The following is a 122,305-nucleotide window of genomic DNA, read 5'->3' on the forward strand; positions in this document are numbered from 1 at the left end:
GCTAATGTAAGGAGTCAAAGATGACCAAAAAAAATAAAACAAAATAAACAGGCAAATATGACACCACCAAAGGGAACTAATAAAGCTCTAATAAGATTCTCTTAAAGAAATTTAATTCGCTACAAGAATACACAGACAGACAACTAAATGAAATTGGGAAAGCAATGCATGGATAAAATCTCAACAAAGCAATAGAACCATCAAAACCCCCCCCCTCAAAAAAGAGCAGAAATCCTGGAAGGGAAAAATGCAATCACTGAACTGAAGAATTCAATACAGAGTTTCAAAAGCAAGCTGAAATATGCACAAGAAAGAACCAGTGTCTTGGAGGACAGGACATTAGGAATTCCCCAGGGGAGCAAAAAGAATAAAGAATGAAAGAGAGTAGAGAACACCAATGAGATTTATAGGACACAGAGAAGAAAAACAAAATATTCACATTATGGGCCTTCCAGTAGGAGATGACAAAGAGAAAGGGGCAGAAAGTATATTAAAGCAATAACAGCAGAAAATTTCCTGAACCAGGAGAGAGAAATGGACATCCAGGCATTTCTATACAGTAATGAGATATCTGAAAAAGAAATAAAGAAAACTATCCCATTCACAACAGCACCAAAAACAATCAAATACTTAGGAACAAATTTACCAAGGAAATGATAAATCTGGGTAATGGAAACAAGACTTTGATGAAAGAAATTGAAGAAGACACAAACATGTGGGAAAATAACCCATATTCATAGATCAGAATACTGCTAAATGGGTGATGAATATTGTTAAAATGTCCATACTTCCCAAAGCCATTTATAGATTCTGTCTAATCCCTATCAAAATCCCAAAGGCATTTTCCACAGAAATAGAAAAAATAACTCTAAAATTAGTATAAAATACAAAAGACCCCAAATAGACAAAACATTTATGAGAAAAAAGAACAAAGCCAGAAGCATCAGATTTCCTGATTTTGAGTTGTACTACAAGGCTATTAAAATAGTAGGTACTGCCATAAAAATAGACACAGAGGCCCATGGAACAGAATGCAGAGCTCAAAAATAAACTCCTGCATATACAAGCAAGTAATATTTGACAAGGAAGCCAAGGGCACTCAATGGGGAAAAGATAGTATTTTCACAAATGGTATTTGGAATACTGGGTAACCACATGCAGAAAAATGAATTTGGCCTCTTATCTTACCTCACTTCCAAAAATAATTCAAAAGGGATTAAAAACTTTAAGACCTAGTACTGAAAAACTCCTTGAAGACAACATAGGGAAGAAGCTCCTTGACATTAGTCTTGGCGGTGAGTGACTTTTTGTATATGATACCAAAAGCACAAGCAACAAAGCAAAAATCAACAAGTGGGATGACATTATGCTCAGTGGGCATGAGGCTAAGTGAGTTAAGTCAGAGAGAAAGACAGATGCTGTATGACATCATTTATATTGGGAATCAAAAAACCAAACTCACAAAATGGAGAGTAGAGTAATACATACAGGGGGGCCAGGCAGGGGAGTTGCAGGGGGTAAATTAGATATTATTTAAGGTAACAAACTTGCAACCAAAAGACGAATAAATCCTGGAGATCTAAAACACAGTATGGTGATTATAGACAACAAATCTGTGTTATACACTTCAAAGTTACTAAGAGACTAGATCTTACTTGTTCCCACCACAAAAAAGAAAGGGTCATTATGAGAGAAGTGACAGAGGTGTTAACTAATGCTATGGTGGTGATTGTGTACAATACATGTGTGTCAAATCAACACATTGTACACCTTAAATTTACACAATGTTATGTGTTAATTATATCTCAAGTAAAAAAGAAAATTTAAGTGATAACACAGGTACTTGTTTTGTTGATAACAAGGGTAAGATAAACAATTTATGTAAAACTGACATTTCCGAGCACTGTAATGACAGTCATCTTATTTATTTACTCAAAAGGTGAAAGCAAACTAACTGGCTTATCAGAAAACTAACAGAAGGGGAAGGCACAGGGAGAGAAATAGTGAAAAAGAGGATCTAAGAGTAGGAGGAAAGCATTTTGTAACCACTGAAGACTTGTCTGCCAAGTTGCCACACTGCAAAATGGGAATTAATCTTGTAGCTAATTTGTAATCTATAGCCCCACCATATCCCAAGGAACTGTAATGTATTCCTAGGTGAAGTGTCTGTACCAGTCACAGTAGTCTTGGGAGCAAAAAGTTCTCTGTGATGTGATGCAAAGGGAAAGAAAGCCTTCATACCTGTTGCCCTCAGAGCCCCAGATCTTTATGAGGCTTTCACTAACCACCCAGAAATAAAGGGAGAGGAAAGCCCAGCCTATGAAGTCAATAATCAGGTCCCCTTGATGTCCGACTCATCTTTTTAAAATTTACTTGAGAATTTTTCATCTTTCTAATCCCAATATTCTACTCACCGGACTTTTTTTGGTCTTGCTGTTTGTTAGAGTCTCCTCATTTCTTTGCAACCCTGACATGTGGGTCATGTGATATTGGAGAGGCAAACCTAATTAAACAAAAAAAATCTTTTCCTGGGCCCTGGGTGGTAGAACTGATCCCCAAACAGTGCACCTGACTGATTTCACCAGCTGAGCTGAACCAGCCATTGAGCTGGACCCTAGCAGTGGAGAAAACAAAGCCACACATATATATATATATATATATATATATATATATATATATATATATATATATATATGTATTTTTTAAAATACAGCTTTTCTGTATCAGTTTTGGAGACAGAATGACACCTGATGTCAGAAAACCTTGTATCTCATATAAGGAAATATTTAAGATTCAGCATCTAATTGGTGTTTGAACTTCAGAAGGTTTCCTTTTATGTAGTGTCTGAAGTCAGGGAAGATGTTATGCAGGGTTTCTATTGGCTCCTGGAAGGTGGCGATGCCAGGGGATGGGACTATATAATCCCCTTCCTGCTGTAGAAGCTCCCACTAAGGATCAGGAGGTCACCGCGTATGGTTTAAGGCAACTAAGGCTGTTCCTTGACTACATGAGGTTCACAGTGACCATGAATGGACACTGCTTTGTCCAGGGAATCGCTCTTCTCCTCTTCAGTGGGCTACTGAGAGTTCAAGGTAAGGCACAACCTCGCCTCTTACAATCAGCAGAACCTGGATTAGCTCAGAGACTCTGTGGGAGATGAGATTGTAAAGACAATGCCTCTGTATTGGCCATTTGCTTGTTTTTCTCCTGTGGGGCCTCTGTTTTTAAAGTCCAGCAGTGAGATATTGCAAACATACAGTGTTTGTTCTCTGGATTTGTTTCAGCCCTTCCCAACAACACCTGAAAGCTCAGAAAATGTCTGATCACTTCCCAGATTTCCTGGAATGATTATGGCTAAGGGACTACTTCAGGCTGGGACTCTGATCTGTCCTTCCTGCACTCTATGTTATGTCTCTCCCCACCAGGATTTTGATATTTCTACTCTTTTAGCCTATGAACCTGTGTGTGTGTGTGTGTATACATGTGTGAAAGAGACAGAGACAGAGGAAATGGGTAAAGGGGAGCTTGAAGAGTATATAAAGGTTAAATGTATGAGCAGGAATACGTCTGCTCAGTAAAAGTCAAGTTTTTAGATAGGAGTCCACAGAACTCACACTTTCTCAGCCAGACTGCTGGATTTGGTGGTGGGGGTGGTAGTGGTGGTGATGATATGTGTGTAGGATGGGTGCAGATATGGAAACATTACTGCCTATAAAGAAAGCCCTCCCTATATGAATTATAATTACCCCTCCAGATAACCCTGCACCTGCAATCCAAACCTGACTTTGAGCTTCTTTTTCTTCCCCACAAACCCACAGCTCAGACGTTTTTCTGCTTTCCTCTAGCCTTTCCCTGCCATTGGGTTCTTGGCAGAACTTCGTCTTCCTGCCTGTGATGTTTTCCCTTCCTGCCTCTTGAACTGACCCAAGTCCTCCAACCCCACTGTGCAGCAGAGAAAACTGATGTCAAATGTTGGTGCTCAGGGATAGATTGACATTAGCTTCCAGGGTAGAAGAGGGATCTAGCTCTAGAGATTTCAGGGCGTGCCTCTCTTGGTCAAATTTTCCTTGCCCCAGTGGGGTACTCAATCTTGTTCTGTGACATCCAAAGGACCTGCTATTTAGGAAGTACCCTGTGCTCATGAATGTCCTTATGGTAAAATACCCCCTTGTAGTTCCCTCAGATCCTATAGGATCCTATAGCAGATCTGGTGTCCACTGGGCCTCTGACTCAGTAAAATCCAAGATAACAGTATGTGAGCTCCTAACATGAAAATAATCCAGCCACAGGCTCAGGGATCCAGCTCCTCCATGTGTGGGCCTTGGTCCCTGGCTCTTTAGCAATGCCCCTCACCTCTCTGGACCTTCCCTAACCCTTGTTTCCTCCTTATTTCAAGCCCTTCCAGTCAGAGGTCTGTCTCTCTTCTTTGGGAAGTTCTACCCCTCCCAACAGAAGCAGGCAGTTCTGCTCCTCACTCCCTTGTTACAGTTCTTGGACCTCCAGTGTCTTGGGTACTGGCCACATGCTCATGATGACCATCCTTCTTCAAGTTCTTCAGGCTCTTAGGGTCACAGGTGGTCTTGCAAAATGAAATGTGAACTTGGTGGTCTGATTCCATTGTGGCCTCTCCAGCCAGGAGAACAATGAATAAACTGCTCTTTAGGCCAAGGAGACACATACTCAAACAAGCATAATTCTTTCTCAGAGAGAACCTTTTGTGGGATTGTATTATTTAAAGCACATGTTCACATATTAAAGCACTCAGTTCAATTCACATGAGGTCTCCCCATATAACTGTGAAATTTCAACTTTGGTATCATGTTGCCAAAGGGCATTAAACATATTGCAGAGTCTGCAGGACAAGCCAGGCTCTGCCAGCTCCCTTCGGATTCTTCCTGAACACCAAATCTCTGCTTTCACAGAGGGCATGTCGCAGTCCTTACCACATACGTGCACACATGCACACTCATCATTGGATCCCCAGCTTCCTGTATACCATCTTAATCCACTTCCAAAAGTAACATTTTAATATTTTAGTTTTAAAGTAAATTTAAAGTAATATTTTTAATTTCTTTCTGTCACATTAAAATATCTTATGTCATTTGTATGGCTGCCAGTATTTCACTGTATTATTGAATCATAACTTACTTATCTAATCCCATTTGTGGTATAGTTATGTTCTCAATTACAATGGTGTTATAAAGTTCTTATGAGCATCTACATTAACCTAGTAGAAAATCCATTATTATTTTCTCAAAACAACTGTTCTGAAGGTCTGTGATACATATTGCCTAATTACCCACCAGAACAGTTTTCAACAGCTTTAATTCTCAACATCAACTGAAAGTATTTTCTTCATAACCTTGCCATAGTACATTATATCATGTATTTTATCCATATTGGTCCTATGTCCAAAAAATATTATCTTCTTTTTCATATCTAAGACAAGGTGTCATAACCATTTTTATTTTTTCTAGAATTTTTATTTATTTATAGGAATTCTCTATAAACTAATATCATTTACTGTTTGTCTTACATATTTTATAAATATTTTCCCTGGGTTTTTTTCCTATTAATGTTTTCAGGATTATTTATGTGGCAGGGGGATTATGTGACCAAATCTATAATGCTTTATCTTAATGACTTCTACCTTGAATGTGATGCTTCAAATGCCATTCTTCATCCCAAAATTACTCTTAAGCAAGTTTTATTTCCCACAAATAATTTTTTAGTTTCACTAAGGAGCATTTAAACCTCACTGTGTCTGAATTTATTTTACTGTGTGTGACATGTGTCCTTCCAATGGGTTTCAGACCCCAGCAAATTGACTGGATTTAGTGAGACAGAGGAATAACAATGAAATATTTTTGGGGTGAATGGGTTTATTACCAGGCTTAGGTAGAGCACTAGAATTAAGTCAGCATCCAGCAGTCTGCAGGTCTGTAATCCTCCTTCATCTCTGCCTCCACCCAGAGCACTGGGCAGAGCTCTTTATATAGTGACTCAGTCAATTACAGATCATTGCCTATGGGTATGGAAACAGTAGCCTAATAGCAGGCCAGTTACATCATTAAGTAGTTCAGGTTCAGGTGATGATCCTGGCCATAGGAACCTTCACTTTCTCCACACTCCACCCCTCCAGGGTTCTTGCCTCACAATCTACACACTCTCCATCTTTCCCAATGGTCCCTGTGCAAGAAAGCTGGAGCATTGTAACCAGATTCCACAACAGCAACAGAGGATAACAACAACATAGAGATTATAACAAAAATTAAGATACAACAAAATTTTGATACAGGTAACAAAAATTATAATAATCCTCAAGCCTGAGGAGGTATTTCAGCTATATTCAAAATCAGTTCTACTCAGATGAGTTTGTGACTCACACTTAGTAGTGGAATGGATAGGAAGCTCCATGCATCCTAGAGAGTAGAAGGTTTTTTTGCTAGGTATGTGCGCAATTCACAAAGACCTTAGAAGCAATAAGACACGTGTCTTAATGACACCAACATAGCCGAATCTTGTCCATCAGGTGGAATGCATGCAAGAGAGTGGTGCTATAATAGGACCATAGCAGCAAGGGGGTCCTATCCAGGTCTAGTATACCATATCTTACCCCTCTCCCGATAGGGGTTACTGAGGGGTCTATATATAGTGCTACTGGAGGTGCATGTACTGGCCATAATGATAAAACAAAACTCCCTGATAAGATGCTCCTACCTTCTAGCTGTTCAGGATATACTACTGTGATCTTTGGGGACTACTCTGCTGTTACCCCAGGAATACACAGGAGGCAAGCTTCCAGACCTTGTCACCATGGTGCCAGAAGGGCCGGGCATTGTTGGTCCATGTGACAACACATCATGTCTACAGGGCTCAGGGCTCCCTTTCGGGGCTTCTTGTTCAAATGCCATAAAACTATCCATAAGCAGACTGACCATCCCCACAGACTATTGGTGCCTTCTGACTTCAGTCCAGATTTTAACAAACCATTGTACTTCTCTATCATGCCTGCTGTGGTAGGATTGTGTGCCACATGAAACACTTACTTGATTCCCAACTGTTGCACCCATTCTTTTTTTTCTTTTTTTATTGAAGAGTAGTTGACACACAGTATTACATTAGTTTCAGGTGTACAACACAGTGATTCAACATTTATATACATGATAATTCTAGCTACCAGCTATCACCATACAAAGTTGTTACAATATTTTGACTATATTCCTTATGCTATACATTACATCCCAGTTACTTATTTATTTTACAATTGGAAGTCTGTACTTTTTTTTTTTTTGAGAGGGCATCTCTCATATTTATTGATCAAATGGTTGTTAACAATAAAATTCTGTACAGGGGAGTCAATGCTCAATGCACAATCATTAATCCACCCCAAGCCTAATATTTGTCAGTCTCCAATCTTCTGAAGCATAATGAACAGGTTCTTAGATGGAGAACAAATTCTTACATAGTGAATAAGTTACATGGCTGTTGCACCCATTCTTGTAGTGCATGTCCAGTAAAATGGATGCCCTGATCACTCTCAATTACCTGTGGTTGACCATAGGCTGCAAAGAGATGCTCCAGGCCTCTTTTGTTCACCAGTTGGTCTGCACAACATGTAGAAAAACAACCAGAAGTCCGGTAGCTGTGCCCACACAAGTCATGGCATATTGGTACACTTCTGACATGGGCAGAGGCCCAATATAGTCTATCTGCCACCTGACAAAGGGTATCAGCCCCTTAACTATTGTTGCATGTTGCTGTGGAACTCAGCATAAGTCCCTTTTAGAGGATACAATGCACTCCTGCTGGGCTCTGCTGACTTCTTCAAAGGTCAGAGGCAAGCCCCACCCACAGGCTACAGCCCACATTGTCTTTTGTCCCACATGCAACAAAAGCTGACATCAGAGGCAGGCTTTCCTTCCAGCCAACGCACCTGGACCAATTCATCTGCTTCATCATTTCCTGGGAATGCCAGTGGCTAATGATTTGTCACATGATATACTGTAACTGTTTTAGTCTGACTGCAGGCCCATGAGTCTTGCCACAATTCTTGCCCCCAAAGGGACTGGTGACCAACCAACCAATTGGTACCATGTTGGTAGCCATAGGGTCAAGCCCCAGTAGATGGCCCAGCTTTCAGCACAGTCAACTATTGGGGAGGCTCCTGGCTGACCACAAGCCACACTACCTGCAACTCTACCCATTGACTGCACTTCCCCTCACCATCTTCCATCCATATTGTCTCAGTCTTAGGATGGAAAGCTACAGCCCTCTATTTTGGGGGATGCCCACAGCTGGAGCCATCTGTGTACCATGCATCTTCAGATATAGGGGCTCCTCACTCCTGATGAGGACTCTCTGCTACTAATTGTTCTAAAGCAAATTCTTCCTGCTTTTCACTAGTATATGTCACCGGCCCCAATAAGCATTGGAGTTCTTCACTCAAGGGGCTACTAGAGAGGGCACTATGCTGCTGTAGGTAAGCACCCCACTTGGCCAGTGCAAATGTTTGTGCCACACCACTCCTTGGCATTTGGGTCCAGTCTCATACCCACCCCAAGATGGGATAAGTGGTTATTGCCTTTATTGGGGCCATTTCAGTGATGGGTTCTGTAGCCAGCAAGGCATTATACACGGCAGCCAATTGTTTTTCTATCAAGGTGTATTGTACCTCTTCTCCTTTCCAGGGTTGCGACCAGAATCCATTAGGTTGGCGAGTTCATTCAAGCTGTTGCTAGAGACCACAGTCATAACCATCTTTATTCACATGAACATCCAGCTCACAGGGTCTTGATGGGTCTATCACATTCAGGGCATGCACGGCCTTGACTGCCTGTTTTGCTATAGTAAAGGCAGATACACATGTCTCATCCCAGTCCCACCTGATGCCCTTTTGTACTAACCAGTATAAGGGCTTCAGAATTTGTGCCTAGTGTGGGACAAACACTCTCCAGTAGCCTAGAAGACCCAAAAACTACTGTAACAATGTTACAGTTGTAGGGGTAGGAAAGGCCTGGACTTTATTTATGACTGCTTCTGGTATAACTTTGGTCTTACCCGACTAGTCAACCCCCAAGAATTTGACAGACAAACCAGGTCCCTGAACCTTGGTACTGTTCACAACCCATTCTTTCTCCTGTAGATGTTGCAGCAGTCTAGGTGCTGCACCTTATAGATCTGAAAGAGAATCAGACATGAGCATGACATCATCAATATAATGGTACAGCCACACCATTGGTGGTTTATCCCATGTAGCCAAGTCCTGGGCTACAAGTCCATGACAGATGGTGGGGCTGTGGAGGTATCCCTGTGGAAGGACAGTGAAAGTCCATTGCCATCCTTCCTATGTGAAGGCAAACTGTTCCTGACTTTCCTGCTCAATGTCAATGGAAAAGAAGGCATTAGCAAGATCTACCACATAATGGTATGTTCCGAGTTCATGGCTGAGGGTATCCATCAGGTCTGTAATAGAGGGGACAGCAGCATGCATAGAGGGTATGGCTTTATTCAATTCTCTGTAATCCACAGTCATATTCCAGGAGCCATCTGGCTTTTTTACTGGCCGCACTGGGGAATTGAAAGGACTATGGGTGGGCTTTATTATACCCACCTTTTCCAGCTCCTGGAGAGTTTCTCCAATCTCTTTATGCCCTCCAGGCAGTTTTTATTGTTTGGTATTAGTCACCTGCTGAGGCACAGGCAAAGCTATGGGCGGGTGCCTAGCATGTCCCCTCAGAACTGCCTTTACCACACATACTCTCAGTCTGAACTACCTGCAGTGGTCTGCAACCACAAACCACGCAAAACATCATTCCCCAAAATATACTCAGGGATGGGAGAGATATACACAGTATACACCTTTGGGGGTAGGTACCCATTCCCAAAGGAATTTGGACTTGTTTCACTCTAATAGCCTTACCCCTGTATCCATCTATAATAGAGGGGCTCCTGGGAAACTGCTCAGGGTTACAATAAATCAGTGAACACTCAGCTCCTGTTCCCACCAAAGCCAGGGCATGCTGTATGTTTACTAGGGGCCAATGGATAGCTGCTTCAACATGTAACCTCTGGTCCCCCCCCGGTCCCTCAGGGCAGGTACCTTGAGGTACCCTCAGTCAAACCATGTTCCCCAATCATCTTCCTGTGTGGGCTCAAGTGAGGTTGGCTTACTTTCCAGCAGGAAGTCTTGCAAACACACAGGCTGAACTTGTGGCTCTGTCTCTGGCCTCTGCCTCTTTGTTCTTAATGACTGGAACCACTGCTCCAGTTTTAGTTGTTGCCACAGATCCAGTAAGATTCTATTTGACTTCCCATCTAATTTCCTTCTGTCTGCTCCTGCCTGAATTAAATCAACCCACATCTGGGTCCTTGTAACCTTCATGGGGCCCTTTAAATTCTTTCTCTGAGGAGCAGACCTTATTTCTTTCTGTGCTGTCATTGCTTCAGCCTTGCCTAAGTCTGCTACTGTCCAGGTAGCCTTACTTATGGGCTGCCCTAAATGAGGAGCAAGAATGGCCACTAGAGGCTGAAAGAGGGAATGTGGGGTTCATTTGAAGCACAATATTTCTCATCCTTGTAGTAAAAGGCTCCTCATCTGGGCCATAAGTTTCTGGACTATAGATAGCATTTTTTTATGCCTAGCTCCATTAACACCTGTTGGAGTTCAGCATATGTCTGCCATCTAGCAGGGGAGAATGGTAAATAATGCTGATCGGGCCACACTGCATGAAGAGCAGCAATAAGCCAATTGAGGAGGGAGTAGTTTCCTGGGGCCCTATGTGCATTTTGTAATAGCTGCCTCAAGGCAGGCTGAACTGTCAGGGAAGACAGCTTCCCATCTCTGTTCCAGACAGAACAATTCCATCCACCCCTAAATCCCACAGGCACAGGAGCCGAACTGATATTGACTCTGAAGGCTTCTGCTGAAACCAGGAGCCCAAATCCACCAGCTCAGCCTGAGTATAAGGGCAGAGCATAAAGTGATCCACGACCTGGGCAGGGGGCTGCTCCTCTCCTTGGGGAACTTTCATCTGCTGGGTCTTTATTTTCTTTACAACCATTGGGTGTTCTTTCAATAGAGGAGGGGTCAGTGCCCCTGACACCACCCCTTCATCCTTCCCCAGCTCCTCCATTTCCGGGGCTGATGGCACCTTTCTCTCCCCTCCCCTGAGTGCCTCCTCTGCTACATGCTTTACCTCAAAACCTCGCAGCTGGCATTCTCCTGCTGCCTCTTCCTCTGCTTCCCTCAGGAGTACATCCTGCTCCTCCATGGTCTTTGCCTCCTTCAGAGCACCTGGCAGTGCTGCTGTCTCGTTCCGTAAGGAATCTTTTACCTCCTCCACTTCACCTCGCAGCTCACATTCTCACACTGCCTCTTCTTGTGGTTTCTGTGAGGGTCCACCCTTTTCCTTCATGGCCTTGACCTCTTCCACAGTACTTCATAGTGATGCCATTTCAGTCACCAACAAATTTTTTACCTCCTCAACAGCACTTCGCAGCCAGGGTTCTTGTGCTGCCTCCTCTCATATTAAAGCCATTTCATTCTTCAATGAATCCACAGGAGTTCACAGCTCGTGTCCTTGTGCTGCCATGTCTATGTCTCTTTCAGGAGCATGTTCTTCTCATCTGTAGACTTTTTTAATACTGTGAGAAGCAGCCAACCCACAGTCCCTGCTGCCTCATGGGCACTCTGTTTCTCAAAGGACCTACTTACTATACCAAGGGCCACCCCTACTGCCTCAGGTGTCACCTCCACCTGCCTCCAGTCCTGGAGTGAGGCCAAGCCCTCCAGGAGGCAAGCCATCTCAGACCACACACCCACTGAGGGACAATTGACTGTCTCCCCATTCATAGGGACAGCCTGCTTATCTTGCCAATGGGTTTCAGCCCCAGACATGTTCACTATGGTTTCAATGAGACCAAAGAAATGATGGTGAAATGTTCTTCGGCTGAAAGGTTATACCCAACTTTATTTCCACAATGCCAAGTCAATCACTAGAAACCTGTTCACTCATAGTGAGTCTGCATGCAGCAAGGCAGTCTCTGCCTCTGGGCCTCTCTACCTACGCAGCCGTCTCAGTCTCTGTCCTCAATGCTGCCACCATTCCAGTCTCATCTCTGCTCTCCTGCAGCCTTGCAGCCGTGCCACCATATCACGCAGAGCACTGGGTGGAGTTCTTTATATAGAGTCAGTAACAACGTATTGCCCACTTGTGCATAGTGAGCTAGCTGACTAGGCCCAGGTGAGAATCCTGGCCATAGGAACCTTCACTTTATCCACACTACTGAAGCACCCCTCCCATAAGGGCGGCCTGTTCTTTTCCTTGGTCAACAGTGAATCTTGCCTACCTCACCAATTGTCTTGCCAGTGGGTTTCAGCCCTGGGCAAGTTCACTGTGGAATCAGTGAGGCAGAGGAATGACAATGGAACATTCTTGGGCTGAAAGGGTTTATTAATCAGCTTGTTCTCCCAGCAATAGGTTGAGCACTAGAATTATGTCTGCATCCAATTGTCCGCAGGTCTGTAGTCCTCCTTGTCTCTGCCTCCACCCAGAGCACTGGGCAGAGCTCTTTATAGAGTGACTCAGTCAATAATAGTTTATTGCCTATGGGTGTGAAAGCAGTAGCCTAGCAGGAGGCCAATAACATCATCAAGTAGTTTAGGTTCAAGTGAGGATCCTGGCCACAGGAACTTCCATTTTCCTCACAACCACCTTTGGACCTTGTAATCTGCTCTATTTGATCTTTTCCTCTATCATTCATTCCTTCTTTTTATTATTCTTCCCTCTACTTTCTTTGAAATTATTCCTTTTTTGTTCAATGTAAAGGAATCCTCATTGAATTATTTTTCAGCATTTTTAACTCTTATAGTAAAAGCATTTATAGCCATAAATTTCTATGTAATACTTAAGCAATTTCAATGCTTAGAAAAGGAGAAATTTCATTTTTATTTTGAAATATTTTTACTTTATACTTTCTTTTCTGATCTTCAAACAATTTGTACATGGATTTTTTAAATATTTCTAAACATACAGAAAAATATTTTTTCTTTTTAGTTTATTTTTAACAATTTCATTATGATTAGAAAATATATGTGATTATTGTTATATTGATTCTTTGGTATTTGCTTAGGCTTGTTCTATTAATGATTAGTCAATTTTTGTAAATGTTCCACGTATACTTGATAGAAACATGTACACATTTTATTGTGTGTACAGGACCTAATAGCATGCTAATAGATTAGTTCAAATCCTTTAATTTTTTATTGTTTTGCCTGCTTAACCTATCATTTATTGAGATAGATGTGATCTCCTTAGTTCCATCAATCACTGAATTGTACATTTTGAGGCTTTTTATGAGTACATATAAGTTTTGAATTATTATATCTTCATAGGAAATTAAAATAATTTTCATTATTGATTTACTTTCTCATTCTTAATAATTCTGTGAAGCTTGAAATCCATTCCATCTTCTATTACTATAAATATCCTCATTCTTAGAACTTAGTTACACCATATCTATTATCATTATTTCATAATATCTTCTAATTTTTTAATTTTCTCCTACACCATATTTTTTGGAAGAGTGTTGATTAATATTCCAAAATGTAGGGATTGCAAACTATACTTTCTTATTAATTATTAAAATTAAATTTCACACGTGATTAGAGGAATAAGGGGAAAACTGAAGTTCCTATGGCCAGGATCCTCACCTGAACCTAAATTCTTGATGATGTAATTGGGCTACTGCTAGGCTACTGCTTCCACACCCTAGGCAGTAAGCTATTATTGATTGAGTCTCTATATAAAGAGCTCTGCTCAGTTCTCTGAGTGGAGGCAGAGATGAAGGAGGATTACATAACTGCAGACTGCTGGATGCAGACATGATTCTAGTGCTCGACCTACTGCTGGGAGAATAAAGCCAGGTAATAAACCCTTTTGCGCCAAGAACATTCCATTGCCATTCCTCTGTCTCACTGAATCCATAGTCAACTTGCCCAGGGCTGAAACCTGTTGGCAAGACAAAGAAATACTCTGAAATTGAATTCAGTTATCAGAAAGTTTTTCTCCTATCATGTCATTTTTGATAAAAGTTCCATGTGCATTTACAATACTGTGAATTCTTTCCTTGCTGCATGCAGTGTTCTAAAGATGTTATTTAGTTAAATGTGTGGATTGTGTTGTTTCACGTGTACTGTATTCTTCCTTCTTTTATGCCTGTTTGGTCTGCTATTGAAAAAAGTTATGTTAGTTTCCCCCATTTGGATTGTGAATTTGTCTGTCTCTTCTTTTCATCCTGTCAAGTATTATTCTGTACTCCAAAACTGTGTTTTGACATATATTGGATTTTGGTATCTATAAGATCTTTATTAAGGGCTTGTCCCATTATAATCATGAAAATTCTGTCTTTAACTCAATTAGTGTAACTTGCCTTAAAGTCTGTTTTAGTGGTATTGATATATCTGCTCCACTTTCTTATGGTTAATGTTTACATCATATATACATTTTTTCCATCATTTTACTTTCAACCTTTCTTTGCCCTCATATATAAAGTTAGTATCTTGCAAGCAGAATTCACTTGAATTTTGTTGTTTTATCTAAATTGGCTTTTACTTAAAGTATCTAATCCATTTCATTTAAATGCAATCACTGATATTGTTGGGTTTGTATCTACCATTAGCTTTTAATTGACCAATCTGATGTATGGTTTTTTTCCTCCAATTTTGTCTTCTTTTGTATTAAACAAGCTCATTACTATTCCAGCTTTTCCTCTTTTCCTTTGATTTTCAGCAGCTTTCCTAGGTATGGGGTTTTCTCTTTCATGGGGTTCTCTGAGCTTCTTGAATATGTGAGTTATACTTTTCATTCATTCTTAAAAATTCTCAATGACTATCTCTTCAAATGTTGCTTCTACTGCCCTTTCTCTCTCCTCCTCCTCTTCTCTCCTTTCTACGATTCCTCTAATTCACCATTTCTGTCTTAGTGCTATCTAAAATTCTTTTAAACCTATTCATTCAATTCTTAATTCTAAACATTTTTACTTTCTGTTCACATTTATTATTTTGATATATTTTATATACTGGCAATTCTTTATAAAATTATTTTTTCATTTTTTTCACCTACTCATTCTGTGCATTCTTCTTTTTTTATGAACACTACTATCATAGTTAAAACCCTTTAAAATGCTGATACTAACATCTTTCTCATATGTGCTTCTGCCTCCTCTGATCTTTTTTTCATTTTGTTAATTTGTCATGTAATCCCATCTCTTCACATGCCATGTAACTTTTTATCAAAAAGAAATTATACATGAAAAAATAAGATACTCTAAGTTTATCTTTTGTTCTGCTAGGCAAGTGAGGGAGGGTGTACTGATCACCCAAATATCTAAATACAAACTAGAACTGAGCTGGAACAAGTCTACTTTGCAGTTTTGGTAACAGCTGGGCCACCTCTGACTTTTCTCTGCTCCTGTGGCATGGGCTTTCAAGGATTTCAGCTGAGAAGCTTCATGTTTTGGTAGCTCAGCACCCAAGAGAATGAGGGAATATCTACTCTGCTCTCCAAAATTTTTTATGGTTCTTTGACATCCTGCCCTCCCCAGCTTTTATACTGGGCAAATAATTGAGGAGAAAACCTGCTATGTGAGATTAGCCCTCAAGTCTCCAATTTTGTCACTCCACCAGGTAACCCCAAAGTTAACCCTAAAGTTATGATGGCTTCTCTGTCCCAATAGGCGTCTTCTGCCTTGCCTAAGCCCATTGACCTATGCACTGAATTGGGAGATCCCCTTAGAGAAAAAGCTATAGGTCCTTGGCTAACACAGAAATGATCTCCACTCTTTGGAATTATAACATATTTACTCCATGTTGTGTCCACAAATGTCTAGTACCCTTACTTTCTGTTGTGTTTTATTTTGGTTTGTTTATATTTTCTGACTTTTCTAGTGGTGCCCAGCAGGACCATTGGCCTGCTGTGAACCCTTCCATCCTTCATAGAAGCAGAACTTCCAGGTTTTATTCTCTAATTCATTTTTACTAAAAGTACAACACTGACAGACATTATTTAACCTCTCTTTATGTTACTTTTTTGTAAAGGACAGGAAAATAATGTAGTGGGTCTGTCAATACTGTCTGTTCAGGTGCTTTCAGAGAAAGATTATAACCCATTTCTGCTCTGTGGTAGGCTTAAAAATACATGATATTTTTCCCTCAGAGAACAAGTAACTCCAAATTTTGAATAATAACAATTCCTGACATAACATCCCAGTAGAGATAGGATTTGTTTGGGGAGAAAGCAACATCCTATGATTTGCAGTGAAATCTGGCCAATGTCAGTCAGTCTCATCTGACATCATCTCTCAGGTGAGGTTGCCCAGTCTGCTCAAAGAGGAATACGTTTTGTTTAACTAAGTATGCAGATCTGGAGTCTGAAGCCGAGAACCATAAGTGAAATATTCTGCAGTAAACTGTGGCCTGTCTACAGTTCATTTGTTTTCAGCTTAATTTTTCCTCTTCTTTCCTATTTTTCAACCATATTACTCTGATCACCACTGCAGGAAACCAGACCCAGGCATTGCCCCAGTGCAATGATTCCGTGTCCAACCCAGCAGTCTCTGCAGTCTCAGAGGAGCGTGCTGCCAACTGCTCAGGTAAGGGGCCCTTAGGACCAGAGGGCCCTGTTGGTGCCTGTGAGATGCCCATTGGCCTCACTCTCTCTCCTCAGACAGCAGACAGCTGCGCCTGGCAGACGGGGACAAGCGCTGCACCGGGAGAGTGGAGATCCTGCACCAGGGCTCCTGGGGCACCATCTGTGATGACCACTGGGGCCTGAGAGGTGCCCGCGTGGTGTGCAGACAGCTGGACTGCGGAGAGGCCCTTGAAGCCACATCCATTGCTTACTTTGGGGCAGGATCGGGGCCCATCTGGCTGGACAACGTGAAATGCATAGGCAATGAGTCCCACGTGTGGAAGTGCCCTTCCAAGGGCTGGGGGCAGCACGACTGCTCTCACAGGGAAGATGCAGGAGTCATCTGTTCAGGTATGGTCCATGCATCATGCCGTGGAGGAGAGAATGGAAAGTTCCAGGGGAGCTGGTGCCTGATCACTGGGTAGTAGGGCATGGGTGGACTAAGGAGGCCTGAGACATCTACCTGCGACCCGAGTGCACAAAGCACCTGTGGGTGATGGGCTTCATTTACTTTGCCCCTATGAGTCTCAACTGCTATTCTTTCCTTCTCCTGTGGTCTTACCTCACAAAACAGTTTATTCTAATATCATTCCAGTTATAATCAATCTCCATAATTATTTTTATAATTTACTTTTTGTATTAATGAAATTTGCAAATCACCACACATGCTCCCTTGGTACAGTGAGTCTATCCAAGTGAGGGACAAGAAAGAAGATGTACTTCCATTGGTTGAATTGTTTCTGTATGTGCAGTGAGACACTGTTTTGCACTAAGTTAGTAAGAATAGAGGCACAGGGAATATCATTAAATAAGTCTGAAAAAAATTTATGGATTTGTGCCAAATTGCAAGTCTCCTTTGCAAATTCAGACATACATATTCACAGCTTTTTGGCCAGTAGAACCAGAGAACTATGGAGGTAGTGGTCTGAGTCACAGAACCCCTTTTATTGTTATTTGAAAAGATTCTCCATTTTTTTCTTTCAAAGCATCTGTATAAACTCAAAGTTTGGAGGGACCCATTGCCATACACAAGCAAGTCAATGGTGGAGGTAAAAAATATATTTATTAATTAGGGTGTTTCATGGTAAGAGATTGTATGGCATATTCCTGACAGCTCAATGATATAAGAGAATTGCATATGGGGTCATTTGATAGGATTGGGAGTAGGGGGAAAAGCATAATCTTTGAAGAAAGTGGCAGTAGCCAGGGGGTTGGGGGATGACAATGGGAGCTGCTGACGAAGGGCACATATGGGTTCTCTGAGGAGCACTAAGGGCCCAGCTGCGGTGTGGAGAAGGCTATGTGCCCCCTTAGTGAATTCTGTGGGGAAGGAGAAGAATGAGCTGTAAGACTGACTCAAAGTTGAGGTATGAAAATGGTTAGAATGATTGAATTTTGAGTAACTTGTCTCAGGACACAAGACATCTATAGAGCAAGAGACCAGACCAGGACGTATTTGACCATAATTTTTATTTTGCCTTAGGGGACCATAGCTTTTAACTTTTGTTAGGCGAGGTAGACTTGTACAAATAAATATCCCTCCGAAGAGGCAGTTTCACTTTCTTTGTTTTACCTGGGTCTCCCATAAACTTTTCAGAGGGCTTAAAGCTGTCTACTTGTTTCTCTCCTCCACTTTCAGAAGTAAAGCCCCACAAAGATAAGAACATTGTTTTATTGTAATTTATATTCCCCTCACTCACCTTTTTCGACAGCACCCTGACTTCTTATGTTAAGAACCCAAATAGAAGGGGGATGCACAGTTAGCACAGACACCAGACCAAAATACATCAATGACTAGCACTCTTTAGATTTGCTAAAGTGATCAAAAAACTCAGCTATCTTGCATAATCCCACTGAAAACTCTCTCCCAGGCTCATTGACAAATCTGAGGGTTTCAAGGGAGAAGGCTAGGGCCAGCCCCTTTCTCTCCTAGGCCTCTCTCAGCTTTCCTAACAGGCAGACTCATCTCTGGTAGCTTCTTTCACAATTAGCTCACCTTAGAAATTCTTGGAATTTTTCATCAAAAATTATCAGAAAAATAAAATATGTAATCATAAAAGTGGGCTAATTATAATGTCTGTATTTTCCCCCTCAAGCCCTCAGTCTACCTACAGTTTGGCAAGCACTCCCGGCTCCAGCCCTCAAGATTTTCTTTTTCATCAGTCACTTGAGAATTGGCTCCTGAGAGCCGACCAGAGTTCTAGCCCCAGAAATCTCAGGCTTTCTAACCTTGTCTGGCTGATAGGCCTCTGACCTCTTGAGTCCTATGGCCCTTTTTTATTCTGGGTTAGTCTTGCTCTTCATATTTTTGCACCCAAGTTTGAGTACTCACTATAGTTCATTTCCTTGGGCCCTATAATTCTAAGACCCTAGATAAGGAATTCACATCTCTCACCAACTTCAAAATATATGTTCCTAGGATTTAGCCATTCCAAAAGTGACCGAGAATCCTTCTGGATGTCTCTTCAGAAACTGGCTCATGGAAATGCAAATCTGACTCTAACTGTGAAGTCCTCTCCCCATGCCCCTCCCACCATTGCCTGTTACATGTTGTTTCCGGTTCTGCCAAGCCATGATCACCAACACTCACTGCTGATTTTTTTCTCTTAGGATTTGTGCGTCTGGTTGGAGGGGATGGGCCCTGCTCAGGGCAAGTAGAACTGCATTCTGGAGAAGCCTGGACTCCACTGTCCGATGGGAACTTTATGCTACCCAGTGCACAGGTCATCTGTGCCGAGCTGGAGTGTGGCAAGGCCGTGTCTGTCCTGGGGGATGTGCCCTTCAGAGAGTCAGATGGACGAGTCTGGGCAGAACAGTTCAGGTGTGAGGGGCAGGAGCCTGAGCTCTGGGCGTGCCCCCGAGTGCCCTGTCCGGGAGGCACCTGCCACCATCGTGGGGCTGTTCATGTTGTCTGTTCAGGTGAGAGGCAGAGCAGGTCATTAACCCCCCTGCATCCTCTGCTGGGGTAGAAAAACATGAGATGTGACTGAAATTCAGTCTTCTCCTTCCAGCATACACAGAAGTGCGGCTCATGGCAAATGGCACCTCTCAGTGTGAGGGACAAGTGGAGATGAATATTTTCGGACACTGGAAAACGCTCTGTGCCTCCCTCTGGGATGAGGCCGATGCCAATGTTGTTTGTCGCCAGCTGGGCTGTGGAGTGGCCATCTCTGCCCCCAAGGGAGCACACCCTGCGGACGGAGGCGATCGGATCTGGAAAGCTCGATTTCACTGCTCCGGCGCCGAGTCCTTCCTGTGGAGTTGCCCCGTGACTGCGCTGGGCGCTCCTGCCTGTCCACACGGAGACACGGCCTCTGTGATCTGCTCAGGTGAGAGGGCACGCAAACTGGTTCTCAGGGGGCGCCTTGAGTGGACCGTCCCTGAGAGCGGAGAGTGTGGAAGGGCGGCTTCAGAAGGGACATGTTTCATGGTGAAATATGGTTCTTCTCATCATTCATTCATTTTTCAGATCAGGGCAAGAAGTGTTACAAGGAATAATATATTTTAAATAAATGTTAAATTTAAATATAGTTATAGAGAACAATGTATAAGTAATTGCTGTTTACCTCAGTCACATACCCCAACCCAGACCAACAAAGGGGACACCAACAGCACTCCAGAAGTCACCACTACATCCCACCAATAACCGTGCCCTCCTCCCTCTCCAAAGAAAACTGCTTTCCTAACTTCCACTGCCATAGAATATTTTTGTCAATTTTTGAACTTTATATAAAATCATGCAATATGGATTTTTTTATGTGTGTCTAAGTTTTTTGATTCAACATTATGTTTGGGATTTATTCACTCTGTTTTTTATTGCAGCACTTTATTCATTTTTATTGCTCTAGACCATTCCTTTGAATAATCAATCACATGACTATGCAGTGATCCATTCAACTGATTGTAGAGATTTGAGTTGTTTCCAGTTGTATGACTATTAGAAATATGATGCTACAAATTCCCATCTTGATTTTTAGTGCAGATATGCATTTTTATTTTGTTTGCTTAACCTGACTTTTATTTTCACTCTCTTAAATGGTCTAAACTTAGTCATTGATGGTCTTAACTCATTCCTTGATAAGCCAACTTTTCAATCTTAAAGTAATTCTTATCAACTTTTCCCACACATTTGATGCTCTTTATATCCTTTTTAAAAGAACTTTGCCTACCCCAAGATCACAAAAATATCTCTGAGAGCATCCTTATGCAAGTTATTTTTCTTTTGCATATAATTGTACATTCTTTTTAGTATTGATACTGTGTATGGTGTGAGATAAAGGTCAAATTTCATATTTTATATGACTATCTAATAAGCAGAGTGCCTATATGTCTGAGTCTTTTGTCTAGACTCTATTCTGTTGCATTGTATCATTTGCCTATCTTTACACCAATACCAAACTCTCTTAATTATTGTAACTTTATAGTAAGCCTGGCTAACTTTACTTTAGAAGAATACTTTGAGTAACTCCTCCAACTTTGTTGCTCTTTTTGCCCGCTATGTTGGTCATCTACTCATTTGAATGAGTTAAGTATTCTTGGTAGAAATTACAATCCAATTCTAAAATCTTTGTGGAATGGAATGGGCAAAACAAATTTGGAAAAGAACAAATCTAGAAGATACTTGATTTCAAGACTTACTGTAAAGCATAATAACCAAGACAGGGTGGTTTTAGAGTAAAGATAGATACATAGACCAATAGAACAGGATAGAGAGTTCACAAATAGACCCAAATATGTGTACTATAAGTTGATGTGTATGAAGATGCTGTATGCACTAATATGGGTCTCATCCACCCCAAACAAAATTTGTATGTTGAAGTCCTAACCCCCAGTACCTCAGAATATGATAATATTTGAAGATAGAGTTTTTAAAGAGTGTGATTAAGGTAGGTGAAGTCATATGGATGAATCTTAATCCAGTATGACTACTATCCTTATAAAAAGAGGAGATTAAGATGCACACACATGGAGGGAAGACCATGTGAAGACACAGGGAAAAGACAACCATTTATAAGCCATGGAGAGAGGCCTAAATAGACCCTTCCCTTATGACCTGCTTGGCAACACCTTGATCTTGGACTTCTAGCCTCCAGGGTTGTGAAAAATTAATTTATATTGTTTAAGCCACTCAGTTTGTGACACTTTGTTATGGCAAACTAATACAGTTATGTTATGGTACTTTATTGTGGCAAGCTAATATGGATGCCAACATATTTCAATGAAAGGAGTATAGCCTTTTCAAAAATTTAAGTTGGAATAATAGGTATCTGTATAGGTAAAAATGAACCACAGCCCTTACTTCACACCATACAAAAAAAAACTCAAAATGATTACCAATCTAATATAAAATTTAAGTGAATAAACTTCTAAAAGAAACCATTTTCATAACCTTGGGGTAGGCAAACATTTCCTAAGACACAGAAGGTTTTAAACACTTTAAAAACTGAGAATTAGAGTTCATCAAACTTTAAAACTTTTGCTCCTTTAAAGTCATCATCAAGAAAATGAAAACATATTTCATTGATGGGGAAAAATTTGCAGTATGTGTGTTTGATAAAGGATTTATATTGAGAATATGTGAAGAATGTTTACAACTCAAAATTAAGGCAAACCCAGTTTAAAAATGGGCAAAAGATTTGAAGAGACACATCCCAAAAGATATAAAAATGGCCAATAAGCAAAAACTAAAATATATTCAACATCACTAGTCAAGGAAATTCAAATCACAGAGGAAGGAGAAATGCCACTTCATTAACTAGAATGGCTAAAATTTAAAAGACTTACACTTCCAGTGTGGAGCAATAGAGCTCTCATATATTGCTGGGGGCAATGTAAAGGAAAAAGATACAAACACTTTGAGAAAGCAAGATTTCTTTTTAGTTAAACATAAAATGTTACCCAATAATTCTGCTACTAGATATTTACCTGAGACAAATGAAAACCTATGTCCACAAGGAGATTTAAGCATTCCCATTCATAGTATCTTTATTCAAAATAATTAAAAGACATGAACACCCCAAATTCTTATTAACAGAAGAATGAATTGGCACATGGTGGCATATTCTGACAGTGGAAGATTTTCAATCATATAAAAGGACAAAAAGCTGATAAATCCAACTACATACAGAAATCCAAAAAAATACACTGAGCAAAAGAAGCCATACAACAAGGATACATATTGTATGATTCCATTACATTCTAGAAGGCATTAAACTAAACTGTGTGACAGAGGCAGATCTCTGTTGGCCTGGGTTTTGAGTTGTGTGGTGGGGTTTTATTGTCTGCAAAGGCAAGTGGGCAATTTGGGGTTCATGTTCATGCTATATCTTGGTTAAAGTGGTGGATTATGTAGGTACATGCATTTGTCAAAACTTGTCAAAATGCACTTTTAATGTAGGTCTATATTACTGCATGAAAAGTAAACCTCAATACATTTTATTTAAATAGTGTTTATGTGTTTCTAGCTGAATTCCACTGGTCAAAAAATATGGTCTTAATGACTTTTCCTTTGAAAAATTTTTGAAGCTCATTTTTGCTACTGCATACAATCAGGCCTGGTAAATGGCCTACATGCCTTGAGAATAATGTATATTCTGCAGTTTTCAGGGGCATACTTGTTAAATTATACCACTCATATGTTCTAAATACTGGCTGATTGTTTTTGTTGGCTTGCTCTGTCAGTCACTGAGACAGCCCTTTAAACCCTCACCAGGACATCTCTGAAACTCATCAGGCTTCTGCTAAAAGTCACCCAGAGGCTCTTCCAACTTCTGCTGCTGCCTTGTCCCAGAAATGATGGTACATGTTTTGGGCTAATGTAAATAAAGATGCTATCAACATTCATGTACAAGTCTCTGTGCAAACATTTTCAATTCTCTTTACTACAAGATTAGGTGTAGGCAAACAATTCTCTTTCTGTTTAGTAGTAGCATTTCTGGGTAACACCATAAGTGTCCTGGTTACTATTACTACATAACAAGTTTCCCCAAAAAAGTAGCAGCTGAAAACAAAAATACATTTCATTTTCCTCATGGTTTCCTAGGTTAGGAATTTGGAGAAAACTCAAATTGGTAGTTTTCTCTTGGGGTCTCTCATGCAGTTGACTCAGGTATCACCTGGGACCGAAATCATCTGAAGGCTTAACTGATCCAGATGACTCACTTACATGGAGAGTAAGTGAACATACAGCTTGACCAGACCACCTGCATGCATCCTCTGAACATGATAGTCTCAACAGAGTCAGATTTCCCCTAAATCAAATGTCCTGAGTGAATCAGGGGTGGGGGGAGCTGCCTGACTCTTCCTGCCTAGTGCTAAAAATCAACCTGAATTATCTTCACTGCATTCTATTGCTTACATTCAGCACATGAAGGTCAGCCAAGAGTCAAGGGAAGGATGAATAGACCTTCTGGATGCAGTATCAAAGATTTTGTGGATATGTTTAAAAACCACCACAGGCATATGAAATATCCCACAGTGATAGTACATTTTCTAATTTCTGCTTTCAGTTCTGCCAATTGTGGCTTTATGCAGCTAGGACTTAGTAAACACAAAGATTAGAGCTTCTCACTGTGTCTCTTAGGCCCCTTTTAGTGTTTTCTATTTTTTTGTAGTTCTTTGCTTTGTTCTGTATATTTCCCTCTGATCTCCCATCTTACTATTTCTACCCTATGCCAAACTAATGTTTTGTCACACTCATTCTTTTAGTACTTAATTCCAGCTATTGAAGTTTTCAGCTCTAGAATTTGTATTTGATTTTTTGTTATAATTTCTCTACCAAGATATGTATTGTCTCCTTTAATTCTAAAATCAAATTAACCATGGTAATCTACACTCACTGCAGGTAAATTCAATAGCTGGATGCCAGGTCAATCTTTCTAAAGTCCCACCTTTCCTCCTGGGTTTCCATGAGATCTATTTTATATGGGTATGATTTAATGCCAGACACTATAGATGACAAGTGCAGAAATCATGCAAAGGATTTTATTTTGCTTCCACCAGACCCCAGAGTTTTGAGTAGATTACCTCATTAAAAGGAAATAAAGTGATTAGAGCTAGATGTCCATCCCTATGAACAGTCTACTAACAGTTCACGCTTCCTTCTATGGTACAAGGGTTTGTTTCACAAACACATCCTCCTTGACTGACCTTGAATTGTATTTTCAGACCCCTGAGCCTGTGAGTCTGGGAAAACCGCTGCTGAGCTTTTGGGGCCACAGCTACAACCTCTGAATTGACAAAGGCCTGAAGGGGAGAGTGGCTCGCCTGCACCCTCTTCCTCTCTGAGAGCTTGGTTCCAAATATTCTCACTGCCTTGGTATCTACAACACTTTCAAGCAGCATTGCTATAGTCCCACTTTCTCACCCATTCCTACTGCAATGCATGGCTTACAACAGAAGTTTTGGCCCTATCAGGAGCAGAATCTCCATAGAAAGGTGAACTGTAAAATTATGAAGACATCTCTACTGTTCCAGCTTCCTCTGGGACCCCATCGCGAGGTATTGTCTACTTTAACTCAACCTCCTGCCCTCACGCCCTCTGATGGTGCTGCTTCTGCAGGAAACCAGACCCAGGCGTGGCCCCAGTGCAAAGACTCCGCGTCCGACCCAGCGGACTCTGCAGCCTCAGAGGAGCGCACTGCTAACTGCTCAGGTGAGGGCCCCGCCCCACCCGGCCAGAGGGCCCTCTCGGTGCCTGTGAGATGCCCATCGCCTGGCTCTGTCTCCTCAGACAGTAGACAGCTGCGCCTGGCGGACGGGGGCGGGCGCTGCGCCGGGAGAGTGGAGCTCCTGCGCCAGGGCCTCTGGGGCACCGTCTGCGATGACCGCTGGGACCTGAGAGACGCCCGCGTGGTGTGCAGACAGCTGGGCTGCGGAGAGGCCATAAATGCCACCGGATCTGCTCACTTCGGGAGGGGCTCAGGGCCCATCTGGCTGGACGAGCTGGACTGCGCAGGGAACGAGTCCCACGTGTGGAGGTGCCCTTCGCTGGGCTGGGGGCGGCACGACTGCAGGCACAAGGAGGACGCAGGGGTCGTCTGCTCAGGTCTGCCCGCCAGGCCCCCGCGGGGAGGAGCTGGGGCTGGGCCCGGGGCTGCTTGCTGAAGCGCCACAGCAGAGGGTGCCTCCCTGTACAGTGCGTGTCTGTCCAGGACCGTGGCCACTAGGGACCTTAGCTCCCCTGGCAGTACCTGTGCTGGCCCTCCTTCGGCGCCTCTCCTGACCCAGTCGTCGGTACCGATGCCATCGTGGGGCAGGGCCCGCTCTTCACTGCCTGTGGGAGGAAAACGGGAGATCCCGTTGCTGTTGAAACGAATGACTGGCTAATCAGTGGCTTTAAACACCACGAACAAATTTGCCCAGGCCCATGGGGAGTCCAACAAGGGGCTCACTGGCCTAAACTCAAGGGGTGGCAGGGCTGCGTTCTCTCTGAGCTCCAGGGGTGATGCGTTCCCTGCCTTTTCTAGCCTCGCAAGGGCGTGTGCTTGTCTGGCTTGGAGTTGCCTTAATTCCGGTCAAGCTGACAGCGCGGCCTCCCCCTGGCCCCACCTCCCCATCCCTCTCCGTCTGGCGGAAGCTGGGAAAGGTCCACTTGAAGGATAGTGGGTCTAGAATGGAGTTAGATTGCCTCGGCGGGATAATCCCCGACATTCCAGGCTGATCGCACCATCCCCCCTTTCTCACATCTGCAGAGACCCCCTACCACGTGCACGGGCTCCAGGGAGGAGGGTGCAGACACCTCCGGGGTGCGCCATTCTGCCAGCTGCCCCACTATGCACACTCCGTTTTCCATGCGCCGTCAGAAGTTGTCAGGAAGCAGGGCCCAGCTTTCCCTCTGTGCAGAGTGCCCAGGCCAGCGTTCCTTCCTGTCCATATTCCACTACACCGTTGGGGTGAAATAGACACAAATGGACAGTCGGGTAGTGGGGAGTCACGTGTCGGTCTTCCCCGCAGTGAGTGCCTCCTCAGCAGAGTCAGTGGAGCAAGTTTATAGTCTCTGGCATGGAGAAAAGCCCAGGGTGCTGAGCGGAATGCTCACTGTGCCCTGTGCTCCCACCCTTTCAATTTTAGAGTTCCTGGCCCTCAGGATGGTGAGCGAGGACCACGGGTGTGCCGGGTGGCTGGAAGTCTTCTACAACGGGACCTGGGGCAGCGTCTGCCACAGCCTCATGGATGCCACGACCGTGTCCATTGTCTGCAGACAGCTTGGCTGTGGGGACAAGGGGATGCTCAGCTCTTCTGAAGTTGACAGGGCTGGTTCTAGACCCCGGTGGGTGGATCAAATCCAGTGTCGGAAAAGTGATTTCTCTCTCTGGCAATGTCCTTCGGACCCTTGGAAACACACCTCATGCTCTGCAAAGGAAGAGGCTTATATCACGTGTGAAGGTGACTTTCTGTCTGTGTCTGTGTGTCCATCCCCAAGATGTAGGATGTTGTGAGTTATATTTTATACTTTCAAATCTCACTGATGAGTTTCAGATAAGACTCCATAATGAATTTTGAATGGTTATTTAGTCCACATGTCCCAATCTTGTTTCAAAAGAAACACGAGGAGACCTGTGCTGATAGCAGTTTACTGAAAAATACCAGGGAGACTGCACTGGTCGTATGGGAGCATGAGTAATATACTGTGATAAACGGTGTAAGGAAATCCTAATTGGTGAGGTGCAGTCAGAGGTATGCCCAACACCTTCAAGTCAGTAAGGGGCTGAGGTGGGATCAGTCCTGCTCCTTGCATCTAAAGCTCATGGTATTTCACTCTGAAATGTGTCTATACCAGTCAGACCTCTTCTCAGTCAGTCTGATGATAGGTAGTAATGGAGGGCCCTGTAGGCATAAATTTATTTTCAAGGTGCGGGGAAGAGGAGACACGTAGGCACCGCCACGACAGAGCACACAGCACAGGGCTGAAAACACTCATTAGGCAGCAATTCCCAGCACTGTGAAGATGAGGAGGTGCTCTTCAAGTGTGTCCTGGGGGAAGAGAAGAAATCCTATAGTCCTGAAGGAGGGGCAAGAGATCCTTAAAGGAAGAGAGTGGGAAGAGCACGTGGGCGGTGTAGACCCTGAGGAAGGAGGAAGCAGGGTGCACTTGGGGCAAGGAGAAATTCCATCAGGGCCAGAGCAGGGAGAGGATGAGGAGAGCACTCTGGACACCCCGGGGTGGGGAGCAGGGCCGGAGACCCTAACAGACAGCACCCGGGAAACAGTCCTGTTAAGGGGGAACCTGTTTGTTTCTGGACCGGGGCATCATGGGAACTGCTGCAGGTCAGATACCTCGTGTCCCGACATCTTTCTGCTCGACCTGGCCTCTGCCCAGAGGCCCTGGGACCCCAGTCCCGGCTGGTGCCTCATCCTCGCACTTGTCCCCTTGCCTCTCTGTGTTTCTCTGCTCCTCTCACGCCTCTCGCCCAAATCTTCTGTGCAACCCGCTGGGATTGGGAGCCCACCATTGCCAAACTCCTCATCACCTCAAGCCCCTTCACTGTCATGACGGCTCCAATGCCTGACTTCCTCTTGAAAACACTGGTTCCCCACCAACCACAGGCGGCATGCTTCCATCAGCACACTTGTCTCTACCCAGTTGGGAGTGGGGATCCTTGCTCAGTCGTCATTGCCAGCACTCCTTCCTCTGCTCCTTCTCAGCATCAGGACCTTGAAACTCCCCACGAGGCCATCCCAGCCCCTACTTCTGCTTGGTGCTGTCATCACCCGCCTTCTGATCTCCCTGCCATGTCCCTCGGGGACTGAGCACCAGCCTGCAGCTCTCATCCCTGCCTCACTGCCGGAGCCACCAGGAGCCCCGTCACCACCCTTACCACACCTGAGACCCCATCTTGCCCCTTGGTTCACTGCGTTCCTGTTTCTAAGCACCTTCCTGCCTTTCCCCCTCTTGCTGCGTTCACGCTGCACACCCTCAGCAGCTGTGCAGGTGCATCTTGACTGCTTCACACCCACTCTGCCCGAGGCCTCCGTCCTGATGGCTCATCACCACTAAGGCCAGTTACCACTAACTTTTCATTCACACGTTGGGGCCCAATCTTTTCCTCATTCAGTTTTTCTTACTTTCTATTCTCCTCCTATCTACAAATTGTTTCCTTGGCCAAATCAGAGAATATGAGCCAACACTGTAATCATTCCCCTGCAACTGCCTTCAACTCCCTTGCTGCTTCTCCGTCTGCCTCACCTGCCACAGTCAGTCCTGGGCAAGGTCAGCTGCATAAGGAATCCCTCCTGCACTGGACTAAAGGAAAGTCAGAAGGGAGAACACAGTCCCATTGCAAGGCTCCTCCTGAATCCAGGGGCACCACTGCACTGTGCACCCCACCGGGCACCATGGTTCCCATGGGAAACTCCAGCATGGTGCTTGCCCTCTCTTTGAAGTTAGTTTTTACACATTTTCTGCTCTTGCAACAATGTCTACACCTGATCCCCACCGACCATTCCCTTACTGAGAAGTGGCAAGAGTCAGCCTGAACAGCTCACCTTCCTGTCCCCAAATCCTCTGGCTCAGGGTTGCGAGCAGACTCCACCCTTTCTGGCCTCCGGGGTCAGAGGCGCAGTTCTCATTGGACCAGCTCTTCCACGTGGGCTGCAGCGCCTAATGGCATCTCCTTGTCGATGTCTCACACCCAGTGATGCCTGTTTCCTGGCAGTGCGCATTCTCCCCACTAGGGTTCACGTAGGCTGGGGCCTCTAACGTCCTAGAAAGCAAGAACAAACGCAGTTTTCCTTGATCCTCCTGCCCCCTGGCCACTCCCCTCCATGTCCCCTCCCGTCCTCAACCACATTTCCAGAAGCATGGTCCATGGTCCTCGCTGTCCCCACAGCTGTGTGTCTCCAGCTGCTCTGAACACATGCAGGACAGCGCTGCTGGCCAGCGTCCTCGGAATGGGTGAGGACAGGAACCGGCAGGCTTCGCTCTCCTCCTTATCACTGACCTTTCAGCAGCACCCAGCAGGGAGACCCCTCTTTCTTCCCCATGGTTTTTCCTCCCGACAGCCACGGTCCCTCCTGACATTCCTACTCCTCCTCATTGCCTGTTGCTCTGACCCCTCTGGGGTAGGGGCCCTGGGCTCAGCCTCTGGGCCTCACACACCCAGCACTCCCATCATGCTCGCTGCCCTTCCTCCCTGGAACCCCCCAACCAAGGCCTTCCACGAACCACAGCTGTGCAGAGACAACTCTGGAATATGTACATTCAGCACTCATTTTTCCCTCTAACTCAAAACCTATCTATCCCGTTCCTGTGTGGCAGCTCCACATGACTGTCAGTGGCCAACTTTAGTCCAAGGAGGACGTCTGACCCCCTCCACATTCCTGCTCCTCGCTTTGCTCCCCACCACATTCCTCACTGCAGGAAATGTCACCGCCACTCCTCAGCCACCTAAACTCAACACACAGGACTCAAGCTTCCCTCACTCACTTCCAGCACAACAGCAAGTCCTGTTGGCCTGACGTCCACTGTGTCCTCTTCCTTCCCATCGGCCATCATTACTGCCACTTCGTCCAGGAAAGATCACCGCCTCCCTGGATTATTCCAACTTTTCCAGTGGGCACCTAGGCCCAGTCTTTCTCTCCTATATGTATCTTTCTCTGTCACTCAGTGTGAAGTTTTAAAAATCAGTTTGTGTCTCCTTTTCTGTGTATAAGCCAGGTGCTTTCCTATCCAAGCTGAGAGACAATGCACATTTCTCACCTTGTTGCCAAGGCCATCACGATCTGTCCCCTGCTCCCCTCTCTGCCCTCCTCTCACACCACCTTCCACGCAGTCGGTTTGTACATTGACTGTTCACAAAACCGGCTGACAGGAGGCATGTAAGGGGGACACACATGTCTACCTTCAGGCCTCAGTTCCTCACCAGACAGAAAGTAATGGTCCTTCCCGTGAGCCATCCGTGTGTGTTCTCAGCACCTTGTTACTAGCTGTTCCCTCCTCTAAATATTTGGCAGGTATTTAAGGAAAGGAGGGGTAGTCACACCTGTTAATAGATATGAGTCCACCAGGGAAATGAGAAGTGCCAAGTGCCCATGAGAGGTCCTCGTGTGCCACTGACTGTCTAACAAGAACCCTTCTGAGGGGGGCATGTTTGGGTGGATAGTAGACCCCAGAATGGAAGTCTCAGAGAAGGTGTTGGTGAAAGTACACCGGCCTTCTGAGAAGCTGTGAAGGCTAAAGAGTGAGAAATAACGTGCTGGAGATGTCCTCCATGCTGGAAGTCGTTACTAAATTAAGAGGCAGATTACTGTTTTAGTGATTAGCAAGAATCTAAACGAAGTAGATTTCTCTCGATTTTTTTCATCAATTTGTTCATTCCGTAAGTATGTACAGCACGCCTGCACACAACGTTCATGGAGGATTCTCAATGCCCGAATGAATGAGTGAGCGTGCCAGGCACAGGGCTCTCGGCAGACATAGAGGGGAAGGAGCTCTCTTTCAGGGTGTGTGTGTGTGTGTGTTTGTGTGTGTGTGTGTGTGTGTCTGTGTGTGTCTTGGGAATGTGCGGAGTGACACACAAGTAAACAGATGAAACCCTGTCAGCTGGTGAGAAGAGCTAGATCCAGGGAACCGTCCCATAACTCGGCCCACTAGGTGGTCATGAAGCCCGTGTTTTCACTTGTCCGTGGGACTGAACCAGGGGCCTTAGGAGGCCTTGTTTGGGACAAGACACCCCAGGTGTCCCTGACGCAGTGCTGCCCCTCAGTCAGCTTCCGCAGCCCAGAGCTGCCCCGCGGCCGCCCCCTGCACAGGTACGCCAGCCCGCCTTCCTCCCCGCCGGCGCCCAGGGGCTCCGTCGCCCACCCCAGGGGAGGTAAGAGAGGGCGCTGTGCCTTTCCAGACAAAGACAAGCTGCGGCTCAGCGGGGGAGACTCGGCATGCGAGGGGCGCGTGGAGGTGTGGCACGCCGGCTCCTGGGGCACCGTGTGCGACGACTCCTGGGGCCTGGCCGAGGCCGAGGTGGTGTGTCAGCAGCTGGGCTGTGGCTCTGCCCTGCGTGCCCTGCCGCAGGCGGCCTTTGGTCCAGGAAATGGGAACATCTGGCTGGACGAGGTGCACTGCGGGGGCCGCGAGCCCTCCCTGTGGGCCTGCTCGGTGCAGCCCTGGGGCCAGAGCGACTGCAAACACGAGGAGGACGCCGGGGTGCAGTGCTCCGGTGAGTGGGGCCCAGGCTGTTCCCAGTCCCTGACTCCCCTGCTGTGCAGGGCGCTGCCTCCCGGGCAGGCGAGTGTCTGGTCTCCTGGTATCTGGGGAGGCACTATGTGCAGGTGGTGGGAGGGCACCTGTGCTCCTGCCCCCAGCTCCTACCATGGCCCCCTCTCCTTCTCTCCTCTGCAGGGGAGAGGACAACGCTTCCCCCGACCCGGCCAAGTAAGTGGTTCTGCTCTGAGCCCCAGGAGCAAGGAGGCTCACATGTTTTCCGGGACCTGCTTTAAATTCAACGATAGAATCTACATATTTCTGGCAAAATTAACCTATGCATATAGGAAGGGCCTGATGACCCCATGTTTGCAGTCCTATAGAGTGGGGCAGGTGGATGCCCCAACGCTGACACCTTTCAGTTAATAACAATCCTGGCAAACCAGACTCAGAGGGCATTTACCACGCTTGGGGCAGGACCTGGGTCAGTCCCCCCGTGGTGTCCCAGCAGCCTCGCTGTGTCTGAATGCTGACTTCATGGCCTCGGGTGCTCAGGGTGCGGCCAGGATAAGAAGGGCTCTCCTGGGCCTCTGAGTCCCCTGAAGGCTCCTGGTCCCTCTCTCCCCAGACACCAGTTCGGGCACAGCTGCTGTCGCCGGCGTCCTCTCCCTTCCTGGGATCCTCTGCATCATCCTGGGGGCGCTCCTCCTCCTGGTCCTCACCATCCTGGGGATCCAGCTGCACCGGCGCAGGGCAGAGCACCAAGGTGGGCCTTAGGGATGCCAAATGGTCTGCAAAGGAGTGGGGAGGGTACGGAGCAAGGTGTGCTATCAAGAAAAGTCTCCATCCTCATCACCTGGCACAACTCCACCTGGTCTACGGTAGCCTTCAAGGTTTGGAAGAACTGACCCCTTGGTCCCAGGCTGAATGTGTGGTCTGTCAAAACTGAGGCTTCCACTGTGAACAGTGTCAGTAGAAATTGACAGGAGGACCAAGATCAGGGTCAGAAACCTGGTTGTGTTCCCAGAGGGCACAAGTCTCAGAAGGGGGCCCAGCAGCCCTGAGGGGCTCTGAGTGGTGAGCTTAGCAAGCACCAAAGCTGAGGTGCCTTTGTAAAGGGAGCCCCGCCAGGGCCCTGCCTAAGCTTACACCGCTTTCCCAGCCTTATCTGCTTTTTAAGATGCCATGGGTGAGGCCTTGTACCAGGAGATTGATTACCTCGTACAACCAGAGAACGTGGACCTGGTGGACAGTCCAGGTATGCCGCCCACCTGCCCCGGTGTGCATGCGGTAGCTGTGGGTGGTCATCAGCAAGGACAGACCCAGCCAGCAGCCTCCCCCACACAGTCAGCACCCCCTGGGCAGCTGCCCCAAGCCTCTCTGCAATTATGAGCCTCAAGGTGTCTCCTGAACTGTGGCCCAGGGCCTCCTACCGTGGGAAAGCTTGTTCTTCCATCTGGACTGTGTTTCTCCCCACCAGGTCACCTGTCCAATGACTCAGTGACTAGGCTGCCATATTACACAGGGAACAGGGAGGAAGATGGAGACCTTGAACCTTTACCAGGTAGGTGTGTGGGTGGGGGGTTGCGGAGGGGAAATAGGACCCTCTCCTGGGAACTCCCCCTGTAATCTGATGGGAGGGAGGTCTTCTCTCCAGTTTACAGCAAGTTTTCTTCTTTCTGCCCATCTGTGACCTCAGAAAGGGGAGGTTCAGACTCAGTTCCCTGAATCCCCAGCTGCTCCTATTCAGTTACACATGTGCGTCTAGTGTACTTTTATGGATTCAATGACAATGCTTTTGTTTTTTAGAGGTAACATCTGAAATTGATGATCTGGAAAATTCTGTAGCCAGGGAGGTCATTGGGAAGCATGGCTGGACCCTGGGATAGTGTGATATTTGGATCACTTCATGGGTTATGTGTAGACTGAGACAGAAATCTTGATGCTGCTAGGCCCTGGAATGTGCAGAGGGCCAGGTGCCTGTGCTCATCAATTGCCAAAAGCTCTTTTTATGAGGGACCTACGAGAGGAGACTGTCCCCCTGGATCTTCTCCAGATGGTTAAGATGGGCAGCATTTAGGAAGAGGCCTGTGCAGAGGTGCCAGGAGATTGGCGTTGAGGTCACCAGGGCCCTAGAGCGGATACAAAGCCAGGCCTCCTGTGACTGGGACTCCTGGCATCTGCTGTCTCTGGTGCAGCATGCCCAGCTTGTGTCTGCCTGCCAGCTCCGTGTCTCCCACAGCTGCAGAGCCCTGGTGCACAGCCTGGCTTCTCTGGGTCCTGATTCCTCCTCCCTCCATCACTGATCTGTGCATATTGTGTTACAACACTGTCCCTGTGCTTGAAAATAGCACCTGAAACTCACAGCAGAACAGCTCTGCTTGATGCTTTGGTATGAGACGCCAGGCTGGAAAAGTATGTAGGAGTAATTTGAAGATTTTAATGATTTCTGAGAATGTTGTAATCAAATGCTTGCCTTTGACTTTCCAGCTAGTAGCATCTCTGCCCTGAAGGGACCCGGAACATCCGCTAGCCAACCACATTTTCTGCCCCCCTTGTCTAGTTTCGGACCCTCCAGGACTGCGTGACAGTGCCACAGGGGATGGTTACGATGATGTTGATGTGTTACCCATTCCTGAAATTCCTTCTTCCCCTGGAATGAGTAAGAATTATTTTTTCCCAGGAGAGGGAGGTAGTGCCAGGTATTCGCAGACAGGTGAGTGGGCACCTCTGTGTACAGTTGCCTTACTTCCTTGTCATGGAGAAGAGGTATTTGGACCCATCAATGCCCACTTTTTCTTTTTTTTTTTTAATTTTATTTTCGTATCATTAATCTACAATTACAGAAAGAATATTATGTTTACTAGGTTCCCCCTTCACCAAGTCCCCCCCACATACCCCTTCATAGTCACTGCCCATCTGCATAGTAAGATGCTGTAAAATCACTACCTGTCTTCTTTGTGTTGCGCAGCCCACCCCGTGTCCCCCATGCACTATACATGCTAATCATAATGCCCTCTTTCTTTTTCCCTGCCCTTATCCCTCCCTTCCCACCCATCCTTCCCAGTCCCTTTGCCTTTGGTAACTGTTAGTCCATTCTTGGGTTCTGTGATTCTGGTGCTGTTTTGTTCCTTCAGTTTTCCTTTGTTCTTATACACCACATATGAGTAAATCATTTGGTACTTGTCCTTCTCTGCTTGGCTTATTTCACTGAGCATAATACCCTCTAGCTGCATCCATGTTGTTGCGAATGGTAGGATCTGTTTTTTTCTTATGGCTGCATAATATTCCATGGTGCATGTGTACCACATCTTCTTTATCCGTTCATCTACTGATGGACATTTAGGTTGCTTCCATATCTTGGCTATTGTAAACAGCGCAGCGATAAACATAGGGGTGCATCTGTCTTTGTCAAACTGGAGTGCTGCATTCTTAGGGTAAATTCCTAGAAGTGGAATTCCTGGGTCAAATGGTATTTCTATTTTGGGCATTCTGAGGAACCTCCATACTGCTTTTCACAATGGTTGAACTAGTTTACATTCCCACCAACAGTGTAGGAGGGTTCCCCTTTCTCCACAATCTCGCCAACATTTGTTGTTGTTTGTCTTTTTGATGATGGCGATCCTTACTGGTGTGAGGTGATATCTCATTGTGGTTTTAATTTGCATTTCTCTGATGATTAGCAATGTGGAGCATCTTTTCATGTGCCTGTTGGCCATCTGGATTTCTTCTTTAGAGAACTGTCTATTCAGCTCCTCTGCCCATTTTTTAATTGGATTATTTGCTTTTTGTTTGTTGAGGCATGTGAGCTCTTTATATATTTTGGATGTCAACCCTTTATCAGATCTGTCATTTATGAATATGTTCTCCCATACTGTAGGATACCTTTTTGTTCTATTGATGGTGTCCTTTGTTGTACAGAAGCTTTTTAGCTTGATATAGTCCCACTTGTTCATTTTTGCCTTTGTTTCCCTTGCCCGGGGAAATATGTTCATGAAGAAGTCACTCATGTTTATGTCCATGAGATTTTTGCCTATGTTTTTTTCTAAGAGTTTTATGGTTTCATGACTTACATTCAGGTCTTTGATCCATTTGGAGTTTACTTTGGTGTATGGGGTTAGACAGTGATCCAGTTTCATTCTCTTACATGTAGCTGTCCAGTTTTGCCAGCACCATCTGTTGAAGAGACTGTCATTTCCCCATTGTATGTCCATGGCCCCTTTATCAAATATTAATTGGCCATATATGTTTGGGTTAATGTCTGGAGTCTCTATTCTGTTCCACTGGTCTGTGGCTCTGTTCTTGTGCCAATACCAAATTGTCTTGATTACTGTGGCTTTGTAGTAGAGCTTGAAGTTGGGGAGCGAGATCCTCCCACTTTATTCTTCCTTCTCAGGATTGCGTTGGCTATTCGGGGTCTTTGATGGTTCCATATGAATTTTTGAACTATTTGTTCCAGTTCATTGAAGAATGCTGTTGGTAATTTGATAGGGATTGCATCGAATCTGTATATTGCTTTGGTCAGGATGGCCATTTTGACGATATTAATTCTTCCTAGCCAGGAGCATGGGATGAGTTTCCATTTGTTAGTGACCTCTTTAATGTCTCTTAAGAGTGTCTTGTAGTTTTCGGCGTATAGGTCTTTCACTTCCTTGGTTAGGTTTATTCCTAGGTATTTTATTCTTTTTGATGCTATTGTGAATGGAATTGTTTTTCTGATTTCTCTTTCTATTAGTTCATTGTTAGTGTATAGGAAAGCTACAGATTTCTATGTGTTAATTTTGTATCATGCGACTTTGCTGAATTCCGATATTAGTTCCAGCAGTTTTGCAGTGGAGTCTTTACGGTTTTTTATGTACAGTATCATGTCATCTGCAAATAGTGACAGTTTGACTTCTTCTTTACCAATCTGGATTCCTTGTATTTCTTTGTTTTGTCTAATTACTGTGGCTAGGACCTCCAGTACTATGCTAAATAACAGTGGGGAGAGTGGGCATCCCTCCCTTGTTCCTGATCTCAGAGGAAAAGCTTTCAGCTTCTCACTGTTCAGTATGATGTTAACTGTGGGTTGATCATATATGGCCTTTCTTATGTTGAGGTACTTGCCCTCTATGCCCATTTTGTTGAGGGTTTTTATCATGAATGGATGTTGAATTTTGTCGAATGCTTTTTCAGCATCTGTGGAGATGATCATGTGGTTTTTGTCCTTTTTGTTGATGTGGTGGATGATGTTGATGGGTTTTCAAATGTTGTACCATCCTTGCATCCCTGGGATGAATCCCACTTGGTCATGGTGTATGATCCTCTTGATGTATTTTTGAATTTGGTTTGCTAATATTTTATTGAATATTTTTGCATCTACTCTCATCAGGGATATTGGTCTGTAGTTTTCTTTTTTGGTGGGGCCTATGCCTGGTTTTGGTATTAGGGTGATGTTGGCTTCATAGAATGAGTTTGGGAGTATTCCCTCCTCTTCTGTTTTTTGGAAAACTATAAGAAGAAATGGTGTTATGTCTTCTCTGTATGTTTAATAAAATTGCCAGGTAAATCCATCTGGCCTGGGGGTTTTGTTCTTGGGTAGTTTTTTGATTACCGCTTCAATTTCGTTGCTGGTAATTGGTCTGTTTAGATTTTCTGGTTCTTTCTGGGTCAGTCTTGGAAGGTTGTTTTTTTCTAAGAAGTTGTCCATTTCTTCTAGGTTTTCCAGCTTGTTAGCATATAGGTTTTCATAGTATTCTCTAATAATTCTTTGTATTTCTGTGGGGTCCATCGTGATTTTTCCTTTCTCGTTTCTAATTCTGTTGATGTGTGTTGACTCTCTTTTTCTCTTATTAAGTCTGGCTAGAGGCTTATCTATTTTGTTTATTTTCTCGAAGAACCATCTCTTGGTTTCATTGACTTTTTCTATTGTTTTATTCTTCTCAATTTTATTTATTTCTTCTCTGATCTTTATTATATACCGCCTTCTGCTGACCTTAGGCCTCATTTGTTCTTCTTTTTCCAATTTCGATAATTGTGACATTAGACTATTCATTTGGGATGCTCACTTTTTCTTTACTGTCAGCGCCATATCCCTGATGAGATCAGCTCTTCCCTGTCCCTGACATACTGTAGCTATTTCATCTCTCCCGAGAGGAGAAACATTGTGTCCTCTGCGTCCACATCCACCATCAGTTGGATGCAGATGTGTATGAGTTGCAGAGGCTGTGTTCCCATTTCTCATGCCCCAAATTGAGATACATGTTCTGACAGTAATGCGGGGCTCTTTCAGTTGTGGGAGGTATTCTGGACAGTTTTTAAGAATCAATTTAATGTAAATTTGTGAACTCTAAGGACTTGTTTTGGGGGATCCATGTAAGCAAATGTTTAACATTGACATTACCCCCCTGTTAATGCATCATATGCAAGGGACTCCATTAGAGTCACAAAGTCAGCGCAGGGAGGAAGTTCAGAGACAGTTTCTCTCACTGTTTCAAATGACAGACAGAGATCGTCATTCCCTAGGACTGGGCTTTCTGCTTCTGTGTGAGCATACGGTCCCCGGGGAACAGGAGACTGGGATGTGGGTGAGCCGCTCCTTTGTGGCATCTGGCCGAGGACCCAGATTGTTTCCTTGAGTGCTTTTAGGTCAGATTTGATCGGTTATGGAGGAGTTGAGGGTTGGAGATGTGAGGTGCTCTGTGGAGGTCATCTCCTGCCTCCATCCATTCCTGAGGACGCCAGAGCAGACCGCTGCACAAGGGAGTGTTCACGTCTCTTTCCCCTCCTTGCCATTACTGGTGCATCGCCTTTCCTATTGTTAAGATGAAGACAATATTTTGCACTGCACAGCTGAGTCACTGTGGAGTAGCTTTGTCTAGACTTTCAGACAAGCTCTGGGTCCCCACACGTATTTTGTCACCACTTAGTACTCAGCTCACCAGAGGACTGTGGCCCTTCATCCCCATGGACACCACGATTCTCCTGACTGTTTCAGGCACCTCTCTGCAGTGTCCCAGGGAAGCTGTCAGCTCCAGCCTGGGAGAGCAGGGATCCTTGCTGGTGCTGGGACAAGAGGACCCTGGGTATGATGACGCTGAGCTTAGCACCGTGTAGTGCCACTTGGAGCAAATGACTCTTCAAGGAGTCCTTTGTGACACTGTTTCTCAAATAAATGAAAATCCTGTCTTCCTCCTTGTTGCAATGTTTTATATGTACCTGTGATGAAAGGGATTCTTCACAATAAGCACTCTGAGCTTCACAGATGAATTCTGGTCTCATTAGCATCTATATTCACCCCCACTGGCTTTGGAAAATGCAGTCTTCAAAGCACCCCCTTCTCCAGGTGAAAAATCAGCGTTCTCTCTCCCTTCTCAGTACTCCCTTCCTTCCTTTAGATGGAGAGAAGTCCATGCTTTCCTTGACTAGCATACGACTCTGTAGTCTGGCTCTGAACTCGTGCTTTCTCTAGGGAGAGAAACTCAAAACGTGTAACTGAATATTCCAAATCCTGCCCATCTTCTACTAAAACCTGCACATGAGGTTCAAAGTGATCAGGGGTTTGTCAGGCCAAAGGGAAGTGGATGCAGCTCCTCTCCTTTTGCCAAATTTTTGTGGAATATTATTACAAAACTCCACTACAGCTGACTTTGAACATCACAGGGATTTAGAGGTGCTGGCTCCCTGTGTAGTTGAAAATGCACATTTATCTTTTGACTTCTCTGAAACTTAGCTACTTTTAGCCAGCTGTTGGCTGGAAATCTCCCCAATAAATAGCCAACTAACACATATTTTGTATTTCATGTATATTATATACTATATTCTTGCAATAAAGTAAGCTAGGAAAGAACATGTTTTTTCAAATTGCTACAAATCTCCAAAAACTTTCCAATATATTTATTGAAAAACATCCATGTATAAGTAGACCCAGTGCAGTTCAAACCTGTGTTGTTCAAGGGTCAACTGTACTGCCTAACAGTATATTTTACTCTAACTGCATTTCCTTCTTTTCTAGTTACTCCCCAACATCCTAAATCTCCACCTCCTCCTTCAAGTTGAACTTTCAGTAGTTCATTAATCCTGTTGTTTCCCTTCCTTTGTCATTAGTGTCTCTTGTCTACTGATTTCATTGACTGTATTTCTGTAGACACCCAATCACTCTCATCTCCCCACTGAAGAAGCATCTTAAATGTCTGCATTTGCTTCAACCTCTTCCTGTCCCAAATGAGCCTCACACGTTTACTGGAGTTGTACCAAAAGAGTAGAAAGAGCTGCGGGAAAAGGGGCAGGCAGTCAAGCAAAACAAACAGAACAGCCCTTCTCACACCCACAGGGCCTGTGGTGACGGCTGAAAAGACACGCTAGGCAGGTGTGGTTTCTGCAGTGTAAAGGAAGGCTCAGTGCTCACAGGGGCTCCGGAGAGGCCCCCCTACCCTCCGCCGCTTCGGAGGGGATACCTCAGCCTTAGGGGACCTGGGGGAGATGCGGGTCTGCAGATGCTGAGAAGATTTGGCTTGCAGCTGGCGGGTGGCTGGCAACCACATGTTCCAGGAGGGCGAGGCAGGGACATGGCCCTGGGCTGCCTGGCGGATCCTCCTTCAGGGTTACAGGAGGACCAGTTTCCTTGTGCACAGCCTTACCAAGAGCTTCTTCAAAACTGGATAAGGCTGAGCAAACCACCAGCAGGTCAGAGGTTGCCCTGAGACATCCCTGAACCAACAGGCGAATTCTTCATCCTGGCCAATGCTCACATATGGGAAACCCTTGGGCCACCAGGACCACTTCGCGGGCTCATGCCCATGCACCACGCCCTCACCTTCTGCCCTTGTCGGGCCTCTATCCACAGAGCAGCACCTACTCTTTCTTACTCCATAAGAGGCCATGCCTTATGAGTGCTCGCACCCAAATCCTAAGAACCTCTGTATATTCAGCCTTTAGAGGTTAATGTGGGGCAGTTGGAATTCTGCAAACTAATGGGGTAAGAACAGAGACTTTGCCTGTTTCCCCTTGTCACACACCTGGCTCCATTTCCTGCCACCCCACACTTTCCCTGTCACCCAGTACCCCTGCAGCCCACCTCTGTGCTCCGCTCTCCCTCTGTGCAGCCCAGTCCCCAGGATGATGAGGACCAGGAAGAGAAGGGCCCCAGGATGAGGCAGAGGGCCTGGGAAGGAGAGGACACCAGAGGGGCAGGACTTGGACTTGATCTGGTCCTTCAGCCAAGAGCATCTGGAGATGGGCAGGGGCACGCGAACTCTGCCTTTTGCCAACAATTCAAGAGAGCCTGGAAGCAAAGAAGCCTCCACCTCAGACTGTGAGCATCATGGGCGCCCCCAGGCCTTGTCCTGAGATAAACTCAACTCCACTCCAGTGTGGTCCAAAGCCGTGCTGGGCACTGATGATAGGGAGCTTCCCTGCTGCAACAGCCAAAGGGCCACATGACCTCAGCCCCTTTTCCTGGGCTTCCCCGACCAGAGTGTCCAACAGCTCCTGCTGAGGAGCAATTCTCCTGGGCAGGGGAAAAAGCACCATCACTTTTACCTTTTCAAGGGAAATTATGTAACAGATTCTAAACTTTTCTTACCTATTTTTCAGTATGACAGATGAACAAGCAAAGGAGATTATCACAGAAGAGGACACATTTTTTTTTTTTTGTTAAAATAAACAGATGTTTATTTTTTTTCCCACAGTTCATTGGGGGGTGTGCAGTAATCTGAGATGGAAGTGTCAACAGCATTGCTTTCTGCTGAGGCGTCTCTCCTGGGCTTGTAGACAGCCATCTTCTCCCTGTGTCTTCACATGATCTTGTCTGGGTCCTAATTGCCTCTCCTTATAAGGAGACTAGTCAGATTGGATTAGGGTTAACCCATATGACCTCTTTTTAACTACATTACCTCTTTAAAGGCCCTATATCCAAATAAAGTTACATTCTGACGTATTGGGGGTTAGGACTTCAGCATTTGAATTTTGGGGGAACACAGTTCAGTCAATACCTGAGCTGAAGGAGTTTTCTGGGTTGCCTGGAGTCAAATGCCTGGAGCCTTGGTTGTGCGTGGGGAGGCAGAGAAGGTCCAGAGCCCATGGAGGGAGAGCCTCCTGGTTCCCCACCAGCTTAGAAGAGGACACATTTTTACAAGGAATATGTAAGTAAGATTCAGAAACAGGTAAGCAGACATACTGGCTCACTTGTAAGACATAAATGTCTGCATGAAACTCAAATCAATATGCTGAGAAAAGCTACATTGAGAAGACACAGAGATAACAAACATAGGACCAACACACCCAAAAAAAGGAACATAAAAAATTGAAACAGAAGGAAAAGGCATACATTCAAAATAACACAAGAGAACAGAAATCTACGTGGCAGTGGCCATACACCAGCAGAGTTGGCATATCCTTTCCATATCATCCTATCAAACCTCCCACCCTGTGAGGTGACCATCTCTGAAAATGATGGCAGAACTCTGAGCAGTCACTCACTTTCAGGATCGGAGCTCTATCTCCCAACTCATCATGTTTAATTATAGAAAATTATCATCCACATAAAGTCTAATAGTTGAATATCTCTTGGGCCTCCACAAGAACAAGAGAAAGAGTCGAGGAGGGTAGTGAGCTTCTGCCTTTCATTTATCTATCCGCACATCTCCCACAGCTGTGGATTTCAGGCAGCTCCCCGCGCATCATCCTGGGTGTACCTGAGAAAGAGGGAAAGAAAGAGAGAGAACACCAACGGGCAGGAAGGAAGGGGGGCAAAGAAGGAGAAAGACAGTAGGGTTAAAGCAGCTGTTACCTTTATTTCAGACTTCAAATATCTTAGGATGAGATCTGTGGGCTTTCTAAGGTTACTGACTTTGAAGCTTCTATATTTGGTTTTTATTTAATTGTTGAGTTATTGAAAGAATTCCAAGTGTGTTCTATCTAGATAAGAAGAAGAAAATTGAAAATAACTGGTCCTAGACAGTAACTTGACAAAATCTATTAAAACTTACATGTGTATCCTTTGATTTAATAATATGAACATTGAGAGTAATCCTATGGTAACTCACCAGGATGTAGAGATACATGTACAGAAATATTTGTCACAACTTGTAAATGGGAAAAAATTGAAAACAATCAGACTACCAATGAACAGTCAAATGGTTAAATGAACTGTAGTACTATTCTCACATGAGTGAAGTAGTAAGCCATTGTTTTGTAAATGAGTTAGATATATATCCACGATATATTTTTAAGTAATAGAAGGCAATGCAATAATAATGTGTATCATATAATCTCAATTTTGTAAAAGCAAATAACAAGACACCATCAACACAAACACTTCTATGGGTACATGAGTTTGGGTATGTTTCAATGAAAATGGAAGATTTTGGAAAATGGTACTTACCAGTCTGTTAATCATTTATATCAGGAGGATGTCAATGGATAAGGAGGCATGGGATGTGATTCACTCCCTTTTTTACGTGTTTGTATATGTCTTCCTTGTTTACAACAAGTTCTTCAGAGAGAATTCAAGAAACACTAACTTTGAAAAGCTGGTGAGTGACCTCTGAGAACTGGCATGGATCTGATGCAGAGCCCATGGAGAAACAAGAACCCAAAAAATATTTTTCTTGGAAGTCAGGTTAAAAAATAGTTTCAGGAAAAGGAGGATGGTCGTAGTGTTCTATTAAAAATGAGATAAGCCCTCAGATATTCTAATTGCCTGTAGTCTAATAGAGTAGAGCAGACATAATTGTATTATATGGAAATTGCTCAAATTAAATATTCTGAATAAAGCGCTTTTTGCTATGTTGATAATTTAGCAATTTCCATCCTAATTGCTCCTACAGGATGGGTCAATCACAGCTCCCCTCAAACAAAGTACAAGGTGAGTGAACTCACCTGTTTTCTCACATCCCCACAGGCTACTCAAGTCGACCTGTGCCCAGGCTCACTGATGTTCCAGGTCATTCTTTAGATGAGGGACTCCAGACGTGGTCCACGCTCACACCCTCACTCTCAGCAAGAGGAACTCATGCAGAAAACCTCCTGAACATCCTGTATGCTCTTTCCTGGGATGTCGCGTCATCTGCGTTGAACAATTCTAGGCACCAAACTTGGGTGTGAATTTCAAAGTTGAGGGTGGGAGGGGGTCTAGTGGGAGAATGGACCAGCTCTCCTTATTCTGCCCCTATGTTCCAGGACCAATTTAAAGCTCAAATTCTGCATAATTGTTTTTCCCTTTTCCATTTCTAATTGCCTAGGTTACTTCTTCCATTTATTACTCAAGCCCATGTACATTCTTCCTCACTCTTTTCTCACGTCTACTTGGTTATCAAATCCTCTTAAAGTCAGTCTTTCCTTTCCAGTCTTTCCTCTTGTTTCTTCAGGACGTTGTCATTTCCTGCCCGTCCAGTTAGAAAGCCTTCTAAGTGATTTATACTAACCATATCTCTCTTCACCATTAGTGGATGGAGACAAATCGGCCCTCACCCTCAGCCCTGCACCCAAGTGGGACAGGAAGGCAAGGAAAAGGAGACCTAGGCGGAGGAGACCCAGAAGGAAGATGGACAGAAGAATCAGCAATTTAGGCCCCCCGGGTTCTACAGGTGTGGATGGAGGGGTCTGACATGCTTGAACTGTTACAGGAAGAATTTCAGACCAGTGACCTTCTTTGAAAAAATATTGCCTAAAGATCGACAGCTCTTTAAAATGCAAACATGATCCCCCTGTGATTCTTCAGGGGAGATAGAAAGAGAGAGAGAGCCAGCTAGCAGTGGCCAAGTAAAGATGACACCCCTAAAACAACCCACCACACAGTGAACTTGGGGAGGGGTTGCTGAACTAATACAAGATCTGAGAGTAGTGGCCTAGTTATAAGCTGAGCCCAAACTATTAATTAATGGTTCTGGATGCTGTTGGGGGTCCATCCTATGCTCATTCTTGTAATCTTCATAATTTCTAGCAAAGCATGGGGATTACAAGAAGCCCAGGGCTTCTGCCAGTGCCATGTGCACGGCCATTTGTCATAGGGAAGTGACGAAAGCAGCGCAGAGTAAGTGTACCCACCAAGGTTATTATATTTTACTCAGAATTCATGAGTCAACAATGACAAAATAGAGAAGTGGCTACTACAATTTTACTGTTAAAAATCAATAAAAATTAATGAAGAATAGGGGAGGATAAACTTCACCATCCAGATTCGGGAGAGTTCCAGGATGAGCCATGTTACGGATCGGATGCTCAGAAAGCAGCTGGGTCTTGATGAACAGACTTGCAGGGTGTTCAGACTTAGGGAAATAAGCAGCAATCATTAAGTGGTCTATGTTGCTTATGAATGAGCCTTTTGTGAGGACGGTCTGGGAAGGTATATCATCCCACAGCCTGCAACAGAAGCCAGAAAACTTCTCTGCACGGTACTGCTTATGGTGGAGCAGCCAGAATGTCATGTGGGGAAAGAATTTATAGGAAATTCTTTTCTATAAAGAGTGCAGTTCCCATATTAAGCTTGAAGGTCTGTCCCATTTTCTTTGGTAAGACTCACAAGAAGTCCGTAGATTGTCCCAGAACTTAACAGGTAGTTAACACCCATAAATACTTTATCTGGGCAGAGTGGAGAAAGTCACAAAGGCACGAATATGTCAGGGATGATGTACCATACCAACTTCCAATGTAATAACCCAGTGTGAGAGGTAATGCACGATTTCTACAGGGTCAGAAAACATAAGTTGCAGCATTCATTATGACAACATAACTAAATATGATCATCATAGAGCTACTAAAATCCTGCATAGAATTGCTCACTTCAGCAACACCTAGAGTAAGAAGTGAGGCTGAGAGGATTTGGATGTGGTACACAAGACCCGTCTCATACAACTTAATTTCAAGGTCAGAACTAGATGACAAAACTTGGCACAGACAGACATTATCAATCTATTTTTGGCTTGGGTAAGATGGCTTAAAAGAATTTCTTTCTTGACCCAGAGTAGTAAGTCCTCAGTTGTGGAACCGTCGCACTGGTGCCTTTCTACATCGTGCAAACTTCTAAGATTGTAGCACCACAGATGAATTGTTCAACTAGGGTCAAATGAATCATAGGACTTACCCAGAGCCACAAATTACCAAAAAAACAGGCACAAACAGGGAATCTATCTTTAGAATGCTCCCACACTGGCAGATGCACCTCCTAAAAGTCCTCTTTTTGGGTGGAGATGCAGCTAAGCACTAACTATGTGAGTGTTAACAAGTTAGATCAAAGAAGCCAGTTAGGTTTGAGGCTTCTCGCTATTTATATTTTGTTAAGTCACATAGGTGGAGAACTTATGTGATTAAGTTTCATCATCTGGTCTGACACGCTTCATAAATACATCCAGGCTTATTCATAATCATTGATCTTGACTGAGTATTTTATGTCCTGACAAAATATTTTTAGATAAGAATTTCCTTGGGTATCTTCCAGCTGGAAAATCGCTTAAGAATGTATTTTAGGAGGTCTGATAGAGATTAACACTGGCTTTGATGCCCTGGTGCAGGGGTTCAGCCAATTTACAGACCTGTTGTTAAATTTCTCCCTGCCAGAGAGATGGATTTAGGTCACTGATACTAAAAGAAATGACGTATATGTTATGGAACTGAAAACACTCACATAATAATGTGATTTTCATTTCTCGCTTTATATTTTTATCAAACTGATATAGGAATTTAATTACAGAGCCAAAAATGGACCAGGCTTCTGACATCAGTCCTCACTTCTGCCTTCCCTAAATACTGACCCAGATATGTCAAACATTTTAAAGCTTTTTGTTGATTTTTTTATATCTCCTTCAATACATTTATATAATACATTTGTTTTCTTTTCTAGTCAGTCGTCCTCTGCCCTTTCTATTTCAGCCAATGAGAATTAAGCACACTTTTATCCAACTCTCCCCTTCTCTAACTCCCAGTACTGCCTCTACCTGCACGATTAAACCCTTCCTATATTCCTAGCCTCCTAATATAGGAATATTAGAGTTTTAGTAGATTTATAGTCATCATTTACATTATTATGATTATACACACTACCCCTATTGAGTCACGTAGTATGTGACAAATGCTATTTCTTTTTCTGCAATATTTTAATTTTCTTTCATTACATTATTTGGTTAGTTTATATGTTTAGTGCTAATTTTACCCCCAAATCTCTGTTAATTCTTTGAATTACTTCACAAGACACTCAGACACTTATTTATATGCTCTATCAATTTGATCATCTTTAAGATCTGTCCCAGATCATTCTGTCATATGCACACTTGTTATTCTGGGGTTCATTTATGTAGGTTCATCAAATGTCCTTAATCATACATCCATCCTTTATACTCTTAGTTTCTGAGTTGTTTAAGAAATAGAGGGAGAGTGACATTTAAATTTGGACCAGGTTTTGTGATCTCACCCAGCTGGCATGTCTATCTGTACATGAGGCCCCCACTTATATAAAAGATTGAAGATATTGAGTTCACTAAGGACAGCCTTTTCTTAGAAAGTGTGAAACTGTGTTTAAAACTTCTTTGTAGAAAAACTCTGTTATCGGTGAAGACATTTGTGTGGCTGAATAGTTACTATAAATTATAATCTTCATCACTGCTCAGTGATTCTCAGGGGGTCTTGGTGTTCTCTGTCCAGTGTGGGTAATGGTTATTTAGAAAAGGATTTTGATTTAATTGACTGATATCTTTATTGTGTCCAAATTTGAGAATCTCAGAATTTTGCATACCCTTTTTGTCATTTTTTAGAGGGTTAGATCCAGTTTTTGTGCAGCTGAAGGAGGGAGGCAATTTTTGCAATCTTATCTAAATGTTCTGGATATAAGAAAATGGAAACCTCTAGACTTTATTGGTTATGCTCTTGTTTCCTGCTGTAACCTGGAGAGAGTCATGTAATCTTCACAAACTTCATATTTTAAATCATTGAGTGGGAACTCTGGAAATGGCAGAGTACCTTGGATTAAAGTAATCCTCACAAAGATAATAACTATAAACTCTAGGAAAAAATATATACCACAGCTATTTGAAGATACTGGAGAGTAACTAACTTAGCTACGGTGGCTTTGTCTGACATATATTGTAATTCGAGTCACAGAAAGCTGGAGGAAGTAAGCCCATGAACGAAGTAAAATGCACAGAGTGAAATGTCTGGCTGTGCAGTGCAAGTGGCTGGAGCTCAAGCAGAAAGTCGTAGTCTTCCCATATTGGGGAATGAGAGAATGGAGTGTGGGAATGCTGAGTGGCTAGAAAATGGTGGTAGTGGTGGAAGGAGAATCTCACAGCAGATGGACCTACAGGTGGAGATGTCCTGAAATTTGCATGTAAATTCTTAGATCCTTGCATGACATTTGAAATATGCATGATCAAGAGAGGCATCACAGATGCAGTGGAAGGTGGAGGCTGAAAGCCCTAGGGAACAAAGCAGAGGGCCTGGCTGCTGCCAATACCAAGGAAGAAAGAATTTAGAGTTTAAAGAGGTCAAACTGCCTGTAAGAACAAATCAACCCTTTTTAGAAAAGACACCAGAAGTTAAAGCCTCCACGTCATATGATCTATAATGTTCAATACACGAAATAATTACTAGACATGTAAAGAAACTGAAATGTGACACACAGTTAAGAGAAAAAGGAATCAGCAGAGCTGACTTTGAGATGACTCAGATGTTGGAGTTAGGAGACAAGGACTTAAAGCACCTATTTTAAATATGCTTATGAATTAAAAAGAAATAATGCAATAATGAGTAAACAAATTGCAGAATATGAGCACAGACATAAAAATGTAGAAAAGAACAAATAGAATTTTGAAGAACTGAAAAGGAATGATCTGGAATGAAGAACAGTCTGCATGGGTTTAACAGCTGATGGGAGGTGGCCAAAGTAAGCACTGGTGAACTGTAAGGTGTGCAGTGAAAGTGAGCAATCTAAAGAGCAGAGAGAAATGAGAAATGATTGGGAAAAGAAGAGCTATGGTGATTCTATCTAACATATTTATAATAGGAGTTTCAGAAAGAAGGTGGGGGAGTGAGCAGGAAAAGATTGTCAAGAAAAAAGGGCAGATTATTTTTAGATTTGACAAAACTTAAAATTAAAAGATCAAAGAAGTCAGTGAACAACAAGCAGGAAAATTACAATGGAAACCACATCTAGGCACTTCATCATTGAGCTGATAAAAGCAGATACATTAAAAAATCTGGAAAGCAAACAGAGAAATGACACACATACATGTGTATAATGACATGAATTATGATTGACTTTGCATCATAAATAATGAAGGACAGAAGACAATGGATGAACAATTCAACAGTGATTTTTTTAAAAAGCTATTAATGTAGATTCTATATCCAGTGAAAATATCCTTCAAAAGTGAAGGTAAAGTAAAGACATTTTATGATGAATGAAAACTGAGAAATTTTGTTATTGACAGACTTTCACTACAAAATATGCTAATGGGAATTCTTCAGGCCAAAATGACAGTAGATGGGAGTGGTTCTACAGAATGTAACAATTAGAACTGTAAATGGCGAACATGAGAAACTATGAAAGGTCACATTTTTCTTCTTAATTCTATAAAATACATATGACTATTTGAGGCTATAATCATTGAAATAATAGTCAACAAAAGTCATGCAACATATAATACATATGACAGAAATGGCCCCAAGGATGGGAGTTAATAGAAGTATATTGATGCAAAGTTCTCATACTTTACTTGAAGAGGTATAATATTAGCTCTAGGGAGACTGTGCTAATAGTGCATATTAAAATGCCTAGAGGAACCACTCAAAAGTGATGTAAAGATGTAGCTATAAACCAGTAGAGGAACTTAAATAATATTACATATATTCAGTTAACTTAAAAGAAGGCAGAGAAAGATAAACAAATGAGAGATAGTACAAATAGAAAATAGAGAGCAAAAGAATGAAATTCAACCATATTATAATTATATTTCATTTAAATAGACCAAACCCTCCAATTAAAAAGCATAGGTTGATTGCCACACATCTATTGGAGCAGCTAAAATAAATAATGGGGTTCATACCAAAAGCTGATGAAGATACAGAGAAACTGGATTTCCTGCATATTGCTGGTGGGAATACAGCCACTCTGGAAAACAGTTTGGTAGTTATTTCAAAACTAAACACGCACTTATCATATGATGCAGTCATTTCACTCTTGGGCATTTATCCCAGAGAAATAAAAACATGTTCACACAGAAACTGTACGAAGTATTCTTAGCAGTTTTATTTGTAATATCAAAATACTGGAAACAGCCTAATATCTTCCTTCCATGGGTGAAGGATGGAACAAACTGGTACATCCATATGATGGAATACTTTTCAGCAATAAAAAGATGTGAACAACTGATAATTCATTTATATAACATTATCAAGACAACAAAACAATAGAGAGATGGAGAAGAGCTTAGCAGTTGCCAGGTGAGAGGGAGAGGGTGAGTAGGATGGGAGGTGGGTGTGAATACAAAGAGGTATCATGAAGGAGTGATTCACTCACTTGTATCTTGATTTTGGTGGTGGTTGCGTGAATCTATACATGAGATCAGATTGCATAGTACTACATACATGGGTTCACATGCATGCACTGTGTGAGTACACACACATACACACACATGCACACACACCCCACAAATGCACTTTCATATTCCTTCTCCACTGACACCTAGAGAGGATAGTGACACTGCAGAAATGAAACTAACAGTCACTTTGTTTTCTAGTATTTTGTATAATTTTTCAAGTTCAATCTTCACTGCGTCCATGTAAGTTTAAATGCAGTACGTTCTCTGTATTAACACAGAAGATGGCTGGGTGATAAAGTAACATTAAAGTTCCCTACTGTTTACATCTAGCAGTGTCACTGGTTTATCACTTCTTTGCTCATTTCTCCCACCACACCCTGATTCCATAGTGAGTAGATTTCCCATCTTATTTACATAACCTTTCTCATTTTCAATGGATATGAGTTCTTTATCTTAACTTTTGGGTACTAATAGATAACCATCCCTTTTGTAATTAATAAGGAACCAAAATCAACCCTCTATTTAACAAGCTCAGTTTTCTTTAGTCCCTCTGCTCTTTTTCACCCTGGTCCTATCACATAATTATCACAGCCTCCTGTGAAAGCTGCTAGGCATTTATTTCTGCATGCTCTTCTTGACTGAGAGAGGGTAGAGGTACAAGAATTTTGTCCTGCAGATCTCCACTTACTTCCTTTACTCTAATTTGGGTATTGATTTGCATTTGAAAATAATATTCCTGAGTTTATATCAAAATAGGGAAAATGGGAATGGCTATCTCTATGTCTCCTAATTGTCTCAGATCAATCTACCAGACCCTGGCATGGAGATGACTCTGGGATCACTGGGTTGGAACAGACCTCATCGGAGGTCACAGGAAAATAGTCCTCAAACACAGGCCAATGCAAAGTTATTCTCTCAAACTCTCTTCTGAGCAAGACAATCTTCTGGATATCAATCTGATGGCTTCTCTTTGCTCGGTGCTACTATTCAGAGTCTGATCAGGATTTAGGAAACGGGTCTTACTTCTCTTTCAGTGGGAACTGAGTCTTCTCTAACCTGGGTAATTTATTCTACATAGTGTGGTTAGGACAATTGCCAAGGTATTAAAACTCATATTTGGCCCAGAGGATTATTACTACTTGGAGAGATCCAGGCAAACTTTTCTAGCCAGATCCACAAAAAGGTGAAAACATGTTTGCAAAGATTGGATCACCAATTAATCAATTTCTCTTCATGTTAGTTTGATGGTTGAATGAAGCAAGAGATTACAAAAGCTTTGTATTGATTAGCTGGAGTGAATGTGGCTTCTGTGTGTCCCTTGTATCCGAAATATGTGGCACTAGGGACAGATTCAACTCTAGTTTTACCATTTCCAAAAAAAGGAATGTGATAGCAAGACTCGGATAACATTCATTTAAGGCGTGCATGCACCTATTAAAGGAGGTGGTAAAAACAAAAATATAACTTCTGGAGGGAGAAATTTGCTCATTTTTAAATCAGTTATTTTAAGCAGTATTAAATAAATTAACAGATACCCTCCAGTAAGACTTCCTCATTAAGTATCTGATGATTACACAACACAGTTTAAGTTATTGAACTGATAAACTGATGTATGAAAATGATAACCTATTTAAAATTGGAAGAGATGAGGATGAAAAAGGTAAGGACTGGAGAGGAAAGAGGGCCATTCCAGAGAGAAGAAACATGTATAAAACACAGATGTGCAAAAATTGAGGAGTTAAACATTGTTTATTCCACAATGACTATAAAGAAATGACTACTGAGGCTGAAGAAGCCGTGCTCGAATGTGGGGAGCCTCACTGACTAAAACTAAGGACTTTGAACTTTTTAATGCAGTTTAGTGATCCCCAAATTTTTATTTAAAATAGTGTGTGGGAGTTTTTGAAAAATAAGTGTACATATACATGTGCATTTTAGAAAATTTTTCATTACTTCATTGATATTTTTGGTAGTAATTTTTTTTTAGTTTTATGCTCACTTTAAATATTTTTAATTATATTATTAATTTAACCACATACTCAACTATATTTTAAGTTTAAAAGATAATTAAAGTAAAGAGAATCTTAAATGATTTAGAATGCAAGTATGGAAACATTGACTATGCTGCATGCAAACTACTGAATTTGGAGAACTTTCTATAGCTAAGTAGGAACCAGTAATGATTTTTAGGCAGGAGAATTACATTGTCTGGCTGCCTGCCTCTCTCCCCACAGCTCTTTCTCATTGTTTTGATACAATGCCAGTAAATGTGTGAGACTGGTTTGGGATGGGAAGAGGTCAAAGTAAATGCAGACAAGAACTTCCTCAGTTGGGAGATCAGCATTGTTTGGAGTTAAATCAGTCTCTGCCCAGAGACGGCAATGGACAGCAGACACTAACGGGAAACAGCAGGATTTATGAATAGTAGAATCTACAACTTGATGGAGGGGGGTAGATTTAGGATGTTCAGAATAATTAGAGAGGAGAAAAGGCAGGTAGAGTAAAAGATACTTTTAGGCAATACAGTTGACCCTTAAACAGCACAAGTTTGCACTGCACAGGTCCACTAATATGTGCATATTTTTCAATAATTAGAAATTTTTTTGAAACCTGTAACACTTTGAAAAAACATGTTCTTTTTATAGCTTACTTTATTGTAAGAATATAATATATAACACATATAAAATACAAAATATGTGGTAGCTGACTGTTATTGGGAAGACTTCCAGCCAACAGTTAGGCAAATAGTAGCCAAGTTTAGGAACATCAGAAGTTGAAATACATGGATTTTCAACTGCACAGGCAGCATTGCCTCTAAATCCCTGTGATGTTCAAAGTCAGCTGTAGTGGAGTTTTGTAATAATATTCCACAAAAATCCGGCAAAAGGAGAGGAGCTGCATCCACTTCCCTTCGGCCTGACAAACCCCTGATCACTTTGAACCTCACGTGCAGGTTTTAGTAGAAGATGGGCAGGATTTGGAATATTCAGTTACACATTTTGAGTTTCTCTCCCTAGAGAAAGCACGAGTTCAGAGCCAGACTACAGAGTCGTATGCTAGTCAAGGAAAGCATGGACTTCTCTCCATCTAAAGGAAGGAAGGGAGTACTGAGAAGGGAGAGAGAACGCTGATTTTTCACCTGGGGAAGGGGGTGCTTTGAAGACTGCATTTTCCAAGGCCAGTGGGGGTGAATATAGATGCTAATGAGACCAGAATTCATCTGTGAAGCTCAGAGTGCTTATTGTGAAGAATCCCTTTCATCACAGGTACATATAAAACATTGCAACAAGGAGGAAGACAGGATTTTCATTTATTTGAGAAACAGTGTCACAAAGGACTCCTTGAAGAGTCATTTGCTCCAAGTGGCACTACACGGTGCTAAGCTCAGCATCATCATACCCAGGGTCCTCTTGTCCCAGCACCAGCAAGGATCCCTGCTCTCCCAGGCTGGAGCTGACAGCTTCCCTGGGACACTGCAGAGAGGTGCCTGAAACAGTCAGGAGAATCGTGGTGTCCATGGGGACGAAGGGCCACAGTCCTCTGGTAAGCTGAGTACTAAGTGGTGACAAAATACGTGTGGGGACCCAGAGCTTGTCTGAAAGTCTAGACAAAGCTACTCCACAGTGACTCAGCTGTGCAGTGCAAAATATTGTCTTCATCTTAACAATAGGAAAGGCGATGCACCAGTAATGGCAAGGAGGGGAAAGAGACGTGAACACTCCCTTGTGCAGCGGTCTGCTCTGGCGTCCTCAGGAATGGATGGAGGCAGGAGATGACCTCCACAGAGCACCTCACATCTCCAACCCTCAACTCCTCCATAACCGATCAAATCTGACCTAAAAGCACTCAAGGAAACAATCTGGATCCTCGGCCAGATGCCACAAAGGAGCGGCTCACCCACATCCCAGTCTCCTGTTCCCCGGGGACCGTATGCTCACACAGAAGCAGAAAGCCCAGTCCTAGGGAATGACGATCTCTGTCTGTCATTTGAAACAGTGAGAGAAACTGTCTCTGAACTTCCTCCCTGCGCTGACTTTGTGACTCTAATGGAGTCCCTTGCATATGATGCATTAACAGGGGGGTAATGTCAACGTTAAACATTTGCTTACATGGATCCCCCAAAACAAGTCCTTAGAGTTCACAAATTTACATTAAATTGATTCTTAAAAACTTTCCAGAATACCTCCCACAACTGGAAGAGCCCCGCATTACTGTCAGAACATGTAACTTAATTTGGGGCATGAGAAATGGGAACATAGCCTCTGCAACTCAGACATGTCTGCATCCAACTGATGGTGGATGTGGACGCAGAGGACACAATGTTTCTCCTCTCGGGAGAGAAGAAATAGCTACAGTATGTCAGGGACAGGGAAGAGCTGCTCTCATCAGGGATATGGCGCTGACAGTAAAGAAAAAGTGAGCATTGATGGGTCCAAATTCCTCTTCTCCATGACAAGGAAGTAAGCAACTGGCCACAGAGCTGCCCACTCACCTGTCTGGGAATACCTGGCACTACCTCCCTCTCCTAGGAAAAAATAATTCTTACTCATCTCAGGGGAAGAAGGAATTTCAGGAACAGGTAAGACATCAGCATCATCGTAACCATCCCCTGTGGCACTGTCATGCAGTCCTGGAGGGTCCGAAACTAGACAAGGGGGGCAGAAAATGTGGTTGGCTAGCGGATGTTCCAGGTCCCTTCCAGGGCAGAGATGCTACTAGCTGGAAAGTCAAAGGCAAGCATTTGATTACAACATTCTCAGAAATCATTTGAATCTTCAAATTACTCCTACATACTTTTCCAGCCTGGCGTCTCATACCAAAGCATCAAGCAGAGCTGTTCTGCTGTGAGTTTCAGGTGCTATTTTCAAGCACAGGGACAGTGTTGTAACACAATATGCACAGATCAGTGATGGAGGGAGGAGGAATCAGGACCCAGAGAAGCCAGGCTGTGCACCAGGGCTCTGCAGCTGTGGGAGACACGGAGCTGGCAGGCAGACACAAGCTGGGCATGCTGCACCAGAGACAGCAGATGCCAGGAGTCCCAGTCACAGGAGGCCTGGCTTTGTATCCGCTCTAGGGCCCAGGTGACCTCAACACCAATCTCCTGGCACCCCTGCACAGGCCTCTTCTTAAATGCTGCCCATCTTAACCATCTGGAGAAGATCCAGGGGGACAGTCTCCTCTCGTAGGTCCCTCGTAAAAAGAGCTTCTGGAAATTGATGAGCACAGGCACCTGGCCCTCTGCACATTCCAGGGCTTAGCAGCATCAAGATTTCTGTCTCAGTCTACACATAACCCATGAAGTGATCCAAATATCACACTATCCCAGGGTCCAGCCATGCTTCCCAATGACCTCCCTGGCTACAGAATTTTCCAGATCATCAATTTCAGATGTTACCTCTAAAAAACAAAAGCATTGTCATTGAATCCATAAAAGTACACTAGACACACATGTGTAACTGAATAGGAGCAGCTGTGGATACAGGGAACTGAGTCTGAACCTCCCCTTTCTGAGGTCACAGATGGGCAGAAAGAAGAAAACTTGCTGTGAACTGGAGAGAAGACCTTCCTCCCATCAGATTACAGGGGGAGTTCCCAGGAGAGGGTCCTATTTCCCCTCGGCACCCCCCCACCCACACACCTACCTGGTAAAGGTTCAGGGTCTCCATCTTCCTCCCTGTTCCCTGTGTAATATGGCAGCCTAGTCACTGAGTCATTGGACAGGTGACCTGGTGGGGAGAAACACAGCCCAGATGGAAGAACAAGCTTTCCCACGGTAGGAGGCCCTGGGCCACAGTTCAGGAGACACCTTGAGGCTCATAATTGCAGAGAGGCTTGGGGCAGCTGCCCAGGGGGTGCTGACTGTGTGGGGGAGGCTGCTGGCTGGGTCTGTCCTTGCTGATGACCACCCACAGCTACTGCATGCACACCGGAGCAGGTGGGCGGCATACCTGGACTGTCCACCAGGTCCACGTTCTCTGGTTGTACGAGGTAATCAATCTCCTGGTACAAGGCCTCACCCATGGCATCTTCAAAAGCAGATAAGGCTGGGAAAGCGGCGTAAGCTAAGGCAGGGCCCTGGCGGGGCTCCCTTTACAAAGGCACCTCAGCTTTGGTGCTTGCTAAGCTCACCCCTCAGAGCCCCTCAGGGCTGCTGGGCCCCCTTCTGAGACCTGTGCCCTTTGGGAACACAACCAGGTTTCTGACCCTGATCTTGGTCCTCCTGTCAATTTCTACTGACACTGTTCACAGTGGAAGCAGCAGTTTTGACAGACCACACATTCAGCCTGGGACCAAGGGGTCAGTTCTTCCAAACCTTGAAGGCTACTGTAGACCAGGTGGAGTTGCGCCAGGTGATGAGGATGGAGACTTTTCTTGATAGCACACCTTGCTCCGTACCCTCCCCACTCCTTTGCAGACCATTTGGCATCCCTAAGGCCCACCTTGGCGCTCTGCCCTGCGCCGGTGCAGCTGGATCCCCAGGATGGTGAGGACCAGGAGGAGGAGCGCCCCCAGGATGATGCAGAGGATCCCAGGAAGGGAGAGGACGCCAGCGACAGCAGCTGTGCCCGAACTGGTGTCTGGGGAGAGAGGGGCCAGGAGCCTTCAGGGGACTCAGAGGCCCAGGAGAGCCCTTCTTATCCTGGCCGCACCCTGAGCCCCCGAGGCCATGAAGTCAGCATTCAGACACAGCGAGGCTGCTGAGACACCAGGGGGGGACTGACCCAGGTCCTGCCCCAAGCGTGGTAAATGCCCTCTGAGTCTGGTTTGCCAGGATTGTTATTAACTGAAAGGTGTCAGCGTTGGGGCATCCACCTGCCCCACTCTATAGGACTGCAAACATGGGGTCATCAGGCCCTTCCTATATGCATAGGTTAATTTTGCCAGAAATATGTAGATTCTATCGTTGAATTTAAAGCAGGTCCCGGAAAACATGTGAGCCTCCTTGCTCCTGGGGCTCAGAGCAGAACCACTTACTTGGCCGGGTCGGGGGAAGCGTTGTCCTCTCCCCTGCAGAGGAGAGAAGGAGAGGGGGACCACGCTAGGAGCTGGGGGCAGGGGCACAGGTGCCCGCCCACCACCTGCACATAGTGCCTCCCCAGATACCAGGAGACCAGCCACTCGCCTGCCCCGGAGGCAGCGCCCCGCACAGCAGGGGCATCAGGGACGGGAACAGCCTGGGCCCCACTCACCGGAGCACTGCACCCCGGCGTCCTCCTCGTGTTTGCAGTCGCTCTGGCCCCAGGGCTGCGCCGAGCAGGCCCACAGGGAGGGCTCGCGGCCCCCGCACTGCACCTCGTCCAGCCAGATACTCCCGTTTCCTGGACCAAAGGCCGCCTGCGGCAGGGCACGCAGGGCAGAGCCACAGCCCAGCTGCTGACACACCACCTCGGCCTCGGCCAGGCCCCAGGAGTCGTCGCACACGGTGCCCCAGGAGCCGGCGTGCCACACCTCCACGCGCCCCTCGCATGCCGAGTCTCCCCCGCTGAGCCGCAGCTTGTCTTTGTCTGGAAAGGCACAGCGCCCTCTCTTACCTCCCCTGGGGTGGGCGACGGAGCCCCTGGGCGCCGGCGGGGAGGAAGGGGGGCTGGCGTACCTGTGCAGGGGGCGGCCGCGGGGCAGCTCTGGGCTGCGGAAGCTGACTGAGGAGCAGCGCTGCGTCAGGGACACCTGGGGTGTCTTGTCCCGAACAAGGCCTCCTAAGGCCCCTGGTTCAGTCCCACGGACAAGTGAAAACACGGGCTTCATGACCACCTAGTGGGCCGAGTTATGGGACGGTTCCCTGGATCTAGCTCTTCTCACCAGCTGACAGGGTTTCATCTGTTTACTTGTGTGTCACTCCGCACATTCCCAAGACACACACACACACACACACACACACACACACACACACACACACACCCTGAAAGAGAGCTCCTTCCCCTCTATGTCTGCCGAGAGCCCTGTGCCTGGCACGCTCACTCATTCATTCGGGCATTGAGAATCCTCCATGAACGTTGTGTGCAGGCGTGCTGTACATACTTACGGAATGAACGAATTGATGAAAAAAATCGAGAGAAATCTACTTCGTTTAGATTCTTGCTAATCACTAAAACAGTAATCTGCCTCTTAATTTAGTAACGACTTCCAGCATGGAGGACATCTCCAGCACGTTATTTCTCACTCTTTAGCCTTCACAGCTTCTCAGAAGGCCGGTGTACTTTCACCAACACCTTCTCTGAGACTTCCATTCTGGGGTCTACTATCCACCCAAACATGCCCCCCTCAGAAGGGTTCTTGTTAGACAGTCAGTGGCACACGAGGACCTCTCATGGGCACTTGGCACTTCTCATTTCCCTGGTGGACTCATATCTATTAACAGGTGTGACTACCCCTCCTTTCCTTAAATACCTGCCAAATATTTAGAGGAGGGAACAGCTAGTAACAAGGTGCTGAGAACACACACGGATGGCTCACGGGAAGGACCATTACTTTCTGTCTGGTGAGGAACTGAGGCCTGAAGGTAGACATGTGTGTCCCCCTTACATGCCTCCTGTCAGCCGGTTTTGTGAACAGTCAATGTACAAACCGACTGCGTGGAAGGTGGTGTGAGAGGAGGGCAGAGAGGGGAGCAGGGGACAGATCGTGATGGCCTTGGCAACAAGGTGAGAAATGTGCATTGTCTCTCAGCTTGGATAGGAAAGCACCTGGCTTATACACAGAAAAGGAGACACAAACTGATTTTTTAAACTTCACTCTGAGTGACAGAGAAAGATACATATAGGAGAGAAAGACTGGGCCTAGGTGCCCACTGGAAAAGTTGGAATAATCCAGGGAGGTGGTGATCTTTCCTGGACGAAGTGGCAGTAATGATGGCCGATGGGAAGGAAGAGGACACAGTGGATGTCAGGTCAACAGGACTTGCTGTTGTGCTGGAAGTGAGTGAGGGAAGCTTGAGTCCTGTGTGTTGAGTTTAGGTGGCTGAGGAGTGGCGGTGACATTTCCTGCAGTGAGGAATGTGGTGGGGAGCAAAGCGAGGAGCAGGAATGTGGAGGGGGTCAGACGTCCTCCTTGGACTAAAGTTGGCCACTGACAGTCATGTGGAGCTGCCACACAGGAACGGGATAGATGGGTTTTGAGTTAGAGGCAAAAATGAGTGCTGAATGTACATATTCCAGAGTTGTCCCTGCACAGCTGTGGTTCGTGGAAGGCCTTGGTTGGGGGGTTCCAGGGAGGAAGGGCAGCTAGTGTGATGGGAGCGCTGGGTGTGTGAGGCCCAGAGGCTGAGCCCAGGGCCCCTACCCCAGAGGGGTCAGAGCAACAGGCAATGAGGAGGAGTAGGAATGTCAGGAGGGACCGTGGCTGTCGGGAGGAAAAACCATGGGGAAGAAAGAGGGGTCTCCCTGCTAGGTGATGCTGAAAGGTCAGTGATAAGGAGGAGAGCGAAGCCTGCCGGTTCCTGTCCTCACCCATTCCGAGGACGCTGGCCAGCAGCGCTGTCCTGCATGTGTTCAGAGCAGCTGGAGACACACAGCTGTGGGGACAGCGAGGACCATGGACCATGCTTCTGGAAATGTGGTTGAGGACGGGAGGGGACATGGAGGGGAGTGGCCAGGGGGCAGGAGGATCAAGGAAAACTGCGTTTGTTCCTGGTTTCTAGGACGTTAGAGGCCCCAGCCTACGTGAACCCTAGTGGGGAGAATGCGCACTGCCAGGAAACAGGCATCACTGGGTGTGAGACATCGACAAGGAGATGCCATTAGGCGCTGCAGCCCACGTGGAAGAGCTGGTCCAATGAGAACTGTGGCCTCTGACCCCGGAGGCCAGAAAGGGTGGAGTCTGCTCGCAACCCTGAGCCAGAGGATTTGGGGACGGGAAGGTGAGCTGTTCAGGCTGACTCTTGCCACTTCTCAGTAAGGGAATGGTCGGTGGGGATCAGGTGTAGACATTGTTGCAAGAGCAGAAAATGTGTAAAAACTAACTTCAAAGAGAGGGCAAGCACCATGCTGGAGTTTCCCAATGGGAACCATGGGGCCCGGTGGGGTGCACAGTGCAGTGGTGCCCCTGGATTCAGGAGGAGCCTTGCAATGGGACTGTGTTCTCCCTTCTGACTTTCCTTTAGTCCAGTGCAGGAGGGATTCCTTATGCAGCTGACCTTGCCCAGGACTGACTGTGGCAGGTGAGGCAGACGGAGAAGCAGCAAGGGAGTTGAAGGCAGTTGCAGGGGAATGATTACAGTGTTGGCTCATATTCTCTGATTTGGCCAAGGAAACAATGTGTAGATAGGAGGAGAATAGAAAGTAAGAAAAACTGAATGAGGAAAAGATTGGGCCCCAACGTGTGAATGAAAAGTTAGTGGTAACTGGCCTTAGTGGTGATGAGCCATCAGGACGGAGGCCTCGGGCAGAGTGGGTGTGAAGCAGTCAAGATGCACCTGCACAGCTGCTGAGGGTGTGCAGCGTGAACGCAGCAAGAGGGGGAAAGGCAGGAAGGTGCTTAGAAACAGGAACGCAGTGAACCAAGGGGCAAGATGGGGTCTCAGGTGTGGTAAGGGTGGTGACGGGGCTCCTGGTGGCTCCGGCAGTGAGGCAGGGATGAGAGCTGCAGGCTGGTGCTCAGTCCCCGAGGGACATGGCAGGGAGATCAGAAGGCGGGTGATGACAGCACCAAGCAGAAGTAGGGGCTGGGATGGCCTCGTGGGGAGTTTCAAGGTCCTGATGCTGAGAAGGAGCAGAGGAAGGAGTGCTGGCAATGACGACTGAGCAAGGATCCCCACTCCCAACTGGGTAGAGACAAGTGTGCTGATGGAAGCATGCCGCCTGTGGTTGGTGGGGAACCAGTGTTTTCAAGAGGAAGTCAGGCATTGGAGCCGTCATGACAGTGAAGGGGCTTGAGGTGATGAGGAGTTTGGCAATGGTGGGCTCCCAATCCCAGCGGGTTGCACAGAAGATTTGGGCGAGAGGCGTGAGAGGAGCAGAGAAACACAGAGAGGCAAGGGGACAAGTGCGAGGATGAGGCACCAGCCGGGACTGGGGTCCCAGGGCCTCTGGGCAGAGGCCAGGTCGAGCAGAAAGATGTCGGGACACGAGGTATCTGACCTGCAGCAGTTCCCATGATGCCCCGGTCCAGAAACAAACAGGTTCCCCCTTAACAGGACTGTTTCCCGGGTGCTGTCTGTTAGGGTCTCCGGCCCTGCTCCCCACCCCGGGGTGTCCAGAGTGCTCTCCTCATCCTCTCCCTGCTCTGGCCCTGATGGAATTTCTCCTTGCCCCAAGTGCACCCTGCTTCCTCCTTCCTCAGGGTCTACACCGCCCACGTGCTCTTCCCACTCTCTTCCTTTAAGGATCTCTTGCCCCTCCTTCAGGACTCCCTCGGAATAGGATTTCTTCTCTTCCCCCAGGACACACTTGAAGAGCACCTCCTCATCTTCACAGTGCTGGGAATTGCTGCCTAATGAGTGTTTTCAGCCCTGTGCTGTGTGCTCTGTCGTGGCGGTGCCTACGTGTCTCCTCTTCCCCGCACCTTGAAAATAAATTTGTGCCTACAGGGCCCTCCATTACTACCTATCATCAGACTGACTTGAGAAGAGGTCTGACTGGTATAGACACATTTCAGAGTGAAATGCCATGAGCTTTAGATGCAAGAATCAGGACTGATCCCACCTCAGCCCCTTACTGACTTGAAGGTGTTGGGCATACCTCTGACTGCACCTCACCAATTAGGATTTCCTTACACCGTTTATCACAGTATATTACTCATGCTCCCATACGACCAGTGCAGTCTCCCTGGTATTTTTCAGTAAACTGCTATCAGCACAGGTCTCCTCGTGTTTCTTTTGAAACAAGATTGGGACATGTGGACTAAATAACCATTCAAAATTCATTATGGAGTCTTATCTGAAACTCATCAGTGAGATTTGAAAGTATAAAATATAACTCACAACATCCTACATCTTGGGGATGGACACACAGACACAGACAGAAAGTCACCTTCACACGTGATATAAGCCTCTTCCTTTGCAGAGCATGAGGTGTGTTTCCAAGGGTCCGAAGGACATTGCCAGAGAGAGAAATCACTTTTCCGACACTGGATTTGATCCACCCACCGGGGTCTAGAACCAGCCCTGTCAACTTCAGAAGAGCTGAGCATCCCCCTGTCCCCACAGCCAAGCTGTCTGCAGACAATGGACACGGTCGTGGCATCCATGAGGCTGTGGCAGACGCTGCCCCAGGTCCCGTTGTAGAAGACTTCCAGCCACCCGGCACACCCGTGGTCCTCGCTCACCATCCTGAGGGCCAGGAACTCTAAAATTGAAAGGGTGGGAGCACAGGGCACAGTGAGCATTCCACTCAGCACCCTGGGCTTTTCTCCATGCCAGAGACTATAAACTTGCTCCACTGACTCTACTGAGGAGGCACTCACTGCGGGGAAGACCGACACGTGACTCCCCACTACCCGACTGTCCATTTGTGTCTATTTCACCCCAAAGGTGTAGTGGAATATGGACAGGAAGGAACGCTGGCCTGGGCACTCTGCACAGAGGGAAAGCTGGGCCCTGCTTCCTGACAACTTCTGACGGCGCATGGAAAACGGAGTGTGCATAGTGGGGCAGCTGGCAGAATGGCGCACCCCGAAGGTGTCTGCACCCTCCTCCCTGGAGCCCATGCACGTGTTAGCTTACATGGTAGGGGGTCTCTGCAGATGTGAGAAAGGGGGGATGGTGCGATCAGCCTGGAATGTCGGGGATTATCCCGCCGAGGCAATCTAACTCCATTCTAGACCCACTATCCTTCAAGTGGACCTTTCCCAGCTTCCGCCAGACGGAGAGGGATGGGGAGGTGGGGCCAGGGGGAGGCCGCGCTGTCAGCTTGACCGGAATTAAGGCAACTCCAAGCCAGACAAGCACACGCCCTTGCGAGGCTAGAAAAGGCAGGGAACGCATCACCCCTGGAGCTCAGAGAGAACGCAGCCCTGCCACCCCTTGAGTTTAGGCCAGTGAGCCCCTTGTTGGACTCCCCATGGGCCTGGGCAAATTTGTTCGTGGTGTTTAAAGCCACTGATTAGCCAGTCATTCGTTTCAACAGCAACGGGATCTCCCGTTTTCCTCCCACAGGCAGTGAAGAGCGGGCCCTGCCCCACGATGGCATCGGTACCGACGACTGGGTCAGGAGAGGCGCCGAAGGAGGGCCAGCACAGGTACTGCCAGGGGAGCTAAGGTCCCTAGTGGCCACGGTCCTGGACAGACACGCACTGTACAGGGAGGCACCCTCTGCTGTGGCGCTTCAGCAAGCAGCCCCGGGCCCAGCCCCAGCTCCTCCCCGCGGGGGCCTGGCGGGCAGACCTGAGCAGACGACCCCTGCGTCCTCCTTGTGCCTGCAGTCGTGCCGCCCCCAGCCCAGCGAAGGGCACCTCCACACGTGGGACTCGTTCCCTGCGCAGTCCAGCTCGTCCAGCCAGATGGGCCCTGAGCCCCTCCCGAAGTGAGCAGATCCGGTGGCATTTATGGCCTCTCCGCAGCCCAGCTGTCTGCACACCACGCGGGCGTCTCTCAGGTCCCAGCGGTCATCGCAGACGGTGCCCCAGAGGCCCTGGCGCAGGAGCTCCACTCTCCCGGCGCAGCGCCCGCCCCCGTCCGCCAGGCGCAGCTGTCTACTGTCTGAGGAGACAGAGCCAGGCGATGGGCATCTCACAGGCACCGAGAGGGCCCTCTGGCCGGGTGGGGCGGGGCCCTCACCTGAGCAGTTAGCAGTGCGCTCCTCTGAGGCTGCAGAGTCCGCTGGGTCGGACGCGGAGTCTTTGCACTGGGGCCACGCCTGGGTCTGGTTTCCTGCAGAAGCAGCACCATCAGAGGGCGTGAGGGCAGGAGGTTGAGTTAAAGCAGACAATACCTCGCGATGGGGTCCCAGAGGAAGCTGGAACAGTAGAGATGTCTTCATAATTTTACAGTTCACCTTTCTATGGAGATTCTGCTCCTGACAGGGCCAAAACTTCTGTTGTAAGCCATGCATTGCAGTAGGAATGGGTGAGAAAGTGGGACTATAGCAATGCTGCTTGAAAGTGTTGTAGATACCAAGGCAGTGAGAATATTTGGAACCAAGCTCTCAGAGAGGAAGAGGGTGCAGGCGAGCCACTCTCCCCTTCAGGCCTTTGTCAATTCAGAGGTTGTAGCTGTGGCCCCAAAAGCTCAGCAGTGGTTTTCCCAGACTCACAGGCTCAGGGGTCTGAAAATACAATTCAGGGTCAGTCAAGGAGAGGAGCTTTTTTAAAAAGCCTTGTGCCATAGAAGGAAGCATGAACTCTAGACCAATTGTTGATCACAGGGATGGACATCCCCCTCAAATCACTTCACTTCCTTTAAATGAAGTGATCTAGTCATTACTCAGAGGCCTGGAGGAACCAAAATAAAATCTTTCTGAATGAGTTCTGCCCTTTTTCATCTCTAATGGATGCCAGTCGAAAATACCCAGGCATAATAGAGAAGAGATGTGACAAAATCCAGGAGGAAAAAGATGCATTAGAAAGAAATTTACAAGACATGCAGCTATTTGGGTTACTTGACAGGAGTTTAAATTACCATGATTGAAATGTTCAAGAATTAAAAAACAAGGGAGTATTTCAGCAGAAAAGTAATAACAAAGAATCAAATAAAAATTTTAGAACTGAAAAGTCATTACTCAAAATAAAAACTCAACGGATGAATTATTGGTACATTAGATCAACAAGACAGAAATAAGTTGAAAATCAAAAGACAATACACAGATTGATGCAAATCCAAGAAAGATGAAAAATTTAAAAAGGCATAAAGACATGCAGACAAGGTCTAATGTTCATATATTATACTAAGTCTTAGATATATAAAGCTACAATGGACAGACCAAAGGTAGACATTTTAAGATCCACAATCACCTATTTCATGCACCTTGATGGTTTTTAAGTATATCCACAAAATATTTGATATTGCATCCTTTGAGAGGTGAGGCCTGTGCCTCCTTCCCTTGAATCTTTCTGACCTTCATGAGTTGCTTGTGAGTGATAGAATGCAGTGAAGGTAACACTTACTTGACTTGCAAAACGAGGTCAGAAAAGGCATGGAGCCTCCCCTGAAATTACTTAGAACCCTTACTTTAAGGGAAGTCCACCCTGTTAAGACTATCATGCTGGGGAGATTATCATATGCAGATTGTCTGGTCAACAGCCCAGCAGCCATGTTAGTGAACCCGCCTGGATTCCCACCTCAGGTGAGTCTTCAGATGACTTCAACCCCAGCTGGCGTCTGACTGCAACCTCATGAGAGACCCCAAGAGAGAACGGCCACCTGAGCCCTTCCAAAATTCCAGTAAAAATCAAAATGGGATTGAGCTGTTAAGTTTGGGGAGAAATTTTGTTCTATGACAATAGGAACCAGAGCACTTTTATCTACCATATTAGTAAGTATTTACTAAAGACAAAGTAAATGTGTGTCTTCAAAAGAATTTGTTGTATGCATGTTCATAGCACCCATATCCGTAAATGCCCAAAACTGTTATGTCACCTAAAACACATGCTGTTGCTTTTGGAACAAGTAACCGGCAGAAGCTGGAAGGGCTCAAGAAGATTGTTAGCAGAAACCTGATGGGTTTAGGCAATGCTGTCAGTGAGGCTTAAAGGAGGTGAGGAAAATAAGACTGGAAGCCGGAGGGAAAATTAACAGGGTTGCTTTCAGGAACTAGATTTTTGAAGTTATTCGTTTTGCAGCAATAATGCCCAGAAAACATCTTCTCTCCATCTCAGTAACTCGTAGAGGAAACCAGCAAAACCAGTCAGTAAATATTTAGAATATTCAAATGGTGATTTAGCAAATATGCACCTCAAAACCATAGAAGACACATCATCCCAAGAGCATACAGGTCATTTCCCAAGGCTGGTCAAGTGTTACACAAAAAAAGGAAATCCAAAGTTTTCAAAGGGTTGTAATCATTTTGTAAAAATGCTTTTTGTCCAAAATAGAATTAAGCTAGAAACAAGCAAAAGACAAATAGTAAGATCAACTATAATGAGGTATAATTCTCATGCAGTAAAATACATTAGTTTAAAAAGTACATTTAAATAAGTTTTGACAATTGTTACATGCCAGTATAAGCATCACCATGATTAAAATACAGAGCATATGGATGACTCCAACAAGTTCTCATATGGTTTCTGTAATGAATAAAAGCTCACAAACCTAGCCCCAGGCATATATTGATCTGTGTTCTAACATAACAGATTAGTTTTATGTTTTCTAGAATTTAGTAATGCATACAATGGATGCTCCTTTGTGTATGGCTTCCTTCACTCAGCATGTTTTAAGGTTTATCTATGTAGTTGAATTTATCAGAAGTTTAGTCTATTGTTAAAAAGTCTTCTATTGTATGACTATACCTTCATTTGTTAATGAAAATTTGAGTGGTTTATCATTTTTTGCTCTTGAAAAAAATTGCTGTGACTTTCTTGCCTAAATTTCCTGTGGACATAAAAAATGAAATCTGACACCTATCTCCTACAAAAACCGGTTCCAGAAGGACTGCACAATTATGTGGGAAATAAAAATGGTTAAGCTTCTACAAGATGCTGCAGGAGAACATCTTCAGGATCTTAGGATAAACAAAGTTCTCCTTAAAAGGATATAAGAAGCACTATGTTCAAAAGAAAAAGTTAGTAAACTGTTCTTGGTTACAATGAAGAACTTGGCTCATCAACAAACACCATTAAAAGAATAAAATGAAAATAAATAAAATAACACCATTAAAAATAAAAAGACAATATGAAACACCCCAAATAACTATATAGATACTTGCTTCAAATATCATTGTTAGGATTATTTGTAACATTGCAATTCGTAATGATCAAGAACTGGAAACAACTCACAACTCCACCATTAGGAGAATGAACCAATGGCTGTGCAATGGAATATTTTATAATACAAATAAATGAGGCGTTTTTACAAGCAACTACATGGGTGAATCACAAACATACAAACATAAGGAAACACACTGTGTGGTTTTATATAAGGATCAAAGGAGGAAAAATATTCTATAGCACAGGGAGACTGCTTTTCTTCAGACAGGAGGGTGAGCACAGTGACTGGTGGGGAATGCATGTGCGGCTGGGATGCTGTTGCTGACCTCCATGTGGATCTGGTTGGGGTGACACCATCATGTTTATGTTCTTATGATTCATTGGGCTATATTTATACTTATGACTTACACACTTTCTCTATGAATTGTTCTCAGATATATTTAAACAGTAGTGTTTATTTTTAAAGATGTTACCTCTCTTAATGTTTCTTGCCCTGACCTGAAAGACAAATCAACAATGAAAAGAACCTATTTTACCACTGACTGTCTCACTTCTGAAGCCGCCCTTCCACACTCTCCGCTCTCAGGGACGGTCCACTCAAGGCGCCCCCTGAGAACCAGTTTGCGTGCCCTCTCACCTGAGCAGATCACAGAGGCCGTGTCTCCATGTGGACAGGCAGGAGCGCCCAGCGCAGTCACAGGGCAACTCCACAGGAAGGACTCGGCGCCGGAGCAGTGAAATCGAGCTTTCCAGATCCGATCGCCTCCGTCCGCAGGGTGTGCTACCTTGGGGGCAGAGATGGCCACTCCACAGCCCAGCTGGCGACAAACAACATTGGCATCGGCCTCATCCCAGTGGGAGGCACAGAGCGTTTTCCAGTGTCCGAAAATATTCATCTCCACTTGTCCCTCACACTGAGAGGTGCCATTTGCCATGAGCCGCACTTCTGTGTATGCTGGAAGGAGAAGACTGGATTTCAGCCACATCTCATCTTTTTCTACCCCAGCAGAGGATGCAGGGGGGTTAATGACCTGCTCTGCCTCTCACCTGAACAGACAACATGAACAGCCCCACGATGGTGGCAGGTGCCTCCCGGACAGGGCACTCGGGGGCACGTCCAGAGCTCAGGCTCCTGCCCCTCACACCTGAACTGTTCTGCCCAGACTCGTCCATCTGACTCTCTGAAGGGCACATCCCCCAGGACAGACACGGCCTTGCCACACTCCAGCTCGGCACAGATGACCTGTGCACTGGGTAGCGTAAAGTTCCCATCGGACAGTGGAGTCCAGGCTTCTCCAGAATGCAGTTCTACTCGCCCTGAGCACGGCCCATCCCCTCCAACCAGACGCACAAATCCTAAGAGAAAAAAATCAACAGTGAGTGCTGGTGATCCTGGCTTGGCAATCAGAAATGACACGTCATGGACAATGATATGAAAGATTTTCTTTTCCCGGGAATGGATAGAGGATTTAACAGTTATTGTCAGAATGGGACTTCCGTGAGTGAGTTTCTGAAGAGATTGTTTGGAATGGCTGAATACCAGGAATATATGTTTGGGGGTTGGTTAGAGAAGTGAATTATTTCTTCATCTAGGAACCTGGGTCTAAGAAATCTGCACAACCTGTGGAAATTCAAACTGGAGTGCAGAGATATGAAGATCAGAACCAACCGGAGGGATGTGGGCTATGACATGGTAGAGACCTATGAGCCAGACAAGGTTAGAAAGCCATCCTGAGACATATGGGGCTCAAATTCTGATCAATTGTCTCTCCCGGGAGCCAGTTCTCGAGTGACTGAGAGTGGGAACAATCCTGAGGCTGATACACGAGTGCCTGACAACCTGTAGACTCTGGCTAAAGGGAGGAAATACAGACATTATAACTAATCCTTTTAGGGTTTCAAATTTAACTTTTCTGACAATTTCTTATGACAAAATTTTCCATGAATTTCTTAGGTGACCTAAACAGGAAAGAAGATGAGTCTGGATGTTTAGAAAGCTCAGAGTCCTGGGAGAGGGAGAGGGTAGTCCAAGCCATCTCTCTTGAAATCCTAGGGTATAGGTATAGCCACTTCCCACTAGTATCAAAAAGACAAGATATAAGAAGTATTGGAGAGGATTTGCAGAAAAAGGAACCCTTATGAACTGTTAGTGAGAAAGTTAACTCGTGCAGCCACTATGAAAACCATATGGAAGTTCCTCAAAAAAATAAAAATACAAATACCATACAATCTGGTAATTCCACTTCTGGGTATTAGCCCAAAGAAAATGAAAACACTAATTTGAAGATATTTGTATCCCTGTATTTACTGCAGCATTAGTCACATAGCCAAGATATGGAAGCAATTTAAGTGTCTGTCAATAGATGAATGAATAAAGAAGCTGTGGTATAATATGTGGTGGAATATTACTCAGCCATAAAAAAGAATGAACACTTGCCATTCATAACAACATGGATGAAACCTGAGGATATTATGCTAAGTGAAATAAATCAGGCAGAGAAAGCCAAATATCATAAGATTTCACATTTATGTGGAATTTAGAAGACAAAAAAAATCCACAAACTAACAACCAAAACTCATAAATAGACTCTTAAATACAGAAAACAGCAAACTGGTAGTTGCCAGAGGGGAGGGTGGGTGGGTATGGGTGAAAGATGTGAATGGGATTAAGAGGTACACACTTCCAGTTATAAAATAAATAAGTCCATGAGAATGAAATGTATAGCATAGGGAATATAGTCAATATGTTGTAATAACTTTGTATGGTAGCAGATGATCACTCCACTTATCATAGTGTTTTGTAATGTATATAAATGTCAAATCACTATGTTGTACATCTGAAACTAATATAATATTATGTCACCTATATTTTAATTAAAAATTTTGTCTTAAACATCACAACTTAATAATTAATTTATAAATGATAACATAATTATAATTAAACAGTCTCATTTTGACACTGTACATAAAAATATAAATACCTAGGTATTACAAATATGTAAAACTTGTGTTATTCTCTATTATTTTCAGTTTGCATAAAGTATTTCATAACTAAAAATTAAATGTAGACTTTCTTTTCAACATACACACAAAAATAAGTATAACCACCTTCCAATCTGTATTTTCTTTAATTTCCTTCATCAGTGTTTTATAACTTTTTACATTTTAAAAGTATAATCATTAACAACAGATGCAGAAATTAAAAAGATGATTGCATTACCTGACAAGGTCTTTAACCCATTTGTATGAAACATAAAAATAAAGCAGAAAACAAAAAAAAAACCTAGAAAAAAATTAACAAAGGGAACTTCTAAGACTAAAATATAATATCTGGAATGAAAAATTATCTGAATTAACTAGCAATTAGACACTGCAGAATTTTTAAAAATGTGAAATTAAACACAGAGCAAAAAAGTTTTTTCTCTGAAAAAGAAAAAAGGCAGAAAAATATGAAACTCAGTGACAAGTAGGATAATATCAAACCATATAAAATATATGTATTTGGAGATTTAGAAGTAAGGACGAATAGAAAAAATATATTTGAACTTGCTATTTTTGAATATGGAATTTTTCCAAATTTAATGAGAACTGTAAACCACTGATCTAAAAAGCTAAACAAACCCCAAACCAGGTTACTATAAGGAAAAAACACCTCAGGGCAGTTGATAATGTAATTGCTGAAATCCAGTTACAAAGAAAAAAAAATCTTAAAAGCAGCCATAGAAAATTGACACAATTTTTAGAAGGAAACAAAATAAGTATTACTGACGTCTTCTTAGAGTCAGCATGAGCCAGATGACAATGTTTAAAGTACTGGAGGGAAGGTCAACCTAGAATTCAATCACCCATGAAAAAATACAAATGAAAATAAAATAAAATCTCCTTTCAAAACAGATGAAAATAAACACATTTTCAGATAAACTATGATACAATTTAGGCCACCAACCCTGCATTACTCAAAAATGTTACAGAAAACTCCACAAGTTAAAGGAAAATAATAACAGATGAAATCTTGGATCTACCCAAAGCTATAAAGACTGCTGTAAATGATAAATCTGTGGATAAATAGCTCTTAATTTTTGTGGCCAACCCTGAGGCACCAGTGGCCAAAACAAAGTTCCAACCCTTTAATAAATTTTTCAAGTAAAACCTATTAAAAGGGTCAGAAAAGGTATGTCCTGCAAGCACTAATCAAAGAGAGCTTTGGTATCTGTGAATAATAGACAAAGTAAGACTGTAGGACAAGGAATATATTCAGAGAGAAAGAAGAAACATTTCATGATGATAACATACAAAAGAAATTATGTAACATCAAAATTAGTGGGATACAGCTAAAGCAGTTCTAAGAAGAAAATTTAGAGCCATCGTGAGTCCTTGATACACACAGTTGAACAGAAAAGAAAAACTGAATGTAAATGATCTAAGATACCATCTCAACGATAGCCATATCAGAAAATCATGATCAACAAAGAACATAAAACAGAAATCAATGAAATAGAAAGTAAATACACAATAAGAAAATCAACAGTCACTTGGTGATTCTTTTTAAGTGGTCAATAAAACTGATTATCCTCTAACAAAACCAATCAACAAAAAGGAAAGAATATACAAATTAACAATATAAGGAAAGAAAATGGGGATAATATTAAGGTACTACCAACATTTAAAAGATAGTGAGATATGAACGAATTTTATTCTAATTTGAAAAAGGTATATACAATAGTTTGAGTCCTTGAAAACCAATTGCTTGAAAAGCATAACTTACCAAAGCTGATACAAAAGAAATAGAAAATCTGAGTAGTCCTATATTTCTTAAAGAAATAGATTCCACATTATAAAAACTTTCCACAAAGAAAATTGTAAGTTTCAAATGCCAGGGCTTCCACGGAGCCCAGAAACTACTCTTGTATCAAGACAAAGGAAGAGAAGGAGGACGCGAGCAGGCAGAAGGTCCACAACACAGGCTGCAGTTGTGAGCTGACCATCTTCTGTCCCTACCCCACCGCCTGCCATCAGGTGGGTCCTCCCCTCCTTTCTGTGCTGCACTCAGTACCACAGCCTTGCTCAGTTGTGAAGGCCCTCCTGAATCATTCTCCTGAACCCCGAGATCCTCTCTTTATTTCAAACAAGCTCCTATACATTCCTCACAGAGCACTGTTTCTTCCTCTGCATTTACCTAAACACAACAGTTCACACCCTACAATCAACTGAAAAGGCTGAGATTTCTCTCCCATACCCCTTTCCTAAAATTGAGAAGAAGGAATTCCAAGAATTCACTTTACATTTAAAAACTGAAAAGGCATGCTTTTCTATTTTTTTTGAAGTATAGTTAATATACAATATTATCTTAGTTTCAGGTATACAACATAGTGTTTTGACAATTACACACATAACTACATGCTCGTCACAAGTGTAGTTACCATCTGTCAACATACAAAGATATTACAACATACAAAGATATGTACAACAACATACAAAGACAATATTAGTGACTATATTCTCTATGCTGCACTTTTATCCTCTTGATTTATTTATTTTATAATTGGAATTTTTTTAACCTCTTTATCCTGTTCTTCTATTTCACATACTCCCTTTCCCCATGGCAACCACCAGTCTCTTCTCTGTGTCCATCGGTCTATTTCTGCTTTGCTCATTTTTTGCTTGTGAAATCATATGGTTTTTCTATTCTTATCTATTCTACATCAACACCGCTTTGACTTCCATCCACATCACTAAAATATGATAAGGAAAAGACAGGTGGAGGCACAGGAAACTGATGATCAAAAAGATTACTACAGGAAAACTGGGACAGTTGGTAAAAATATGAGAGCTTAGGTTAAAACAATGGTAGTTGGGAACTAAAAATCATCATCAATGTTTAGATGCTAATCTCAAACTTTTTATCTTTAATTGTATATTAACTGGAATTAATATCAAGAACATCAATTTCCTCAAGAATGTTTCCTTCAAAACATTAGAAGTTCCAACATCACCCACTCCCATTTTTACTCAGATGCTGAATTATCAAAATATGACAGGTCCCCCTGTAGTGTTTCCAGTCCATACCAGGATGAGGGCACGGTGACAGTAAGGAATGTTACCTGATATGTTAGAAAACAGGTTTTCCTAAAACAAAAACTCTTAACAGAAGGTAGTAAACTCAAATGCCCTTTAACAACAATTCTTTTTCAATAATATTAAATAAAGTGGATGGAAGGGAACTTTTAAGGTGATAGATAGATTTATGGCACAGATTGTGGGGATGGTATTACAGACACGTATTTATTTTCAAACTCAAGTGTATGCATTAAATATGGATAGCTTTTTGTGCATCAATCATACCTCAATAAAGCAGCTTTTAAAGAACATAATTGTGTTTTATGGGCCTGAATTACTGTCATCAGAGATCTACTATCAGTGACATTTGAAAAGAACAGTTTTCCTGTGACCTCCCCTGTGCAGAACTCAAAAAAGCTGACTGGCTCTGGGGTCGGGCCATTGGGCTATAAAGACCTATTGTACTCAAGTCTCCCTCGTCCCACCGTCCCTTCAGATGGGATGGCCCTTTTCTACAGCCCAACCACCTACCTTAGGGAATTCACTGTGATTATCTGTTAATCGCTTCCTCAAAGTCAAGCTGTTCTGATGGCATTGATGTCTTGGACTAACCACCCACTGTGATAACAAGTGGACACAGCTCTGGCAAATACCGAGACCACCCATTCCCACTCTAATCTCCTCGCTGTCTTCCTGCCTGGCCCCAGAGGCCACGCACACTAAGTACAGAGGCTCTCCTGGCCTCACTGATCTGGGCATTTACTTTGATCTGGCTACTATATTGTAAATTTTAAAACTTTATATTTTTCTGCTGCCTCAACATCCCCACGAACAGACTGTAAGCATCCCCGGGCAACCAGGTGCACCAATGTGGTCAAGCTGACCCCTGCCACCTGCCCCCTTCATACCCTCCCCTGACTGTGACCAAGTAACACTGGGATGCACCAGTGAGGTTCCCTATCCCTTCGCGCATGCGCTCCACCCTGAACCTGACCAAGCCCTTGCCCACAGGGCTTCTCTCTCTCAGCTCCCCACCTGCATGGATAAGCCTCTCCCTTTGGCGATTCCCGCTTATGGCCCCCTAGTGACCTTGAGTGACTGTCTCTCTAGGACTTCTCATTACAGTAAACTTGGTTTTCCTGCACCTTTCCCACATCCCCTCCTGTGGCTGCACCTATCTCGTCAAAAAAGCAAAACAGCCACCATGATGAAGTCGACATCATGCAGGTCCAGCCCAGCAGCCGCACAGGCATGAACAGGGACCCCGTGCTGCCTTTGGGACAGACCACAGAGGCCAGAGGGCCCAGGAGCCACAGGCCTGTCCTGTCCAGGGCCAAGCCAGCCCTCCTGCTCCCTTGAGCCCCTGCTGCTCTAGGAGTCGTGTGTGGCTGGATCCTTCCCCAATGTGTTATAAAGCCTGTGATCCTGTGCATCTGTTATTCTGGGAATGAGACGGAGGCTGTTCCTGCTGGGGAGCCTCGTCCAGACCAGATAGGCCTTACCTGAGCAGATGATGGCGATGTCCCAGTCATGGGAAAGACCAATATCAGAATGATTTCTCAGATGACGATAGTTACAGTCATTGACAGTTAATTCTGTCCCACTGCAGGAAAGGTCTACAAGCCAAATGGGCCCGGACCCTTGTCCGAAACGAGTGCTTCTGACAACATCAACTAAATCTCCACAGCCCAGCTGTCTGCACAGCACAACAGCATTATTCAAGCTACTGTAGCCAACGTTCACCGTGCCCCATGTGCCTTGATGCTTCACTGCCAATCTCCCCTCGCAGTGGTGGCTGCCATCCTCCAGCCGCACCTCCACAGCTGCAAGAGAGACACGGACACAGAACACAGCAGACATTTTAGGCAACCATGAAGTGGTGGTGTAACAGTATTAAAAATAAGCTCTCTGGAGTAGGGGGAAAAAAATCCCTTATGTACAGCTTTTTTTTTTCTTCTGTGGTGTAAACATTCCCATTGTGGCCAATTTTAAACTACCAGTGTGCCATCCCTGAACTTGGGGGTGGGAGTGTTACACACAGTTGCTTCTCACAAGCCAGTGGGACACGGCTCCAGGCACACCACTGAGGACAGGCCTTCAGGGGACTCTGGCCCCGCCTTCCCAGTAGAAATGCCTGAGGCTGTGGAGGCCCAGATTCCTCGCCTCAGTCACAGATCACAGTCTGGCCGGTGGAGCACTCTCCTCTAGCTCTGGAACAGAGGATGAAGCAAGCATCCTCTAATGTGTCCCAATTATTCCTGCCTCCTGGTACTCACACCATTAGGAAGTCCCCCTCACACCTGCACATGGGCTGAGCCGAGTACCATGCATCTAATAAATGAAATTTGGCAAAAGTGAAGAGAGGTCACTTAAGAGGTTAGATTTCAGGAAGACAGGTTTCTCTCTGGCACCTGTCATGCACTGTCCCCGGCTTGCTCTGAGGAAGCAGCTGCTAGATGGGGAGCTGCAGATGGAGACTCACATGGCAAGGAGCTGGGGGAGGCCTCTGCCCACCAGCCAGCAAGGCAAAGGCACTGAGGCTGTGAGGCAGACGGCCCACCCAGCCTGGACGTTGCCACCGCAGCCAGATGAGTGAGCTTGGCTGGTGTCCACCTGCAGATGAACTTCGGGATGGCAGCAGCCTTGTGAGAGATCAGGAGTCGGAGGACCCAGATACGCCAGGCCCAGCCTCCTGGCCCACAGAGACTACAACATACTTACCATTTGTTGTTTTAAGCTGCCAAGTTTGGCAGTCATTTGTTGCACAGCAATTTGTAACTAATTTAGGGGTTCCCTCCAGGTCAGAGAACAGCAGGGTGGACAAGCTGGAGATTCCCATGTGTGGTTTAATAAAACTAAATAAGACTCCTTCTTGAGTGACTGATTCTGCTACCTTCTTCCCACCTGTGACTGGAACCCACACTGCCTCTCACGCTATCAGTTTATCATCCATAGCCTATGTTCCTATTCTCCTTCATGAACAGAGAAACAGTTTCCTGAGGCCCTAGGATCATCTACATTAGCTTTGAAGTGGGGTCAGCAAAATGCAATATTTTTTTTATAATCTAATAAAGTCTTGTCTGGGGCGACCCATTGACACTGCTCAGGTCTATACCTGGCTCTGTAGGGTCCCACTCTGGAAAACAGAAGTGGTGCATCAAAGAGGGAAGCATCCAGGAGGATGCTGGAGCAGAACAGAACCCTCGTGTGATACTGCCCGCTCAGGCGGGCTGCCGTAACAAATACCATAGACGAGGTGGCTTAGGCAACACAAATTAATTATTTTTTTCCTCACAGTTCTGGGGGCTGGGAAGTCCACAATCAGGGTGCTGGCAAGGTGGTTTTCACTCTGAGACGTCTTCTTCTGCCTTGTAAGCCACTGCCATCTCCCTGTGCGCTTGTCCTCAGTACATGAGCATGGGGAGAGAGGGAGAGAGAGTCTTCCTCTTCTTATAAAGCCACTAGTCCTGTTGGATTAGGGACCCACCTTCTGATCTCATTTAACCTTAATTACCTCCTAAATTCCCTATTTCCAAAGACAGCCACACTGGGGGCTAGGGCTTCAACATGTGAATTTTGGAAGAGCACAATTCAGTCCAGAGCACCTGGGAGGTCCATTCTAGGAAGGAAATAAAGATAAATGGGAAGGAGGTGGAGAAGATACTAGAAGAAGGGAGACATCCTGTGAAGCTTACTCAGAGGTTTCTTTAAGTCTTACATTAAGGTGGGAATAAAGGATTGAAATGAAATCCAAAAAGTACACAAGAAGCTTCTTTTATTAACACTGTCTAAGAGGCAGGTCCTGTACTAAGTGCTCTGCATGCAAAAAATAAGGGAATGTCCTTGCCTCCAGGTAACTTATATTTATCTGGTGACACAGACAAAATCAGATGATTTCATTACTGTGAGAAGTTCTGGGAGACTTTCTCAGTAACAGTAGGCTGGGTTATTGAGGCTGTCTTTTCTACTGAAAATAACAAATAAGTGGAATAAAATATAGTAAAATTTATCTTTAAAGCATTAAAGACCTGATAAGTTAGGGGAAAAAAATCAGGCTAAATCTGAAGGGAAAATGGGAATTCACTGACGTACAGGGACAGGGCATGCGATTTCACCCTGAGAGTATCAGCCTGTTCAAGAAAAGGAGCTTCCACGTGGCTTTGATGGTGAGGAGGCACAAATCAAATCCCAAGCCCACACCCAGATGGGACAACTAACAGAAGACACTGTCCACAATCAGCCAGAATACCAGTTGAAATAGATGTGTCCTTGTATAGAATTAGATTCAGAGCTTGAATATCTGAATTGCCCAGATAACACCCATTTTTGCTCTTGTATTAAAGTAGCCCGCTACTGATAGCACCATGAAATCATGGGAAAAATGAAAATAAAATCCTCTCAGATTAAATTCAGGATGACCTTCATCCTAGGCCTAAAATTACTCCCATGAATAATTCTTATAAATAAAATGACCAGTACATTGTCAAAAACAGATACAGAAAGAAACAAGTGTCCAGTAACAAAAACCAAGAGAGACTACTGAAACAGACACAGAAACTTCTGATATTAGATACCAGATACCAGGCTATATAAAACCACACATACTGTACATAAAGAAATAAAATACATCAAAAGAGTCTTCAAGAAAAAAATTTTTTATGGATGAAAAAACTATGAATGAAAAATATAGTTGCCAAAATCAAAAATTTTTATCAGATTAAATTCAAGTAAAGAGAATTACTGAAGTGAATAACAGGAAGAAATTATCAGAAATGCATAGAGAAACAAAAGGATGAAAAATACAGAAGAGATGATCAGAGACAGAAGATGCAACAAGAAGGTTTAAATTAAGTTAAACTGAAATATGAGAAGGAAGAGAAGGAGACGAGACAGAAAGAGAATTGAGCAGAAGCAATACCTGAAAAACATTGGCCAAGAATTGTCCAGAACTAATGACAGACATTAATCCATAGAGGGAACAAGGCCAACAAAACTCAAGTAAGACACAAAAAGGACTTCATTTGTGGACAAGTCACAGATCTGGTACACATTACTAGTGTTCAGAAATATTTCAAGTTCTCTTCTCCTGGGGCACGTGAAAATAGTAATACTTCCTGGCCTGCTTGAAGTTGAGCAAGGCTATGTGCTCTGTCTTTTCCAGTGAAGTGTGAGAACAAATGCTGTGCATCACTTCATGTAGAAACACTTTAAAGCTGGTATATGCTCTTCCCACAGCCACCCTGACAGCATCATGTTGAAGTGCTGGCATATTAAGAGGGTGAGGCGGTCAACAACTTAAGAAGTTGAATATTATGCCCCACCAAACTGACCAGAACATATAGTGTAAGAAATAATTAACTTTTGCTTATTTAATCTTCTGAAATTTGAGCTATTGGTTACTATAACATAACCTCAATTATTCTTGTTAAAATGGTGAGAAACAGCAGAAAATTGACAAAAATCTTTAAAACTGATATATATTATCTTTAGTTGACCAGCATCTATACTAACATTTGAGTCCCCCAAAACAAGAGATGCCAGTACAGAATAGGATAAAGCCTTAGATAATCTAAAAGAAAAATAAATCGCCATCCAAATTTCTATATTCAAAAGCACTCTACAGAATAAAGGTCTCATGAATGACATCACCAAAATGGCAAAATTACCACCTCCAACTCTCCAACAAAGATCCACAGTTAGACAGCTATCCACTAGCAAAACTAGCTCTAGGAAAACTCTGGAATCCACTTCAGAAACTTTAGAAAGACCGAGACAGCTCCATTCTGCCCATGTCCACCTATCCCATCTCCCAAACAGCATCATTCGCACAAACAGGGAACTTCCTAGCCAGAAAGAATTTCCTCCCCAGGAAAGGAAGACAGACTTAGTGGCAAGCCTCCCCAGCCTTTTGGGGCATGGCACAAATGTCTTACTTCAGTTTCACCTCCACCCCCACACTAGCAAAGCTGAAATCTATACAGATAACTAAGAACAAAGAAGAAAACCAGGAGCTACAAAGAGCAGGCACAGAGTGGGATCATCACAGTCCACAGTGACCTGCTCTGCATACAAACCCAGCAGAAGAAACTGAAGAAACTAATAGCCAGCACAGATCCTGTAAACCCCCTGGTATTGCATCAGCATTTGCCCATAGTGTATGCCCTCAGTGATACCAGCCACCTCGTTCCCTCCCCAACCCCAATTCAGAGCATGAGAACTGTACTGGAAGCCGGCTTAGGCCTCTGTGGCTGCGCAAGTGCAAGATGCCATCTTGGATTAACAGCACCACCACGCAAGGACTCGGCGCTGGCCCCTCCAGGCTGTGCACTAGCACACTGCCAGCCTGGCAGTCATCACCAGCCTACAGGCATTGTCATGTCCTGGGGAACGATGCATAGCCACAAGAGGGCACACAGCCAAGGCCCTTCAGCCGCCAGTGAGCTCTCAGTTTGCTGAGACCTTGCTGCCTGTTTGGCCCCCATAACCATGTGTGTTTCTGAAAATGGCCCCTATCCCTACATAGACACCTACAGCTGGCCCCCGTGACCAAGTGTGTGGACACCACTGGCTCCAGCCACCACCTCTTTCTGCCCTGGTCCCTGGCCTCTAGACATGGAGGCACCACTGAAGACTCCAACAGCCCTTGGAGTCACAGCAGAACCTCTACAGTGCTTGCCAAGGTCCACACAGTTGTTGAAGCTACAGACCTGAGCAACCTGAAATGAAGAGACGTCACAACCCCCCAAGACTCAGTGCCACCATATGTCCTTGGCATCCTGCCTCCCTAGACCTAGGTACCACATGCTACAGTGTGCCCCCCACTCACAGGTGAACGTCTTCCCCTACTGAAGTCAGTCTGTAACATCTAGAAGAGATGACTGCTCCTAAAAATGCACAGACGCCTATGGAACACTGCAGAGATCTAGAGGAATCAGGGAAACATGTCTCCACCACAGGGTCTCATAAACCTCCAGGAATTGGTCGCAAAGAAATGGGGACACAGGAATTGCCTGACAAAGAATACAAAACAATTGCTCTAAAGATGCTCAGAGAGATACAAAAGAACACAGACAAATTATATAACAATATCAAGGAAACAATACAAAAAAATGAGAAGTTCAGCACAGAAAATGTAAAAAGAACCAAATAAATTTGGTTTGGTCAGGTGGAGCTGAAGAATACAATAACTAAAATGAAAACTCAATAAAGAGTTCCAACAGCAGTCTTGACAAAGGAGAAGAATCAGTTCAGTTGAAATTATCCAAACAGATGAACTTAATAAAAAAGAATTTAAAAGAATAAAGAAAGCCTATAGGACTGATGGGACACTATCAAAAGAAACTATGTATTCATCACTGATGTCACAGGAGGAGATGGAAGGGAGAAGAGGGAAGAAAAATAAAAGTTCTCAGCCATTATTTTAAAAACTAATGGGGGAAAAATTAATGGGGAGAGACTGGGACATCCAACTTTGAAGCTAGGAGGAAATTTCCATATTTCAATCCAAAAGTATCTTCTCCAAGACAAATTATAATGAAACTGTCTAAAATAAAATACAAAGAGGGAACTTTAAAAGTATCAAGAGAAAAAATATTCTGTCACATACAAGGGAACCCTCAGTAGATTTCTCAGCACATACCTGCAGGCCCGGAGATCATGGGATGCTACAGCCAAAGTGATAAAGGAGAAAACTTCCAACCAAGAAAATTTTACCCAGCATTTTGTCCCTCAGAAATGATGGAGAGATAAAAACTTTTGCTAACCAATATTTAACAATGCAGCCAAGAAGACTCAATGGGGAAAGGATAATGTCTTTAATAAAGGGTTTTGGAAAGCCACATAACCACATGCAGAAGAATGAAATTGAGCCCCTATTTTATACCACTCAAAAAAATGAACTCAAATTAGATTAAAGACTTAAATATAAAACCCAAAACTGTAAAACTCCTAGAAGAGAACAGGTAAGAATTCATTGACATTGGCCTTGACAAACACTTTTTGGAAATGAAACCAAAAGTGTAAGTATCAACAGCAAAAATAAACAAGTGCAACTCTATCAAACTAAAAAGCTTCTGCACAATCAACAAAATAAAAGAGCAGCCTATGGAATGGGAGAAAATACTTGAAAAGCGTCTATCTGATGAGGGGTTTATATTTAAAATAGATAAGAAACTCATACAACTCAGAAAAAAAAGTGCAATTAAAAATGGGGTAAAGTCCTGAATAGAATTTTTTCCCAAAAAAAGACATAAAAATAACTAACAGATATATGAAAAGGTGCTCAACATTACTAGTTATCAAGGAAATGCAAGTCAAAACCACAGTGAGTTGTCACTTCATCCCAGTTAGAATGGCTATCCTCAAAAAGACAAGTGTTGGTAAGGATGTGGAGAACTGTAACCCTTGTACACTGTTGGAGGTTGGCACAGCCAGTATGAAAGACAGTAGGAGGTTCCTCAAAAAATTAAAAATAGAACTCCCATGTGATCTAGCAATCTCAGATGTGGTTAGATATCCACAGGAAATGAAAACATGATCTTAAAGAGGTATCTGCCATATAGATATATATGGAATATTATTTAGCTATGAGAAAGGAAATCCTGCCACTTGCAACAAGATAGACAGATTTTGAGGACATTACACTAAGTGAAATAAGTAAGACAGAGAAAGGCTAATACTGTATTATCTTACCTATAGGTAGAATCTCTAAAAGCTGAACTCTTAGAAACAGAATGATAATAGAATGATGGTTGCTAGTGGTGGTAGGTGGGAGAAATGGTTAGATGTCAGTCAAAGGGTAAACACCTCCAATTAGAAGATGAATATAAATTCTGGGGATCTAGTGTACCACATGATGATAATTATAGTTAATGATACTATATTGCATACCTGGAAGTTGCTAAAAAGGTAGATCTAAGTGTTCTCACCACTCAAAGGAAGTGGTAATTATGTGAAATGATGGAGGTGTTATCTAGTGTGGCAACCATTTCACAACTACCTTGTAAGTATATTAAATCATCACATTGTACACCATAAATTTAAATTTACCCAGTGTTATACATCAATTACATCTCAATAAAGCTGGAAAACTCTCTAAAATATTGGAGTATATATAGAAATTAACAATACACTCTTCAGTGACCACAATGGAGGGGTTGAGGACTTAATAATATGGGTAAATGTTAAACCACTGTGTTGTATATTTGAAACCATCATAAAATTGTACATCAATGATACTTTGAGTTTTTTAAATGCACTCTTTTTTTTTTTTTTTTTTTTTAGGAGAGCAAAGCAGAGGCTTTATTTAGAGAGAAAGCGAGAGGACAGAGCTCCTGGCTCATGCCTGGAGGGGACAAGAGAGCCCCTAAATGCACTCTTAAATAATTCATGAATTAAATAAAAATCACAAGAAATATTAGAAAACATCTGGTACTATGTGAAAGAAAGCCACAACATATCAGTATACGTGATATGCAGCTAAAGCTGTACCTAGAGAGAAACTCATAACATTGTTTAAATTATAAAATAAGAATATTCACAATTATCAAAGCTTCCACCTTACTAAACTAGAAAAAGCAAACCAATTAAACCCAAGGAAAGCTGAAGTAAAGAAAATAAAGAGTAAATATCAGTAAAATAGGAAATGGACCCAAAAATGAGAGAAAATGAGTAAAACCAAAAGTTTGTTCTTTAAAAATAAGAAGATAATTCATAAAATTTGGTCACACAGAAAAGAGGAAAAAGGAGAGAAGATTTGGGATTTTCTAAATCAACAAACTATTAATATGAGGAATGAAATATGGATATTATGACTGATCCTTACAATCATTAAAGTGATAATAAATGAATATTATAAACAGCTTCATAGTTTTTTTAACTTTATTATTTTTTGTTATCATTAATCTACAATTACATGCAGAGCATTATGTTTACTAGGCTCCCCCCTTCACCAAGTCCCCCCTACAATTCCCATTACAGTCACTGTCCATTAGCAAAGTAAGATGCTGTAGAATCACTACTTGTCTTCTCTGTGTTGCACAGCCCTCCCCATGCCCCTCCACATTATACATGCTAATTTTAATGCCCCCTTTCTTTTTCCCTGCCCTTATCTCTCCCTTCCCACCCATCCTCCCCAGTCCCTTTCCCTTTTGGTAACTGTTAGTCCATTCTTGGGTTCTGTGATTCTGCTGCTGTTTTGTTCCTTCAGTTTTTCTTTGTTCTTATACTCCACAAATGAGTGAAATCATGCTTTTAACTTAGTTGAAATGTAAACCTTGAAAGACACAAAATACCAAAGATCACTCAAGAAAAAAACAGAAAACCTAATGAACAAATTGATTCTCTGTATAAAAACTTTCTAAGAAGACTTCAGACCTAGAAGACTTCACTATTCTATTCTACCAAAGCTTTAAGAAAGAAGTAATACATTTCTCCACAAACTTTATCATAACACAGAAAAGAGGGACTATTTCCCATTATGTCTTCTGAGCCCAGCATTACTCTAATACCAAAGCTGCACAAGGACATTACAAGAAAAGAAAACTACAGACTAATGCCACTCATAAACAGACACAAAAAAATTCTAAAGTCAAAAGAGTAACAAACCAAATCCAGCAATATACACAAAGGATTAAAACATCAGGAACAAATGGAGTTTATCCCAAGAATGCAGAATTAGTTCCATATTCAAAAATTGATTTCTGTAAGTCATAATATCAATGGACTAAAATACATATATTTTATGTTGCATATATATAAAACCTCTCTATATATGCAGAAAAACTATTTGACAAAATTAAAGACCCACTTTTATTTAAAAACTCTCAAAAAAATAAGACTAGAAATGAACTTCCTCAACCTGAAAAGAGGCACCTATAAAACACCTATAACTAACATTATGTTTAATGATGAGAGACTAACAACTTTAACCTAAGATTAGAAACATGGCAAAGATGTCTGTTTCTAACACTTGTATTCAACATTGCACTGGACAACAGAGCAAGAAAAAGAAACAAATGTAAAGAAGTAAAACTGTTTTTAATCATAGACAACATAATCATTTTACAACATTTTACACAGAAAACCCCAAAGCACATCCCAAAAAGCTGCTACAAATCATAACTAGTTTACAAAGTCACAGAAAACTGAGTCAATATACAAAAACCAATGATATTTCCATACACTTGCAACAAACTTGCAAATTTAATTTTTTAAGTACAATTTACAATAGCACTTTAAAAAAATTATATACATAGGGATAAATTAGGCAAAATATTTGCAAGATCCTTATATTACTAAACATAGGCTAAAAACTTCAAAAATGTACAAGGCCTCTGAAGGGAAAATTGTATAACTTTACAAAGAAAACCTAAGTAAATGGGGAGAGAAATCATGCCAATAAATAAGATCATTATCAACAATGATTTGTACTTTATGCTCTTTTAACTAGTAGCTGATGTGTGGATGCAATGCAATTCCAGTCAAAATCCCATCATGGCTTTTCATGTAACTTGATGTGCTCATTCTACAATACATGTGAGAGAGCAAAGAACCAAAAAGAGTCAAAACTCTTTATTCAAAAATAGGAACAGTGGGTAAGGGAGCTTGTTCTACCAAATATCAGACCTTGTTGTGAAGTTTAATGTTAATAAACAATATGGTTCTGGCAATTGGATAGACAGTTTGACCAACAATATGCTATTAACTTGGTGCTTGTGTCCCCACAAAGTTCATATATTAAAGCCCTAATCCTAGTGTAATGGTCTTTGGACGTGGGGCCTTTGGGAGTAATTAAATTTAATTTAATTTCTTAAATTTTTCTTCTTTAAAAGATGTATTTCTTCTTTAATATTTTTAAGTTATTTGTTTCTTCTTGGGTGTGTTAATTAAATTAAATTAGAGGTTAATGAAGACCCTTCCCACAAAGAAACAGACAGACCCTGATGGCTTCACTTGTGAATTCTACCAAAGAATGAAAGAAAAAATAATACCAGTTCTATAAATTCCTCCAGAAAATTGAAGAGGAGACAATATGATGCCAGCATTAACTGATACCAAAACCTGATAAAAGATATCACACAAAAATAATACTGCAGATCAAAATGTTTCAAAAATTCTAAATATAATTTTAGCAAATCAAAATGAAGGATATATTACAAGAATAATATAACAAGACCAAAAGGGGTTTTTCCTAGGAATGCCAGGTTGGTTTAATATTCAAAATTCCACCAAGAACTGACGATATCAACAGACAGTGGTGGTTAATTTTTATGTGACACTCAGCTAAGGGATGCCTAGACAGCTGGTCAAATATTGTTTCTGAGTGTGTCTGTGAGGATATTTGCAGAAGAGGTGAGCATTTTGCTGTAACTTTGTTATTAATACTTGTTAAGCACATCCCTGGGGTGCTGCACAGTAAGTCACCACTCAACAAAGCACAACAAGGAAACTGAAATAGAACATTACTATTCACAGGTCCTTGGGAGAGCACACAGTCTGCCTCAAGGAGCCACACAGAGAGGTCAAGGTAGGTAGGGTGCAGACAGAGTAGTAAGGCCTGGAGCTCCTGCCTTTCCTGAACAAATTAGAAGAAATGGACAACTTTCTAGAAAAATACAACCTTCCAAGGCTCACACAGGAAGAAAAAGAAAATCTAAACAGACCAATTACCAGCAACGAAATTGAATTGGTAATCAAAAACTATCTAAAAACAAAATCCTGGACCAGATGGCTTCACTGCTGAATTTTATCAAACATTTAGAGAAGACCTAATACCCAACCTCCTTACTGTTTTTCAGAAAGTAGAAGAGGAGGGAATACTTCCAAACTCATTCAATGAGGCCAGCATCACCCTAATACCAAAACCAGACAAAGACAACACAAAATAAGAAAATTACAGATTAATACCCTGATGAACATAGATGCAAAAATCCTCAACAAAATATTAGCAAACCAAATTCAAAAATACTTCAAAAAGATCATCCATCATGATCAAGTAGGATTTATTCCAGGGATACAAGAATGGTACAATATTCAAAAATCCATCAATATCATATGCCACAATAATAAAAAGAAGGGCAAAAAACACATGATCATCTCCATAGATGCTGAAAAAGCATTCAACAAAATTCAACATCCATTCATGATAAAAACTCTCAACAAAATGCGTATAGAGGGCAAATACCTCAACATAATAAAGGCCATATACGACAAACCCACAGCTAACATCGTACTTAACACTGAAAAGCTGAAAGCTTTTCCTCTAAGATCAGGAACAAGACAATGATGCCCTCTCTCATCACCTTTGTTCAACATAGTACTGGAGGTCCTAGCCATGGCAATCAGACAACACAAGGAAATAAAAGGCATCCAGATTAGTAAGGAAAAAGTTAAACAGTCCCTGTTTTCAGATGACATTATATTGTACATAAAAAAACCTAAAGAATCTACTCAAAAACTACTAGAACTAATAACTGAATTCAGCAAAGTTGCAGTATACAAAATTAATACACAGAAATCTCTTGCATTCCTATATACTAATGATGAACTAGCAGAGAGAGAAATTAAGAAAACAACTCCATTTACAACTGCATGAAAAAGAATAAAGTACCTAGGAATAATCCTAACCAAGGAGGTGAAAGACCTATACCCTGAAAACTACAAAAACACTCAGAGAAATTTAAGAAGACACTGATCACCGATAAATGGAAGTACATCTTGTGCTCACGGATAGGAAGAATTAAAAAATATTGCCAATATGGCCGTCCTGCCTAAAGCAATCTACAGATTCAATGTAATCCCTTTCAAAATACTAAAGCATTCTTCAATGAAATAGAACAAATTATTTATCTAAAACTCATATAGAACTACATAAAATCCCAAATAGCCAAAGCAATCCTGAGAAAGAAGAATAAAACAGGGAGGATTACACTCCCTGACTTCAAGCTCTACTACAAAGCCACAGTAATCAAAACAATTTGGTATTGGCACAAGAGCAGACACACAGATCAATGGAACAGAATAGAGAGCCCAGAAATAAACCCACACATATATATATGGCCAATTAATATATAATAAAGGAGCCATGGATATACAATGGGGATATGACAGCCTCTTCAACAACTGGTGTTAGCAAAACTGGACAGCTACATGCAAGAGAATGAAACTGGATTATTGTTTAGCCCCATCCACAAGTAAACTCAAAATGGATGAAAGACCTAAACATAAGTCATGAAACCATAAAACTCTTAGGAAAATACATAGGCAAAAATCTCTTGAATATAAACATGAGCAACTTTTTCCTGAAAGCATCTCCTCAGGCAAGGGAAACAAAAGCAAAAATGAACAAATGGGACATCAAACTAAAAAGCTTCTGTACAGCAAAGAACACCATCAACAGAACAAAAAGGCATCCTACAATATGGGAGAATATATTCTTAAACAACTTATCTGATAAGGGGTTAACATCCAAAATATATAAAGAATTCACACACCTTAACACCCAAAAAACAAATAACCTGATTAAAAAATGGGTGGAGGATATGACACTTCTCCGAAGAAGAAATTCAGATGGCCAATAGGCACATGAAAAGATGCTCCCCATCGCTAATTATCAGGAAATGCAAATTAAAACCACAATGAGATATCACCTCACACTAGTTAGGATGGTCAACATCCAAAAGACAAACAACAACAAGTGCTGGTGAAGATGCAGAGAAAGGGAAACCCTCCTACACTGCTGGTGGAAATGTAAATTAGTTCAACCATTGTGGAAAGCAGTATGGAGGTTCCTCAAAAAAAATGAAAATAGAAATACCATTTGACCCAGGAATTCCACTCCTAGGAATGTTCCCAAAGAAAATGAGATCCCAGATTCAAAAAGACATATGCACCCCTATGTTTATCACAGCACTGTTTATAATAGACAAGATATGGAAGCAACCTAAGTGTCCATCAGTAGATGAACAGATAAAGATGTGGTACAATACACAATGGGATATTACTCAGCCATAAGAAGAAAACAAATCCTACCACTTGCAACAACATGGATGGAGCTAGAGGATATTATGCTCAGTGAAATAAGCCAGGTGGAGAAAGACAAGTACCAAATGATTTCACTCATTTGTGGAGTATAAGAACAAAGAAAAACTGAAGGAATGAAGCAGCAGCAGATTCACAGACTCCAAGAAGGGACTAGCGGTTACCAAAGGGGAGGGGTTAAGGAGGGAGGGTTGGGAGGGAGGGAGAAGGAGATTAAGGGGCATTATAATTAGCACACACAATATGGGTAGGTCACAGGGAAGGCAGTATAGCACAAAGACAAGTGATGTCTCTATAGCATCTTACTATGTTGATAGACAGTGACTACAGTGGGGTGGGGGACACTTGATAATATGGGTGAATGTTGAAACCACAATGCTGTTCATGTGAAACCTTCATAAGATTGTGTGTCAATGACACTTCAATTTTTAAAAAAAGAAAAGAAAAATCAGAAGTTAAATATAAGAAAAAGAAAGTGAAAGACAAGCCATAGTATAGGAGAAAATATCTGCAAATCATGAATCTGAATTTCTCCAAAGATAATACATAAATGGACAATAGGAACACAAAAAGATGCTTAACATCATTAGGTATTATAGAAATGCCACATTAAGATACCACTTCACACCCACCAGTATGGCTGTAACAAATAAGAAAGTTACAAGTGTTCAAAGATATGTAAAGTTTAGCAACTAGAAACTTAAATGGCAAAATGAATTCCCTTTAAGAAACAAAATTCAAAGAAGTTTCCTATCACCACTTTCTTTCAGCACTGTATTGAAAGTCCTAGCCAGAGTGACAAGAAAAAGAAACTACATGTATAAGACCTAAAAGAAATATTTCCAAGGGGTATGGGTAACTACACAAAATAATTTAAAACAAATATACACATTAACTAAAGCTCAGCCAGGTTACTAGATTTAAGATCAAAAGGCAAAACTAAATTGCAATGCAAAAAAAACACAACAAAAACCAAAAAGCAGAAAAATTCTGTTTTCTTGCTTTGGCCCAGCTGCTAGAGGGTACATTAAATACTTCTGGGAACCCGAGAACAGAAACAAAAACAAATAAGATAGGTAATTACAAGTGTTTTGAGGATGTTGAGAAGTTGGAACCCTGTCTATTGCTTCTGGGAATGTAATACCGTGCAGCTGCTGTGAAACTGTAGAACACAATTTAGAAGTTCCTCAAAATGTTAATCAAAGAGTTATCATATGACATGGTAATTCTGCTCCTAGGTATACACCCAAGAGAAATTAAAACGTATGTCCACACGGTAACATGTACATGAGTGTTTATAGCAGCATTAGTCCTAATAACCAAAAAGTGAAAAACACCTAAATGTTCATCAATTGATGGGCATCAACTGATAAACAAACTGTGGTAAATCCTTATGAGGGAAAATCATTCCTCAGTAAAAGGGAATGAAGTCCTGACGCTCTGTGTCCCATATAACTTCAGTAATATTCTATATTTTTGTAATACTACAGTAAAACAGTTTTAGTGCATAAAAGAATAATGATATAAAAAGGTGTCCAAAATATATAGCTAATTTTTTAAAATAGGTTACAAAATAACATACACCAAGTTATCCATTCTTTGAGGGTCTATGTTTTTGTGTACAATGGCATAAATTATGCTTGAAGGGATAATCTTTTGCCAGTGCCCATCATGGATTTCACAGTGGAGACTCCTGAAATGTGTGATGTGAAATGTGAATCATCAAATGCTCAGAAAGGCCATGACTATTGTTTTATAAGGAGCAAGGTCAATATCACATGAAGTAGAAAAATCCATTTTTAGTCAGAAAACACTGAACTGTATTGTTTCAGGGAAAATTAAAAGAATGCTTGCTTTGGTGAAATATTCTTGCCTTTTAAGTGACTACTGAGGAAATTTCCTACAATTTTCCTAGTAAAAGGGGGATCTTGTATCAGAACACCCATTGTCTCTCTCCATCACGGGACCAAAGCACACCTCGAACTTCAGAGGCACCGAGAGAAGAACCTTCATTAGTATCTGGCCAAACACTCAAGAAGCAGAAACTTGGAGGGATGGGGTTTCCCCAGGAGAGTTAAGGAACCAGGAGACTGAACCCTAATCAGAGGAGGACAATGAGCATGGGGAGGGGTCAGAGCTGTAAGCAGTCTCAGTCTGACCAGCACCCAACTCTGGGAGAGCTGCCCCTCCAGGCTGAAGGCTAGATTTTCTGCAACCCCATCCCTGATGCCTGCAGTCCTCTGAGTCAAAGGTTCCTTGGAAACCAGCTTTTAGAATGGATGAGGGAGAGAATGCACCCTACAGAATTCACACAGATGGATCGGTAGGGCATAGGAAAGGACCAGTCCAGGACCCCAGCAAGTCAGGGAACAATTCATGAGGCTGGGGCAGGGACTTGGGAACCTTTAGATAAGCCATGCTGTACATCAGTTAGTCCCCATCAACAAGAGCCCCTCCCATGGCCACAGGGTCCTCTGTCTCCAGCACACACCTGGTAAGAAGAAATGAGGTCAGAAGGCAGAGCCTCTCTCAGCCCAATGCTGGGTGAGCTCTGCAGTCAGGCAGAGAGGCCACGGGATTAAAGGAGAAGGGCTAGAAAGAAACAGGGGCATGATTATCTCTGCTTTGGCACCACACAGATGACATGACATCAACAGCGCAGGCACTGTGCACTTCACAGACCGACAGACGTAATTGCCTCTCGGTTGCCCTCACACTCACCCCTCACACTCACTGCACGCATGCACACACACACGAGCACACAGCCTGGGGAGCACAGACACATAAAACTCAGAAGCCCTGATGGGCAGGTCCCTACGAGGCAGGCAAAGGGAGTGCTCAAGGGACCCCCCAGACACAGCCGAGGTCAGGCATGGTCCTTCCTGCACACTGGGAGCCTCTGGAACTAAACAGCTGCTTCTGAAAAAAAGGGCCACACTGGAGCGCCCAGAAACTGGTTCACCACAGCCTGGGATCAAATATCATTTCTCTGCAAAACCTGCTGCCATGACCAGATGACTCCCCACAGAAGAACCAATATTCACAATCAGTGTGATTCCTTTTGGGTCAAAAACCTATGGTCTCCACTGGGGCTTTGGCTGCATGACTCCAGGAACTTTCCCTTCACCAGGGGATCCACTCATTGACTGGCCCTCCCAGGATAGGCAGACGTCTCTTACCTTGAGCATCCACCATGGTGCTGAGGACAAGAAAACAGAGCCCCTGAAGAAAGGCACGTCCGTTCAAAGCCATCCTGACTCCCTTGTCATCAAAGGCACACTCCCAGCTGCAAAACAACCCTATGAGGATCTGGACAGCAAAGGTAGGGGCATTTATAGACACATCCCCTGACATCCTCCCTACTAACAGCCAATAGAGACCCCTTTTACCATCTCAGATGCTATCGGAGACCTCATCTCCCACTTTCTGAAGCTCAAACACCAATTAGATTCTGCATCTTGAAAAATCTCCTTATATGAGCAACATGGCCCTTTGACATCACATTTCCTTAGGTCCCTGAGATGGGGGCGCCTGTGATGGGGGTTGGGGTAAAAGTCGCATCAAAAAGCGTGATTTGCTTTCTCTCCCCTAATGGTCCTGGCCAATCGCCGCCAAATGTAAGATCTTTCAGGGTCTGGGTGCTGTGTTCAGTTACCCTTTGACCCGTGGAAGGGTTTTTTGGTATGATCATACTTTGTTCTTTTCTGTGACTGAGCTCATGGCCAAAGAAGAGACCAGAACCACAAGGAAGCCAGCAGAAATATGAAAATAATGATCAGGTCAGCAGAAAATGAAGACCAGCAGCATAGGAATTCACAGGTGAATGCAGAGGGTTAAGGTGGGACTCCTCAGTGGGGGAGGCGTGATTGCTGGTCTCTCTCCCCATCTCATCCTGATCTGGAGAGTGGGGACCTGGCTCACAAAGGGGGTCATAATATGAAGGGGCTTTGACAGAGTCTAGCTTTTCCCTTAGGGATCTTTCTTACCCCTAAGACCACTCTGTTCAGCCCACACGTCACCTGGGGATGAACCTCCTTTACTAGGGTAATGAGGAGCTGTAATCTACAAGGTATTTGCAGACTCTTTCTCTCTGTGCAGCTGCCGGGCCAGCAGTCCCAGTGCCAGTGCTCAGGGGTCGGGGAGCACGTGGCCTCTCTGCTCTGACTTTCTTCCTCCCAGACTAGTCCCTGGCCCACCCCCACCCCCTCCGCCTTTCTCATTTGCTCCAGCCGATTGGCTGGTCCACTTAACTCCATTTTAGTTCCTGCATCCACCATCCCACCCTTTCGGAATCTCTCTTAATTCATGGTTCACTGGGGCATGAATTCAACCCCAAATCCATCTTATCCTTGCTATCCTTAACACATGAACTAATTCCCTTTTCATTTTTAATGGTTTTGCCCTTAGTCACACCAGGGAAAGAAACAGGAGAGATGGAAAATACCAAGTGCTCACAGGTATGAATGCTCTCTGAGGTCCTGTGTGTGAGTTTCCGGGCACAGTGAGAATTGCTCATCAGCCAGCATCTGCTAAGCATCTACTCTACACCCCTGCATGTGAGCACCGGGCCCGGGGGCTGGAATAAAACAATGAACAGGCAGGCACTTTCCCCGAGCCACCGGAGCTTACAGAATAGCTGGTGGTGAAAGGTATTATACAAATAGGGACATTTAATTTATTCAGTAACACAATTTGCAGCAAGATGGATGGACCTAGATGGTGTTAGGCTGAGTGAAGTAAGTCAGAGAAAGACAAATACCATATGATTTCACACGTGTGGAATCTTAAAAAAATCAAACAAGCAAACAAACAGAAACAGACTCATAAACACAAAGAACAGACTGGTGATTGCCATGGGGGAGAGGGAGGAGGCTGGGTGAAATAGGTGAAGGGGAAAAGATTCGTGAGAATATTTGATATCTTGATCTGGGTGATGGTTACATGAGCATGTGTACATGTCAGAATTCATAGAGCTGTACACTAAGATTTGTGCATTTTATCATATCTGCCTCAGTCTTTTTAAATGTTCACTTAAAATAAATGAATAAATAATATTGTTTAACAACAGATGTGAAAAAGCCATAAGAAAAATAATTCAGTTTGTGATCACAGGTCACAACATGGCAGAGATGACAGGGAGGCGGACTCACTCACGGGAAGCTGCTTCTCTGGAGCGACATTTAAGCTGATACTGGTGAGTGAAGTGGAGCTTACCTGGAAACTCAAGTCCCTTATCTTACAATCGAGGCCCCTCCCTAGACCCTTCTCTTCCTGGTAACCTCTCCCTTTTTGAATTTTTACATATCGAAATTCTATTACTCTAGTTCTTTGCCCTATTTCAACCATACCTGTCCTTCAACTCATCAATACCTGTAACACCTCAAATCTCTCTTTGTGCTTTAGGTAGAAATGCACTAAGAATTGGAGAAAGAATTGAAGACAGGTATTTGAGTTGACTGGGCGGGCGGGAAGAACCAGAGCCAGCCCTCAGGGGGGCCGGATGAGTGAACTTATTGGGAGCAGTGAGCCAGAGTGAGAGAGAAGGGGAAGCTTCCACCTGCTTCAGATGTGTGGAACGCCACAGGAGCGATGGTGCTGAACTGGCCCTACTGTGTTCACGTTTCACTGTGAAACACGACCTCCCATAGACGGTGCCTCGGTGATGTCATGGTAGCAGAAAGAAGATCCAGCCAGTAGGAGCCTAGGCTGAGGAAGAAAGTGCATGGAACTCTCAGGTTGAGGCAGAAACTACTGCAGAGGTTAAATACAGCTGTAGAATCTGCATTAATCTGTCCCCTCACCGAAAACAGAGAGAGAAACGGTGGAAATCTGATGGCAGAAAAAATGTAAACACATCTCCCTGCAAACTGCAGGCTTACAGTGGAACGAGCTTGGTCCAGCTGTCCCCCACACTGCTATTCCCTTAGGAGAAGCTGTCCCTTCGTCCACCCGGCCAGCATCAGAACTGAAACAAGGCAGTTCTCTGTCAGGCAGGGTTTCAAACCCACTGCCCTCTTCCCTGCAGGGTTACCTGGTGCTCCTTTACAATCACACAGAATCTTTGTGCCCCAGCCAACAGGATGGTAACACAACCCTTTTGCTCCAGCTCACCCTCATTGTCACCCATAGAGCATGGATGGGACCCTAACATTGTATCCGCTGTGTTCAAGGAGTCCACTTAACATTCACAGACCCAAGTCTCATCAGCTCAGCACCCTGCACAGAGGGCTCTCTCATGCTCCAGTGCCTGGAGGTGAACACAGGGGCCAGCCTACATCCCCCTGGATGGATCAGAGGTACATCCAGCACCACCAGCCCCCAAGTTCCGCTCCAGCTGGACCACTCCCCCAGTGTTCCCACAATTGCCTCTCATCTTCACTAACAGGTCTTCACTGATGTTCATCCGGGATGAACATCCTCTGAAGCCGTGGAGCCAACCTGCAAGGCTTCCCTTCAAGCCTGGTCAGAGGAGAAGGACCCCGCGGGCATCAGACGGCAGCTCCAGCCTTTCCTGTCCCTCTGGCCCACAGAGTGGCGGGGGAACCTAATACCCCGTTTCCACTGCACAGGCAAGTCCCAACCACTCACTTCCATGTTTTGACCCTTTTTCTCAGCAGCCCACTTCTCTCCACCCAGTCACAAGAGGAACTACATCCAGTTTAATGGCAAAAGTGAAAATCCTCAGGACTTAGTAAATATTCCTGTTCAGAGGCAGTTCCCTTATTGGATGGGATGCATAGGGTCCACCAGTCCTCAGAACATTCTGCTTCTTCTCTTAACTGCTCGTGGAGTGCATGGCCCTGGGTTAGGCCCGTTCCCTCACTTGGCTCCTCACTGAGATCCGGGCGGGGTGGGTGGGGGGCAGAGACAGGCCTTGAGCTTGAAGATAACCTGTTAGAACTCTGAGCACAGAAAAAATAAACACAGAATGTACTGGAAAGACCTGAGGTGAATCACTGAGCCACTGAACCAGAGGAACAGCCTCTGGGTGTGGCAGCTGGGACCAGCCACTGGCAGGAGCCTCTGCACTGGCCGCTCGTCTGTCCAGGCTCTAGCCCGGCTCCATCCTTGTCTATGCAGACCAACTGCATCCCCTACCTACCCCAAAAGGCAGAGAGCACATGATATAGTCTTGTTGGAATGGAAGGTACTTTCATATTTGCTGGAAGACAGGTTTGTCAGCTTGCAAAGCTTAAGGACATTAAATCTTCCATTTAAATATCCAACTTCCCCAGCTCATTTAAGTTTTCAAAAATGTCATACCAATCCCTCCTTTTCCCTTGTGGGTTAGAAGATGCTTTGGTCTTATTCAGGTGATACCCAGCCCATCTGGCAGTTGCATTTCCCAGTGTAAATTAATAAAAATGGTGCTCTGATTTAGAATTTAAATTTTTGTGAAGTGTTGCAGTTAGTAGACATATCCTTTGAAAATGTACATATTAGCAATTAGTTACCTTAATGCTAATAATTATCAGTAATTATCAGAGAGGAAAAGGAAGAAAAGAATGAAGATAAGGAGGAAAGTGAAAAGAAAATTCCATGTCTTCATTTTCATAGAATTAATGTTACTATAAAAATCTTTTCACATATATTTTGTCCACAGGTCAGATTATTTACTTGTCATAGATACCCAGAAAAGGAATTATTATTATTATATTTGTGAGAATGTGAGAAAGGAATTTATTACTAGTCAAATGGCAAAAATATTATGTTTTTTACTATATTGCCATGCAGTACATAGAAATCTATTATTCTTCTCTGAATCAATCAACCTTCTTGAAGGAGAAGAAAGAATAATCCCAGGGAGAAAGCATAAACCTTTCTGCTTCCTCCCACTCCAGGTCTAAGTCAATATCTCTTCCAAGAGTGGCGGACTGGGGAGTATTTCCGTCAAAGGAGATTCTGGTGCTGGTGACCACCCCCAACACTTTCCCAAGGCTCACTGCCAGCCCTCCATCAAGACCTGGGGTCTTTACATAGTCCTTGGTGGGTTCTAAGTTTCTGAGTTCCAAGTGCCTAAGTGATTAATTTTTTACAAAGAAATTTCAAAGTCAAATTAGCCCACTTACTCTATCAGTGGACTTGCCCCATGTGTGAAAACAGCTTTTACTGGGTGCAGCTTGTCTAAGGTGAGAGGTTCCGGGTCTCCAGGTGCAGGTCATAGGACCACCACAAGATGGCAGCGCTGGGAATGACAAATTTCTGGAAACTAAAGGGGCCAAGTGAAATTTAATGGCTTATTTTTTCAAAAAGATCATATTATCTATTTCATATTTAAACATCCCAGAATGGCCTGTTAATAAAATATTACATTGCATTTTTGAGCTATGGAAAGAACTCATAAAGCTAGAAATAGACACTAAAATAGATTAGGTAGGTGTGATGACTGATACTGATGGTAATAGATGGTACAGATGAATGGACAGGTATACAATATCTATATATGGGGATTTTTAAATATGTGCAATCCTTTCTCTTTTATTGCATTTCATTTTATGTGAACTACCCCTTCCTTTCAGTCACCAAACGATGCTTGAGCAGAGAGAGAGATTGTTCTTCTAGGAAATAAAGAGAAAGGAGTCAGTGTTTGACTCTGGCCCTCCAAAGTAGGAGTTGGGGGTCCCAAGAATAAAATATGCAGCTTTGACAGACCTGGGTTTTCGAAACTTCAGATTTTTCCCCCTTACATACCAAGAGTGTGGTTTAGCAGGACTCAGAACACAATTGTATTATAAACCATAGCATAGAACTCACAAAATATACTTCAAGGAAACTGCCCCAGATGGAAAAGGAAAAGAAAAACTCCTTTTCTGGGAAGTGGTTGCAGGGGAAGGGGGGAAGGAGAGGCATGTGAAACAGAGAAGAGGAGGGACTTATTCAGATGCTGCCTGAAACCATCAGTGGCCCCACCTCCTTAGATCTCAGGCTGAGGAAACCTGGAGGCAAGAATGGAAGCCCAAAGGGGTGAGAGGAAAGCCAAGCAAAAGGGGCTTTGCCCAGGGAAGTCACTGCTGCTAAAGACTCGTTCCCATGGATTGCAAATGCTCCTGTGTTCCCTGGAAGGCAGCCCTGGGACAGGTATAGTGAGAAGAGCAGTAACCGGGTGCCAGATAGAGCCCTGCCTCAAAACTCAGCCCTGCTAGACATGCTACCACCCACACTGCCCGCCCCTCGGGCTCACCGTTCCCATAATGCACCCCTGCAGGGCATACCCACCCTGGGGTCCCTCACCCTGATGTGCCACAGTAAGCACACAGATATGGGAAGGATGCATTCCATGCACCTGCATCCGAGTCTCCACCAGAGCACAGAGACAGCTTCATGCCCCACCCATTCCACACCCGAGGTTCTCAGGGGGACCAATGGGACAGCTAATCAGTCCACAACTCTGTCACCTGCCCCCTCCCAGAAGAACCCACCTTGTCCAGGTTGGCAGAAACAGGCTCTCCTTTCCTGCCATGCCCATTCCTTCTTCTTGAAATTCAGAGAATTAGAAAGAAGAGAAAACAATGGAACACACTCATTTTCCCCCTAAGTATTCTAATGTCTACCGAGCAATTTTCCGAGAATCACTTACTTGTCATCTGTTCCTTCCACTCCGCAGCCCCAAGGCTGCACGTGCGTCCTGTCTCCTTCTGTATCTGTAACCTCAGCACATTAATGATAATAGATAATTACACATATCAGAAGCAGGACATGAACTCAGGTGCCAAAGCTAGGACCAGGATCCGCTCACTCAGAATTAATGCAACCCTCCCTCTAGGGCCCCAATCCACCATTCCTTACCCAGTTTTAGACTCTACGTTATCACCAGAAACTATACATCTGGACACCTAGGACATGGGCTCTCCTTGCTGGAGCCCAGCCATCCCTTCCCACAGGCTGGCATGGACGCACATTCAGTGTAACCAGCTCACACGGTCGCATGTCCCTCAGGACAAAGATCTCATGGATAAGAAGCTGCTTTGGCTGCAGGGAATGATGGGCTGAGAGGAGGGGCTCAGCCCAGGGCTGGCAGGCTGTGTCCAAGCAGCACCCAGCCCTCCAGAGTTTGGGGCGCAGAGTCAACCTGGGCCAGCTCACCCTCTCTGACACATAAGGGAACATCAGTGTACAATCTCATCAAAGGAATGAAAGGGTGGCAACGAATTTGAGAGAGTACGAAGAGACTCAGGTGCCAGACTGTCTGGTCTTGACCCACAGCTCCGCCACATACTGGGTTTGTGGCGGGAACAGGTTTCTTCAATTCTCTTTGCTTTGGTTGTCTCATCTGTAAAATGAGGGTAACAGTTGTGCCTAGGGTTTTGGTGTGGATTTAATGAGTTGGCTTTAGTAAGTGATATTGCAGGGCGCTTGCTAGGATAGTCCACAGCAGCAGTGGAGTAGTATGAGGACAGCCTTCTCCATCCCGTCTCCATAGGACTCTAGAACGTGAAACTAAATTCTGTGAGCCCTAGCCTTGACTGGAGCCTGCCAAAAATCTGTGTTGGAACCACAGTGGTGACTTGACGGTGTCGTGATAATGGTGAGCCTTCCACAACTGACCCTTCTTTTGTGCTCCCATTCTCCTAATCATGAAATTCCACCTTGACAAGTAACTCATTTGCTTACTTGCCAATTTTACTTCATTAGTTCTTATGTTCTGCAAGAAGTTCTGTTTCTAATTCACCTCTGTCTCCCCAATGTCTGGCTATTTAAAAAATCCCAAGTTATGTCTATTAAATGAATGAATAGATTAATTAATTAATGGTAGTCCACTAGGTGTTACACAAATCATCACAATCAAAAGAACTGTTTTGAGAACATTATTCCACTTGATGTTGTAAGGACTTAACGTTGCAGTGCAAGTTATATCATTTGATATATGCTGCTACAAGAACATTAAATGCTATTATGTTCATGTATTCAATTCAATATTGTTAAATGATATGAGCTATGGTTCAAAACAACACAATGGCTCTGCAATGAATGCAGTAAATTACAAGTTCCAAAAACAAATGCAGCCCCACCCCCAGAGCCGTTCTGAGAGATAAAAACACATATAAATGGGGCAGGTCTCTTTGTGTGTCCAAAGATACAGAAGACAAACCACATCATCCTGACAGGGGAAGGCCATGAAGTCGCTTGCTCCAGCCTTAATCAGATATGGCTAAGTGGGCAGGATGTTATATATTTATCATATGGCACATTTTTTTATTAAAACCACATATGACTCTAACAGGAAGAAAACGTTGTTATAAAGAATTTCAGCAAGCAGCTTATATATTGAATACAAAGTGCAGAAGTAAAGAGCAGAACTCTGTTCTTAGGACAACTGCTTAATTGGCCCTATGAATACAAAACAAAACAATGTGTTACAACAACGTTGTAACATTGCATCATTATTCCCAGTATCCGTGAAAAAGTGGAGGTTTAAGAGGTTAAATAATCTCGCTTCTGAATAGTCAGTAATTAACATCCTTGTTTGATGCACAGTTCCTCAGGAGCTATTAGAAAGAGAGTGACTAAGATACAAAAATATTCTTTATGAACTAAAAGAGCTCTATACAACACGAAACAATTACTAATTGAGTTGTTTCACTAGGCATTGGAGATCCACCTTGCCTGTCTGTATTCCTTGTGTGCACCGTACAAGGCCAGTAAAGGTTTCTTTACCAAAGCGCATTTCATCACAAGGACAGGAAAGGTCCTAGCTAGGTCATGAGCTGGTTCGGGTCCAGCCCATCATGCTTGCTCCGTGTACTCATTCCAACTGCTCTCTCAAATCTCAGCTTGCCTTCCTCTGCTGGTTCCCAGCCACCATTTCTGATTTACTGACAACCAGATCTCAAACCCTTTCAGAGCCACAGTGACTGCAGTGGGGGGTTGAGAACTTGGTAATGTGGGTGAATGTTGAAACCGCAATGTTGTTCATGTGAAACCTTCATAAGATTGTATATCAATGATACTTTTAAAAAATGTATGTGGTGTTCATATTTCTAATGAGTTAACTAATTGTTTTTCTCTAAGGTGCAAAATCATTTTTCTATTAAATGCAACTCCTCGTGATAGTTGATGCGATTAAAAATATATATATGACTTTGTGAGCACAGTGTTAGGGCCACTCCCAGCGCCTGGGAAGGTACAGGTGCAACAAGAGGCCTTGAAGCTTAGTTTCCTTTAGCTTCATGATTTGTCTGCCTCTGGGCAGAGCTTATATAATTAACAAACAGCGCAGTTTGAGTTCTGGCGGGTGGTGGGGGATTCTTGAACCTCTTAAATCCAAAGTTAGTGCTGCCTCTCTAACCCGGAAGGCAGTTCAAAACAAAACAGAAAAGAAGCAGAATTTGGACAGCGGATCCAAGATTGCCCATCTACGGCTGTGCTCTTTTACATATGGAGCTTTGGTGCTGTTTAAGATCCGGCCAGCAGACCTGCTTGAAAACACTGAAAACAGCAAATTTGTTCTGCCCCTTCACATCTAAAAAGTCTACAAAGAGATTCTCTTTTCCTTATCACTGAATCCTTCCCCATTTGGGCATGCTAGCAGAGGCCCCTGTAGGCCACAAGTCTGCTGAGGCCCCATAAGGGCCCACAATGAGGGTAAAGCCTATACCTATGTCCTTCCTTTATGCCCATTTTACCTTCCAGCTACCAGAGGGCCTGGAATCATTAACTCAGCTATGTCCCACCTCATGTCCTAAACTGGACATTGAGGGGCGTGGCTCTCTATTTCCAGTGTCTATAGCTTAACAGATGCTCATTAATGTTTATTGAATGGCTAAACAGCACCATGCTGGACATTTAAGAGAAATTATTTTATGTAAGAAAAACTCCTTTTGAGAACATTATTTAGGTAATTGATATTTTAGTTTCAAAGGCCCAAGATTTCAGCAATTAATAGAGCAAATTCTGATTTTCAAAACAAAAACGGCTAATCACCAAAAAAATGTATACTACCAAACACTGCAAATCTCTCTCTCTCTGCCTCCAAAGATACACAGGACAAACCACAACATACTAGCAGGTGGAGAACGTGAACCTTCTTATTAAGTCTTAATCAGGCACAACGGAAGAGACAGGAGATTTATATATGTATTTATCACCTGGCTACATTTCAAGTAAAACCACACAGGAATGTAACAGGAAGAAAAAATTGCCATTAAAAACATACTGCATAGACTCATAGACACCAAGAAGGGACTAGTGGTTACCAAGGGGAGGGGTTGGAGAGGGGGGCAAAGGGGAAGGAATTAAAGGGCACAATAAGTCACAATCACAGTATAGGTTGGTCACAGGGACAGTAATATAGCACAGAGAATACAGTTAATGATTCTGTAACATCTTACTACATTGATGGACAGTGACCACACTGGAAGGGGTGAGGACTTGATAATATGGGTGAATTTATCTCTACTATGTATTTGAAACCAACTTAAGATTGTCTAAAAATGATATGTTAATAAAAAAAATTTTAAGAAAAAACGTACCATAGCACTGTCTCTCTGTCTCTATGACATAAGAATGGAGATGATGTTCAGGAAGAATTCTTTTGCTGAAGAAAACAGCTTAATTATTCTTTGACATTATGAAAGGAAAGCTATCGTGAGCTCATCTGAAAGGATGCTGTGGAGAGCCAGGCAACTAAATTGTTCTGTGCAAGAAAGTATATTTCCAGTAGGGTCACGAACAGAGAGCAGAGGAGCAGGAAGTTCAGACTGCAGGGCTGGAGTATGAGTGTGCCGCACACGTTTCCCTGAGGGTCTTGCCAGGAGGCTCAGTGACTCCACAAGTCTGGTCCTCCCTGGCCTGTGGCTTACACATACTGTCTTGCAGTGAAAAGAAATGTCATTCAAAAATGAAATGAAATGACATCCACAGCCCTGTTACTAGCACGGTGTAGCCCTAACAGTAAGAAGGGAGGAAAAGAAAGGATCAAGTGGGATCATACCCCTCTTAAGTTCTTGAACTTGGGTGTCCAAATCTCTTGCCCAATTTGGAAAGTTCTCAGCTATTATCTCTTTAAATATCTGCTCCTCTCTCCTCTCTTCTCCTTCTGGGACCCCAGTAATGTGTAGATCATGTCTGTTAATGGTACCTCATAGTGCGGTACACTTTTTTTATTTTTTCTATTCTTTTTTCTTTTTTCTCCTCTGATTGGATCATTTCAAGGTCCTGTCTTCCTCCCTCACAGATTCCTCTGCTGATTCAGGCTGTTGTTCCCTGTTGCATTTTTTGTTTTGTACATTGTAGTCTTCAGCCCCAGAGCCTCTGTGTGGTTTCTTTTTTATGCTTTCTTCCTCTCTGTAAATGTCTCATCTTGGTCATGTAGTTTTCCTGATTCTATTGAATAGTCTTTTTGAGTTTCTCGTAGCTCACTGAGCATCCTTGAAACAGCTATTTTGAATCCTTTATGGGGCAAATCACAGATCTCCCCTTCTTTGGGGCCAGTTACTAGGAAGTTACTGTGTTCGTATGGTTTTTCGTTTTCCTTGAAGTCGTGCATAACGGTCTTCACACTTGAAGAGGTCGTTACCTCCCCCAGTCTTTACTGACTGACTGCTTTGGGGAAAGAAATTGTGCCTGTCAGCCCTGCTAGGAGTTCGGGGGCTTTGTCGGGCCTTTCCTGGTCTTAGGCCTGCTCCACACCTCTTGCTCTCTCTTATGGCGAAATTTTTAATCTCGTACTCCTCTCCACCCTGCAAACTAGGCTGAGCACAGCAGCCCTCCTTTTTGCTTTCCGTGGGGCGGTGCAGAATGCTCAAGTTTGTGGCTCCCCCAGGCCTGCAGCCTTGGCTGGTTTCTGTTCATGCTCTTCGTCATCTCCAGAGCATCACCCTCACAGCTGCTCTCAGGAGCATGCACAGGGAGCCAGCCACGGGGTGGGGAGGTGTTTGGATGAGACACGCAGAATGCTGGGGTGCCCCACGACCATTTGGGGGATCTGCAGGTGAGGCACCCAGTGGTTTCCAAGCAGGCTTCCTGATGGAGGCACGAGACAGTTGGTGGAGTCTGCATCCCCTTGCTGCCCTCCTAGGCTCTGTCTACTCTCTCCCAGCTGCCCCACACCCACCGGGTGTGTAGCTTATAACTCAGGACTCTGGATGGAGTGAAAAAGAAATGGGTCTCTAACACTGATGCACACAGCTGGGGAGGCCAGGCATTCACTCTTAAGCTCTCACTCCCCTTGTGGGTGAAACCACAGGCCAGGAGAGTCCTTCTGGGCCCCAAGATGTGCCACCTTGGGGGAGGATGGCAGGAGTAAAGTAAAGCTGTTCCTCTTATCCTCTTCCAGGAGTCCAGGCTCAGATGTGTTGTGCTGGAACTTCTTCACTGGTCTCCTGGATATCCACAGAGGCACTCTCAGCTGTGGGTGTTTGTCTAAATCAGTGTTCTTTGGGGGGAAACTTTCATTCCACCTGGATGAAGACATCACTCCCAAAAGTCATGGTTCCTCGCCCTCACTGCGCCCCTCAGCTGAGATCCTGTATTTGATGGAGAGGTCCAAACCTGTATTTCAGGAGGTCCTGAGTCCCAGGAGGTCTTACCTGTAAGGTGTGGTAGTCTGTTATTAGCCTTCAGCACCATGTGTGGAAGCACTGAGAGGTACCACCGAGAAACCTCCGGCTCCAGAAACATTCCTGCCTTCCCCATCATACAGCAGTGTCCCTAGTTCCCTCTTGATCATCAGAACCCATTACTTCAGCCAGTTCACTAAGCCTTTTCTTTGCCTATATGAGATTCCTATTGCTACTGTAACAAATTAGTTACTAACTTAGTGCTTAAGATACACAACTTAAAGTTCTGGAGGTCTGAAGTGTGTGATGGGTCTTACTGGGCTAAAACCAAATTGCCAGCAGGCTGATTTCTTCTGAAGGTTCTAGGGGAGAATCTATTCCCTTGCTCTTTCCTTCCAGAGGTCACCTGCATTCCTTGGCTTGTGGCTACCCAGCCAGTAACCATATCACTCTGACCTCTGCCTCCACTGATAGGGCTCCTCTGACTCTCCTGTATCACCCTCTTCACCTGTAAGAGCCCTTATGATTACATTGAGCCCACCCAGATAATCCAAGACAGTCTCCCCATGTCAAAATCCTCAGCTTAATCACATCTGTAAAGTCCCTTTTGCCATGTAAGGTGACACATGTTCTGGGACTTAGAATGTGGACCTTAGGGAAAAGGGTAGTATTCTGCCTACCACACTGGCTTTCATTCAATGACATTCTTCCCTGCAGAACTAAAGCCTCTAAGTCAATGACTCCCCAAGTTGGAGGAGCAAGAAGCACAAATTTTGTGTGTGAATTATAAATAACAATGAAACCACTCCCACTTTCACCCTCTGGTCCTGAACCTATCTTTCTCTTCTGTCTGAGAAATCACCATGAATTGATCACTGATTCTGACCACATCTTACAGGACAGAACCCTAATCCCTAAAGGGGTTGCCCCTCAGCTAATACCATAACTGAGTCTTCAGCAAATCATTTGATAATTTCTCAGGCCACATACTTCTGAGTGATGAAATGATACATGATAAGACAAGCGAATATTATGGGTATGAACACATCACCTGGCTTTTATCTGCACAATGAGTTCCTAGTATAGAAGCAGCATTAGGTAGCAAACCATCATGGTAACCAAGAAATTTGATGAATTCAAGAATGATAGTGCAAGCAGATAATGTGCACAGGGAAGAAAAATCCATATCCAGAATAAGTGTCTATTTCAGTGAGGAAAATAATCACAACCATATCCATGATGGAAGGGATCTAATGTAATCAGCCTGCTACCAGGTGGCTGGTTGATCTCCAAGGACATAGTGTCATGTCAGGAAGGAGGCTTTGGGCTCTGTAACTGTCAGGTCGGGTACTCATCAAAAGGGTATCCAGATCAGGCTTGATGAGAAAAAGCCCAATTGCCAAGTGCATTTATAGCCTCTATTCTTGACACTGTGGCCATTTTGTTCCTAAGTCCAATGAGCAAGCCCTGAAGTTGGGAAAGAAGTTGATAGGCATCCACAGAGCAGCTCATCTTGTGAAGATAATTTTTGAGCACCACCTCTATGACAGGATGGCCTTTGTGAGCACTCACATGGCCACACAAATACCTCCACACTCTGTGCCCTTACAGAGGTTTGATCTCCATACGTGTGCTCCAACTCCTTGGTGTAAAGCCTTGCCTCTTGTTCCCTCGAAGTTCCTGAACATCTGGCCAAACCACTAGCCACTACCAGCCTTCACTTCTTCCAGGCCAAGTGGAAAATTGCACTGCTCAAAGTTCTGTCCCCTGAGAAGATACTTCTTCCCCACTGCCTTTCAGGACCATGCCTGAGGGATTCTGTAACACCATGATCATCCACTTTCAGGTGTGCCAACATACCATCAGAACCATCTGTAAATCAGATCTGAATTATTTTGTCAGCCAACTGGTTATAAAAAGCTTTGCATGAAGCTCAAGTGTAGATCAAAATAGAAGTGGCAATGCAACAGGATTAGATGCCTTTGGAGATGCTAAAATATAGGGGGAAATGTGTTTGTGCAAGCAATAGATAACATTTTGAAAGCTTATTATGTACCAAGTACTATTCCCTGTGATTATATGTAATAAATAATTCATCTATCCTCACAACAGTTCTGTAAGTTTTTATTAACATCCCTATTCTGAAGAGGAAAACCAAGTTAAATAACTCATCCAATGCCACCCAACTAGCAAATGCGGTATTGTGAAGCCAGGCACTCTGACCTCTGAGTCCATGCTCTTAACCACTTCTTAGCAGCCTTGGGTAAATGGAGTCGGAAGCACAAGGTAGTAACAGATCCAGCCTCAAAGCTGTTGGTTACTGGAGTCCTTTGGTGCCATCTGCTGTCGATCCAGGGTTGGCAATACCAAATGGTGCAGACTCCCTGATGGTTGGCATTTTTTTCTTCCTCTGACTGGAATATCAGCATGTGATGTTTTCTTCTGTCGGATTATTAGCCAAGCAAAGAGACTGAGATTATTTGGTTCTCTTTTCAACTGAAAACCGTGCCTTTGAGCTGGCTGATTAAACTGAGAAATGAAAGGCTACAGATGATGACTCCAAAAGGAGTTCACTTCCCCGTGACATTTTTTTTTTAGTTTTAATTTTATTTTGGTATCATTAATCTACAATTACATGAAGGACATTATGTTTACTAGGCTCCCCCCTTCACCAAGTCCCCCTCACATACCCCTTCACAGTCACTGTCCATCTGTGTAGTAAGATGCTGTAAAATCACTACTTATCTTCTCTGTGTTGCACAGCCCTCCCTGTGCCTCCCACGCACTATACATGCTAATCGTAATGCCCTCTTTCTTTTTCCCCATCCTTATCCCTCCCTTCCCACCCATCCTCCCCAGTCCCTTTCCCTTTGGTAACTGTTAGTCCATTCTTGGGTTCTGTGCTTCTGCTACTGTTTTGTTCCTTCACTTTTCTTTTGTTCTTATACTTCACATATGAGTGAAATCATTTGGTACTTGTCTTTCTCTGCCTGGCTTATTTCACTGAGCATAATACCCTCTAGCTCCATCCATGTTGTTGCAAATGGTAAGGTCTGTTTTTTTCTTATAGCTGAGTAATATTCCATTGTGTATATGTACCACATCTTCTTTATCCATTCCTCTACTGATGGACACTTAGGTTGCTTCCATATCTTGGCTATTGTAAATAGTGCAGCGATAAACATAGGGGTGCATCTGTCTTTTTCAAACTGGGCTGCTGCATTCTTAGGGTAAATTCCTAGAAGTGGAATTCCTGGGTCAAATGGTATTTCTATTTTGAGCATTTTCAGGAACCTCCATACTGCTTTCCACAATGGTTGAACTAATTTACATTCCCACCAGCAGTTTAGGAGGGTTCCCCTTTCTCCACAACCTTGCCAACATTTGTTGTTGTTTGTCTTTTGGATGGTAGCCATCCTTACTGGTGTGAGGAGACATCTCATTGTGACTTTAATTTGCATTTCTCTAATGACAAGCGATGTGGAGCATCTTTTCATGTGTCTGTTGGCCATCTGAATTTCTTCTTTAGAGAACTGTCTATTCAGTTCCTATGTCCATTTTTTAATTGGATTATTTGCTTTTTGTTTGTTGAGGTGTGTGAGCTCTTTATATATTTTGGATGTTAACCCTTTATCGGATCTGTCATTTATGAATATATTCTCCCATACTGTAGGATACCTTTTTGTTCTATTGATGGTGTCCTTTGCTGTACAGAAGCTTTTCAGCTTGATATAGTCCCATTTGTTCATTTTTGCTTTTGTTTCCCTTGCCCAGGGAGGTATGTTCAAGAAGAGGTCACTCATGTTATGTCTAAGAGATTTTTGCCTATGTTTTTTCTAAGAGTTTTATGGTTTCATGACTTAAATTCAAGTCTTTAATCCATTTCGAATTTACTTTTGTGTATGGGGTTAGACAGTGATCCAGTTTCATTCACTTGCTGTCCAGTTTTGCCAGCACCATCTGTTGAAGAGACTGTCATTTCCCCATTGTATGTCCATGGCCCCTTTATTGAATATTAGTTGACCACATATGTTTGGGTTAATGTTTGGAGTCTCTATTCTGTTCCATTGGTCTGTGGCTCTGTTCTTGTGCCAGTACCAAATTGCCTTGATTACTGTGGCTTTGTAGTAGAGGTTGAAGTTGGGGAGTGAGATCCCCCCCACTTTATTCTTCCTTCTCAGGCTTGCTTTAGCTATTCGGGGTCTTTGGTGTTTCCATATGAATTTTGGAACTATTTGTTCTAGTTCATTGAAGAATGCTGTTGGTAATTTGATAGGGATTGCATCGAATCTGTATATTGCTTTGGTCAGGATGGCCATTTTGACGATATTAATTCTTCCTAGCCAGGAGCATGGGATGAGTTTCCATTTGTTAGTGACCTCTTTAATGTCTCTTAAGAGTGTCTTGTAGTTTTCAGGGTATAGGTCTTTCACTTCCTTGGTTAGGTTTATTCCTAGATATTTTATTCTTTTTGATGCTATTGTGAATGGAATTGTCTTCCTGATTCCTCTTTCTATTAGTTTATTGTTAGTGTATAGGAAAGCCACAAATTTCTGTGTGTTAATTTTGTATCCTGCAACTTTGCTGAATTCCGATATTAGCTCTAGTAGTTTTGGAGTGGAGTCTTTAGGGTTTTTTATGTACAATATCATGTCATCTGCAAATAGTGACAGTTTAACTTCTTCTTTACCAATCTTGATTCCTTGTATTTCTTTGTTTTGTCTAATTGCCATGGCTAGGACCTCCAGTACTATGTTGAATAACAGTGGGGAGAGTGGACATCCCTGTCTTGTTCCCGATCTCAGAGGAAAAGCTTTCAGCTTCTCGCTCTTCAGTATGATGTTGGCTGTGGTTTTATCATATATGGCCTTTATTATGTTGAAGTACTTGCTCTCTATACCTATTTTGTTGAGAGATTTTATCATGAATGGATGTTGAATTTCGTCAAATGCTTTTTCAGCATCTGTGGAGGTGATCATGTGGTTTTTGTCCTTCTTTTTGTTGATGTGGTGGATGATGTTGATGGATTTTCGAATGTTGTACCATCCTTGCATCCCTGGGATGAATCCCACTTGGTCATGGTATATGATCCTCTTGATGTATTTTTGAATTTGGTTTGCTAATATTTTATTGAATATTTTTGCATCTACGTTCATCAGGGATATTGGTCTGTAGTTTTCTTTTTTGGTGGGGCCTATGCCTGGTTTTGGTATTAGGGTGATGTTGGCTTCATAGAATGAGTTTGGGAGTATTCCCTCCTCTTCTATTTTTTGAAAAACTTTAAGGAGAATGGGTATTATGTCTTCTCTGTATGTCTGATAAACTTCTGAGGTAAATCCATCTGGCCCGGGGGTTTTGTTCTTTGGTAGTTTTTTGATTACCGCTTCAATTTTGTTGCTGGTAATTGGTCTGTTTAGATTTTCTGTTCCTTTCTGGGTCAGTCTTGGAAGGTTGTATTTTTCTAGGAGGTTGTCCATTTCTCCTAGGTTTCCCAACTTGTTAGCATATAGGTTTTCATAGTACTCTCTAATCATTCTTTGTATTTCTGTGGGGTCCATCATGATTTTTCCTTTCTCATTTCTGATTCTGTTGATGTGTGTTGACTCTCTTTTCCTCTTAATAAGTCTGGCTAGAGGCTTATCTATTTTGTTTACTTTCTCGAAGAACCAGCTCTTAGTTTCATTGATTTTTGATATTGTTTTATTCTTCTCAATTTTATTTATTTCTTCTCTGATCTTTATTATGTCCCTCCTTCTGCTGACCTTAGGCCTCTTTTGTTCTTCTTTTTCCAATTTCAATAATTGTGACATTAGACCATTCATTTGGGATTGTTCTTCCTTCTTTAAATATGCTTGGATTGCTATACTTTCCTCTTAAGACTGCTTTTGCTGTATCCCACAGTAGTTGGGGCTTTGTGTTGTTGTTGTCGTTTGTTTCCATATATTGCTGGATCTCCATTTTAATTTGGTCATTGATCCATTGATTTTTTAGGAGCCTGTTGTTAAGCCTCCATGTGTTTGTGAGCCTTTTTGCTTTCTTTGTACAATTTATTTCTAGTTCTATGCCTTTGTGGTCTGAAAAGTTGGTTGGTAGGATATCAATCTTTTGGAATTTACTGAGGCTCTTTTTGTGGCCTAGTATGTGGTCTATTCTGGAGAATGTTCCATGTGCACTTGAGAAGAATGTGTATCCTGTTGCTTTTGGATGTATAGAGTTCTATACATGTCTATTAGGTACATCTGTTCTAGTGTGTTGTTCAGTGCCTCTGTGTCCTTACTTATTTTCTGTCCGGTGGATCTGTCCTTTGGAGTGAGTGGTGTGGTGACGTCTCCCAAAATGAATGCACTGCATTCTATTTCCTCCTTTAATTCTGTTAGTATTTGTTTCACATATGTTGGTGCTCCTGTATTGGGTGCATATATATTTATAATGGTTATATACTCTTGTTGGACTGAGCCTTTTATCATTATGTAATGACCTTCTTTATCTTTTGTTACTTTCTTTATTTTGAAGTCTATTTTGTCTGATACTAGTATTGCACACCTACATTTTTCTCTCTGTTGTTTGCATTAACTATCTTTTTCCATCCCTTGACTTTAAGTCTGTGCATGTCCTTGGGTTTGAGGTGAGTCTCCTGTAAGCAGCGTATGGATGGGTATTGCTTTTTTATCCATTCTATTACTCTTTGTCTTTTGATTGGTGCATTCAGTCCATTTACATTTAGGGTGTTTATTGAAAGGTATGTACTTATTGCCATTGCAGGCTTTAAGTTTGTGGTTACCAAAGGTTCAAGGTTAGCTTCTTTACTATCTTACTGTCTAACTTAACTCACTTATTGGGCTATTATAAACACAGTCTGATGATTCTTTATTTCTCTCCCTTCTTATTCCTCCTTCTCCTTTCTTCATATGTTGGGTGTTTTCTTCTGTGCTCTTTTTAGGAGGGCTCCCATCTTGAGAAATCCCTGTAAGATACCCTGTAGAGGTGGTTTGTGGGAGGCAAATTCCCTCAACTTTTGCTTGTCTGGGAATTGTTTAATCCCTCCTTCATATTTAAATGATAATCGTGCTGGATACAGTATTCTTGGTTCGAGGCCCTTCTGTTTCATTGCATTAAGTATATCATGCCATTCTCTTCTGGCCTGTAAGGTTTCTGTTGAGAAGTCTGATGATAGCCTGATGGGTTTTCCTTTGTAGGTGACATTTTTTTTCTCTCTGGCTGCCTTTAATACTCTGTCCTTGTCTTTGATCTTTGCCATTTTAATTATTATGTGTCTTGGTGTTGCCCTCCTTGGATCCCTTGTCATGAGAGGCCATTTCCTCCCCTAGTTTGGGGAATTTTTCAGCAATTATTTCTTCAAAGACACTTTCTATCCCTTTTTCTCTCTCCTTCTGGTACCCCTATAATGTGGATATTGTTCTGTTTCGATTGGTCACACAGTTCTCTTAATATTCTTTCATTCCTGGAGATCCTTTAATCTCTCTCTGCATCAGCTTCTCTGCATTCCTGTTCTCTGTTTTCTAGTTCTTTAATGGTCTCTTGTATCTCATCCATTCTGCTTTGAAGTCCTTTCAGAGATTGTTTTATTTCTGTATTCTCCCTCCTTAGTTCTTGCATATTTCTCTGCAAGTCCATCAGCATGGTTATGACTTTTGTTTTGAATTCATTGTCAGGAAGATTGGTTAAATCTATCTCCCCAGGTTCCTTCTCAGGGGAAGATGTAGAAGATGTCGAAGATGTCTGAGTTAGTCTTGTCTGGATCAAATTTTTTTGCCTTTTCATGTTGATGGGTGCAATGGTATGCTATTAACTCATCTGTCAGCTGGGAGAGCCAAGACTCTTTCCACTTGCTCCTGGCCTTTCTTTACTGGGACAACTGTGGCCCCTAGTGGCTTGTGTTGGGCAATTCCGTGTAGACTGAGTCTCTGTATCTTGCCCGGCCGGTATGGTGGAAACTCCCTTGCTGTGGGCATGGCTAGCCTCAGGCTGCTGCTATGCTATGGCGGGCCCCAGAGGGGTAATGGACAGGGGGCTGTTTGGCTGTTTACCTCTGTGAGCGGTCTCAGAGCTGTTGCCCAGGGGGTTAGTGCGCCTGGAGTTCCCTGGAATTTCCAGCTGCTAGACTGTGACCCGGGATGCTTCTGTCCAGTTGTGGGGTCCCTGTCCCTTTAAGACTTTCAAAAAACACTTGCTTTTCTTTGTCCCAGGGGCACTGGCTGTGAGACCCGCTCACCAGTCTTGCTGCCCTGTTTCCCTAGTATCCAGGACTCCACGTATGCACTGTGTCTGCGATCTGGTCTGGATGGCTGGGGCTGGGTGTTTAGCAGTCCTGGGCTCCCTCTCCCTCCCTGCTCCGACTCCTCTCCTCCCACCGGGAGCTGGGGTGAGGGGCCTCGGGTCCTACCTGGCTACGGCTTGTATCTTACCCCTTTCACTGGGCGCTGGGTTCTCGCAGGTGTGGATGTAGTCTGGCTGTTGTCCTGTGTCTTCTGGCCTCTCTTTTAGGGATAGTTGTATTTGTTGTATTTTCAAAATTATATATGTTTTTGGGAGGAGATTCCCACTGTCCTACTCACGCCACCATCTTGGCTCCGCCCTCCCCTCCCCGAGACTTTTAAAGCCTGTGTCTGATGTAGAGTTGCCTCTAACTTGGCCCAACCAATTTAGGATGACTTTGACTGAGAACCATCAGAAAATAAGAAATTTGAATATGGAACAGTGGTAAGAATAGTAGCTTTTGCAGCATAGCAGTGGCTGCCAAGGGTTGTTGGCGGGGTCAGCACGTGAGTTCTGTGAACTGATAAAGCCTGCATAGTCAAGGTTAGAAAAAAAGCGGTTTGAGCTCTGTTTTCCAGAACATTTTCTAAATTACTTGAGTTTTATCAATTTAGACAAATAGTAACCCAACTTGAAACAACCGGTTTCTTTCTCTGTGGCATTTGAGATTAAGCCACCCAGCAAGGATCAGGGAGTGAGTTCCCAGACTGCTAGAAAATGTTGGCTACAGTAGAGCTCAGAGGAGAGCAAAACATACAGCCCTAAGTAGCAGCCCTTCCTCAAGACAAAAGACCTATTATTTTAGAGAGTAGAATAAATGTGTGAGAAATCTTAGAACAATCTGTTTCAATGTTTTATCCTGAGATCATGGGTGGTCTCTGATTCACTTTCTTTTCTTTTCTGTTCTTTCTTTGAAATACAAAGCTTCCATGTAATGTCCAGTGTAACCAAACTTAAATAATTTTAATCTATTGTTTTAACATGTGAAGGTTTTTCTACATGAATGTATAAGAAAAGTGAAAGATAGTGAGAATCCAAGAGGATTTCAGGATTCTGAGGAAATGCCAGCTTTTGGTCCAGAAGCAGTGTCTGCAGAGGCTATATATTTCTGGAAAAAAGAAATGGGTAAATTGAATAAAACCCAGTTGTACAGTTTCCACTGAAGGGAACTTGGATCTAGATTAGTTTGCTTGTCTCTAAAATATTCTTAAATGTAAAGGCCAGAAAGCATCTTGATTGCAGTGTATTCCTATGTTAGTTAATATAAGAAAGACCATTATGCATTTTATATAAATCCTGGAAGGAATCTTAAAGCTCCTATGGTGGATCACTAAAATAATGGTCCTCCATAAATCACATTTCCCTGTATCCACATCTCTTTGTGATGTGTCACCTCTTCTCTTCCCAGCAAGAGATGAAGTTTAGTTCTTCGCACCCTTGATTCTGCCCTGGACTTTAAGTTTGTAAAATAAATTATTTGCGTTGATCAATAAAAGGAGGCAGAAGTGAAATTGTGTGAGATCCAGACACTTGGTCTTAAGAGGCCTTGTAGTTTCTGCTCTTTCCCTTTTGACACTCTGAGGCTACCATGCTATGAGGACGCCTACTCTAGTCAACTGGAGAATGGGAGACCACCTGGAAGAGAACTGAAGCAGTCCAGCCAACAGCCAGACATACCACTGAGACCATCTCAGCACATTCCAGGCCTAGCTAGGCCATAGATGACTGATCGCAGGTGAGTAGAGCAGACCACTCAGATGGCCAACCCTCAGTCATAAGAAATCTATGTTGTTTTAAGCCACTAAATTTTGGAGTGGTCCTTATGCAGCAAGAGATAACTAATACTCCTCCCAAGAAAACCTAAAGATCAAACCAAACTCTGAATGCTTTAAGTACATTAGCTCTTCAAGAAAATTTCCCTACTTGGAAAATGAAAGTACCGTCTTCATTGTCACCCCTTTAATTTGCCCAAATATGTTAATATCCCCCATGAACTAATAGTGTATAGGACTAAATTTTAAAAATGATGATTTTCTACTTGGAAAAGGGTTTTTCAAATGAAACACTGAATTGCTTTGTATTATAAATCCCCTGGATAAAAGTAAACACACCACCAAGAAGAAAGAAAATTAAATATATTCATACGTGTATATAATCTAACAAATTAGTAATAAAAAATTAAACATTTTTACTCTCTAATAAAAAGAAACTGTCTCTTTAAAAAGGTTTGTGAATGAGAATAAAGGAAATATACTTTGGTTTAAAATCTCAGGTTCCCTGTTAGGTTACAAGAAAAAGTACAAAAGAAATACAAATGAACAATGGGTTAGTGATCAGTAATCATGAAGATGCTGAAAAGTAAACAAAAATAAATACAAAAGATTACAGGTCTAAATTCCTTTCAAATATATTGTTACAAATAGAAAAATATGTTACTTAAAAATCTTCCTGTCCTAAGATGTTAGGACCAAAAAATAGAGTTACGATGGCAAAAATAAATATGAGAATTAAATTCTAATCCAAGTTCACTTGGATCAAAGTAAATTGATGCGTGAATTTTGGATATACCATTTCTATACATGTCCTTTCTGTTTCTTCCCACAGTGTAACATAAAAATGTAAATATGGCATTATAGCTTATACAAGACTTTGGATTTTTCTTTCTAGAAGTCTAGATTAAACGAAACCTCCTAAATTACATTCACTTGCCTTAGAAATAAAGTCAGTTATTACCTTTGCCATTATTTAAGAGGATGTAAATGTATATATATATGTGCCACTGATGTTTAAATAATTTGATTTAACATTTAAATTTAACAATTTAAATAATTAAATATATTTATTAAATGATTTCTTAATCTTAGTCATTAGTACTAATTATGTAGACTACAAAATTATCCTATGTCCACAATCTAAGTAAAATTTTAAGATGCCACATTTCCCGGCAAATTTGGACTATCAATAGTAATTGTATTGTTCACTGATATTAGCTTCAGTATAGTTTCTAAAATCCCAAAATAACTTTAGAATTTTGGAGTGATACAATATGGTAATAATCAGTTAATAGTCTGTATTTATCTGATGATTTCTAAAGAAATTAAGTTCAATGCCTACTCATGTTTTTTAAATGTAACATTTACAATTTTTTCCAAAGAGGAAAAACTCTCAGCCGGCTCTAGTATAAACCAGTTGATCATCTTATCAAAACAATTACAGCAAAAGTCATTCTTACTGGTGAAAAATTAGAAGCACTGCATGTATAAGCAAGAACAATAAAATTGAGTTTTATTCAATATTGTGTTGGAGAATCTAGGTATTCCATGTGATAAGAAAAAGAGTAGTTACAAGGATTGGAGAAGAAATAAAAAGGCCATTGATTTTTTTTATTATTAATTTATTTAATAAATAAATAAATAAATTAGTTATTATTTAATTAATTTAACATATTCGTTCTTCCCTCCATGAACTGGCCTATAACTACCAGTCCTCCACAAGTGAATTTTAAAACAGTTGGGTCCAGTTCAGGGAAGTAATCCACAGGAGCATAATTTTAAAACCACTAGATGAGCTGGTTGGAGTAGGAGGGGCTCATTAATTAATGGATAAGTTTCTGCTTTCATATTTGCTAATTGGCTGCTTAAAACCAACTCGTAGCTTTCCTAGAGCAAGTCACATAGGATTTTGGGGGGTTTTTTTGTTTTTTTTTAACAAAATCTTTCATTTTCCATTACCTTTTCAATTTAGCAATGTAGTTTAAGGGTTTGGCACCATTATTCTGACATACGGGCTTTATTATAAAGGCGTTTAAAATAAGACCTATATGCAGAGTCTTAATAAAGGAATAACTTTCTGCCTTCTGACATCTTAAGATCATTTTCCTGTGATTCTTTTTTCCTTTTTTTTTTTTGAGAGGGCATCTCTCATATTTATTGATCAAATGGTTGTTAACAACAATAAAATTCTGTACAGGGGACTCAATGCACAATCATTCATCAACCCCAAGCCTAATTCTCAACAGTCTCCAATCTTCTGAAGCATAATGAACAAGTTCTTACATGGTGAACAAGTTCTTACATAGTGAATAAGTTCTTACATGGTGAACAGTACAAGGGCAGTCCTATCACAGAAACTTTCAGTTTTGATCATGCATCATGAACTATAAACAACCAAATCAGATATGATTATTCATTTGACTTTTATACTTGATTTATATGTGAATCCCACATTTCTCCCTTATTATTATTATTTTTTTTAATAAAATGCTGAAGTGGTAGGTAGATGCAAGATAAAGGTAGAAAACATAATTTAGTGCTGTAAGAGAGCAAATGTAGATGATCAGGTCTGTGCCTATAGACTAAGTATTAATCCAAGCTAGACAAGGGCAACAAAACATCCACGGATGCAGAAGATTTCTCTCAAAACAGGGGGGTGAGGTTCTAAGCCTCACCTCTGTTGATCCCCAATTTCTTACCTGATGGTCCCCCTGCGACTGTGCCTGTCTTAGGTTATTCCTCCCTTGAATCTTACCTGTCTCTGGCTAACCAGTCATCTTACAGGGAAATGTAAAGTTGGTAAGTGAGAGAGAAGCAATATTCTTTGAAAAGGTTAGCTTTTTACTTCTTTGCAGATTTATGCCCTGTGGCTTCTATGCCCAGCATTTGTCTTGAGGTATCTTTACCATTTGGAAGAATTATGATACTCGGTAATTTTCTATATGAGGCACGTATTCTACTAAAGGGTTGTAATTAGGAAGGAAGAAGAAAAGGTATAGAAGTAGCAGACGGAAGAAAACATGGGAAGATTGATTATTTCTTTGACATATCTTCTTATAGAGTAACATAGCATGTATAGGTTTTAACAAACTACTAATTAAATTGCGTACACACATTAACAGAATAGGAATACAGATACATAACAAAAGCAGACCTACAATTACCAGCCATATCCAGTGAAACCAAGAAAACCAGTTAGGTACCCTAGGCATTTGTGAAAACTTATCAATGATATGATGGATATTGTCTAACTGAATTTGAATAGTTTGAGAAAAATCAGACAAATTAAAACAATACATTCCTGGGAACTGTTCACATCCCATATGTTCTTTTAACAGTAGATAGTCTATAGTAGCACGATTTTGGAGCAGTGCAACTTGCACTTCTCCTAATTCTTGGTTGAGTTCCGACAGTATAGATCCAGTCAAATTTGTTGTCAAACTGTATGCACAGGCCAGCTTAGATATCTCCTTCTTCATTCCAATGGCAAGTCCAGGAACCGGTGGGATGAATGCAGCTGCAACTGCAACAGCGCCAGGATCTTTGTTGAAGTTTTTTGATGATCATCTTCTGGAATGACCCTTCCAGAGGATGTTCTTCTTCATATTGTATCTTAATTCGTTTTCTGGGTAGCCAAATTAGGCTTTGATCCTCTGTATAAACACAAACAAACCCTTTGCCCACACTTTGATATGACCTTTATATCATTGTGAAGAACCTATTGGAGATCACCACACAGGAACTGCTTTTTTTTTTTAAGAGAAAGGAATATTATCAGAAAAATGTACTTCCATAGCTGATCATGCAACACCCTTTAAAAGATCAAAATTAAGGATATGTAAAGCATGCATTAATCATTGATTTGCAGTTAGTTTTATCCTATCAGGAAGTAATCCCCCTTTTCTTTTTTTTTTTGTTATCATTAATCTACAATTACATGAAGAATATTATGTTTACTAGGCTCTCCCCTACACCAAGTCCCTCCACAAACCCCATTACAGTCACTGTCCATCAGCATAGCAAAATGTTGTAGAATCACTACTTGTCTTCTCTGTATTGCACAGCCCTCCCCTTTCTCCCATCCCCAAGGTCATTGATTTTATATGATATGATATGATTGCTTATGATTCCAAAAGAATATATTGTCAAACTGAACCTACTGAATTTGTAAGAGAATTTGACAATTGGATGTAAGATCACTATACAAGGAAAATCAACTACATGTCCATACAACAGAAATAAACAATTTTAAAATATAATTTAATAAAGACATAGTTTATAGTAGCAAGCAAACACCTAGAAACAAATCTAACAATCACAAAATCTTACATGAAAACAGTAACAAAGATCTAAGTAAGCTGAAAGATATTTATACAAGTTTCACTTAAGAGAAGAATCATTGTAAATTAATTATCCATATGAAAAAAATTAACTGGGTCCTTACCTTATACCATACATAAAAATAAATTTAAGATGGATTAAAGTTTTAAATCTTCAAATCAAGGCATTAAAACTTACAAATTAATATATGGAATATTTCTATGACCATGAGGTAATAAGCAAGATCTTTTTATTTACACACAAAAAGCAAAACTCACTTTTCTAAAAGAAAGAAATTCAATTACATTAAAATTAAGAACTATTAATCAAAAAAATACCAGCAAGTAGGTTAAAGACAAGCCAAAGACTGGGAGAAGTCATTTTTAATACATATGGGTTAACCTCCAGAATATATAAGAATCTCCTAAAACATCAGTCATAGAAAGATAATCCATGGCCAAGAGGCACATGAAAAGATGCTTCACATCACTAATCATCAGAGAAATGCAAATTAAAACCACAATGAGATATCACCTCACACCAGATAGGACGGCCAACATCCAAATGACAAACAATAACAAATGTTGGCGAGGATGTGGAGAAAGGGGAACCCTCCTACACTGCTGGTGGAAATGTAAATTAGTTCAACCACAGTGGAAAGCATTATGGAGGTTCCTCAAAAAACTAAAAATAGAAATACCATTTGACCCAGGAATTCCACTCCTAGGAATTTACCCTAAGAATGCAGGAGCCCAGTTTCAAAAAGACATGCACCCCTGTGTTTATCACAGCACTATTTACAATAGCCAAGAAATGGAAGCAAGCTAAGTGTCCACCAGTAGATGAATGGATAAAGAAGATGTGGTACATATGCACAATAGAATATTATTCAGCCATAAGAAGAAAACAAATCCTACCATTGCAACAACATGGATGGAGCTACAGGGTATTATGCTCAGTGAAATAAGCCCGGCAGAGAAAGACGAGTATCAAATAATTTCACTCATCTGTGGAGTATAAGAACAAAGAAAAAACTGAAGGAACAAAACAGCAGCAGACTCACAGAACCCAAGAATGGACTAACAGGTACCAAAGGGAAAGGGACTGGGGAGGATGGGTGGGAAGGAGGGACAAGGGGGAAAAGGGCATTACAATTAGCACACATAATGTAGGGCAGGGCACGGGGAAGGCAGGATAGCACAGAGAAGACAGGTAGTGATTCTATAGCATCTTACTACGCTGATGGACAGTGACTGTAATGGGGTCTGTGGTGGGGACTTGATAATGGGGGGAATCTAGTAATCACAATGTTGCTCATGTAAGTATATATTAATGATACCAACATAACAAATAAATAAAAATTTTAAAAAGACTATCCAATGGGAAAATGTGCAATAGACATGAAGTTAGGCAATTTACAGAAGAAGAAATATGAAAGACCAGTAAACATGGAAGTATGCTCAATCCCTTTATTAATCAGAGAAGTGCAAATTAAAATCACAATGAAATACAATTTCATTGTGCAAATGAAAGTCACTAGAATGTAAAAATTAATGTCTAACAATAGCAAGTTAGAGAACAAATTGGACTCCCAACAGTCTCAAGTGTGGAAGTTATCGCATCCCGCCACATAGGGCGACGGCAGGAGAATGATCACCAAAGGCCTGGTTCGTTAGGAATCTTTATTATGGGCGTCCGAGCATCCATCTAGTGAAAGGCAAAAGCAAAAAACAACAACCACCCCCACTTCCTCCAGGGCAGCAGCTTATATAGCATATCCCAACCAATCAGCTGACTGATCACGCGCCAGGTTCAGTCTTATTGAAAACATGTGAAAAGCATGCTATGAGCACGAGCACAGAAATGGGGACAAGCCAATCATGGAGACTTCCTTATGCGCTGAGCTGTAGGGCCAGGAAGGGTGGTGTCTAGGAAGCAGGCGCCATCTTTAGGGCATTGTCCAGCTAGAGTGGGGCTCAGCCTCAGCCATAGGCCGGGCCCCCACATCTCCCCCTTTATTGTTTTATAACCAAAGGGCTGTCGGGATCATGCCTGTCTTAGGTCGTCCGGAGTCTGCGGCATTCTTACCCGTCCTCAGGCAACAGACAACTTAGGTCTGCGCCCTGTCTTAGGTTGATATGCGCAGCTCCCGATCTTACCCGTCCTTGACTACTGATCCAGCATTTTAAGCCATACTCTAGGGGAGATGCCTTCCTCTAGCGCTGCCATGGCCTGCAACAGGATCTTCCGTTCTCCCCGTTGCTGTTTTTGTATGGAACAGACTTTCCTCCCAAGCAGGAGGAGGCCCACAATTAGCAATATTCCTATGACACCTACACCTGACCAGGCTTTGGTGGCTACGGAGAGCATCTCTACCTTCTTGGAGCTAACATTCAAAATTTCTAACCGTAGCTGAGTGGTGAGCTCATCAAGCTCACTGGACCAATTTGTGGTTAACATCTTGCCTAACTGTCTGGACAAGTTGGCAGCTTTAGAATAATTATGAAAAGGAATATCAGTAATACACCCCTGTATAAGAATGGATGCAGCCCACAGACAAAGCCTCCCCCAAGAGGTCCAATTGTTCTTGAAGAAGGTTCATGCGTTGGTTGACCAAGGCCATCCCATTCTTAAAATGGCCGTTGATGACGTTCTGCATTGTCATTGCCGAGGCAGTGGCCTGGGACAGACCATTCAGCGTCTCTGCCGTAGGAATGGTGATAGCGCGGCGGTGGCTGCAGCTGCAGCTCGGCTCCGCCATCGCCTGCTGTAGGATCCACGGCAGGAGCAGAAGCAGTGCGATCATCTTGTACCTCCGCTCCGGGGTTTTCCACTCTGCGATCAGACGTTCAGGCACCCAAACGGGGTTCTGCTGGTCCTGTGGAAAAACACAAACCGAGCCTCTGGTCCAGATTATCACTGGGTCCGGGCCTTTCCATGTTCCTTCCAACACATCCTTCCACAAAACTTTAGGCATGTGCTTTGGATTGGATTGTTGGCCATGCCGCTCTGCTGCACTGCGGCTATTTTTGTCCAGTGTTAAAAAGTTTAAAATGAATAATATGATGTTTAATTTGTCTTTGGGGGATCTAAAGTCTTCTCCTATTCCCCCTTTTTGTTTATATAAGGCATTCTTGAGGGTGAGGTGGGTGCGTTCCACCATACCCTGACCCTGAGGGTTGTAGGGAATGCCGATAGTATGTTTGATGTCTAGAGTTTTGACAAAGGTAAGGACGCTGGCCCATTGTTCGTTCCCCAGGCCTAAAATGCAAACAATGGGAAATGACATCCCGAGATTTCTCCCCCGTGTGGCAGGATGCAAAGATAACACCTGAGCAGGTGTCCACAGATTTCATCCTGCCAAATTCGGGGATGTGAGTGACATCCATTTGCCAAATGTGGTTGGGAAGCAATCCTTTTGGGTTAACCCCTATGGGGGTAGGGGGAAGAAGCGATACACACCACTTGCAGCTGACCACTATGGCTCTCGCCTGTTCTCTCCTTCAGTGGCCCTGAGGAAAAACCCAGCCTGGGCCCTCCAAATCGACTGGGCATAATGTTAGACAAGGAATGGGCTTTTCTTGACCCGACAAGTTCTTCCCAAGTCCACCTGTCCCAGGGTAGCCCTGTCTTTTCATAGACTGTTTGCTGTCCCCAGAGAGACACAGGGATGTTTAGCATGAAGGGTTGAATTATCCCCTCGTGCCCTTCTTGGTCCATCCAAGACAGTGAAGCAGCACTACATAGGGGCACTTGGGCTATCCCGAGTCCTCTTAAGGTTTGTGCAGCTCGATTTAAAGGCCATTCCTTCGGCCATTCATCTTCCTTTATGATACTACGGTCTGCTCCTGTGTCCAGCAATCCTGAGAAATGCCTACCTCTGATCTCTAAGGTGTGCATGGGCCTGGTTCCTAAATCCAATGTAAGACAAGCCAGCGGAGCCCCAGAAGACCCAAACCCTTGCTGTCCTCGAACAGCATTTTTATGAGCATACAAATCATGTTTGCTAGGAAGCATAAGAATTTGAGCAATGTGATCTCCTGGGCTAATAGCCATGATTCCTCGTGGGGAGGAGACCATAATTTTAACTATTCCTTCATAGTCTGGATCCATAACTCCTGGGTGTACTATTAACCCTGCTTTAGTAGTGGAGCTCCGGCCCAATAAGAGACCCACTACTCCTTTTGCCAAAGGTCCCTTAAAATCT

At 43.2% G+C, this 122,305-nt stretch overlaps 2 protein-coding genes across 2 annotated transcripts; one reads left to right on the forward strand and one right to left on the reverse strand.

Annotated features, from left to right (window-relative positions):
- The first annotated feature begins 2,963 nt into the window (after positions 1-2,963).
- LOC118969783 (antigen WC1.1-like) lies at positions 2,964-39,033 on the forward strand. Its single transcript, XM_073222394.1, is given in 15 exon segments — positions 2,964-3,092; positions 16,561-16,653; positions 16,728-17,042; positions 19,302-19,610; positions 19,703-20,020; positions 25,252-25,344; positions 25,423-25,737; positions 26,763-27,077; positions 31,532-31,846; positions 32,029-32,061; positions 32,459-32,596; positions 32,993-33,088; positions 33,311-33,394; positions 34,394-34,546; positions 38,807-39,033. Coding segments are annotated over 15 exon segments (2,889 nt in total). The 5' UTR covers positions 2,964-3,007.
- Positions 39,034-53,644: 14,611 nt separating this feature from the next.
- Positions 53,645-91,512, reverse strand: LOC108389435 (antigen WC1.1). The gene is made up of 14 exons (XM_073223127.1): positions 91,412-91,512; positions 74,696-75,016; positions 68,184-68,492; positions 67,774-68,091; positions 64,054-64,146; positions 63,661-63,975; positions 62,309-62,623; positions 57,533-57,847; positions 57,318-57,350; positions 56,783-56,920; positions 56,291-56,386; positions 55,985-56,068; positions 54,886-54,984; positions 53,645-53,826 (listed from the first exon to the last, which is right to left on the reverse strand). The coding sequence occupies exons 1-14, from the start codon at positions 91,482-91,484 to the stop codon at positions 53,708-53,710; spliced, it is 2,628 nt and encodes an 875-aa protein (XP_073079228.1). The 5' UTR covers positions 91,485-91,512; the 3' UTR covers positions 53,645-53,707.
- Positions 91,513-122,305: the final 30,793 nt, after the last annotated feature.

Source organism: Manis javanica, chromosome 15 (genome assembly GCF_040802235.1).
Source record: "Manis javanica isolate MJ-LG chromosome 15, MJ_LKY, whole genome shotgun sequence".
Lineage (NCBI taxonomy): Eukaryota > Metazoa > Chordata > Mammalia > Pholidota > Manidae > Manis > Manis javanica.

Bases quoted from the DNA above. Each gene is read 5' to 3' on its own strand.
- LOC108389435 (XM_073223127.1), bottom strand. From the start codon at position 91,484: ATGGCTTTGAACGGACGTGCCTTTCTTCAGGGGCTCTGTTTTCTTGTC. The intron at 63,976-64,053 runs GTGAGGGCCCCG...CTGTCTCCTCAG, and splicing joins GCGCACTGCTAACTGCTCAG to ACAGTAGACAGCTGCGCCTG. The intron at 57,351-57,532 runs GTGAGTGGGGCC...TCTCCTCTGCAG, and splicing joins CGCCGGGGTGCAGTGCTCCG to GGGAGAGGACAACGCTTCCC.